This window comes from Parambassis ranga, chromosome 1, assembly GCF_900634625.1.
Source record: "Parambassis ranga chromosome 1, fParRan2.1, whole genome shotgun sequence".
Lineage (NCBI taxonomy): Eukaryota > Metazoa > Chordata > Actinopteri > Ambassidae > Parambassis > Parambassis ranga.
In genome coordinates this window covers 9,543,718-9,687,896 of record NC_041022.1, presented here as the reverse complement: position 1 = coordinate 9,687,896, position 144,179 = coordinate 9,543,718, and the positions used below count along the sequence as shown (strand labels likewise).

Below are 144,179 nucleotides of genomic sequence, written 5' to 3'. Positions count from 1 at the left end.
TGAAAACAAGGTAACAAATTGGTTTATAGCAATTGAAAAATAAAATAAAAGACAACAAAATCAATTAAGAACACAATATAATTATATTAATAAATGATCAGAAAAAATCAATAAAATCAGGTAGATTACAGACCTAAAAGCCAGTAAATGCTTATAAAAGTAAATTTTTAAAAGGGATTTAAATTGGGCCCCTAACAGAGAAAACCTGGCCCCAGAATCCCCAGTGTGGAATGTGGGATGGACAAGAGACCCTGGCTGACCACCTCATTGAGATCTGAAATGTATACTTTTTGATTCTGCAGATTTGTAGGAAGCAGGACTGAACTACTGCTATAATGTGGTCTTGTAAATTGATGAGCAAAAATAATCAAAAATTACTCCTAGGTTTCTGCAGCTACTAGTTAAATTATGTGATAGAAATACCAGATGCTAAGAGACATGGCAGCATAAAAATGAAAACTAATATTTGGTCTGTGGTTAGCATGTAGATAAGCTCATGTTTTTATATAGCCTTTATCCATGACTAATAGTCATATAATAACAATGGCCACTTGATGTAAAATATAAGGAACAATTAAAGGTGAATCTTCTCCCAGGCATGTTTGTTGTTTATTTGCGCTTTTTAAGTTATATTTTTTCCACTGTTAATGTCACACACAACACCTGATCCTGGCTGTTTTCAATTGCTAACAGAATCATTAAAAAACAAAACACAGCCACATGGAAGCATTTGTTCTGTAGGGTCTTCCATGTGGCAGCAGTGACAAAAAAGTATGGAAATGGTGAGTTTTTCTACTTCAAATGTTCCAGGTTTGCTGTGACAGCGGGACCTGTGGATGTCCTCTAGAGAGGGCATAAGGGAGTCCAATATGTGTGTGATGTATTTAAAATTCTCTGTGGAGTTGCTGAGCAGTTTCCACACCAGGCTGTTGTACAGTACGTCAGTATGCTTTCTACTGAGCAGTGGTAGACAGACTTGTGGTGGGCACTCCTTAGCATTCTGAGGAAGTACAGTCTTTGTTGAGACTTCTTCCTTTTTTTATTTACCAGAGCAACACAGTTGACAGTCCACTTAAGGTCCTCATTGACATGGATGCCTAGGAACTCAAAGCTGGACACCCTTTCTTTTTCCTCTCTACCCATTTTCAGTGGCTGGTGCTCCTCCTGGTGTTATCTGGAGTCTATAATCAGCTGCTCTGTATTTTGAGTGATGAATTGTTATTTGTGCACAACACAGTCAGTCTAATTGTCATTGTGAGATCTGCAAATGTGATGATCTATTTTGTAGGGGTGATCAGGAGCGCAGTCGTATGTGTGAAGGTAGAAGATAATGGGACTCAGCACAGATCCTTGTGGTGCTCCTGTGCTGAGGAAATCTGGGGGCACAGTCTCACTGTCACAGTTAGTCTGGAGCTGGGGATGGTCTGTTTGGGCACTGGGATGATAGTGGAGGTTTTTGTGGTAGTATATGCCAGAGAGAAAGAGATTAAAGGTGTTAGTGAAAACCTCAGTGAGCTTTAAGTGTTAGACCCAGAGCACTCTGCCTAGGATCTCATCTGGACCTGTCGCCTTTTTGACATTAACAGCTTTCAGGATTTGCTTAATTCTAATGTGCTCAGAGACGGAGTAAACGGTCAGCTGATTCCAGCTGAGCTGAAGTTGCATTGTCCGGTCCTCTCTTAAATTGGGCTAAGAAGCAATCACATGTGTGTGGTGTCCCTGGAGGTGGAGTAATCCTCAATCTTTTTTCATGTATGTAACTTCTGCTAACTTAATCGGATTGTGTCTGGCAGTGCTGTACAGTTCATTATTGCCAACCGCCATTTTTGCTAATGTCATTCTGTCTGGTTTAAACTAAAAATCACAAACTTCACTTCCAAAAACAGAGTTGTAAAATAAACAAACATAAATGGAATCCAAAGTTCAAGATATATACAATGTATAATAGAAAGTATTAGAAAGTAGTAATTCTGAGTACACAAAAAATATTTATTGAAAAAGGATGTGAAAATTTACAACTTACAATTTTTAGACCAATATCTGTCCTTGATCCACGAAGTTTCATACTTTTGTCGCCAGTTAATTAGAAAAACGAACATAGAGCTGTTATAAAGGGACATTTCTTCCTCTTGCAGCCAACTAAAAAGAACAAAATATCACAACAAATACACTGAAAATAATATTAATTCTACCAAAACCAGTGAAGTATGAGTATGAAATGTTACATTCTGTAGTATTACAGGTGGAAGCAGGCCAAGATGAGAGAGTAGGCCACTCCAGCCTCAAGTAAATTGATCCTCTGTCAGGGAAAATTCCTAAGAAGTACCTCCACTGTCACTATGTTATCAAGACACTGTGCTCTGCTTGACATCCCTTTGTGTGGATGTGTCTGATCTATATCGGAAAAGACTGAAACTGAGAAGATATTGGAAGAAGCTTTATTGTAGGTCAGCCTTGAAGATGATGCCATGTGTGAAGATCAGTGGTGTGAAAACACACACAAGAGATAGATGGAAAGAGGCAGCTGTGGTCCCCAAAGGTTGAAGACACATTGCTTCTTATTGCCACGTGTCAGACGTGGCTCTCGCCTGCAGTGTGCACGCGGCGGCGGCAGCAACAATGTGAGCTATATGTGTACGTGGCAAATTTGCATGAAGGAAAAAAAAGGTGTTCTGGGAAGAACACAATATCTCTTACACATTATCTGAAATGAAGTTACAGCAGGAAATGAAAAATGTTTTTTTTTTTCAAGTGCAAGAAGAAAAATTAAAAACATGCTTCATTCCAATCTTACAAGGTAATTACTGAAGGTACAAAAAGAGCAGCGAGAATTCAGTACATATCCACTAACAGACATGATTTTTCTGCATGATGAGACTGACTGCCTCTGAGCTATAATGGCTGACTGTGACTGTTGTGTGCTGTTTTCTGTAAATGTGACGCTTTTAGAACTTCCTACGACCCCCCACCACCATTCTTGGATGTATAACAAATTAGTGTTTTTTTACTGTAGATGTCATTGTGTAAGGGTGACAGAGATGAATATTGACAGAATTGTATTGATATTACTTATTGATTCAATTCTTTATCAATGCTTTTTTAATCAATGAGGCCTCACCCTCTGCATGACACACTGCTGTCCTGCATGAGCACATTCAGCAATAGACTGAGACTACAGAGGAGCAGCACAGAACGCCACAGGAGGTCCTTCCTGCCAATGGTCATCAGGCGGTATAACTCCTCCCTTTCTGTAGGGAGAAGAGCTAGATGATCATGTGATGTATCATTGTCATTCCCTTCACCGGTCTGTATTTGTATTTACTTAACACCTGCCTACTGTACTTCTGATTTGGATTTATATTTGGATTGACACTTATACTCTGTACTTTAATTGCATTTAATGTAACTTGAAACCTCTGCCAAAAGAATTTCCTCTAGGATGAATGAGCTTAAATTTTGTCTTATCTTTTCTTATCTCTTGGTTTCTGATTGTTTTGCATATTTAGTATTCAGGTATTCTCTATGCATGTGATTTTAGCTCATGTTGTGTAGAAATACATTTCAGCAAATACCTGACTGTACTGTAATAATCCATAATGTTTCTGAATTTTATTTTTAACATTTTCAGTTTAACACACAATGACTAAATAACAGTGGTGGATTAGGTCAATTATACTTGTTCTTAAAAATCACCGCCATGAGAATAAGGAGCTACAGTCCATCAATTTTAATTCATTTCTGAGTAAACTGAATCAACGTTGGATATTAGAAGGACACAGCTATATTCTTTTCTCCCCAAAACAGTTGCTATGCTGATTCTTTTCATAATCAAATATAAACACTAATGTTACAGGAAGTCAAAACATAACCTAAAAGCAGCACAAAACAAGAAAAAGTACAGTACAGTAGAAAGCTGTAACAATGGACAATCATCATCTTTTTTTCAGTAAATTCAGATATCACAAATTCTGAGAAACTTCTTTTTGCATGTTTTCCATGAAATATCAAGTGTTTTTGGAAAGAAACAAAGAAATGAGACAGTGCTTACAATCTGTGCTTTTTATGTTAAGTCTTTAATGACATAACATGCTGCTAAAGATTAAAATGCATGGCTCTGGTTCAGGCTAACGTCATGTACTATTTTTACTAAATGGAATTCACTGTAGAATTTCTGGTGCACCTACTTTCACTGTTTGTGAATGTTAGTGTGAGGGAAGGCATCGTTCTCTGCACAACACTGGAAGAGAGACCCACCCCAAATCTCAGTGCAAGAAGCCTGACATTACAAGGGCACACACATACATACACACACACACACAAGATTTATTTACAATTTTACAAAATTCAGGTCAAACTCTGAGGCTGTGTTGATGCTGCCAGTAGGTGTTTTTTTCCCCCTGCTGCTGCTGCAGAAACATGGCTTCACTGCAAGCGCGAGAAATAATAACATTGTTATTGATGATGTGCAGTATTTTGCAAAAGTTTTGTAGATCTTTAAATTTATGGTGCATCTATCAAACAATCACATCAGGGAAGCATTGATCTGCCCTGGATTCACTGTGCAGACTCTGACAATGCACGGCAAGGAGTAACAAAGCAGGACCAAAGTGACATTTGGAGGTCTGTTTACATGAGTGCTGAAGCTGATCAGCTAATGAGAGGGCTACGCTGCAAACTGACATTAGCAGTCCGTGTGAGCTTATGTTTTGAATCAGACGCTAATTAGAGTCGGTTGGTATATTCTCGGCTCTTGTAGTAGGCTGCTGTATGGCTGAAGTCAGTGTGGTTGTTTACCTGTCATAGAACGGTGTTATTAAGGGTCAAAATCAAAATGATTTAAGTGGCAGTGAAAACATGTACTCCATTAATATAGACAGGTTCTTCATCATGGACTATAAAATATACATTTCTGATTGATTTGACTTTGTTTAAAGATCAAACGTGCACATCTGTATATTTTTTATAGACAACAGAACATAAATGTTGCTGTTCTTGCTGTTTAAGCTTTAAGTTCTATCCAGACTGATGGTGTCGATTTCATTATTGATGCACAGTCCAAATCTTTAGTCTAGGGAACTGAGTGCAGCAAGTATTGATGAGCTGAGTGAGTGCACCTCCTCACTGATGTTTAGAATATAAATGTGTAGTATTACTTCAAAATAAAGCTCCAGATGTCCTATTGATTTATGAATAAAATAACAGCATTTTTTTAAATACCGAAAATAACTTTTCGCTTCAAGGTCATTATACTAGTATCAAAGTATTTTTTATCTGTCAGCGAATCATCTGTTTTCACATAACTCTATCCTCGGCATCCTCTTCTGTCAGACCAACTAACTTCATGTCCTCTCTCAACTCATCCATACTTCCTCTTAGGCCTTCCTCTTGAACTCTGGACTCTTTATCTTTGCCTTTGTATTGTCTGTGAATAAATGATAAACCAGAGACAACAGTATAAGTGCAACGACCAACAATTTGTGAATATCAGAGACATTAGAGTGAAGATGAGTAGAAAAATTATGACAGGCCCAAATGTGGTGTTGTGTAGAGAGAGAGAGAAAATAATAAAGCTCTGTGTAAATTATTTAAAACAAAGACATGTTTTATACCAGAAAATCAACTGAGTACGTCTGTCCATCATCAATGGAAACTTTGTGCAGCTTCTTTTTTTACACCTGCCTCCCAGGTGTACAAAATCTGCCCACATGTTATTTATAGTTCAGGTATTCCGTCTGTACATGTATCACAGTGCTCTGCTGATTGAAGTGACAGAATTTCATTCACAGTTCTAAATGAAATGCCACGGCTGCCCTGCAGTTATGCACTCACACTGTCTGAGGTCACAACAGGTGCTGTAAGGCACAAGGATCTGCAAGCACTGCTCCGTCCAATCTCCAAGCACACAGGAGGCTGCTTTGTCAAACACTACTCTGTGTCAATGATATATAACAGAAGTGTGCTGAATATATGAAGTAAATGCAATATTTTTTTTTTTTTAAATCAACCTTGCAACAGTGTATTTTTTCATTCCAACCTAGATTCACTAGAAACAACATAAAGTGTTCTTCAGTGTAATCATTAATACGAAATGTGCTGCATTATACAGCTGGATTTATATCTAATATGATCAGATTGAAGAGCACTCCACAGACTTAGCATTGAATTCAAAAGCAGTGCTTTTTTATTTCCTCTGTCTTTTATCCATACAATATTGATCAAATATTTTGTAAATGTAAACACTCACCATGCATTACTCTATTGTATCTGCGCTGTTACACTATGCAATTTCCACATTGTGGGACAAATGAAAGTTCTTCTTAATCTAAATCTCTATTTCTTTTTTCACATATTCTGCATCTTTTTTGGCAGTAAAGCTAGGTTTAGGTCTACGCATGAAACTACTTAGTTTATGGTTTGTTTTCACCCAGACCTTTTTTTGTACTAACTTCTGTTCGCAACAAGCGTCTTCACCATTTTCTTGGCTACCATGGTGTTAGAGTCCTGACCAGGTGGTAACCTCTGAGGCTAAAAAATGCAGGTGCAGGCCAGCTCCAAGAGCTCCGAGAGTCAATAATGGCATATTATTGACTATGTTAATGTCCTTTTTAAAACAACAATAGAAACAAACATTTAAAGCTTATCTTCATAGATAATGCCCCTATTGATGAGTAGAGGGGGCACATTTTCAAGTCTGAAATAGCTGTAAAAATACAATTTAATCAATTATAAAAAAGTGACTACTGCTGTCATTCTTCAAATTTAGACTGGGTGTTTTTGTTGTGTTTGTGGTTTTTACATTTACAGTAAAAGCAGGAAGGTTTATGTAGGTGTTTGACTGACTGAATTGACTAATTCAATTCAAGCAACAAAAGCAGACAGAAGAATTTACTTGCGCCAATATTTGTATCTCTTTCATCAGAAATTAAACATTTCCTTGAGTATATTTACGGTTTAAATATGTTTTTAATTTCAAATACAGCTCAAGAAATGGGACCAAATGAAAGACATTTTTCAAAGGTTTCTTTTTGTCAGACACTGTTTAAAGATTGAAGGTTATCTGTAAGGTAAAAGGAATGAGCGGTGGAGGAACATTATACACACAGCATGACTGTAAAACAGCATAAAGCACAGTCACGCTCTAAAGTGTTAAGATGGCATGAGGGGAACACAAGACTGCATTTTGGGTTAGAAACTAGGAAAGAAATGAACTTTACCTCCACTCTTAGATAAGTACTCAGTAATAGACAAGTAAAGGGCAGAGGAGTCACATGCCAGTGAACCCAAAGACAGGCCTGTGAGTGATGATGTGATTTATCATGGCACCATTTACGTCTGTCATGTGTCCTCTCACTCAGCTGATCAATACCAAGATCTCTATGCCATTCCTTTACACACACACACACACACACAGAGAGAGAGAGAGAGAGAGAGAGAGAGAGAGAGAGAAATACCTCTCATATGTTACTAGTTGTTTCTTTCCATAGATTTGTCTACAAAATGTGTTTCATCAAGGGACAAGAGCCTTTCCGGTGCCCCATCGAGCAGCAAATGCTCCCTAATGGAACATGAAGCTGCTGGACACAGGTGAGATTTACTGTCATGAAGATCAAACACAAAACCTTCCAGTCATGTCATGATTTTCATTAATAACCTGACTGTCCTGAACAGTTGATTGTAGTGTTCGAAATGGCTATGACACGCTCATTACATGGTGCAGTGGCAAGAAAACATACACTTCACATCCACACAAAGCAGAACCTCCTGTTTTATGGGCAAGATGGTTTGGTAAACACTGTGTTACTTCCTGGTACAAGTCTAAACATACTTGTCACCAGCATGGTCAAGAAGCATTAAGTAAGAGTAGGCAGCATAAACTGAAGTGAGACCAGAATAGACGTGAAAAATCTGAACTGTGCCACATGTATTATGTATGAAGATGAGAACATATATATATATATATATATATATATATATATATATATATATATATATATATATATACTTTACACAACACCTTTGGTGTGAGGATGTTGGTTGGGTGTGTTGAATAGTGCTGATATGCCTCTGTAAAACCAGTTTAAACCAGTAAATTTGGTTAAAATAGAAGCCACCTTAAAATGACCTTCTCATATTTACCTCTTTGCATATCAGTGGGAGTTATTCAAGCCAATAAATTATGCTACATACATGAGTCCTGAGTTAACCTTGCTATATACAGACACGGTATTTAACTATTTAAGATCTCAGTAATGTGCATATTCTGCATAGTCACCTTATCATGCCTGTCACTCACTGAACAACAAGTTACTATGTGCGCACATAATAAAAAATGTATGAAAATGTCTAAACAATTTGGCTGCATGACTGATCCATAATCTCAATCTTCCTTTTCCAGAGAGTATTCTGAACTTTTTCTTCTAGTTTTAATTAGACCTGATGCGTTTAAGTGCAGAGGTAGCAGGAGAGGTGAGCGTTGATTTTGTTTACCATCTGTTTGAGAATTTTCACATTAATACACCCATCTGTCCATCAGGATTACTTCAATTCTCCGGCACTCCCTTAGATCCTTGCTGTGTGTAAACCAAAACCTAACCGTCAGCATACCAAACAGGTAAAGGTCAATACTAATGGCAATGAGGAAGATGCTGTCTGACGATGCCACAAGACAAAGGATCTTTACCTTAGTCAAAAAGACCTTCTGACCTCTCACTTCACCAATCAAGACCAAGCAGAGAAGAAGACAGAGGTGAGTATAATTATTCATGCTCTGTGCAGCCATGCATCCATTGACATCATTAAAAAAAAAAGCAGAATAAAGTTAAAGCAACTGGTGCTTCCCCACCGTGTGACATTTCAAATTAAGGCAGAGCCAGCAGGTGGCACCTTCCTTTAATTAATGCTAACATAAATCCATCGTTTCTGCCTCACAATGCAGTTTCACATGCTCGATGCATCCTGGCTGAGGAGGCTTTGCCACCCTCAGTTGTTTTCCATTCATTTAACCCTAGGCCCTTTTAAGCCAGAAGGAGAAAACAGTGGTAGTTGTCTTTGAAGAGTCGTTGACATACTGCAGTTGCACTGAAATTGAGAGCTGACAATCAACTTTGGATCAGCAGAGAGAGACTAAATAAAACGAAGCCATCCATGATTTCAGATGGAGTCACTGAAGAGCAATAACTAAATAAGACTCAGGTGAAGGAATTGGCCTTTCTTTTTGAGGCCATTCAATACTTCATGCCATTCTCTGTCCTGCTAGCATCCAATTACATTACAGCTAAGATGAGTTCTTCTAAAGGAAAACAACACATTAACTATGAATGTCTACTTGAAAAAAAGTGTGTGTTACCTTAGCGACTTGGGGCGACCCCATAGCCCGAGTGGTTAGGGCGAAAAATGCAGCTGAGTCTCCGCTCCGACTCCCAGCAGGCCAGACCTTTCTGAGTGTCATTCCGCCACATTTCCCGTCCATCTCTCTACTGAACCTCTCTACTAAGGACAAAAATGACAAAAATAAAGACTAATATTAGAGATTAAAGGGAGCTTCTTCTACATGAGACTAGTCAATTGTTGTTGTCTTATCATTTTTTTATAATCATGTAAATTGGATTGTTCAGTAGACCCAGTTGAGCTTGAGAGTTTGCATGAGGAGGCTCCATTGGTCTGATATACACATGTTTCTCAACAAGGCTGAACAATATGGTGAACTTTTTTCAGGTGATCTCACCATTTTATCATCATGTGTTTTTTTATTATCAATATATAGTGTGTGTATCACTATAACAATATGTTATATATATTAGTGATGTGGAGCAGTTGAGATCAGGTCATTCTGAGAAAACAATGCGGAGGAGACGAAGAGCAAGCAAAAAAACAACCCTTATTGGTATGTACAATCTGAACCGGGAGACGGGGAAATAAAAGAAGGATGAGGTGAGAAAGACATATATCGATAGGCAGAGAATGGCTTGGCAATAGACGGACAGGAGGGAGGCAGATATGGGGAGAGGAAAAAGAAATGGAAAGAGAGTGACAGCTCCACCCAGTGGTTAATGGTCTGGTGGGCACATGCAAGCAGCCACAGACACACAGGACTACATCACGCTTGTGTTGTAATGATCATAGCGGCTGCATTAGCCAATAGAATTCCTGCATGAGTGTTAGTCATTGTATCTTTAAGTTTAAAAGTGCTGTTGTGCTGACTTTGCCTTCTGATTATTTCTACATAGACTTATGATACTAAAAATAAAATCCCTCATGAATAAGATTTTTTTTTTATATGAGGATAAAAATGCTGCAGCCAAAGCTCTAAAATGAACCCAGTTTATTCATCTTTCTCTATATGTCAGATCCACACTGCCTATTTGATCTCTTCTTTTTTAAAAAAAACACAAATTTTTTAGCACTTAGTATGAGGCTTGCTGTTTCTTTTTTCATCTATGTGCTTTCTTGTGTCTGTAAATTTTGATTTGTGTCATATGGACATTTTTTTCTTTACAATGGAATGAAATGATGATACAACTTTGTATGAAATGGGTAAAAGCTGACTCACTTCCTGATCTATCTTTAGAGCTATAGTTAGAAACACTGATTTTTTTTTCAGTTAGGATTGTCAGCTAAGCTTTGCTGGATGTGTCAACAAGACCTTTTTGTCCAGTCCATGGACGAACACATGGCAATCAATCAGGAGAAAAGGTTTGTCCTTACTAAGAAAACATCTGTAGAGGCTAAATATTTAAGATGATTAAAACAAACAGTCTTTACATACAGTATATGAACCTTCTTGGAAAATGTCTTAAAATGTCTTAAACAGATATATTTTCAGCCTGTGTCTTTGTCGCAAGTAGTTTTTTTTCCTAAACTTGCCAAATCTGCCAACATACAGCAGCTACATTCTGCTGATTGTCCAAACACCAATATGTGTTCCTTTGGAAATCACTGCCAATTGTTTAATTCCAGTCGAAATGAATGCACAATTAATCTATCCAATTTACACTCAGGATGTTCCAATGATTCATCAGTTCCATTAGATTTGTCATCATTTGCAAATAGCATTGAATCCTCATGCAAGGCTCCCAAGTAGAACAAGTAGTACAGCATGGCATTGAGATATGTGTATTCATCCAGAATTAGCATTTTAAACGGCCATGTTCATCACATCACTGTGTTCAAAGTCAGCATGATCTTTGCTTTAAATTGAAGTAGAAGACGCAGAAAAACACTGACAGCAGCCAGTTCATGTTCGAGTTGAGAGATCTTTGATGCAATAGTAAAAAATCCGAACTATGATATTTTAAAGAAAAAGGTGGAATACATTTTGTGAGTAAAGTTGCACTGACACAGATAGTGTGGGAGTTTTTTTTTTTTTTTTTTTAAGTGACATATACTGAATGCAGCTTCTGTTTTAAAGAGACTTTTAACTCACTCAAGTTGAGTAACATTATGTGATGTTTGACACACAGACCAGCCCACATAATGTAATCCATAACAACCCAATTCAGAATAATTTGCTGCACAAAACACAGAGCCGGGTTCTTACTTTTTTTCTTATTTATAAATCCAACTATTATCACATCAAGAGAGAAAGACAATTCGCTGAGCTGACAGCGTATCATAAACAAAGGCTCTAAATGGTCCTTGTGTGTAAAGAAATCATAACAAGAGCAGCTGGTGCAGTTGGTAATTAGAATCAATGCTAATAAGGTGAGGGGGGAAAGAGGCAGAACCAGTGGCAAAGTAACCTAATTGTTATGTTGCTATGGAGGAAATATGTTCACTCTAAGGGTCAGGGTGCAACATGGTGTCACAGGGGTTTAAAAGAAGAACATGAATGGATATTCATATGATTAGATCCATGTTTTTAATACGTCTTCTGCATTCTGATTTAAGCTGAACAACTCAATGTCTTCTGTTACATATTAATGTAATAGAAAGTCTGTTCTAACAACGTGTGGGTTTGTGATTGTAACATAATGAAGACATTTCACTAAACAACTGCTTTTTATTAAGTGTGTTTTAAATGGTTCCAGCTAAAATAAACCAAAATACAAAAAACTGCACATACACAGCCTTTTTGTATAAGACGCGTTTAATTGGTACAATAATAATACTTATATGGTAACAGTGTGTTGGTAGTATTGAACTCTGCAAGATGGCTCATTTGAATGACTGGGTTGGTTCAAATATACAATCAGGCATTCTCAGTTAAAAATTAAAATCCTGAATAGGATCATTGGAAATTGGGAAATCATTATCAAACATAATTATTTATTATGTATTATTTAGTATCATAAGTGTGTGTTGGGCTAAACAAACACATACATTTTTTTTTTTTTTTTTTTTTACAAATAATGTATAGTCAATGGAAGAGTTAAACAAACCAAAAATACCTAACTCATCTTTAAAATGCATTTAGTTTTGAAGATGAGATGACAATGCTTTCAGCTGTTGTCTCATAATGATGTGAGCGGATGTGTGGAGATGACAAGCAGCTGTCAGATTAAAGGTCACAAACAAAGAGGAGTGTTTAACAAAGACTTTGTAATTAAAAGTACTGCGTCAGACTTCAAGCGTCAGCGAGACAGATGTAGATGATTACAACTGATGTGTAAAAGTAAACATATCAAACACAGGGTTTGTTTTTGTCATTTGGTGTTGAGATAATGGTTCGTTTGGAGATTCAAAAACAGCACAAGCCTTTCAAGGTTGACTGACTTGGAATGCACTCATAGTTTTTAAAAAAGTCTCACCACAGGAAAACACTTCTTCTTCTCCAAACGTATACATTCCTTGAAAACAAATTCACTGGTGTCGCAACATTTTCACACATAATACCCCACTGCAGACGATGGTCATTTCTTGCTCGGGTAAACCCGTGTTTTTTATCAGCTGTTGCCATTATGGGAGCGGCTAATTATAGTCTTATCCTACGAACCAGCCTGGCAAAGCATTTAGTACGATAACATAAATTAACAAAGAAAAACTGAAGCAGAATGGTGAGTTAAAGCTACATTCAAGTTCAGAAGGGTATATTTGTTGAGTTGACATACAACTGCAACCCTTTAAACAAAAATAGGATAGATATTGCCTAAAATAGCTGTCAGAGTATTTTGTGCTCCAATGCAGTGCCTGGAATTAGTTCGAAAAAACACCACATCACACATAAAAGATAAAATATTTTTATTTAAATACAAAGACTGTCAAACACCAAAAGGTATTGTTTTGTGAGCAGACTTTCATTTAGAAGACCTTTTGGGTTTGTGTTCCTTTTCCCATGTCTTCCCTGTTTTGATTATTAACCTTCTTTGCTCCCTTTTGCAACAAATAGCCTGTATTTATGTATTTTCATTTACATTTCTACCCCCTCAGTAGCACCTTAAACTACCCTTTAGCACACACATTAACACAAATATGGTAACTTGTGTCTTACCAAAGGACACATAGTATGCAGCAATGATGAATTCCACCCAGTTTGGAAAATACACTATACCCTAGTGCAGGGATGGTGCAACAAAAGTCATCTGCACTTAACAATGCTGTTAATGTTAACAACCCACGATGAGAGAGGCTAGCAAAGATTACTGTAAAAACAACAACCTCCCTCCCAGTAATACATGACATTACCATATTTGATATTCTCTGAATATTTAATGAACACTAAAGAGCCTTTAAAGGATTCTTTTTCTACTTACTTAACAATCTAAACCAAACAGAGAGTTGTGCAAAGGTTTCAGGAACATTTAGTCTTAATTACATTGTAATTGTGGAGGAGTCCCAAGTTCACTCAGCAGCATGACCCCAGAGTCCAAACCAACTATATTCAGCCATGAGACGAACAGGGAGAACTGCAACAGATGGCCTGGCCCCCACAGAGGCCTGATCCCAACATCAGTGACTCAGTCTGGAAAGACATGAAGACACACGCGCAGCTGAGATTGCCTGAATCCACAGTAGGAACTGAGGCAAAAAGCTTGAACAAACTACCTGCTCAGCGCCTCAGTGTATCTGTGTTGATGCTGACATCAAATATTGTTTAGATTTTACACGCGTGTCTAGACTAGCGCCTGCTAATAGAGGCGTATGAGCCAGTTGAGGCTGTCTGTACTCGCCTAGACTAACATCTGCATATATGCAATAGCAGCAGGAAGATACAGATAAAAATAAAATGAAGCTTGCCTGCAACAGTTAATTGCAACATGTGTAATCCTCTGAAATCACAAAAAGATGAAAGAGATAGAGAATATGAATAAAATAGTCTTCATGTAATATAATACAATCACTTATGCCACGAGAAAAAAAAACATTAAAAAATGGCAAACTGTCTGCTGTCATTTGTCTCTGACAAGTTTTGACAAAACACCACAATTCACAGTAATAATAACAGTAGCACAAAGCTACTACGAGCCTCTCCTCAGCTCTTGCCTGTGGCATGCCTCTCGTCTTAGACAAATTGCTCCTTTTGAGAACAGGTGCCTCTAACAACATGATTCACGAAGCAGCCGATGTCTGATACAGTCTGTAATTATCAGCAGAGGGCAAAACTTGTGTTGCTTTCTCAGTGGGAGAAAACGGTCATATTAAAATGAGGGGGGAGCAGTCATTCACGGGATCTGTGTGGTCAAGCAGGGGGTGCGAACTGTGTCAGCAGGTCTTTTTAATACCTAGAAGCCAAGTGACAGTGAGGCAATAACTACATGCTAAGGTGACAACTCACTCATCCATCCTGGGTCATGGGTGAGGTAAAGGGGAGGTGGGAGCGGAGGATTACTGGAGGCTATCCCAGCTGTCAATGGGTGAGAGGCGGGGGACACCCTGGACAGGTTGCCAGCTTATTGCAGGGGATAACATAGAGGGACAAACAACTTGTCACACACACACACACCTACAGCCAATTTAGACTCCCCATAAACATGCATGTCTTTGATGTGTGGAAGGAATCGGAGTACCCAGAGAAAACCTACACACACAGACCAAGAACCTTCTCACTGTGAGGCAGCAGTGGTATTATGCCATGTTACCATGTCATCCAATGTATAAATAAATAGACTATTAACTAATTAACTAAATTAATTATTACCAATTTACTGTTAACTGGTCTGCAATCAACGCTTGTTTGAGAATACCATCACTACTACTGGTTATTGAAAAGAAAACACTCCCAGTTGTCAGAGCTTCTGATGGGATGATGGGATCTTTTGCATATTTAATCATCTGTTTGCTCAGTTCTGTATCGGCATTCTAATCAGGGCACAGGAAGAGTGAGATGCATTGTGGGGCTGCATAGTTCGCACTGCCGCTTCACAGCAAAAAGGTTTTTTGGTTCAAATCCAGCTAGGGCATTTCTGTGTGGAGTTTGCACATTGTCTCTGGGTTTTTGTCTTGTAGGGTGTACCCTTAACAGCTGGGATAGACACCAGCCCACCATGAAGAGGATGAAGAGTGGCTGTAAAGTTATTGCTGCATGCTCTTGCTCCGGCCAGGCCTAGTTTCTTTGCTATCTGTAGCAGATCTGGATTGTAGCATTCATGGTTCTGTCACCACATTCAGGTTTACATTTTGGCATTTTAGCTTAACATTACGGTCATCATTGTGTCCATTTTGTCTGTGGATGCTCTCATTCATCCAGGTTATGTTATGTCCAAGAGTTTAAATTGTAGCAACTGGACGTATGGATTTTTTCTGAAGATGTTTCGCCACTCCCCTGAGTAGATTCCTCAGTTTGAGGAAGACAATTTGAGGAAGACGTACATTGAGAAAATGGATTGATAGATTTATGCTCTCTATAAGCCTTCAAACATGTGTTAATCTCTAAAATGGACATGATGATGACGCTAAAGTTGAGCTAAAATGCTACAAGCTAGGCCTGGCCTTAGCAACAGGAGTCACTAACCATCATAACAAGCTAACAGGGAAAATGAAAGTAGTCTCGATGTCTATAAGCTAATTGTGAACACAATGCCTTGTAAAATCTAAATTATTAATTCCATGAAAATCACTACTAAATGAAATTCTTCTTCCTGTAACAGAAAACAAGGTAGCTAAAATTCTTTAGCCATGTTAAATTTCCCTAACTATGTTTCCTACAGGTGGAAACCGAAATAGATTACCCCCCTTGTAAATTACACTGCAAAACTGTGAAGATGAGAGATATCTAGCAGACACTTCTAACACACCACCCTCCACTCCGCCTCACCACGTCCTCTTTTTCGTGCAATTCATTCAAATGTGTTCATTTCACAGGGCTCTCCGATTTGAATAATATTCCAGCAAATTTAAAATGTTCACCGAGTTAGAAATAAATGACCATGTGAGGCGGGTACAAAAGTTTCATACATATGCATGAGTGAGCTATTCCCTATTTATACCACTCAACTCCCTCCTCTCTCTTTCTCTTTGACAGATACTGGGGAGAAGGACTGCTGCCTGAAAAGCATAACTAAGGACTCATAAGGCCGCCTGTGATTATACACTAGAAAGTCCTGGTAAGGATACGAGATACTCAAGTAACCTAAGCAGATCTGGCAGTTTGCTTGACATTTCTGTGATAGGATATGTGTTTGGAGGACAGGGTGTGCAAATAAAATCAGCCTCTCCTAAAAGTGTGTAAAATGAGAAAGAGAGACACAGAGAGAGAGGGGGAGAGAGAGAGGGAGAGGTGGCTTTGTTGACAGGGATCTCATCGGGGGCAGATGATAAGATACAGGGTGTAATATTCCACAGAACTAATCAAGTGACGAGCAGCTCACCTCCACTGTGCAATGAACCACTGCTGATTGACTACTGCGTGGTTGTTCAATTCAGAAAATCAGTGTGTCCTATCGGTACTGTATGGACTCCCAAAGAACAGTCTTGACTTGTTTGGAATATTAATGTTAATAATAACTCATGTATGTCTAAGTTCTTTGTGATGTCAGTGATTAACACATAAGGTGCTGCATGACTTAGCTGTCAGTATCAGGAATCTGCCAAGACGTAATATATGTTTGATATCTCCAGATCTTAGAAAAATAACCACTGTGCACGTCAGAAGTCTGCATGTGATGTGGCGTTGTTCTGTGGTTGATGCTGATGCAAATCTTTAAAAATCAGGACAACTGATGGCTGACAAATGATGCTACCACCACTATACCTAAACCTAATCCTGTTTTCAAGCATCTAACCCTAAGTGACTTATTGTAGGTGCTAAGGTGTCTATAAATGTCGATGCTTCATGATCATATGATTGTAGGCAAGATAATGCAATATAACAACAATAATAATATTAATGCTAATAATAATAACAATAATATTTCGTGGGTGGATCTCGCAGGTGTGACCGGGCCATGTGTAGGACTAGTTAATGTCTAGTCCTGCACATGGCCCGGACACAGATTCTGGTTGTTAACTGACCATTAACCAACAACAGGGATTTTAGTCATGTGAGTTCCTGCAAGATCCAACCAAAGAGGTTCTGAACACAAAAACACAGGTTCCCCACCAGAACAGTAGCAGAACTGAAGAAGCCACTCGGGGGGGAGAAATGTCTTCAAAAAACTATCCTTGAGTCCAGTTGCCTCGAAATGACTAGCATTCACAGATATAATAAGAATAATAGTGCTGACCTGTGATGTCAGAACCAAAATCAAACATCTAGACATCAAGTACAGAGCAGCACATGTATGAGTGAGACCAACCAGAAGAAAAATGTGGCCCGAATTAGAGACCTTCAATTCCCACAGCACCCAACTGTGATCATTAGCTCAACAGAGCGACTGACAGCTTATCCCCAACCGGTGGCAGTTCTCTGATACATCATTTCTGCTGCTGCTTGTTTGTTTGCTTACTCAAGCAGAGGCCTGACATTCTGATAAGAAGCTGACAAAGAGCCCTCGGGGGAAGATGAAAAATAAAAATGGCATCATATTTAGACCTTATCTTCAGTGTAAGGGACTGTAAAGAGCAGGAGGGAAAGAAGGGCACTCGTCATGGTGGTATATCTGAGACAGAAAGATAGGCATACAGAGAGAGGAAGGGAGAGAGAGAGAGCGAAGTATTTTTATCATCTTTCCAGTGAGATTAATGGAGAGGAAAAGGAATTTCAGTGCAGCATATTAGCTGCTGGGATGTGGTGAAAAAGCAGCATGACATCTGACACATCCAGCTGGGCCTGACAGTGTTAAGGAACACATGGGGGCACTGAGCTTATTTGCCCCCTTGTGGCTGTTGTTTTTAGTTGCTTGGAGCAACTTGCTCCGCCTTGTTTTGGGTGGTGCTGCTAGAAGACATGATCAAATTTAAACAAAATGCACCTTAAGGGTTAAATGTAGGAGCTGCTGTTCAGTGGATATTTAGTAATGTAGCCCCTTTAACGCTTTCTGCAGCTGAGCATCATGCACTCTTGTGTCAGCTGGTCTTTATAGCACTACTAGAGCTTCTGAAGGCCTGTGTTTCACTGCCAAGGAATAAATCAACTTCATAGCATCTCACGGCATCTTTACTGTATCTGTTAGACAGCCAAGTTACAGCTGCCACATATGGTGAACTCCAAAAGACTGAAAAATGGTATCTGAGAAAAATAAGCCTTCATGGATTGCTCTCCTTTGACTTTATTGCATAAAAAACAACTGGGTAAGTTTAAAAGTGTTTTTGTAATCAGGTTTGTGCTTTATTCTGGACAACATGGTGTTCACTGCTGCACTGCTCTGTGATTAGATGATGCATTTTAAGTGCAGATGCAGGCTACTCTTAGCAGTAATAATTTTGCTGTGCTACTCCCTTCACCCCAATCTTGTTTGAAGCAAATATGCACACAGCTGTGTGTGTGTGTGTGTGTTGTGTGTGGGAGGCTCATGTGTATCATCAGCAACTGAATCCTCAAACGGAGCGTGTTGCAGCAGTGGCCCGAGTCTTTGTCTCCTCTGGCTTCCAGTTCTGGCCTAAACCATGACTGACCTTTGGTTGGTTTTGTAAATTGTGTACTTCAATATTTCACATTAGTAGAGCACCCTCTGTATGTTTATGAGACTACATTTTTAATGAGTCTATATTTTTTAATGATATTGAGATCAAGATCATACCCTTAAGACTCTTAAATGCTCGGCTGCCACCAACAGAAAAAAGGAGGAAACTCAGGTCGAAGCGGAGGATATAGAAAGGATAGGTTTGAAGTACTGTAAAGCACAAGTGGACGGGTTTAAACGTATTTTTTTGTGTAGAAAAGCGTTATAAATGCAGACCATTCAAGATTTAACAAGAAACAGATGCAGTCAAAACAAGCTACAACATGAGGGACTAGAAAACCCACACAGTGCCAAGAATTGTTGTTCCTCTAATGGCCACTTGAGGCTGGCTCTGAAAGTGAGTCAACCCCGATAAGCTATATCCTCACACAACAAGCCTTAGTGTTCAAAGTATCAGATTTGCATGTCAAAAGTCTTGCATCTGATTTCAATGTGAGCATCACTGTACTTTAATATTACACTTGATATTTCACGTTGATATTTTTGCATTTGTGTCATCACTAACATCATATTCTTGAGACGATGCTTCTGCTGTAGGTTGATCATGACTATGCTCAGTCTCATGTATTCCGACTTGTACATTGTCAATGAAGTCACATGGATCACGGATGAACCAGATCCTGATGCGAAAATCAGTATTGACAGTTAATAAAATCTGATTTGAGGGTTTGGCTTGGCAGTCTGAATACAGCCATAGACACTTGTTTTAAAAAAAGTAACTTTACATCACAATAAACATGCCTACAACCTGGTATTTGTACCACCCCATTTTGGATTAGCAAGGAGTTAAAGATAGGGTAAGAGATTTTGAAAACGCAATAAGAGTCAGCCAGATTTCGAAAGTAAACACATGTCCCTTTCCTTCGGAGCTCACCCCGAAGCCGTGCCTCCCAATCACATGCACGTACCTCTCTGGTGCTCGCAGAGCAGGAAGAGAGTGACAACCAGCCAATACTCATGCAGGGTCCACCCGGAGGATTGGCTGATGTTTTTAGCATTTTATAGCTTCCACAGATGATTAATATTCTTCGTTTTAATGGGAAACTGCCTAACTAATTGGTTGCTATCAGATTGTAAAGAGAAGTTACACTAATTTAACAAAAAAGTGCATCAGAATTAAATCTCCTACCCTACCTTTAACTAGAGTCACTGTCTAAGCGGTAACAGCCAAGGACACAACAGAGAGAAGAGCTTCAGGAATTCGAAAAAGTAATGGGTTAGGTATAGGTATAGTCTATTGGATTATTATTTGAGGCTTGCATGCACAGAAATTAAGAGTTTAAGGTTTGATAAACTGAAAAACAAAAAAAAGCTACTTGTCGGATTAGAAGTCAAACAGATGACCTACCTGTGGATCTTAAATAAAATGTCTCTGTGGTATTTGCAGGCCCATGACTGACATACAAAGCTTTTAAAGTTAATTTGGATCCCATGGGTTCAAACAAGTTATTCAACAGGCAGCAGTAACTTCCTGTGCAACACACATAGAAGTAACTGTAATGTGTTGACAACATCTTGAGAGGTTCATCCTTTAAAAACAAAGGAAACACACAAACACTTGGGTCAACAGCATTCATAGCCGTCTTATTTTTTCTCCTATAAAATGGATCATTTTTCAGCGTGTTTTTCTATATAGTAAACAATGTCTCTCTCTCTCAAACTATCTAAGAACAGATGACAGACATTTACAGTCTTTTACCAGTGTGCTACCATGATGGGCGCGGGAACCACGGACAGGTCCAATCTCATTAGGTTGGAACTGACAAACAGCTCCTGTCAAAATGTTAGTGCCTCCTGTGGCAGAGATAGAAGTTGGATATGTCACACAGGCATACAGGTTAAACTGCAGTCACGATACGCCCTCACCATCTACCAGGGCTTAGGGCATTAATCTCCTTTATGACAGTCCCCGAACCCTTACACCTTCATACCATGGCACCGGACGAGGTTTATTGCAAGGTACACGCCAGATTGGTGTGACAAAAGAAATTCCATCTACTAGTCTGTGTTTGCAATATTTCATATCATATTACATCTGACCGTGCCAGAGCTTCAATTCAATTCACACCTGTCAGTCTAGAGTTAGCAGCTGTGCATCTTCTAAGATGACAAGGCTTTCACGGATTTCAACAGTTACATTATGCAAAATCTATTTTACAGTATACTTCTAAATACTAAAATGTGCACTGCCCTCATTCTCAAACTGCCAATGTGTGTGTGAATGTGCAGTGCAAATTTTTATACCTTCAATGTATCCCACAATGCAGCATGAAAGGTACAGTACCGTATGAAAGTGTACGATGGAATATCACTACTTAGCAATATGTACTGTCAACGGGAATGGGAGCATCATGATCTGTCCTACATTTAACTTTAACTCTGTGTTAAGTTTGATTAGTTGTTGTCCTTACTTAGGCTAAAAATTTATTTTGTATAATGTATCTATCCATTAGACAACCTCACAGAGCTGCATGACTCACTTTTTATGGACAATAACTAAACTAAACTGCAGGTTAAAATTATTGGAATTTAGAGTGGTGATATTTTGTTTTCATTTTACACAATCAGTGTGTCACAATAATAAAGTCAGTGAAACTACTGTTATTTACCACATTTTCAGCTAAAAGTTATAAGTGTTTGATTACCTGCCATGGTTTAGTGACTACATTTATGAATGCATTTCTCCGAAATGTGCCAAAAATGTGAAGCATTTTCATTTTAAAGCCTGTATGTAATAGGGTGAAAAAGGGTATAGACAAGACATTTCAAGGAGAGGCAAGCAAGAGCAGTGTAAGCACACTCAGTAAAATGTAGTTCATAAAAAGTCAGACTGGCAGTTGGGAGAATGGCACAGCAATCTAGCTGGGAGCCTCAGTTAAGGAAGATTTGTGATCATTCCTCGGTAAGTGTTTAGCAAAGGTGCAGACCAATAACACTGTCAAATTGATATTCATAGAGATGTGTAAGGATTTATGCCACAAATATATCTCACTTCGGATTAGCTGGACTAATGAAAGAGAGTTAGCATGTCTCTATATCAAAGCTAAAGCCACCTATCGCTGAAGGGGGACTGGACAGAGTCAACTGAATCACTGCAGATTTGGGATGCAGCTATATTATCCAATCCATTGATGATGATATATGCATATTTTTGCATACATATTTTGCATACAAAATGGTACGGCTGACAAATCAGATTTAATTCAAAAATCTTTGTAATATCTGTGTGTATGTATGGAAAGAAAGAAGGTATTTGATTTACCTTTATGCATATTGTACATGCACATGATAAAGCTTTGATCTAAGAAGCACAACAACCTGTACGGTTCTTAGCGCTCGGTCTTATGTTTCCTGAGACATACACGAGGTCTTTGAACACAGTGCTTCAGGAAACACATGTGCCATCCTGTGTGTCTGTTCCAAATATCAAGAAGTGCCCTCAGGTTAATATGGAGATGAGATCAAAGCTGACCGAGAGCCATGCACACACAGAGGCCACTGAAGATGGCCCTCCTTCAGCACCTGTCCTGAGGCTGGAGCTCAGCTGACATTTAAGAGGAAGGACCTGGGTTGTGTTTTCCTCCCTCTTTTCATAGCTCAGCTGGAACTCCACTTGACAGACAAACTCTGAGACAAGCTCGCACTTGGTTATATGTCAGAGTGTTTTACCTTTTTTTTTGTTTTTTTTTGTTTTTTTGTCACACATGGATGATATTACTGAGAGAAGTGATTAAATGTATGCATGTTTTAGCATGACAGTCAGTCTGTTCATTCAGTCTGTGTGCACTTGTTGGCTGTGGGGTTAAGCTGAATGACTTTTTCTCATAAAAACACCCACCAGCTTCATTTGAGTCAAGAGGGGAATGTGGAAAAAGAGGAGGAGGAGGAGGAAGAGGAGGCCTGAGATTACTTCAGCCTCCCCCTGTTCAGGGTCTGAGAGAACGAAGACAGCAAAGGAGAAGGACCCAAGTGGGAGTACAGAAGTGGAGAAAAACACAAGCAGGAGGTGGGGAGGGTGTCGGTAGGAGCTGGTGTGAGGATGGAAATTGATTTATTGCGGCGCTGATGAGGAGCGGCATGCCAGGAGACAGTGGGTGCTCTCCAAGCCCTTGCTGCGGCAACATAAAATGAAACAGGGGGGCCCTCCCTTCCGTTATAATTGCTGCAGAGATTTCAGCAAAGGCTACAAGTCTCTCTGCAGAAATTTATGCAACCCTGACTGTTGATACCCTGCCTGTTATTTCTAATCTCCATGTCTAGATGCCGCAAGTAGACATAAGACACACTTTTTACTCCGCACTTTTGCAGAGTAAAAACACACACAGATCAAAGACATACTGGAAACATAAACAGACACATTGGTATAGAATCTGGATGCCCCAGAGCCAAAAACCTCCTGTAAGAGAAATAAACACTCTGAATATGGTCAGTGATATTTTTAACTGCAGTCATAGGCCATGTTTATTCATCAGTCGATACACTGAGCAATTATTCAATTACCCATTGTTTGTTTGAGATAAGTGTACAGGGATACAGGTGCCAGCTGCCCAGCTGTAGCAAAGTAGACACTAAACAACAAAGTGGGACAGCACCCACCAGTCGCTCAAGTGGTCTTGACCTTAATTTTGCATAATTTAACGTAATATGATTGTTACATTTTGGTGAAGATTCTCAGTCATCCAGGTCATTTAAATTCTAAGCGTTGAAGCGAGGCATCTGGACTTGTAGAGTTTTCTTGAATTACATCCTCTCCCTGCTTCCTGTTCCACCCTCCGTGTCCAGCAGTTGATTCATGCCATAGATGCACCCATCAGGGTCCAACCCTTCAGGACCTCTTGGCTATTCCTGGTGGCTGCCAGCACCTGTAATATGTGGTTTGCGCATTGTAGTTTGTTAAAGTGAGGAGTCATTGTAAAGCCCAGTTGAACTTGTAGCGGGAGGGCTGCCATTGTTGTTATCAGATCAGTTTTGTCCTGTTTTTTTTTTTCTTGTGTTGCTAGGGAGTTTTTTTAACCAAGCAGTAGGTGAGTGTGCTATTTTTCATTTCCAGCTTGGGATGTTTTGCTTGGTTTGTTACTTTGGCCTGAAGTCTTTCGTTTTGGCTCATATTTATCTGGCTAAATAAATCTTCTTTTCAGTACCAATCAGTCATCTGCAAGTACTTTAACCTGTGCAGTGCTGCTCCTCTTTTAGTTGGGAATGCAACAATAACTTACTTTTTAACTTAAGGATATTAGAACAAAAACATCCCTGGTAAAGTGACTTTAGTTTTTTTATACACATTTCTGTTTGAGGTCTATATGTGGACTGATGGATCGTGGCCATTTGTGAAGCTGCATTTTTGAGACTCCTGTATTGGCTTTCCATTCGGAGAGCTCGCTACTTGGCTACCTAATGTTCTTTAATATAATTTATTTCTTATAGAGATGCAGTTCTACAAAGATATTTATATTTATTCAGTTTTATACAACAAAATTTAATTCCCCAAAATCAAGCAAAGGCACATTTACCAGAAAAGTAATACAGAACACCTAGGACCAGTAGCATATAGGCTCATAATAGCGTTTTGAACTTTAAACTCTCTAAAATGGTCTCACTATATCTTTTCCTCTCTGTAGCTTCTCACATTTGAATTCCAATCATCCGCCCAAGCTGTAACTCGTTTTCACCTCAGTTTGTTGTGGGAATAAGACTTCAAACTGAGCTGTTTAAGTATAGACAGAAAGAAAAGAGAAGACATAACATGACGTTTTGACCTTTTCACTGAACCTTGTAACACTCTCTCTGTGAACAAAGGAAATGTCTTACAATTTTAAATAAGTTTGAGGATTTATTTGAGGCTTATTAGTATGAAGCCCAGCACCAGGATTTAAGAATAAATGTACATTAGAGACGTTTGGTTTGCTAAAACACAAAATGATTCAGGAGCAGCACTCAGATAGCGGTGACTGTACTGCATGTCTTTAAGTACCAAACAATCTGTGGTTTTACACCGGCCGTTTTTATGGGGCCTGAAGCTTTGACAACAGAGGAATTTACTTGAGCTTCTCAAAGAGCATTTAGAGCTTGCTGCAGTGGTTTAAAGCGGACACAGCACTTGGGCGGGGGGGGGGGATGCAGCAAGAGGAGGTTGCCATTACTGCTGACAAAGGTGGTGGTAAGCTTGTTTGTGTGTGTGTGTATGTGTGTGATCTGCCTACACATGTGGACATCTAACTGGAACTGACTAACACAGGCTGTGAATTCAGCCAGCAGTGCTTCTTGAGTTTTTTTTTTCTTTCCTCATATTGCTGCTTCCAGTAATCAGAGGCAATCTTCCATCAAAATGTCTCATTTCAAATCAAAGCAAAAGCCAGTAATGATCCATGTTGATGCTTATCCTCGCGCAATTGTTAATGACACCTAGGATGACAATTACAAAATGACAAACACTGATATAAAATGCAGGAAAAAAATAACTGATTTAGCTGTATACACACGTTCATTTAAAGGAGGTCAGCGGAGCATCAGCTGCAGGTCCGCAGCTGTTGCTTTGGCTGTCTTGATGACTCAGTTTGGAGGATCTCCAGCACTGCAAACACGCTTTATAGAACTGAAATAGCTGATTTATTGATTAGTCATTAAAAACAAAAGAAAATGGATCAGTCTTTTTAGCATTCTGCTCCATTAAGTGTACTCACACACCGTCTGCTTCCTTTTTAATGTAATGCAAAGGAGACAGAATCTGTAACAGGTTGGATCAATTAGACTGTCCAATAATCAACATAATCCTGATTTTAATAGAACATTTACAGTAGCTGATCATTGTTTTGTTGCTCACAGCTGTTTGTAAAATTCAGTATTTAGTGTGTACTTTAGAGAGGGGAAGAAAAGGTGCAATTACAAATCTTCCTGTTACAACAACAGGACCACAGACAGCACCATGCGTTTTTTTAATAATACACATGCTTAATGATATTCCAGCACCATGGACAGCGGCCATAGAGTCTAACTTGCTCAGACCTCAGTTAGATAAAAGATCAATGGGTCAGACCGGAACATACTCAACTCTCCCTCTCTCTCTCTCTCTGCTACTCGAGGATAAAGAGGTAGGATGCCATTCATTCCTCTGCATCATCTGCAATGAACTGAATGTCTCTGGGTTTGCTATTTGAATGCATCACCATGTGACAATTATTTCCAGATAAAGTTGTTAACTGTATTCTTTTATATTGCACAGGTGGGTTCAGAAATATGAACAGATGCATGGAATAAACAGTTATAATAATGTAACATGGTTCATGATAACTCGCATCAACCCCTGCTCTAAATAATTGATGCTACCTGCTCATCTGCCAGCTTCTACGATTGAATTTCAACATGAAAGAAACAAAAAACAGAAAAAAGGCACCAAGGAGATGGGTGGAGAGAAGGTAAATTACAAGCACATGAGGTTGCACAGATTACTGCTGCAGAGCGATTCAAGAGCTGCCTGTGATGGCTGATTCTCAGAGGAACAGCAGACCCAGGAGGCCCGCAGCAGCACTCAGTGATATGAATGTAAAATGAGATGAAGAGCGACCTCAATAACAGTAGGAAAAGCAAACACAGGAATTTGGATAGGTGCATGTTTCATCAGGGCACGTTTAACCTACTCTTAACCTCTGTTGATAAAAAAAAAAACACGTGCACAAAACGATAGACACAAAGATTGAAACATCTTTTACAGTTTGATAAACAGAAGAGCCAAAAGTCATTTTGATCATAGCAGGCAAAGCAAGAGTGTCTGAGGATCGGGCTGGTAATTAACCTCAAAGCTGGTCCGAAAAGAGGACAACATTCCTGCCAGGCTTTAATCTGCTTGTCTGTGGTCGGTAAATAAGAAGCCCTGAGTATACTGCTTTATTGAAACACTCTCACAGGTTGGCCTGCCAGGTAGCGGGGCATTAATATTGGCTCCGGCGAGAAGCTGTCAGGATTTATTAGTCAGTATCACTGGTACTCAGCCAGCAGGTGTCAGCTCTGGCAGAGAAGGAGAGAGTGAGATAGATTCATAGATAGAGACAGAGAGAGAGAGAGTGAGAGAGAGAGCAGACAGTCACACAGAGATAGGCAAAGTGACTGCAAACCAGAAATCTGTCTTTTTCTGCTCTGGGCTGTGAATCACTCTGTGGACAGCAGCACAGAAATCATCATCACACTGAATCAATAATACAGGCCGCATTTATTGTCCCCTTCTTAGTTACACACCTTTAAAATTAGGTAGAGTTTGAGTTGATGCTTATACAGGGAGCAGCTCTGCTATCAGAAAGTATGAAATTTGCACCCACACACACACAGACACAGACATGCAGAATTCACTCTTTGATCTCTGTTGTGGCCTTTAAAAGTTAACTGTTTACCATTTCGCTCATCTTTGGGCTACCTTAACATCGCCAAAGCAAGCCAGAAGGGGGGGGGGGGGCATTTTCTCTCTGTTGCTAAGCAACAGGCACAGCCTAACTACCCTGCCAATGAATACACAGCCAAGCAGTTAATGAGGATACAAAGACTCAACTTCAAATGCCTTGACGTCGCTGTACACAAAAATCAGTGGGTCGTGATGCTGGGTTGGATTGAGGATACTTGTTAAAAAAAAGAGACATTACTGGACAAATAAGAATTCCATCCATAGAATTCATGCCTACAGAAGATATGTGTGTCTTTTAGATTAATGTCTCCATCTAGTGACAAGTCCCTGAGGTAAAGCAGGCCATAGAGACAGTATGTCTTGCAGTGATAACAGCCAGAAGCATCAGATTGGAGATGAAACATAATGTGCTGTAATTGTGATAAACCACAGTGACATACAGTAGGTGCATACCGGAAGACAAAACATAGATACAAGGTGCAAAAAGACAGAAAACAATGGTTAAAACTAGTTGTTATTTTTATTTTTTTATTGTATTTTACAAATTATCAATTCTAGCCTGAAACAGTTTGCTCCTTTGATTGATCCATCCACTGAAAAACAACATGTACACATTTATATTGCATTACTTCATTGGACTTTTTCATTTTTAATTATTTTTTTTTCAGAAAAAATTAAAACCACTCACAGCTTTTTCACATAATAATCATAATGTTATCAGGATTTGTTAACTAGTAACAAAAAAAAAGCAGAAGAAGTGGTCTTAATGAAGCGAGCTGTGTGCCAAAGTCTCATTTTCTATCGTTAAATGAGTCCTTATTGCATGTGTGTCTGTGTGTAATCAGCTTGAAACTCAAAGGAAAATAAGTGCCTGGTTGTTTATTGTAGTAAGAACCTTATTCCTGAGGTAATTTGCATTGTTACAGTAACACAGCACGAAGTAAAGCAGTGAAATCTGTGCTGGTCCCTTGGTCTCTAATGAAGTTTAAACAACTGCATGTCCCACGGCTAAATCCTCCTTTCTCTCCCATTCTTGGCAGGTGTTCATTAGGAATCTCATTTCATTATACAGTCAAATAAAAATATATAAAAAACCAAACGGTAGTTGCGCAGACCTGGGAAGTTTATTTACCTCTGCATGTATCTGGATAGTTGACCTCACTCATATCATTCCCTGAGAAAGCCTTGGGTTCATATTGCTCAAAGCGAGGCAGCATAATTACGCACTAATGTACAGAGTATGAGAATAACCACACAAACAAATTGTGAATAAGCACTTCTGGAAAGTAATGCATTATTTTTTGAGAAATTCATCTTCATCAGCCTTAGAAATATGTACAGTAAATACAAGCGAGGACCCTTGAAATTAGCTATTACACAGTAGCTAAGCAATATGTCTGTGATGATTTTTAACAAAAAATAATTCATGTAAAAGCATGTTGGCAGAGAACTTGAAGCGACACTTCATGTGGCAACCAGTAATGAAATGCAGTACATTTTTTTTCATTGCTCAACAAGTTTGTAAAGGGTGTCTTGAGAATTCTTCAGTCATTTTTAATCATCTTTATCAGAAAAAGGACGAGTTGGGAATGCGCCCCACAGTGTGACTTGCTGTATTATGACGCAGAAATGAATACTCAATGGAGCTGTCGCTTGTTGTCATGGTTACAATTACTGAGGGGGCACAGTTAAAAAAAATGTAACCTGACCTGAGGTTTCCAAAAAAAATTTAGACTGTGTATAAAAATGAATGACATGACAGCAAATGTGAGGCCAAAACATCTTGATTGCCCCCTGGTGGTCTGCTGTAGTACTGGTCATAGATTTATGACAAACTAAAAACTCAAACTACTCCTTGAATAGGTTATTTCCAAAGATGGTTTATGGCTTTTCAACTAGTTTTTAATCATGCTCATCTGTGGTCAAGTCTCATTTGTCTGTTGTGTTTGCATTTAATTTGTTTTTGATGGAAAAGGTGGAATCAATTGACTTGAATGTACATTAATGTTTAGAATTTATTAGGTTTTTATCTTTTATTTTTTATCTTTATTTTTTACGCTCACTACTTTACCTTATTAGTATTTCTGTCTTTTTGAGTATACATGGAGCACCTGGAACGAAAACAATTTCCCCCCGGGGATCAATAAAGTATTTCTGATTCTGATTCTGATCAACCACCTCCTGCAAAGAGTGAGGTCCTTTGTTGTGTGTAGGAGACTTCTAAGGACCTTTTATGACACAATAGTTGCATCAGCAACTTTCTATGCAATGGTATGCTGGAGTGGCGGGATTACAGACAGGGACAAGAGAAAACTGGACAAACTGGACAAACTGGTCAATACGGCTAGCTTTGTCCTGGGCTGTTCCCTGGACTCAGAAGATGAGAGGAGGATGTTGGCCAAGCTGTCAGGCATCCAGAACAACCCCTCTCACCCTCTGTATTAGACAGTGGGGACTTTGAGTAGCTTGTTTAGCTGCAGACTGCTGCATCCCCGACAGTGGACAGACTGTACAATAACAGTATAGGACTGCTGCTTTGTTATTCTCTTCACTGACAGGCTCAAACGCATAAATAAGTCTTACAGGAATAGTTCTGGGTCTAATATGTAAAAGTGAGCATTAGAGTGGAGTAACAGTCTTTGTTTCACATAGTACAGAACGTCTGAAAGCTTCACCAACCATAGCTTGTTTTTCCACATGTCCAAACTGTAGCAAGAAAATGATGTGGTACATATCAAAAAGTGAGTCTGAGTGAGGTGTCATACGAGCATGTCTGCTCAAACCATCTCCAAAATGGAACAGGCTACCGGAGCCCAACTGAGCCATACAGGTTATTGTAAATTGTTTTACAGAAAATAGCTCAAGCAGCAGTCTATGTCTGCTTGCTTTCACATAGCCTGACCCCAGCACTGTGCCTGTACTGAGAATGGGCTGCCCGCACACATTATTATTCTGGTGTAGTGAAACAAAAAACACTGGGTTGTTTACAATTCTGGAAATCAAACACAATCAGTGCGTACAGGTGGGGCTGTGTACTGTAGCTGTGGAGGACTCATTAAAAGATGGACACATCACAGTAACTTGTGTGAAGTGAAGTGTGGATATTAACTTCAGTTATTGGAGGTTGTGTCAGAAAACAGATCATGCAGATGTTGGCAATACAGCCATTCACTGAAAGAACCAGATAAAGCAATATTATTGCACAATCCAAATCCTCAGCAAGCAAATTATCATCTTGCAGGTTGTTTGTTTGTGACTGAGATCTGAAATCTCATCTGAAAAGTCATAAAACAGATTTAGGACAGGGGTATATTCAAAAGCAGGCTTGGTAACTAGTGTCTACTAAAGATGAAAATGGACTGATATATCAGGTGTATATGACACAAATGTAAACATAAATCGTGCTATGCTAACACAAATGAAACATTAAGACATCAGACGCGGTAAACTCTGAAACAATTTTCTGAGGTTAGAGTCCCCCTGACACTGCAAGCTGCTTTGTTTTCCCCAACAGTAACTTTTTTTAAATCCAGCTGAATGTGTCTGGCATTAAAAAAAACCTAATGGTTAATGTAAGCCATTAAAATTGGGTAAGGGATCAGGTAAAGATCATCAAAAAACACATGAATTCATTAAACTGTATATTGCGACGAATCCTGGCCCCCATGAAAACGTAAAGATGCGGTTGGAGAAATATGCAAACATGCTCTGTTTTTAAGAGAGAAATATCGACCTCATGTTACGTTTTTCTCAGTGAGCTCATACTGGACATCAAATTGATATTTTGAGAATTGTGTATTCAGAAAAAAGTACACTAAATAAAGCCTGCCTTCCTCAATCTTATTACTGTGTGTGTGTTCACTGGCTTTATCAAGACAATGACTTTATACACAGAGGGCCAAGAGTCTGTGACATCGCAAGAGGAGAGCCTTTTTCATTGATCTCCTTCCCCTAAGATTATTTTTCAAGGTTGCACGTCGCACACTTGTGGTCTGACTATTGATTCAGAGTCCACAAGTGATTGGGTTGAGATTTAAGTGAATGGTAAGTAGTGCTTGAACTGACTTTGCTGGATTTTATATATATTTAAACTCAAAGTGTGACAAGACATCAGTCTCAAAGCACCCACCCTATAATTTAAAATTTCTTGCAGTAATTTCCTGACTGAGCATCAAACTCTTACTCAGTATAGATCACAGATAAGCAGAGGCATGCACGTGACTAACAAAATCAGTCGAATCGATACAGCAAACCGTCAGTCAGGAGAAGATACAAGGGGAAAGGCACATTCAGCGTGATATTGACCTCACGGTAATGCAGCATGACTGCAAGTGTTAAAAAGCACTGCAGAAAAGGAATTCAATGCAAGCTCTAATTTCCAAAACAGGCAGTAACATGACGAGTAGTGTGGGTGTGTGAGAGTGCAAGCAGTGTGTGTGTGTGTGTAGGGTGGAGGCTTAAGGCTTTAATAAATAGACTCAAATCTACAACCAGTTTGCACCTGTGGGGCTAATTAAAGAAACGATCAGACTTTGATCATGGGAGGTTTAGACCAGGCATTAGCTGGGTGTATGAGGGATGGTGGAAGAACTAATTGCAATGTAGGGAGGGGGTGGTTGGGGGTGGGGGGTGGTTAAACGGCTAAAACTAAAAGCATGCATGTGGGTGGAAAAGAGAAAAGGTTGTTTAAAATATGTGTGTATATACATGTTGTTTAGCACAAATGTGAAGAATTGTTCCCTCTTCCAATAATAATCCACAAATTTTAAATAGCATTTATAAAAATTCATATGACCACAGTAGGAAGATAGCTGTTGCTATCATTGTTCAAATTGCTTTAACCCTTTAACCGCTGCTGTTATTTCTCTGTTAAAGATTGATTGCATCTAATATGATGGCAAGAAATGACAGCAGACGGTCAGACAGGTGCAGGCACAAAAAACACAAACATCAAACACTATGATGAATCTGACTCTCAGGAAAGGAAGAGTTACCTCTGCTGCGAAAGATCAGTTCATTACAGATCCCAGCCTCAGAAATCACCAACTACCACCACAGATTAAAGCACAAATCAGTGCCTCAAAGTAGCAAACACATCTTAACATGTGAAGTTAGGAGAAGGAGGAGGCTGTGTGAATCAGGGAGCTTTATGGCCGTGTTTCAAAGAAACTTCACCGCAGAAGGAGGCCAATAAGAAGCAGCTTGGGAAAAGGAACATAAGAGAATCTGAACAATGGCCAGCCAGATGACTCTCTGACGGGTTTTTTTATTATTGAATTTTACTGGCCTGTGTAGTTCCCTGTGTGAAGCACGGAGGAGGAGATGCAATGATCTGGAGGTGCTTTGAAGAATCAATGCCAGTATCTGCTTGAGTAGTCCAGCATCAATGAGGCTATGATACAGACCCATGTACTGTACTGCACTGTTTGGCTGATCAATTGATGTGAAGTGGAGGAACAAGTATAACTGTATGAAACAGTCAGATACAAATTCTAAAAATATATCTGTATGTGTATATGTGAAGAGAGGTGAAATGTCTTTAATATGCTCAAGCTAGTCCAGCTGGCCTTGTTTTAGCACTTGGATACTTGGATACTAAAAAAAAAAAAAAAAAAAAAAAAAAAAAAGGGTCACCCTGACGTGAACTACACTGACATGAAACCCCAGTACTGTGGTTTCATCTGGATACTTTACATCTGTGGTATGTTAGGGGAAAAATAGAGATATTCAACCTTTAGGCTGAGGAAGAATGTGATAAATACAAGGCGCTCTCTGGTGGTGGAGAGGGAGGGAGAAGCTTCTTTTTTTTCGTTCAGTGAGTGACTGCACTGCAGCACAAAGAAGAAGGCAAAGAAGCATGGAGGTCGAGAAGCAAAGCTGAGCGAAAAATCTGCCCATTTCTGCGTGTGTGCGCTTGACAGACAATAAAAAAAAGGCTTTTGTTGGACTAAATGTTGTCACAGATACAGTGGATGATCTTCATGTTTGAATTGCCACTAACACAAGCTTCCTTTCATGTCACATTTTCGACAAAAGTCCTGCAGGAAAATGACATTACATGACAAGAGGCAGTCATTCATTTTTACGTATGGCCTTGCCTTAAAGGGGGATTATTGGAGCAGCTCTGACAAGCAGGCTGAGTATTTCCATAGCAACCATGGAAAACAGCAGTTATGGTACAGCAAAATGTCCACACTAGGCTGTCAAAAGATTATTCAAGTATTCCTTATACAACTTTCATACACAAAACAGTGTATAACATTGGATTATTAACTTCCTATATCCCACAGAAAAATGAGCAAGAACTGACCAGCTTTGTGAGTGTTTATACATCACTAAAAAAACTGATTCATGTAATGAAAACTGTTCTGTCCAATGGTCACCATAGACACGACCATCAACATAGAGATGGAGCAGAAGTACACACATCTTTGGTTTCCAATGACACTTGTGATACTTGTTGGCCAACAAGCCTGACCAGCGAGCTCTCTTAATTGGCTAAAAGACACCTGCAGAGTGTGAGATAAACTTTTTGACATCACCATCACACAGTCTATTAGATTCAACTACAGCTGTCACTCCAGGTATTAATGGTGTATCACAGGTGTGACTAAATCAAAAGACAGAAGAAATATTTTGCAAGGATTAACTAAAAGGTTGTTGTTGTATGATCTAAGCATATTTGGATTTTGATTGTAAAACTAAGTTATATAGACAGTACATTGTCTGAGATGTCACCCATAGGTTCCTTGAAGAGCCATTTGGAGTCCCTATGGGAGCCTCTGACTGGCAGCACCACAGTCCACCTTAACTTCCAATACAGGCAAGGAGATGGAGCGTGAGTGGAGCTAAGGGGGGGCAGGCTGTCACAGAAGAAGGAAGCTTGCTCTGATGAATAAATTTAAGGTTTCTTTATGATAATAAAAAATTGAGTTATAAAAAAAGAAAATAGCATTATTTTTATTTTATTTGTTTGTTCACAAAATAATAAATAAATAAAAAAAATAAATAACCATCAAATACAAACAATCCTCCTATAACAGTATAATATAAACTCTGATTGGCTTTGTTGGATGTTCATTTACCTTCTTTACACAGAGGACACTGCCACCACCTGTCAATCAAAGAGAGAGAAAATAAATTAGATATAAAGTCTCTGTCCTTTAATTAAGAAAATAATTTGCAGACTAATTGACAATGAAAATTATTATTAGTCACAGTCTAATGTAATGAAGGTGCTGGTTTAACTAGAAAGGTGAAAGGGGTAATAGTGTGTCATAACGGCAACTTTCCCTGGTGATAATTAAATATATATATGGAACCTCAGCAGCCTGATACACAGCGACTCTTTATTTCCTCGAGAGTCCATAGAAACCCTCTGCTGACTGTTAAAAAAAAAACTAAACTTAAAAATGCTACACCCTATTAGCTTAATGAGCAGCCGTGTCTGCTGGCTACTGTTTAATATTCTAAATATATTATATGTTTTAAAATTCTCTGACGCTTCTCCAAACGTGGCCTCTGAATGTCTGCTGCCACACTACAACTAAATTCCACTGATATGGTAATGAATGACACAGCCTATGTGTTCTTGATCTGGTACCAATTCAATCAGCATGGTGTAGGAGAAAACAGAGAACTTAAAAGTGATCACTTGGTCAACAACATATCAATCATTCAGCCTTGGGTAACAAAGCAAAGTGCTTTATTCTCTGTTTTGTTTGACGACCCCAATTTACCCTCTGTCACCTCTAGTCCCTGCTGACTCAAACAAGGTTAAAAAGAAAACCACGTTTTCAGGTTTTCATTTTGTCCATCAGCACTATTCTATTGCTTTTGGAGAAGGTAAGGGTGGGGGTGGAGTAAGGGAGGAAGGGGGGGTGTTTACTGCTCCCTCTTCCATCTTGATGTTCTATCCAGCATAGCAGGTTTGGCAGCGCTGTAGTGAGCACATTAGCGTGCTGGTAGTGAAGAAACCACCATGTTATCGCCACTTTTGCTGACAGAGAGTGCTGGAATACATGTTGCCCCTATTTTTTACTGGACACCTATAATCAAGAAGCTTTTTGTTAGATGATAATAATAAATAAAAAAAAGACAGTACATTGCACCATCTCTGGGTTGTAAAATTTTAACAGCACTCAATTCCTCTGCAGCCATGAGAGAGGTTGGTCAAGAGATACTGTAGTTATACCTGCCCTGTTTGACAAGGCTCCTCTGCAGGGCAGGGATTTTTAATTTTGTTTTATTTTCATATTTTTTTAAGATTAAGATTAAGATTAAGAAACCTTTATTAGTCCCACAATGGGGAAATTGCATTTTTTCAACGGCATACAGACAGCAAGGGATAAGTTAAGAAAAAGATATATACATTATAAAATAGACAATAGAAAAAACAGTTTACATATTAACAGTTGTTGCACAGTTGAGTGGAGGTAGAAGTGGTTTGTAAACTGTACATAGTGCAACTAATAAATAACAGTAAATAAAAGCACACTGGTGTGTGAGTATTGCACCTATATGAAGTGTTTATTATAGAGTCTGACAGCAGCAGGAAGGAAAGACCTTCTGTATCTCTACAGTGTTTCTCTACAGGCTTTCTTTTGTTCTTTTTTAGGTAAGCCAGTTGGAAGACTGGCAGCATTTTGCATTCAACAATCATAATAATGATAGCATATTATAAATGGCACTTTCAAAGGTAATATAATTGAAAATACTTATCATATATTGTCCTGACTTGATGTGATACTCGTGTGTTGAAGTCAATTAATGTACATCAGCATCAAGTGTTACCTAAGCCTAAGTGACCCTCTCAAAGACAGGATGTGCTGTTAAACAGGACCTATTATTTTTTATTATTATTTTTATTATTATCCATACAACAACAACAATAAACAGTGAACGGTTTTCAATAACTTGTTATTTGTGTTTCTGGTAATTGAAAAATCCACCTCAGACCAGAGAGAAAATGTGAAAGTGACCTTGTCCCACGTCCCAAATGGACACCTCAGACTGCCATTTCTTTCTTGCTGACATCATTACTGCTGTAAAACTCTTTCTGGAAGCCCAAAGGAAAGATACTCAATGATCATACTTTTTTATTTAGCTTTAATGCTAGGGCAGGCTATAGGATGAACGCTCGTCTGGAAAGGACACAATGAAATACTATTAAGATATAATGATACACCCATACTGTACGTGCCTACAGTGTCAGATAAGGAGGTAAATGCATGTAAAGTAAGACTGCTAACCTTTTCCCCACATTGATGGTAAAGGGGGATCTGTTCATAGGTTTTTGCTCCTTGCAGAAAAGCACATTGAAGGGCAGATGATAAATAAGGTTATTTTCAGCTGTAAACTGTACAAAGCAACTTCAATGGAGGTCCAGCATAAAAGTATAGAGCTGTAAATGAGCATAGGTTCTGTTTAGGAGCACATCCTGTCTTTGAGATGATGTCTCCAGGCTGTGATCCTGTCCGGCCCAACATCAAACGACACTTGATAGTGACAGGCCTTAATTGTACTTGTCTTTAACCACCTGGGTGACTAAAACACAAGTGGGGACAATGTGTTATTTCCCATCGTATTACCTTGGTAAGTGCCACTTTAAAAAAATCTCAACATGATTAATTAACATGACTTGTAGCTACACGATACACATATAGGATTCATTGTCTATTGAATTGCTCTCTCCAAAGTTAGGATTCTCCTTGTCAACTTACTGCATGTTAAAGGGACCGACTACAATCCACAACTACAGAAGCTTCCAGTGCCACATGACAAGCATGAGAGGAAACTTAAACCAATTTGTGTAAACTGATTCAGGTGAATTGACAATAATAAATCAATTTGTCATTTTTCATTTGGAATCACTTCTTCACTGTCGGTCATTCAGAATGTCCTCTCTTTGGGCTTCTCATTGCAGTAAAACGTTTAGCTTCTTTCATGTGTTTATGATATAGATTTTGAAGATGCATTTTGTTTTTGTTTCCTTTATTGATTGAAATATTACAGTGAGAAAATCTATACACCATGTAGCACTATACACAACAAATATGTTGTAAAGTTGCAGTTTTAGGTTATCAAAATCATTGACCGTTGACCTCACATAATGTCATGGTATGTATTTATCAGGAATAATATTCATTCAGTTGCCTCTTTTATAGCAAGATAAGTAAAAAAATGTTCAAACAAAAGAAAACAAAATGCAAAGTTATACAATAACATGCAGACACTGAATAATCTCTGCTACACAAAGTGAGCTAAAAAAGAGAGGATTTACCAGATGTTGATTTTTGCCTGCCAAAATCCCTCACCGTATTTAGCAAACAAAGACTATGCGCTTTGCTTGGTTAACCTCAGTATCAAATGCAGATAATCTATGAAATGGATTGCAGGCTGTGAAATGGTTGTTTCCCAGCAGCTCTGCGATGCACTGATACGGCTGCGTTTTTAGTTGAGTGTGTTTCCCTTCTCTGTCATCTTATTGCCTCCTGTCTCTGTTCAGACTGTGTAAACATTTTCCCAAATCTTGTGCAGCTTTTCAAAGAGGGCACCTCACCATGATACAGACTGTACCGGGTTTTAAGGAAAAATGTGGAGGTGTGTCACTAAAATGAATGGTGGGAGGAGGAGAATGGAGAAGAGTGGGGAGAGAAAAGTAGGGGAGGTGTTTGGCTGATGTGGTTTGCATTCATAAATACACCTAATGGGCTTGTTTTATATGAACAGCACCGATTTATTCTTCTCTACCTTTTTTTATTTATTTTCTTTGGTGTTCTCTTTTTTTGAGACTGATTGGTTTTGAAAGATTGAGACGATAATGCTGCGAGATACAAATGAGGAGGCTGTGAAAAATCTCATTTGAGAAAGCAAGAAGAAGCGTAGCCTTGTAAACAAAATTCTATTTCACATTGTTAAAAGGTAATTTGTCTCCATCGTGCCTGGCACAGCCTTCATAAATAAAACAGGAGTGCACACTGCAGGTGAGCACTCTTTTTTTTTGTTTTTTTTCCTCTGCTTTTGTTTTTGTTTGCTTGACTGCTTGCAAGCAAATTACATACACATATAAAGTGAAACGATAAATAAGAAGGAACAAAAATTAATAATGAGTAGCGACACTATGTGGAGACATTTTGCTTTGCAAGTTTTGTATATAAATAGTAGTTAAATAGTAATTAGTCAAAATGTATAACATGCAGGAAAAAAAGGATTTTTTTTTAAATATTAGCATCTCTAATAAGATGCTAAAAAGCTCCAATCAGATGAAGTAGGTAACCCGGTTGTTGACTATTTACAAAACCCACTTAATCATAAGGCATCAATATTTTAACAAAAAACTTAATCAACTCAATTAGCAGCACATGTGACAATTTGGGAATAATCTGGCAGAGATCTTGACTGTGTAATTGATAAAAATACATGGACACAGATTCTGGCTAATAATAGTAAATACATCAAGGGAAAATCATTCAGCATAAAATTCAGCACCGGTACTACTAGACACCAAAACAGGCTTTTAAAAACTGCCTTGATAAACAGCAACACATTTTGTAAATGTAAAAAGGACGTGATGGTTGGGATAACGTCAGGTGCCAGGATTAAATTGAGACACTGGAAGTCATCTCTGCACCCAGCACTGCAGGAGTCGAAACTTTAAATGACTGAGACAGCATCATGTGAGATAATGTTGGCTAGGATAAGGGGTAAAAACCCCCTACAACAGAGATATTATTATACCTTACCTCAATTTAGTTGCCTTTTTTCTGAGTGTGCCTTTCTGAATCTACAAGGTTTTATGGCTGACCTCTGTATGTTGTACTGTGTGAGCTGTTTTGTTCTTGACATGTTCATAATAAAACCTTTAATTAAGTTGCAAGGTAAAGCACAATAAGTATTATGAACATCTTACAATATGTTGGATGTGCAGATGTATTGACAGTTAAACTTAGTTATATTCTCTGTTTTTATGGCATTTACTGCTACTTAATGACTGTAGAAGAGAAAATGTTTGCCTTGGTTTGGTCTGTCAGCTCTTAATATAAATATAAGTTGTTGAAATATTGTGGAGCAGCAGCAGCAACACCCTTTTAATCGGCATCACTGAATCCCGTTAACATGGAGCGACTGCGAACCGACATCCCACTCACTTCTAATTTAAATGAGTTCAAATGACATACAGCTCACATGACATTAAGATGCTATTCCCCAGCAGGTCTGAGTGCTGCTTGAATGCATTAAAAGCTCAGAAGAGAAGAAAGGAGGAAGTATTGATGGATGCACCTGTAGCGACAGGCGCAGATCAACACATCCTCACAAATGCATTTGGTCGATAATTGCATCCCCCGATCTGGCTGGGGTCCTTCTGTGTGAAGTTTGCACGCCTGCCTCACTCTGCCTGCGTGGGTTTTCCCCAGGTACTCCAGCTTCCACCCACATACCAAAAAAGTGCATGTTAGGTTAAGAGCGAAAATCCGATATACTGGTGATCTGTCCGGGGGGATCCCCCTCCATTCACCCACTGACAGAAGGGATGGGCTCCAGCCTCTCTTTGACCCAGAAGTACAGGACCCTTATCAAGAGGTGGCTAGTGGCACTAACCCTGCAGCACGCTTTCACTTATGGAGTGTGGGATTATTTAAGTGCTTCATGAACATAGTGTGTGTGGGCAGCAGTGGCTCAGTGGTAGAGCAGGGTTGTCCAATAACCAGAGGGTTGGCGGTTCGACCCCAGTCATTGTTGTGTGTCCTTTAACACCATTGACTCCAGTGCACTCACTGACAAAACTAAGAGGAAGACAGCAAACATAAACTGACATGAATCACTAGTATGAATGAAGAGGGTGAGAGGGGGATTTGAGGGGACAGGGAACTGCTCAGTGGATCATGCAGTGTAGGTCTATAGCAGCATTTATGCTTTACTAAACAGAAAGGTTAGGGTTAGGTCTCAGTAAAGATTAAAGTTTGGGTTAAAACACACACAATCATACCATTTACAAACTTCATATGGAAGAATGTTCCCTGCCTCTGCCAGCGTTATTTTCAGCCACAAGTTCCGCCCCCAACAACACACACATACACACCACAAACACTGTCTACAGACAGAGTGGGCATTTTCAAGGAGCAGAAATATCAACCTCATATTATATGCTCTTAGTGATGACAGGCTAAAGAAGGTGCAAAGGCTAATGCTTTATAATATTAGGCTCAATATTCAATGTCAAACTGCTGCAATTATACATTCCCAAATTTCCCTGAGGGACCTTCCCAAAGGGATTAATAAAGTATATTCTATTCTATTCTATTCTATTTCAGGAGTTTTCCCCACCTTCACAGAGCTGAGACATTTTCAGACTTGCAGAATACTTTGGGTTTTTGAGAGCTTACCAAGAAAAATACAAGCCACACAAGCAGCAGTTTATACTACAATCTTTTTGTTACTGCAATTTAACTTCAACATCTACAGTTCATTAAACATATTAAAAAAAACAACACAACAACAAAACAGAATTTGGAAAAACATAAATCTTCCAATGGAGTTTTCAGCCAACAGAAGCACTCCAGTCAAAATAAGACACAAAGTAAATAACTGCATGTATTTTAGCTCTGAAATATATATACCAAAAAAACATAAAAACATTCATGTACTTTAGAGGGTGTTCCTTCAAAAACAGCACAGCAGGGAGCTGAGTCAGGTGTCGAGTTTTTTCTCATTACTGCAGAGAGTGTTGACATGCTGTTGCCCTGCCTCATCATTTCTGTCCTGAGTATCAGGTTAGTGATGTGTAAAATGTCACAAAAACAAGATAAAACCATGTGATGATGTGTCTAAGATCTGAGTGAACTATGTGGGCCAAAAAGAGCATGGTATCTGCCGACGCAGATATTTTGTTAGAGCTAGTCAGCTCATCTTCCTACATGTGAGAATATTAAATCTGAAGTATGCACTGGTTAGCTCCATGTATGTTTGCTCATTTCTCATGAGCCAATTTTGCTAAATGAGTTGCTACCGAAATGGCTACTGTTTAACGTGAGTATAGAACTGTTAAAATTAGTTTGACCATCCTTTGCGGTGCTATAGTGACAGTTAACGAGTTATGCTCATTGGAATGTTAATGGAAGTTTGTAAAAAAAAAAACACTAATAAAAAAAACAACAATATTACAATGAACAAACAAAACAAACAGAAACACAACAGAAACCAACAAGGAACAAGGATCAAAGTAAAAACACTCCACAACGAAGAAACACAAGACAACACACTGTGACAACAGCAGTGCGGATCGACCAGAACAAAGGGGAACACAGGACTTCAATACGCAAAGGTAATGAGGCACAGGTGAGTACAATTAGCGCAGGGAACATAATCACAAATGTGGGAAAACAAGAGAAAGCAAAGCCCTTTCAAAAAAAAACAGGAAATAGCCAAAAACAACCATGAACATACACAAATATCACAATAACCAGGAAACAAGAATACAGAACACACAGGATCATACCATGAACACACATTTTATTTTGGGTTTTGTACAGAATTGGACACTGAAATTAGTTCTGAATGAGTACTGAAAAAACATTGAACATAATGTCGTATTTGCTGAAGTAAATGCTTAAATAAATGACTGTAGAGAACTCAGGAGTGTTGACAAGCTGTTGCCCTGCCTCATCATTTCTTTCCTGAATTTCAGGAATTTATCTGTCAGCCTGGTGCCGTTGCTACGGTACCTGTTACACGTACTGACTGTGAGGCTTTCTCACTTTTTGTTTGTGTATAGTACCCAACATGGTTTCCAAGACTTGCCTTTATCCCAATATCTCTGCTACTTTGGAGGTGTGGATCCTGCCTGTTTTAAGTCTGCAGGCTTTGAAATGTCTTTGTGTTGGCAGGTGAACTTTTTTTTTGACAAACAACTGGGTGCCAAGCAAAGGAAATGGTCAATAAAACTAAAGAAGGATTAGGTCTATCAATGAAGGGGGGGCAGTTTGGAAAGACACCAGCATATAATGGTGGATTAAGGTAAAGCTAATAATAAATCAGGTATTGTTTATCCAGCTCCCCACTGTGGACTCTTCATGATGGATAAGCATGAGCGGTAGGAGTCCTTTCTAAGATATGATAAATAAAAGTGTTGAATTACCTGCTTTTATTGTGCGGCAATGGCACATTAACATCCAATATAACTAGAATATCAGAATGTACAAGTGTAATTCTCTATGTTAGCTGTATTTTGCCTCACACCAGTCATCTAAGCTCACACAGCGACCGCATTAATATTTGTCAAAGGAAATGTCACGTGGGGTTTTCAAATAGACACTATGAAACACAGACTCAACCATCAGCTAGAGCTGCTTTTCTCTGCTTTTCTAAAAACTGTAAAATAACCTGATTGCTAATAGTATTACTCACATAACCCTCTCATACATCTGCCTGGATAAATGAAAACAAGAGCTTCTTTGTTGGCTGAGAGGTTTCAGCTTAACTCTTTATAACTTATCAATTTGGCAGAGCTGCCCTTGGTGAAACAAGCTGCTGTAATTCAAAAATAGGAAATTAAATTTTACTCCTACGTTAATAAACAACCATCGGGAGAAGACTGATATGTTGCCGTGCAGCAACAGCACACACCTCGGAGGCACCTGGTGAGACAGAGGAGCTGGATTTCAGCCAGAAAATGTACCGTTAAGGGTAAACCTCTCACCCAATAAGAGCTCCAGTGCTTACATAGAAATATCTGCATTTAGTATTAGTATTCACACATTAGTGAGTATTAATGATTAACAGATTCATCAGGAAGGCCTGCCATGTTGTGGGAGAGGACCTGGACTCTCTGACAGAGGTGTCTGAAAGGAGGACATTGTATAGTCTTTATCCAAAATAAAGACTATACCGGACTGTTCCTCTCACCTGCTTCACAATGTGCTGACCAGCTACAGGAGCTCGTTCAGCAACAGACTCCGACTCCCACGATGCAGTCGCAGTCAAACTACTGAACTCTGAACTGTAACAGTGTCACTCAGACACTGTACATTCATGTCATGCTCTTTACTATGTAAAGGTTCATACAGTAGTAAATATGTTCTTTAGATACTACTCAGGGATTTAAATGCTATCTAGGTATTTAGATATTTATCTATATATATATTATATTTATTTCAATTTCATCTTTGATTTTTATTCTAGTCTGTAACAAAAAATAATTTCTCCTCAGGACTATATAAAGGAATTCTGATTCTGATTAGTCTAATCTAATATAACAGATATAACACCACAGACACAACATAAAATGACATCAAAATGGGACATTATTTAAACGTCCTCATTCAGAAAAATTGATAGAAGCAGCCAGTCAGTAGCACCAATGTCCAAATACCAACACAGCCCAAATCACAGAGAACAGAACAACAAGATGACATTATCAGTAGATGATGTTGACAGTTAACAGCTTGTAAATGTCCTGAAGTTAGTCAACTATGAAGCATAGTGAAAGATATTCTTGAACAGCTGTGGTGTTTTAAGCTGTCAGTCCAAAACTGTGATTCATAAACATTAAGAAGAAACAACATCATTTTTATGTTTCTGCTTGTTTTGTGTGTTTTCTCGTTATCTAGCCATTCCTCTAGTGTGGTTATTCATCATGATGGATTGTTAAGAAACATAAAGCTGCTCAGATATTCTTTATTAGGACCAGTCACTGCATCAAAGGGATTAATAATCATGGTTATGTTTTGTTCAGGTAGGAAAAAGCAATGCTCTATGTCTGCAGTTGTACTTAAAATTGTACACATAAACCTTGTTAGAGGGTTGAACACTGTTCACATCAGTAGCAGATAATCACCACTTTCACTTCCACATACTAAGCAAATGGCATAAAGGTGCTATGGAAAAACGTATGATAAAATGGGCTCTCAGTAAAGTCCCAATACAGATATACACTCAACAAAAATATAAACGCAACACTTTTGTTTTTGCTCCCATGTTTCATGAGATGGACTTGAAGATCTAAACTTCATTCCAGATACACAATATTACCATTCCTCTCAAACATTGTTCACAAATCTGTCTAAATGTGTGATAGTGAGCACTTCTGCTTTGCTGAGATAATCCATCCCACCTCACAGGTGTGCCACATCAAGATGCTGATCTGACATCATGATTAGTGCACAGGTGTACCTTAAACTGCCCACAATAAAAGGCCACCCTGAAATGTGCATTTTGTTTCTGCTTTATTGGCGGTCTGGGGACTCAGAACCAGTCAGTATCTGGTGTGACCACCATTTGCCTCATGCAGTGCAACACATCTTCTTCGCATAGAGTCAAGCACATCCCAAACATGTTCAATGGGTGACATGTCCGGTGAGTATGCTGGCCATGCAAGAACTGGGACATTTTCAGCTTCCAAGAATTGTGTACAGATCCTTGCAACATGGGGCCGTGCATTATCTTGCTGAAACATGAGGTGATGTTCATGGATGTATGGCACAACAATGGGCCTCAGGATCTCATCACGGTATCTCTGTGCATTCAAAATGCCATCAATAAAATGCACCTGTGTTCTTCGTCCATAACAGATGCCTGCCCATACCATGACCCCACCACCACCATGGGCCACTCGATCCACAACATTGACATCAGCAAAGCGCTCACCCACACGACGCCACACACGCTGTCTGCCATCTGCCCTGAACAATGTAAACCGAGATTCATCCGTGAAGAGAACACCTCTCCAACGTGCTAGACACCATCGAATGTGAGCATTTGCCCACTCAAGTCTGTTACGGCGACGATCTGGAGTCAGGTTAAGACCCCGGTTTCTGACAGTTTGTGCAGAAATTGTTTGGTTATGCAAACCAATTGTTTCAGCAGCTGTCTGAGTGGCTGGTCTCAGACGATCTCGGAGGTGAACCTGCTGGATGTGGAGGTCCTGGGCTGGTGTGGTTACTCGTGGTCTGCGGTTGTGAGGCCGGTTGGATGTACTGCCATATTCTCTGAAGCGCCTTTGGAGACGGCTTATGGTGGAGAAATGAACATTCAATGCACGAGCAACAGATCTGGTTGACATTCCTGCTGTCAGCATGCCAATTGCACGCTCCCTCAATGCTTGTGGCATCTGTGGCATTTTGCTGTGAGACAAAACTGCACATTTCAGGGTGGCCTTTTATTGTGGGCAGTTTGAGGTACACCTGTGCACTAATCATGATGTCAGATCAGCATCTTGATGTGGCACACCTGTGAGGTGGGATGGATTATCTCAGCAAAGCAGAAGTGCTCACTATCACACATTTAGACAGATTTGTGAACAATGTTTGAGAGGAATGGTAATATTGTGTATCTGGAATGAAGTTTAGATCTTCAAGTCCATCTCATGAAACATGGGAGCAAAAACAAAAGTGTTGCGTTTATATTTTTGTTGAGTGTACATCTCAGCACACCGAAACACAATAAAGACACATTCATCCTGCAAGCTGACAAAGTCTGCCTGTTTTTGAGAAGCTAACTCCTGCTAGCTTTAGTTCCTTTGTATGTGAGAGTTGTTGCAGTTCCCGAGGCTGCCATGGTCAATCAGGCAACAGGGAAAACATGTCATTAAGCACTTAGTGACAGCTGGTTATGTTTGCCATTCTTGCTTAAAGCTGTACATGAGAAGGAGGACTATGGGGGTTATTGGAACTCAGGTGAAGCAAATGTGGTAAGCAAACAGTGTGAAGAGCAAAGACAGCAAAAATCAAACATATGAGGAAAGAGAGCTACCAAATTATAACAATTTTAGGTAGATATAAGCAACGTTTATCTGTCACCTCTCTGACAAATGTATGCAAAAATCATTTTTAGCACTTGGCGAATAACATGAAAAAAAATAGTCCTCTTGAGGCTCGGTCATGGCAGCATCACTGTGCATAAATGATGAAGAGCCATGAAACACATTCTTATTGTGTTACCTTTGTGACTGCAGACAGAATCTGTGAGTGAACTGATAGCAGCAGCACCACAACAAGATAGGGATCCTCAGATATCAGACTCTTGTTATTGCTGGCTCTCACCTTAATCAGTCGTGATGCAGACAGTTGTATCCAGCCTAATGTTTCTTATGAAATACAATGTTATCACCAAGACTAATGTTTCCGTTGCTATAGTCTCTGATGTTAGTTTATTTCAATCCAAGGCAAAAGCCATAAAGAGACACTTTGAGGCTGGCTCTGTTAGCTTTTATTTATTTTTTATAAAGATTATTTGTGTAATAACAGCGCTAAAGTAGCTTCACTGTTTACCTGCAGTTAATAGTGAGTTTTAGAATGTTTAGTACTTCAATTTTCAGGTGATTTTATTTCAGCATTTGTTGAAAATAAGAGTATCAAAGCTTTGTTTTTTTATGTTTTTTAATTTCGTCTTGAAAAGGAGATTACATTGTTGCTGAAGTAATAAACCACACTTTGACACTTTAAAGGGAAGCAGGCTAATGAAAGATAGTTTGTCAGACAGAACAATCTAGTAAATTGTCCTTGGAGAAGAAAAGACATTTGAAAAAATACACTAAAAGATGACTGATGAAGGATAAATGCAAGCAATTAGAGGGAGACCATGTAAAGTTATAAATTTAGTTTAAGACAAGAAAAAAGTTTATAATTCCAGAAGGACATTCCTGAGTTTCTGTTAAGAATCAATGTTGTATTTTCATGACTTATTGTGAGAATCCAACTGGTTCTCAATGTAATAAGTTGGAACACAACAAGTACCAAGTGGCATCCTGTGAAGTTGAGAAATAAAGCCCATGCAGAAGTGTTAAAAATTGCAGTTCACACCGCAGGCTCTAGGGGCAGGCTCCGAAAGTGAGTCAATCGCCATAGACTCCCATGTTTAACAGCAAAATATACAACAAGAAATAAACATAGCCTGGTACAAAAAATGATCTTAGTCTTTATTGTGACAACAGTATGGACACATTTTAATTATATTGTCTTTAAATTACACATAATTAAGGGCATGACCACCTTGTGTGACAGGCGAGTGCCTACTCACAGTACTTACAGTGCTAACGTCCTGCTTCCTGAATGGCCTGCCTGGCTCTGCCCTACTCACGCTCCACTGCTTTGTCTGCATTTGGAGTTTGGGCAGACAGTGATGTGCCAACACGTCTCCCACTGAGAAGCAAACCAGCTCTTAAGTAACCTTCATGGAAGCTACGAACATAGTTATTATATACTATAACTCCACTCCTCAGAGATGAACAAGGTGTATGTGCTCGGCAACAGTTGATGAGTTCTGCATAGAGCTCTCTTGGCTTTTTGTATGAATCACTCATCCTCCACGGGAATGCAAAAGGTGCTTTAGATTGTGTGTAATTGACAATTCACCTCTTCAAATAAAAAAAAACTCACAGGCAGCTAAATCATAATGGTGGGGGACAAGAAGAAATGGGCAAAATCAGTTTCTCTCGCCATTAAGTTCAATCAGGGACACTGGGCTATATGCTGCACAGCTCATCCCACCTTTATTTTAACCACATGGAGCAAATCGGCTTGAGGCATCAGTCCTCCTGGCGTCCATTCAGAAAAAGCAGCAATTACTAGGGTAAGGAATTAGTTACTGTCCCGAGCAGATTACCACTGGTCTATTCCATCATGCTAATTTCAAAGAGAATGCTTGTATAGATGTTGTATTTTAATATAATAAAGCTGTAGATGGGTGCTGAACCCTGGAAAATAAAAAAATAAGCTACATAAAGAATTGTGTGATTATCGGCTTCATCCCTGTTGAGACTGTCTCACAGCAAAATATAAATAAATAAAACAAAATAAACTGCATATTTTTGCAAAAGCTCATCATTGTCAGACGGCTGATAGTGAACGATATGAATGTTATGAATGTCCCTCCACTCTCATCAGTGTTAATATTCTTGACTACAAATGTTGCTTTTCAAAATGTTATTACAACACAGGCTTGGTGCTTTATCTCAAATTTATGATCTTTCCTGCTCTAATGGTTCATACCTTAAAATTCTACCAGAGATGGGATAATCTGGATGTGAAACTGGAACCTTGCTGTGGGCTCATGGTGTAAATATGTAGGTTGTACATAGGTAGGTTGTAAGTACCAAACAAACAGATGTTTGATATGGCTACAATCAATACGTCCGGCTGTATTGACAGATCAGTGAAGCAGGCAAACAATGACAATCACACATTTTCACATTTATATGAATAGAACACATGATTGCATTGTCTAATAACATCTGATCATAAGACCGAGTAAAGACAGAGGTTGGAGATGCCGGGGAGGGGCAGGCAGGAGTCCAGGGTTTTGAGACCTCCTGACACTGCAAGCTGTTGCTTTTGTTCAAAGTTGGAGTTGAGCATTAAAAACTACTCCTACTTAAGGTTACGCATTTAAAAATCAGGCTAAGGTTTTAGGTAAAGATAGTCTTAAAGTGCATGAATTAATAATATTAAACACCCGGAAAACCATTCCTGTCGTGTCACCAGTCCATCACAGGGCAACATACAGAAAGACAACCATTCACACTCACACGCACACCTTTGGGCATTTTTAGAGTGACCAACTAACAAGCATGACTTTAGAATGTGGGAGGAAGCCAGAGCACCCAGAGAAAACCGACGCAGGCACAGGGAGAATGTGCAAACTCCACACAGAAATCGAACAGAATTGAACCAGGAACCTTCTTGCTGTGAGGTGACAGCTGTACAACTACAGCTTAGTGCAGGGTTATGTTACTCCTAACTTGAAGAGTATTATTTAAAAATTTACCACAGCAGTCAGGAGGAGCTGCTTTCCACTTTATCTTCCCTGTGTTCTGAGCTTTCATGTAGCAGTCAGACAATATTGCAAAGCTTTTAGAATTCGGTATGATTCCTGTGTCGGACTGGTTGACAGAAGACCGCCCGCTGTAACACAAACAGCTCTCCAACCAAGAGCAAAGGAGTCATTAGAAATGCCGAGCATTATTCATGCTCACACTCAAAGCATCTGCCCAAATACACATTTTCTGGTGAGTGTGTGGAAAAACTGTCTTGCCACATAAACGCTTGGCATGAAGCCATGATTTCACATAACATTGAGACTTAATTTAGCATTCACACCAGGGCTCACAGCATCATCTAGGAGCACTTACTGTAGGATTAAATTATCATTTGGGTTACATTCACTTAACAGAATTTACATTGGTAATATAGCAGTGGGGATCAAAGATGACAAGAAACCAACCTTAAGTAAATACAACCCATGGCAGTTAACTTTGTTCTGAGTTAAATTTAATGTGACTTAAAACCTCTAGCAAAGGAATTTCCTCTCCGTTTAATAAAATCTTATCTTATCTTATCTTATCTTATCTTATCTTATCTTATCAGTCAGGAAAACTATGCAACACAATAAGCAGCAAAACAATTATCATCAAACCTCTAAGATGCAGAAAAAGCTGAACAAACACCTGAAAAAATTCAAGAAAATAAAACTTACTCCACACATTTCTTTCCTTTTTTTAAACAACTGTCTTTGCAGATGCTAGTTACACTTAGCCCCAGGCTAGATGCTGTTCGAGGCAACTCATCAGGATGAGTGACAATGTAGGGAAGATGCTTCAGCACCTTAAGGGGATAGAAGGGAAGGTGCAAAAAGGTGCTTTAAATATCTAATTCAACTTGTTAAAGAAAGCATTAAATTTAGGCTTATACTGTATGTTCAGCGCAACATGACCATGTGGTTTTATGACACCAATAAAACATATAGTGGCAATGCAATGAGAACAAGAAACATATGTTTAAGAGTAGACATGGAACCAAAAAGGATCAGAAAACGAGTTCTAACTTCTGTGTGTAGGTAGTCTAATAAAATCCTCTTTGTGAATCTGCAGCACCTCTGGGCTGTTATCAGTGGAGCCGCGTGTCTTCAATCTAATGTATTCTGTTTATTTTTACCATTAGACGTTTAGTTTAGAGTGCCTGTATATTGCTACTTCTGCAATAGCAAAATTTCCCAAATAATGATAAATAAAGTATTTTTATTCTCTTCCTCTGCTGTGGCCTTGAACGAGGAAGGACCGAACCATCTACTTCATCCAGCCCTTCCTCACTAGAAAAACTTAAGGGGTCAATATTTTAGTCCTTGGAAGCAGAAAACATAGTAAACAAGTATTTTTCATGTCAGCGGGGGCAAGGACTCATCTCAATGGCAGCGGAAAAAATGAAATTGTACATTCTCCTTGTACATTGTGTTTAATGTGTTTAATGTTCTGTGAATCTGTGTTCTTTTAAAAGATGTCTACCTGACCCTTTACCCTGTTTTTAATGCTTAACCTTAACCCAAGAAGCCCACTGTTGTAACCATACAAAAATAAAACTAAAAAAAAGTGGGTCAAAGTGGTAGCAGATTTTCTCCTCTGCAGCTGCACCTCATATCGATGAACTTTACCATTGACCTGTTTATTGTGAAAATACTATATACACAGTACAGGTCATAGTTTCAGGGTTTTACTTGTTTGCCCAGTGTGGCTTACACGCACACACACACACACAAACACACAAACACACACCACCTGACTTTTAGCAGCAGGTGAATGCATGCAAGAGACTGTTGTAGCTGTCAATCATCATCTTGCATGAAGAAAACAGAGACTGATTGGGAGGTGTTTGAATTGCAGTAAAAATAACTACAGCAACAGCGTAGGCTTATTTATTACATTTCCCCATAGGCAAGGCAACAATTGGAGCACTGCATGTGCAGCAATAATCTTTGCCTAAGATGGCCAAAGACACAGAGCATGATTGGAGCGGGTGGATAACACCTAGCGACCTGTGTCTGCACCCACTGCTTTCAACGTCGAGCACTTTAACCTGAGGATTTAATGGGGATCGAGTTGCTTTTGAAGCCAACCTTGTTATTCTGCTCTGGATTTTCTCAGTTGGTGTTGACTCACGGTTTATGTATCTAGCCTGCTTGGTCATTAATAAGCTTTGAGAAGCAGGGGTCTAATGAAGGAGGACAAATGTCTTTTTGTGATGAGCATAACTGTGAACATATGGAAGACTGGACACATGGATCATTGGATGTGAAGTTGCACAGCAGAATGTTGACCCCCATACACAGTGATGGGATGTCTGCTTGTAGGAACTGGCCCTAGAAATTCCAACCATGTTGCTTTGTTGCGATGACAGTTGTGGCTGCGCAGTGACGCCTAACTGATCCTCTACTGAAGGGATTCTGGCACAAACACTGTTGTTAACACTGACACGTGCTCGGTTGCCAATCCTGGACAGTGTTCATTTGATGTGCGAGATGTGGCGCTAACCTTCATTTAAGCTGACCTGACAAGACAAAGTTATTAAGACCCTTATGCTGTGCTGTGTAGAAGAGGAGGAGGAGGACTGTGGCATCAAGTGGCCAGGGATAAAGAGAAAAAAGTGGCAAAAGTACATCAGGTTTGTGTAAATTAAAGTAGATATTTTGTATGTCAAGTCGTGTTTCTTTTCACATTAATTTAATGTAACATTTTGGTATCCATTATTAAACTCAGGGCACTTAGCTGTTTTAAGATTAAGCAGAAGCATCGGATCTGTGTGTAAGACATGAACTTCATGCAGCATCATGTGGTTAACTTCAGATGTTTTGTGGTTTGCTGCAGCGGTCCTCAGATCCCAGTAGGTTAACTTTGCTCATAAAATAATAGCCTCTGGCTACATGTCCCACTTAACGCCTTACGTTTTTAGATGTGCCATATTTGACTTGGCCTTCTTACAACTTTTTTATTCACCATGTACACCAGTTACACTCTTGTGCACTATCGAGGTTGTTGGAAATACTTTATTTTAAAAAAAGAATAATAAAAATAAAAGAAAGCAGCAAGAGAACCTTTGATTTGCAGACTGATTTCAGATGCAATCAGGAAGCGCTTGCTTAGTGTCGCAGGCTCGACAAGTGGTTCTAATCTCAAAGCAGGCACCGGGTACAAAATAAACCCACTTTGTGCCTTTTGCGTCTCCTCGTATTTTGTAAGAGTGCACACCTATGTGGTGTCAATCACGCAAAATGTTGCATGTTAAGATTAGATCTTGCCAGACATCAATCACGGGAACTACAGCTGGAAGCTGCAACAGTTTTCTCTCCAGGATTAAGCAGCTGTTTTTAAATTGGCTGCAGTGAACGAGATGAGCTGTGGAGCAGAAACGTGAAGTAAAGCCAGAGGATGGAGGCTGAACAGGATGGAGGAGGGAGGAGGAGGAGGAGGTAGTGGATAATGAGCTTTGTGAAGAAGAGAGGGAGAGAAAAAAAAACTATGATGCTGTTTAACTTTGAGAATTATGGTCGTGGATGTCTGAAATGAGGAAAAACTTGAGGAAATGATTCACTGAGTGGTAATTAAATTCACTGTGAAACTTTAAGTTGGCTAAATAAATTGCTTTTCTCAATTAGCTTGCCTTGATTCCTCTTTAGAGCAGCTTTTAGGGTTTTATTATGTGTTTGCTTTACCCTAATTTTAGCAAAATAACACATTTAAGGCCACTTTTAAAAATGATTTTCCTCAAGCTAACACTTGAAAAATAAACTGAAGGAATAATGAATCTTACATTGTAAAGAAACGTTTAACCTAATAAGTTTAATCTTATTGTTCATGGCTAACTCAATATGCCTATCAATTAATTGATTATTGACTCCTAATTTACATACTCTATATAAGAACTGCACATGTTCTCCTAACCCCTACTACTATAGATGTTCCTAATCTTTTATTTAATTAGACAATAACTTCAGAGTCAAGATGTTAAGCTAAGCGGAACAATGCTGTCAATCATTGGATACATTATTTATCATATTTAAGATTCTGATGTATCCAAAATGATTGTCTTTGACTGAAATATCATTAAAAATCATTAAAGGGAGACAGATCACCCTCCAGCAATGGGTTCACACTGCATCGTCTTCGAGACGTAGCAGCATGTGCACCATGTTTTCATCCCTTTCTTTTCATAATTATTTTAAAAGACCCAGCAGCTTCAAAGGGCTTGTTGTCAGAAGATGTTGCATCTCCCCATTGTTGTGTCTCCAGTCTCCTACTCAAACACTTCTTCAACACAAATGGAATTAAATTAATTGGTAAGGAGACTGGCAGCTGGCAGGAAGTGGCACAGGCAAGAAATGACTCCCCATTAATATGGAACAGATCATTTTACACAAGAGGATTGACTAGAGAGAAGTTAACCTGCAACTCAGTAGCTTCAAACTGATATGTATATTTCCTGGATAGTTATATACGTACAGTACAAGTCGGCAGATAAATGTGTTGGTCGCATGGGCCAATGTTACGTATATGTCTCATTCTGGATACGTCTCCCACCACTTTCATGTACTTCTCTGTGTACACTATTGCATAATGCATGAAAAGAAGGTGTATTAAAATTGTATGGAAGAGGGCCACTGAATAAAAAGTATGAGGAGTCCTAACTTTTTTTGACAGAATTCAGACTTCAAACTCCAAATTTAGTAAGACTTCTGCAGCCATCCTGTATGATACGATAACTTATTGTTACTGTTATTAACAAGCATAGGCGTATAGTATAGTGCAAGTATCAGGCGCCATTTCAAAAAGTGCAGATACACAAGATTGGAAACACATTATAAGGCACAGCATGTAAACAAGACAACATGCAGTGCAGCAATGTAAAGTCCAGTTTGCATAAAGAAGGCACACATCCCTCATATTTGAAAATGTTTCCATGTAAGCTCAAGGTCTTTTAGAGCTGCTGCAATTCAATTTAACAAAGGCTTCACTTTATTCACCAGCTGTATCTGTTTTATTGCATCAACACAGTTTGTCTGCTGGTAATGTTCACTAAAGATGCTGGGCCTTATGATTTACTAAACAAACCATATCAAAATGCTCCATCATGGCCATCATCAATCATACAGTCTATATCTATGAGATTGGGCATTAACATGCATGCTGCTCAATATTTCCTGCCTGCTTTATTCACAGCTAATGTTATATTGTCATTAAAAGGTGCAGCAGAGAAAAGAAGATGGAATATTTACTTCATCACAGCGACAACACACACTTTTTCATTTTACACTTGAAACCCAGCACACTGTGCCACTTCTTCAGGTATCACACTGATATTCTTTATTTACTAATGCATAGTTTCTACTTCATGTGATGCATCACACACACACAATCCCAAGCCGCACACACACACACAGTTTCACAAACTTCCTTTTGCTGTGTGAGCCTGCAGTCTTGAAATTTAATGAGTGGGGAAAGTCTCTCACCTCGCTCGGTGCTGAGCTGTGCGGCAGCCACAACAAAATGATCATCAAGCATGTGAGAAAAAAAATAAATAAAAATAAATGGCAGTAGAGGAGAGAAAATACAATGTTCCAGTATAGTGGGAGACACTGCACACATCGCCCCCATGCTGTAACTGTGAGACTTATTGTAAAATAGCTAAACAAATATTACATAATGTTCCACCGCTGGACATTATCTTATGAATTTATTCCTACTTTTTGTATCCCTTGTGTGCTAATGGTCGTGTATAGTTTATCAGTCATAGGCTAGACATGCACTTATAACCCTGTACTTCCACTAATGATTCATCATCTAAAAGCATAGTTTTTGGGGGCATCATTATATTTGCTACATTTCCATTTATCACACAATCACATTTAGCATGGTAGTGCTGTAAATCTGTGATTGATTTATTTTCTGCCCTACTGAAAGCCTTTAACACATTTCCACTACTCTTTACTCATTTTACTGTCACAACACTTCCTGCTGATAATCCTTATATCAGCCGTCCACCCACTACAGCCGCAGATAAATCCCCGCTTTCATTTATAAAATGCTGTTTCTCTGTTCTTTCCTCTGTAGTTATGGCAAATAAAAAAGAATTAACATATCACTGTTCCAAAGAGAGAGAAAAAAAATCATCTCAGATGCAAAATTGTATAATTATGTTTCAATCAATTTACAGGCCAAATGGCTAGCTCTCACGGTACAACTTATTTGATGTGATGAGTGTTTTTAAATGTGTCAACAGAAAATCATTTGTTGTGGTGAAACATCTGCCCTAAAAACACCATCATTAAATGAACCAAATATATGTGCTGGCACAAAAATGAGACATGAATAAAATGCATATTTTCATTCTAACACGAGGCCTGTAATAAATTATGTTTTGCTTCTCTTAATTCCATTAAAATTAAGAAAAACTATTCCCTACCAGCAACTATTTCACGTTATGCCAAAGAATATTGGTGCTTATTGCTCCGTGCCTTTGGTATACTTTGCTGGTGAGGACAATTAAAAATCTAAATTGTTAAAAAGTTTCTTTATTATCTTAAATGCAGGCACTGTTGTTTAAGTCCACATATAAAGCCACATGCTGCCAGAAATACATTAATCCACTGCGCAAAAGTTACAGTGCTCAACTCTCCAAGACAAATGTAAACCAAGTATAAATAAATCTAATTTCAGTCATGAAAGACTTAATATCAAACCAATTTTAAGCCCCATAAAGCTATTTCCCCTCTGGGAACAATACAGTATCTATTTATCTATGTCAGTGTTTTAGTATGGTGTGGATCAACACCAGCACGTTTTCAAGACACACAACAGACTGCTTTTTGGTTTCGAAATGTTTATCAAACCATGTTCACCTTAAGACCTGCTGCCTGCTGGGACAACCAAAACAATGGAAAGTAAGAGAAGATAGAGCAAGGAGTCGTCTTCATTATAGACAAGTGTCTTGGGAAGATGTTTCAGAAGCATCTTCAGAAAAGTCATCTTCCTTCATCACTGCATTATTTTTCAATTATTAAAGTACAACAAACTGCAAGATTAAAAGAGATCATGTAGAAAAAGCATCAAAAAGAGAGATACACTTAAACAACAACAACATTAAAATAGTTACTACCTTTCTAACAGAGTAAATGGTAATTTGTGACATAACATTTCTCCATCCCAACACAGGCATTCCAAAGGTCATTAGAAATTCAAATAATTGACAAAATGAAAAATTAATTTAACAACATTATGGGATAGGATGGAAACTGCCATTTATTACTTGGGCAACAAGAGATACTGTTCATATGATAAGTGAGTAACAAGGCTGGAAAGAAACACTGGAAGGCTTAACAGTGACTGGTCACAGTGATTGTCTGATTGCATCACCTGAGCGACCAGAATACTCCCTGTTCCCTGAGGCCTTACTTAACTACAGTGTCCTACACCCAGGATTTCACCCAGGAAAGAAACATTTTCAGAAACTGAAGTACTTCACCTCAATCTGTCATCAAATGGGTGCAGCAATTTAAACGATAAACTAAACACTGACATAATTGCACCTAATACAGTTATTACTGGTATTATTTCTGAGTGTTGCAATAGTCTCCAATTAGCTAAAGACAGTTGCCTGTATGGCGGCTGAAAATGATGTTGATGAGAGATCTGAGGCCGAGCAGTAAAGCCAATTCTTTGCAGAAGGGACAGAGTTAGAGGAGTAAGCTGAGGATTCTCCTAGTGGATTAGCTTGTTTTTACATCACACATAGACCAACAGTTATTTGAAGTGCCAGTCTCCAGTATATTTTTTTTTTAAAATGTATTTAAATACTTCTCTCTTAAATGAGGTATTATGAGGACAGGACAGTTAGCTCACTATACTTCTTACATAACATCTCTACTAATGAGAAAACAAAGATGCTGCAGTCTCTCAACTCTGCGGCTGTCAAATATAGTCCAATTTGTCATCCAGGGAGCAGACGCTCTGCAGAGCAGGATGGACAGGACAGCCAGCGGGTTAGGATCTGTTTTTATTCCAGCACAGACACTGGCTAAACCTTCTAGTCCTATTACCTAATACTTGCATGCAAGCACAACAGCACGCTGTACAGACAACTGAAAAACTGTGCCACAAACTGTGAAAACACAAAACTTCTCTGGCTAAACAGATGTCAGGTGCATCTTCTGCTTCACACTGCCTCCTGTGGCAATAACTTCATTATTGCTACAGCACCTTCAGTCTTCTTCTTCAGTCTTCTACCTATATGTCACAGAGCGGAAAAATACCTCCAGGCCCCCAAAAAGAAAGGAGTGGCCCTTCACCCTTCAACTTCAATCAAAGGTTGTTCAGCCAACGTAGCATGTGAAGAACTTTTGAAGTATTTCTTCTGAGAGTGTAGCAGCGAAGAACTGACCACAGAACACCTGTCATAGTACATCATCAGGCATGGAGATCATCCTGCCAGTGAAGTGAAGTTGCCAGTGAAGTTTACCTTTCCCCGAGGACGCTACAGTCTTTTACGGTTAGTGTACTGCAAGATGACATCCCCCCCAATCTGTCAATTGCTGAGGCCCTGCCAGTGTATAGTGTCACAGCAATGGTGTTAATCTACTGAATAAGAAAAAGAACTCCAAATGGTGGCAAGCTACCAAAACTTTCTGCTGTCAGTATCTTTATTTTATTTTCCATTCTATGAGCAGTGTCTTGTGTATTAGATTATTGAAATGCTCTTCTCTCTTGCCTCTCCTCCATTTAGACTGTGAGGTTGCAACATAAACTGCTGAGCCCATCACTCCTCTACACCTCCTCCCTTTAATCTCTCTGATTTTTTTTTTTGTTTAACTGCACTTCTGGTATAAGAAAGCACAGCATGACCTGGCGCCACAATACATTTCTAACTTGCTTATTGTTTATCAGCTGCAGACTTCTCTGATCATCACGTTGGAGAATTTTTTCCAGTTGTTCCAAGAATGGAATCAAAATCTGGCGAAGCTGCTTTTAGTCACTCGGCCCTGAAACTATGGAACAGAATGCCGGATGACCCCCAGATGTGCCCCTAATCTTATCACTTTAAAGAGTACGCTCAACACATTCCTCTTCTGCCAGGAATTTTATTAGTTTTTATCCAAAGCTCTTGTGTGAGTGTGTGTTTGTAAACTCTGTTGTTTGTGGTGGTGGTGGTGTGTGTGTGTATATATATGTGTATTTCTGGAAGCTTTAATCTTGTGTCATGCGTTTTGGGCTTAGTTCTTTACATAGGCAGTGTTGTTTTGCATATGAATTACTGAATATACCTTTGTCTGAATGCACAAAGGGAAAACAAACATACTGGGACAACTGAACACAGAAAGTGACTGAAGTAGTCTACAGCTTTGGAATAAAAATGTACTTTGTGTATCTTAAAGCAACTCCAATAATTATTTCTATATTAAGAATGCTAATGCTTCTCCTTATCTGCTGGATATGGTGGGTTTAACAAGTAACATAACATTAATTTAAGAGCTTGAAATGAGCCAACTGGACTTGTATTGTCTTGTGAGAGGCGTCTCCTTACCATTTCTGCGGGGATGCAGGTGAACCAAGAGGTGACATCAATCGACACCATGGCGTCATCTCAGTGCATTCAAATCTTCCCCACCTTGTTAACAAAGTCCTCAGCTACCCTGCAGTCTTGTAGTGGTCAGCCAGTCGTTAGACACATCTGAGCTGCAACAGACAGTCAGAATAACAAACAGTTAAAACTGATGAAGCTGCTTAGAGGACCAGTAAAACATCTCCTAGAAAACTTTACAAGTCCAGTTGCCTCACTTCAAGCTCTTGAATTAGGATGACTTGGATGGACGGATGAGAATCTTCATTAACATAACAGAGTCCTTGCATAGTGGTAGTGACTGAATTTGACACAATTGCCCCTGTAGCCATACATGGGTGACCAAGCTGCAACGTCTAAGGCTGAGACATAAAGGCAACGCTGAAGAGGCACAAGATGCAGTTCCCACCATGAACTCTGGGGGCTGGCTCCAAATGTGAGTCAATCCTCATAGACATCCAACTTTACAGCAAAAATAAATGTTTAAAGTCTGGTACAAAAGGTTTTCTTCTAAATTGATGAGTTATTCTGACCAATGGAGGGAGTTTATATTTTCACTAATAAGTTTTAATTATATTGAGACTATGGGAACCAGGAGATTGCTGGGGACTTGCTCTGCATTTCTGACTCACTTTTTGCTGACATTTTTCCTCCTCAATAATTCTATGGAGTGTCACACTTTGTCAGAAGTGTAGCACGTAGCATCGATTGAGGTGCTAAAACCCTTGTATGGCCATACATTGTTTGGTTTTTCAAATGTATTCTTGTGGATGTCAGTTATAAGGAGCAGTAACAACAACACAAGCGAACACAGCTATGCTAATTATACAACTAGTTTCAGAGTGATGTGAATTTTCCGCTTTTTATACATATATATATATATATATATATATACACACAGAAAATTCAAACTGAAACTGTCAGTTCGAATTTATCTCATGAGAAAGTGACAGCGATATACAATTTTCACGGCCTCATTAGAAACAGCCTGCCATCATAGAGAATCCATAGATCACATAAATGGAGACCTTTGGACGGTCTCTGCTCAAAGGCATCCACAGTACTACACTTGATTGCGCTTGATTGCCTGCCCCCCCCATGCCCTAACACGCACACACACACCAAATGCCATATACTCATTTCATAAAATGTACCATTTGAAAAATGTGATTTAGAGACACCTATTTCTGAGTAATTTAGAGCACTGCTGCTTCAGAAAAAAAGACTAGACAAAAACAATTACAAAAAGATAAAAAATCCTGATCATCTGTTTGGTAGTTGATAGATGACAAGGATTGTAAAGCCAAAAAAAAAAAAGTTTTTTTGGAAACATCTGCTGGGTCATGATTGATTCCCCGGATCAGCATAATCATAATGAGATCCCTTCCATCTCCTGTCTGACTGATTTAAACAACACTGTCAAATACCTTTCTTCCTGGCCAGTACTAATTTAAAAACAGATAGCATTGCCCTTTTTTGGCAGGCACCTTGGAACAAGCCAAGCCATTAAACAAGTGAAAGTATGTATATATTATAAAGGTCTACTGGGAATGTTTTTGTCCCTTACAAGGGCCTTATTGATTACTTGTCAAATGACAAGCAGAGGATGTACAGTGGATGTCTGGAGGTCGTGTAATCTGAGAGGGCTCAGGTGCAGCACCTTGTTATTTTTTTTTTCCTTTCTTTCTTAAAATGATTCTTACATTTGTTCCTTTCATACAGCAAAATACTTAAAGGGGATAACATCATGTTCACATTCGAATTAATTGATGCTGCACACAAATGAAAGCCTCGCTGTTAATGACAGAGCTAAAGGATGCCAAAAAATTTTTAAAAAAATCAAGCTTCACAGAACTGCAATCAAATTTCTGAAGTTTTCAGTCACAGTAAACCTAAAGAAATAACAGAAGAGTCAGGACAAGTTTGAAAACATCCACTTGTGTGCTGTAATTATCACTAATTAAGTCATGAGGGACAAAAAAGAAAAAACACACTTTGAACATTATCAGTTTTTTTAACATAAAAGTCTGTGCAAGCACTCTGCTATTAGGAAATACACAGATAAAGGCACTTGAACAGTCAGCAAGACACCCTAAAAAGTCCAGTTTCTGCCTCTGGCTGCAAGCTTGTATCTTGTATCGTGCGGCAGCCAAAGCTTTGTGATTGAGCAGGGAGGCTCAATGAATGCAGATATATTTACTCAGAGTGTTGCTGTGAGAAACATCAATCCAATACTCCAAAGTTGGTGTGTGTGTGTCAGGGGGATCATTGATCCACAAAACGTGCTAAATGATTTAAGAGTAAGCATTTCTGTAGCAACGCTAACGCACCAGCTAAAGGACAAAGAAAGAAAACAAAGGACGTGTGCTTGCAGAGTTAAAAGAGGATAGAGGTAGAAACCAAATGAAAATTCATGCTCAGAATTCTATTTAAAGCTTTAAGGCAAACTTATCCTTAAATAACCTTGCTGAAAATATATGCAATCACACTGTTGCTCGTGAATTTAGTGCCAATTACTTCACATAATCTAATATGACCTCTGCTCCACATTATTCAACATACTTCTAGATATATTCTTATGAACTTCTACAGAGGCTGTTTTAACGCTGAATGACTGAGTAAAATCAGCTGCATTTGTCTTCCAGGGGATAGAAAATCAATATGATGTACAATCTGAAGAGTTTTACTTTTTACTCTGTTGAAAGCACTTAGACTGATTAGTTGCCATATTAAAAAAAAGCCCTGTGACAGGATAGGTAAAAAAAGCAGCCACACATGCATGAGCTGCTGTTCTGCAGCCAGGTGAATGATACGTTCGCTCCAGTGTTTCAGATGGATAGTTTTAGTGTCCGGCAGCGATTCTGCGTCCAAGCGATTCAAATTGTGATTCAACATGAGCATTCTGTGCCAGGACACTTGTGCGAACGCTGTATGTTGTTCGTATTCTCTGTTTAAGGGAGTTTTTTTTGTCTCAGTGCAGCTGGGCATTTTATTTCAGTGCTGTGATGAGTGCGCTGTCAATCATGGCACTGTAATATACTTCATGGAGGTGAGAGCAGCCAAACAGTAAATTGGCTCAGCATTTTACTCAGACTTTGCTTAAAACTTCCTACATATGTCTGGTATCAAAACATCAAAATATAACGTTTCTTCATGGAGCAGTAAGTCATAAGGATGTAGGCAGGTGTGGATGTTGCAACTGCAACTATGTTAAACAGATATATGCTGTACTACACTGTCACAGGGAGCTGCATCCAATCCCAGCTACCAATGGATAAGACAGTACAGCCTGGACAGGTTGCTAGTCTATCACAAGGCTAACGCAGGGAGACAAACAACCAATCACCTTCATATGTACACCTACAGCCTACTTATGTGGGTGGAAGCCAGAGTACCCACCTGAAAACACACAGGCACGGGGAGAACATGCAAACTCTACATATTATAATCACTGCACCACAGTGCATGCATGCATGTATAATGCGTTGGTATATAATTATTAAATAATATATTTGATTGACATCTGGCTAACAAAGTCAGACGAATATAACAAAGTAGTAGCCATTATCCAAGTTACTAAGGTTTACAGATGTCCAGATCCAATCACGTGATTGGAAATCAGGCTCAATTATGTGGCATCAGACTCGATCAGAATCGGTCTCTACCTCCTGATCAATACTTGGATATATATGTATTAGGGGTAGCTCTCTGGTGCATTATCTAGGGGTATGATTGTCACTTTAGGTGCGAGAGGTCCTGGGTTCAAGACTCAGATGAGCCGTTTCCTTTGTGAAATTTCTCAGTTTGGGGATGGATGAAGTATTTATAGTCTGCTGCAATGCGTTTCGGGCAGTTGGTGTGGTGGCAAGCGCTCCTCTTGGGAGGACCTTTTTTCCCTTCTAACACTGCAATCATATTTTTTTAAAACAAAACAAAGTGGTTGTAGGCAACATATTAAAACTATGACCAAAGTAAAATAAAGGAAAATGACATGGTGAAATACTCTGGTTTGATAGGTGGCTTTTTAAAGGCACTCCACAGGTTTTCTGTTTTTTTACAGTACTACTCAGACCATTTGGTTAGCTGCACAGACTCCAAAACCTGAACAGAAAGCTGCAGGAAATGTGAAAGTTTCTGCATTTATAAATGCTACGAGGGGCTGAAGAAATATCTACATATTGGCTGGGTTTATGAGAAACATGGGATTTTTTATTTTCACTTCAATCAGTACAAGGCTCTGAAAGTCATAACATCTCCGATGCTACCACTTCAATCATGACCATTCTTTTTTTTAATGTGTGTTATGGGTTTCCTATACTTTTACTGAGTGGTTAAAGTATGCCTGAGTTCTTATATTTAATTGAAACAACTTCAGGAAGTGCTTGCAATTTCTTCCTGCTGTATTGCTATGAATGTAAATACAGTCCCTGTTCAATCCTGCAGCGCTACGACGTCACATGCTTCATCCTTTCAGATTTTTCCTCTCTGATAGAAGCATGCAAAGGCTCAGTACAACTCTGCAGACCCGAGGATATTTTCCAACAAAATGCCATGAATCTGGCAGATGTTATTGATCGTTGATGGAAGGTGTGATAATAAGATCACACAGATCATATGTTCAGTGGATTTCATGTAATTCCAGCTCTAAATGGCTCTGAGGGGATCTGTTACACTACAGGACTACAAATTGTGCTCTACATATTATTATTTGTTTTTTAATCTTCAGCCACACACTTCAAAGTTTGTATAGCTGGACTCAGACTTTCTGGTGGTACCTTCTGGTATGTGCAGAAGAGGAATTACAGCAGTGAGACGCCGCCGCAGGTGAGCCGAGCACAGCCAGCCTGTGAGGAGAGTTGTAGTTGTGCAGAGCTGCTTCATGCTGTGAAGGGACACACGATGGAATAGGCATCCTATAGCAGTGTAATGTTACAGGAGAGCTCTGGGCCAAATGTACAAAATCCTGAAAATGTACAAGAAACAAACATCTGAGTGTTGAGAAGTGTTTTGTGTTACCTCAATGTACACTTTATATCGCCTGTTAGCACACACACTGCCCTGGTTTGTTATTGATGTATTAACTTTTGACACATTTTTTACTCTATTTGATGTCTAAAGCTGCATGCTAGGAATCATTGTGCGGCTGCAGAATACATTTCAGACCAATCACATGCCTCCCTGCAGGTGTTTGGTTAGTTCATATAAGTTTTTGAGGACTGGTTCATTTCTGACTGGTTTATTCATGACTTCATAATGTCACAATCAGTCCCAGAATACAACAAAAATTAAACAGAATTTCCACTTCAATGGTTAATCAACAGGATGATAAACACTTCAGCACTTCTTTCTGCATCAGTTCTAACTTCCTCAGGCTACTGCTACAAAACAACACTTCACTTAATTAGCCCCGTAAACATCTGTAAACAAAAAAAAAAAAAAGGAGCAGGGATATAATATCACAGATTTCAAATGTTCCAGTATCGTTACAGGCTGGCACTCATCTCAACATTCAATAATTTATGAATAAACCTTCATGTGTAAACCATAATCATCCCAAGAACTTTTCATCCTTTAATGCGAACAAGATGTCTTCAAAACACCCGGCGCCTTTCCTTCAGTTTCACTGAGCTGTAGATTTCTCTCTCTCTCTCAGCTAAGTTGTTATGCAAGTGTTCAGCTCAGACACTCGCTCATTCACAATTCATGCTCATTGATTGTACGCCCACGTACCAAAAACCCTCGCCACCATCTCACCTCCCCTGATTTTTTTTTTTTTTGCTTCCTCTCCTTCTCTCCTCTAGACTGTAATTTTGGGTCCCGCAACAGAAAATATGTCTTCATCATCCCATTTCACACTCATGCTAATGGTTTGTGTGCCTTCTGCGTATGTGTGAAGGTTCATGTCGCTTCCAGTACAGGCTGTCATATATTCTGCCGAGGACATTTTCTATGCTCTTTGCAAAAAGTCTGATTCTCTTCTTGTTATCTTTCTCCTGTATCAGAGTGAGAAGACACCAGCAATGCACCTAGATGCTCTAATTCACGACAACACGTTAATATTTGGCCAGTGTCCAGTGTCGAACGATGATGATAGCAGATGTCTAATCAGGGTGAAACTCTTGTGTCACTTCCTGATTGTATTCAAATTGCCTTAGTCTCCAGCAGAGTGCTGCGAGGAACACAGTGTGTACAGTTGGAATGTCATTATTTAGATGTGAGCACCCAGTGTAGCAGAAAAAAGTGATAACTTTAATAATGTTGCCATTCAAAGTCAGCGTTTTAGTCATTGGCAGTCAACAAAGCGTAAAGTGAAACAGAACCTTTGCACTGCGAGAAGCAAATTAAAACACAGTGTGAGTGGTAGCCAGCCATCCTAATTAGCCCGTTTTATGTCTTACATGTCTGAAAAAACACTTCTCGCTTTTCTTTTCTTTCTTTTTTTGTTGTGTAAATGCAACATCTTCAGAAGGAAAAGAATCCAGAATAATTTAACACCTGGCGAGTCACGCTGGGTCAAAAAAACTGTTGTTGTTACACAGGAGAGAAGTTTGTCGTTTCACAGGAGGCGACAAGGAAAGCACAGAAGACCAGAAGATGTACCTCCGGGAATAGAAGTCAGCTTTAGATGTCAGTGTTAAGAGGTGCAGAGATAATAATCTACTTTGGGACTTGGGAGCAGATAAACATTTTTTGTTGTTCTTATGATATTACAAGCTGCAGGTGATGGGCAGACAACAAAAAAACAACAAACAAACATGTTGTTTATGTCCTTGGAATGATTTGCACAAGACAAACTGTGATAGTTTAAGTATGATAAAAATAGAACTTATCTATGCAAGGTAAACAAAAAAAAAATAATGAGATAAGAACTCACCACTGGCTTTGCCTGGTAACCAATACATCTTGAAGGCAGCATAGCAAAACTGTGCATCTTTAATGAAAAACACAGCTATTGTGTGTGAAAATAACAACGCTTAGTTTCAATGTCAAATGGGAAAAAGTTTGCTGTGGAATGTGTTCCATGTTGTTAAAGCTACCCGTGAAGTTTGGATGCCAAACGGAGTATCTGGAGAGTGGAGAGGCAGATGTGGCACCATCACACCTCCAGAGCTATAAACCATCTCTGGGGAAAAAATGTACTTTTAGTTTTCAATGAGGTGTGTGTCCACTAACAGGGTGTAGGTGGGGTTTATGAGCTATACTGCAACCAGCCACCAGGGGGCAATTAGTATATTTTAGCCTCATTTTTTGTGACCCTGTCAAGGTGTCTATGTTTATATAATACATACAATCATCATGTCTTAATAATCTAACCTCAACCACAGATGGATCTGTAGTTCCTCCATAGATGCTGATTGATCCAAACCACTTGAAGCTGTGAAGACAGATCATCTTGCAAGGCAAGTGTTGAAAACGGCCTTGTAGCTGAATGAGAGCTCAGACCCCATGAATTCAAGTGCCAGCAGCTACGAGAGCCCTCCAACTCGTTCCTCACATTTTATCTGTCTGCTGCTATATATATATATATATATATATATATATATATATATATTATATTATTTATTATATATATATATATAATAAGAAAAGAGAGTAAAAGTCTAAAGTCAGCATCTTCAGGAATTTGATAAAGTAGAACTAGAGAAAAAACATTTGGATACTGAGGTTAGATTTATGGCTCATTATGCATATTTTCAAGAAGGCTTTGGGCTATTAACAGCCAGGACTGATGAGTTTGGCAAAACGCAACGCTGTCATTGATAACAAGTTTGGCTGGAGTTGCCCGAGCATCAACTTTTTCCTAAATCCCCAAATAAATACTGTATGTTAGCCGTACCGCTCTATGTAGAACGCTAGTAAACACCAAACATGCTAATGTTTGTTGCCAATATTAGAGCTTCATCCTTACAGTTTTGTGCCAGGAAAAGAAACTGATCTGCAACCTGGACACTGGATGCAAAGCTTTAATGTCCTTACAGTGCTTCAGCAGATGAATACAGATGAAAAAAGATAATGTGAGATTTGATTATCAGAGTACTTATACATTGATTTTGTGGCTGCCACAAAATAAACACAAACCTGTCAAGACACTTAACAAACACACACACACACACCCCGAACATTGCTTCCCAGCATTCTGCTCTATCCTCAAGAGGCACCAATGGCCCTATTGACTGATCCCCAGGCTGCGACCTTTAATGCAGCACTAATTAATCTAAGCAGAGTGATACATACAGTCCACCGACCCGACACGTAGCACAAACAGCCCCCTTTGATCTTTACAGACAAATACATTCCACACCACAGGAGGAGGCACTAAAGCCTTATTTATATATTCCAACAGCAAAAACCTATGAATGCAATACTCCCTGAGTTAAGAGCTTTAAGGAAAAGTTGAGCTGATAATAAAGATTTGAATAAATGTGGAGGAGAACCTGAGCTGTATCTTGGGGATATAATATCTTTGGGAACAGTTGGCAGGGAGAAATTCATGAGACAAATATTTGCACCAAAAGATAAAAGTAAAGAGCCAGGGATTTGAGTCTCACACCTCGCTGGGCGCTGCTGGTTTGGTATTCATTTCCCAGCTGGATAAAAGCAGAATTTAGTGGACACATAGATTATTCATCTGTGACTCCGCTGGCACAACCACTTACAGGCCTGTACCTCCGCAACAGACGGGAATATAAACCTGAACTACAGCAAGCTGATTTATAGTGATGATGTATAAGATATTTATGAGGCGACTGCATGGTCCTAAAATATATGACAGCACATCCACTTCAAAACAAGAGTGTGCATTTGGCTATTGAGGCTGGTGCTGAAGACGGGACTCCCCCCTCAAGTCAAACATGCTCATTAAATCAATATTTTTTGGCTACACAGCTCCATATTTAATTATTTTCTTCTTTTTTTTTAATAAATAGAGGAGGATTGGCAGGAAAAATAAAATTCACCCAACTCCCATTTTTGATATGATCTGGGGATTCTTAAGTGAGTGTGAGTGATGGACTTAAAACGTGGATGAATAACTGATGGCTGGAAAACAGCTGAAAATGAAAAGCTCAGTCTGTCCCCCCTCCCTCTCTCTCTTCCTCCCTCCCTCCCTCCTGCTCATGCTTGTTGTCCTCTCTGCTTCAAATGCAGCAAAGCGTTTTCAGCAAGTTACCATAGAGATGATTATTGCAGTTGCGTGTTGAAAACATTTTTTTCCTCTAAACCTCAGGGACGGCACCAGCATGACAGATATGCAGAGCGAAGAAAAAAAAAGATAAATAAACAGAGATGCCTGAGAGGAGGGAGACTGTGTGGAAGGTTTTTTAGGGTCAAGAACTTCAAGACGTTACAGCCTACCCCCTCTGCAACAACTTAAATTTATATTAATATTAATTTTGTTTTTCTATTTTTTTGTGGAGAATGTTTACTCTCCTTCCCTCAAGTATTTATGTGTATTTATTTTTACAAGCAGCTACACGGGATATGTCAAGCTTTGGAGGGGTTTGTCATTCTTGTCCATCTGCCCTTGAGTAAGACACTTAACCTAGGCCGCTCCACTGGAGCCGCAGAGCGGTCAGCATCTGAAGAGTGAGGCTGTACTGAGCGGCTCCCAGGCGTGAATGTGTGCAACTGTACCATGAATGTTAAGCAGGGCATAGCTGAAAAAGAGCAAGCACACCCTTTCCCCAAGATAAATAAAAGTAAAAAATAAATAAATAAATAAAATAAAAATGTGAGGCTGTGTGCTCTGAAGGTGTGTCACACAGTGAGCTGTGAGCCAAAGGTTAGGACTTACAGGATATATACAGGCAAACACAGAGAGATAAAAACAAAAGTGAAATGAAAAGGACTTCACTATTCTGACACAAGATACTTGCCGATTTAAAAAAAAAAAAAAAAAAAAAAAAAAAAAAAAAACATCCCTGTTGTCTAGGGCCCTAAAGCGTGTGTGGAGGGGTACAGATGAGAGGCCTGGGTGCTTGGGTGCAATAACCATGCCATGCGAATGTGATGATAACAGTGAGTAAGCCTGTCAATGCCAGGAGAATCTGTATGAAGGGTCTTTAAACCTGGTATTTATCAAGAACTTTGCCTGAATAAAACGTCCTGCTATATTAACCTAGATAATAACAAAAAAAGCTGATGTTCAGGAGAAGCTGGACACATGCAGAAAACTCCAATACAGCTCCAAACAATTACAACACATTGCCTAATACAAACTATCATACAGTGAGGTAACATCCTCCATCAGTCACTTCTCTCTATGAACCATACCAATGCTAATCCATGTTAGCAAAAAAACACAAACACCAACTCTGAAGTCAGTCACTCATTCATTCTTAATGTAATCCAGTCAGCTAACTGTAATCTATCTACTGCAGTCTAACATTTAAGAGATAATATTTTCTCCATTTTGTTACAAATTAACAAATAGTTCTGAATAAACTCACCAAAAGCTGCTCTGTGGACTACTTCTCAGTCCTCAGCTCTGGTCCTTCATTTTCACTCGGTGTAACCCATTGTTGTCCAGGCAGTTTAGGCCTAAGCATGGAGAAGTGTTAAACTTAAACTGTTAAACTGTCAAACTTATAACTTCACATTTTCCTCTTTTTTTACCCCCTCCTGGAACAAACATTTCCTTCCTTCCTTTGTCCTGTAAGCCACGCCCCCTTACTTCTGATGTCCCCTGTGACAGGAACAGAAAATGACACCTATCAAAATAAAAGCCTACATACATACATACATACTTTGACCCTCGAAGTTGGTCTTTTCTATTCACCTGTATACTGCTTTCCTTTCGTTTGTTGACTTTTGAGAGAGTGGGTCAATCTAACCAATGGTTGAAGGAAGTACTTCTGTTTCTATTCACTTGCAGATGGCAGATGTACCTTATAAAAAAGAGAAAGTCATTATAATGCTTTTTGTATAAACATGATTTTTAAAGTAAAACTCCTCTTGCCCTCAGACATTTTATTCATAAACTAATATATCGGATCTATAAAAGAAAACACTTTTTCCCTTTCTCTGAGTAAAGGGATGCTAGCAGGTCAAGGACAGGCTTCCATGATTTATTTATGAGAGAAGCATGCTCTACTTGAACTGACCATACAAAGAACAGCCACATAAGAGCATGTAATGGACAGCAGGGATGCACTCTGCTGAATTATCTCTGTTGGAGCCATTTATTTATGTTGTAATCTATGTCTATTTATATTGACTTTGATCAGCTGTTCGTCACCAGGTGAGAGAGTGGAACAAGTCTTCTGTCTCAGTTCAGATTTAAATCTTCAATCTTTGTGAGAATGTGTGAGTCACAGAAGCGGAGCCCTGTTAAGATGGCAAACAACAGGAAAAGCCATAATTTATCTCCTTTGATGCAAACGTATGCATTTTGTTTAAACTTGTATCCATCCAGATTTATTAAACATCCATCCATGCACTTTGTGTTTGTGTAAATTTCCCTTTAAAACTACATTGTAATACAATGCAGGATGCACCTTAAGGCCAATTGCTTTTCTGCTAGAGTTATTCCCATACTCCCAAACAGTGTTACAGTTAATCAAATAATGACCACAAACCAAAAGCTGCACAGTGAATTTTAAGGCTTCAGGGGGGCCTGGGCTGCTTTGTGCACAAGGTAATCTTGCATTAGTTATGGCAAAATGGAGGAAAAAATATAATCAGTGAGTGAGGAGGTTTCAGAGGGGGGGGAGAACAAACCCTGCTTCGTCTGGAATTTTTAAAAATGCAATACACACACATTTTTTATGGTGAAAAAACACACAAAGAGACCTGCTGAATATACTTCAACTGCTGTGGTGCTCTATAAGACTCCCTCCAGGCTTTAAGGCCAACGAACAAGCTCCCGGTTTTCTTCCTTTTGCAGGCATCAAACCTGTAACCTTTAAATCACAGGAGATTCTCTAGCAGCCGTTTTTTTTTTTTTTCAAAAGTGTTGTTATACCCGGAGCTTTTTCCTCCTTGGACTTTTGTCTTAGCTATCAACCCTGCCCGTGGAGACACAAAAGCGTACCTGCACTGGCACTAAATTTAATAAAGGCACAACATAGAGGAAAGCTTAAACTGTGTTAAGTCTAACGTTACTGCATCTGTTGTGTTCACTTGGGGGTATGATGGATAAGGCAGTGGTGAGGTGGTATACTCCACAGATATAAGAGACTGAATGAGTTGCCGGCTGAGATCATCGCCTTTCTGATCAGACTCCAGGCTGTTAGGAAGCCAATGTGCGGCAAAATGCAGCGTTCTTCAATCTTCCTCTTATCAAAGGTGCAGGTAAACTTACCTTCTGTGCTGTTAGGAACTCCACAGCCACGATCAATACGTCAATCGGGAGACACTCAGGCTTGAGGCAGCTCTTACTAGTAATCTCCTCTTCAGCAATCCTTCTGGTGAAATAGCTGTTGCAATATCTTTATCACGTGTGTGTGTGTGTGTGTGTGTGTGTGGCTGTGTTTATGAAGAGGACAGTAAGTGATAGGGACAAACATGATCATAATTGTCCACAAAACAGCAATCAATAGACTACCGGACACGGCTGAACAACATTTTCTTTTAAAGATTAATGCACTTTCTAATGTACCTCATCTTCTACAGCATCTCACATCCTAAGGCATCGCCTGTGGCTGCTAATCATGACAGATGAAGAGGTTCTTCCATCCCGCGGCTGCACACAAACAAACCTAACTGAAATTTCAATCAACATTTAAGGATCAGAGGAGTATATTTTCATCCTACAGGCCTCTGTCAGCTGGCAGGATGTCAGCTTCCTGTTGAACACCATGAGCTGTGTGAGTCCTGCTACGGGGCTTTTTATCTTCTGTTTTTTGGCAATCTGGAAAAAAAGTGAATAAATGCTGGCATTAATAAAGATGATGGGACATGGAGCACTACGGTAGGAATTATAATGGTCTTGTCAAGGCGTAATTCTGCTTTTTATAATTCATATTCTTGTCAGTCCTGTGTCTCCTTTTTTTAGGCCACCCATGCTCCACATGCTGCACATCAAAACTCATCTCTCCTCCGGACTAAACCATGCTGCTGTCATTCCCACTGGGAGGAATCCCGATGAGGAGCAGCAGCACTGACTGGTTGGAAATGATATCACAGCATGTGACATCAGTATTACAGTCATAATACATCCACCTTGCAGATTCATTTTTTTTCTCATGTAGGAATTGTGTGAATTTCTAATAGGACACAAAACAATTCAATGTTCTTTTAGGCAGTTTAGTGTTTTACATAAGAAATAAACATGATAAAATGATTAAATTTGTAGTTAGGTTGGTCTTTTGAATAGTGGTTGCTATGGTTTCTGTAGATACGAAAGGAATTTCATCCTGGTAGTGTAGTGTAGTCCAACATGGAGGCTGGAATCACTGACTAGGATTTTAGTTTGAATTTAAAAAATTGAGAAACCTTTATTAGTCCCACAATGGGGAAATTGCTTAAGGCAGCCCAGCAAAGAGCGCCATACACCAGTGAGTACACTGGAGGCTATGCAGGTAATTGGACCTTGGCCTTGCCCAAGGACACACAACTGTGACTAGGGAGTTGGGATTGAACCACCAACCTTCCGGTTATTGGACAACCCTGCTATACCACTGAGCCACTGCTGAACCCAGAACTTGAGAACTTGCTTCCTCACAAATACTGATACCTTAAGATGGCTAGCTATCTTTATGCTAAGCTAACCTGCATTTCTAAGCTGGTAAGAATGTGCACTGTCACAAAGTAGTAGCAAAAAAAAACACCTTGTGAAATATTTAAGAGAACTAACCACAGGAATATGAATGAATCCATTAAAGGATCCACTGCAGCAGCTCAGCTCTCTGTATGAAGCATTGTCTTCAGTCTTTCCATCATCATAAGCCAGACAAATAAAACCTTTCCTCTTTCAGAAGAAGAAACCAATCCACAGCTGACTTGAATAAAAAATAAAAAAGAACAGGCTCTGTTCCAAGATCCCTGTACATACCCGCTCTTCTATCCTCATTCTTGTCCTCAATTCCCAAAGCAATCTCCAAGTCAGTGGTTCTATTAAAACAATACCGCCTCATGCAAATTGCAACTGTCAAGCCCTTTGGTTTTATTTCTCGTCCCTTTCCGCTGCTCTCCAAAGTGCATTAATGGGAGGCCGTGCCATCCAGAATCAGATACAAGCTGAATGGTATCAATAAAACTATCTGACAATGATTGCTGGCAGTTTGAGGGTTGAAAAGAGCAATATGTGACAGTGAATGGATGAGCAGTTCATTGAGGGCTGCTGCCAACATCCAGGTAATTGCAAATCTATCCTTGCACCTGTACAGCTTCCAGATCACGCCGCTTTTTTTTGGGTACAGAAACATTATTATCCTAATTGGCAGGTGGCAACTCGCACCATTGTTACATTTCAATGGCAATGTTAATGGCCCCGCGTACACAGCATGTCAGCATCTCTTCATCCCTGAACACAGCGTGGAAATTTAGACAGAAGCTCTTACCTCCTAACATGAGATTTATCTAATCAGTTTCATTAGCAACTGTTTAATTAAATGACTGATTTACATGCTGTGCACCCTGGCACTGTTCAACCTTTCCTCACATACATCAGTCATAAGGTGTTGCAGTGTGCAAGGGCACTCGCAGAGTACCCTGTTGAGTTCATTAGGACTGCCGTCTGCTCCAAGGAATATCCTCGTGTCTTCAACTCAGACGATTGAATCAGCTCTTCTCTCCTGGTAATGAGGCCTTTGCTGTAGGTCTGTTGGTGGGTTTCAGTTAGCCATTTATGGGTTTATGAATAAAATTAACTCTAGTCTGGGAGAATAAATTATCAGACTTAAGCTCTTCAGCTTTTCTGGCCAAAGGGATGACAACCAATACCCTTGTCATTGTTACTTTTTTGCTTCTTAGTGCACTTGACTCCACCCCAATTTGGATGTACTATAGTACATGTACATACTGAAATTGCATGTGGAATTAGCACTTTGCTACATAATGTACTACTGAACTGATGAGTTATGTTCCAACCCTTTTGCTATGAATCACTGTATTATAAAGACTTGACTAAAAAAATTATTTAAAAAAAAAAGAGATGTTATTTGCGTCAGAAGAGTGACGTCAGTCGGGCTCAGCCAGCCAGCTGCTTCTACTTCCATTGCCAAACAATGAGAGGCAGTGCGCCTGCTACTTCCATCACAGTATTCAAAGGTGTAACTTTTTCAGCTACTTAGCATGGCTGTGTGACTATGGCAACCAGTGAAAACTTGGCAACAGCAGAGCAACACTATGTAGACAAATGATCCAGATGTGTATGTGTGGTCAGCAAAAGGTAAATTTGTATTTAAAGCTACAGACACTGTTCAATTCTCTGGTAACTGAGTTATATGGTGTTATATATAATGTAAGGCCTTCAACATGGCTGTTAATTTTTTTAGCCAATCAACATACATAAGAACTTACATAGCTGGTTAAAAAAACACAGATGTGTAACTACACATGATCTTAGCCCCTTGTGATGTCATAAAGGGCTTTAAATAAAGAATCACTGAATGATTACATGTGAGGGTGTGTGGACATTAGGTAATAGTTAATTTCAGCAATTAACATAAAACTATTCTAAAAGAGACAGTAGTTAAACACCAGCAGAAAGCAACCTATATCCTGCTGTACATCAAGTCCAACCAAAGCAGAGCACAGCTTGGCAACTTCAATACAACAAGGAACTTCTGAGCCTCTAAACAAATAAGCTTTCTCTTCCACTGTCAGTCATTATGTTAATTCACTAATGCAGATTAAAAAGTAATTGTTAACAATGTGTACACAGAATAATCTGCCTTGGCTGACTGCTGTGGAGCAGATAAGAATAGGCTGCAGAGATGTCCAGTGTGGTGCATTATATGCTTCATTACACACTTTCGTTCCTCGTGACTTAATTTAAAAAGCTTCCGTGGGAGCAGAACGGACTGTAACCTTATCTCCCCCTCTTTCATTTTCTCCCACTCGGTTTAATTTCACCTTGTGTACAGTAATGAGGTGTTAATTTAACCTATAGCTTTTTGTTGGGACGTGAGTTTGTCTTAATCAGAGGCTACCCTGAAACAACTGAATGTTTACAAGCAGTAATTGTACATTTGAGTTTGTATTTTCCTCTCTACATATAAATCTTAGATCAATAAAAAAATTTAGAAACACCTGGTGGTGAGGTACATTAACCCTTTGTGACCCATTTAGGAACCTAAAACATCCTCAACTACTTCAAGTGCAAGTCCTTTGCCTCTTCTTTAGACAGTGGTAAGTGTTTTTACTTCTTTTCAGCTTCCTTTAAATCCCTTGAGTCCTTTACATCAGCTGAAGAGTTCATTCCACACAGGTTGAGGGGTTAAGGTTGGTTCAGACACGACACAGAGGTACTCAAGCGGATGCTTTCTTTTCTCAAAGGAGATATTTTGACTTTCTGTGCATCAAAAAAATAGTTGATAAACTTTATTATAAAGTTTCTTAGGTTGTAGTAGTAGACACCTGCAGGAATATGCTTCAAAAAGACAGATTACTATGTTTGTTTCAGCAGCTATGGACACACTGATATAGACTATCGATACATTATTTGAATCAGTTATGAGTTATCAATGGGAAGAATACTTCTTAAAGCAAAAGTACTATTAGCATGGTAGCAAGGCACTCACAATTGACATTTGGCTTAGGACTGCCAGGTCTTTGAAACACATAGGTAACGTTGTAAAAAGTCTACCATGATCTTTTTGTAATCTTTGTAACTGAAGCGTATTGTGAAAAAAAATTAGCAGAGCAAGTCAAAAATTGGTGTCAGCTTCGACACCAATCTATCACCTGCCTGCAAGTTGGCGTTTGATCCATTTATCTACCGGTTCCCTTTATTCTACACACACTGACCACCTAAAGCCTTCCCGACAGCTTCTGACACTTCTCCCACTAACTTTTGTGGCTACAAATCTCAACACAGTAGGTTAAACACATGGTGATAGCTGCTTCCTCCCTTTTGAAGCCTCCTGTTGTCTTTTCTGTATGGGTTGGTGTTGGTCCAACAACACTATGGCCTCCCATAAGAAAAGCACTCTCATCTTAACTGCTCACCTGTTTCATGTAAGTTCATATGGTAGGTAATACCCTGACATCAATGTGAAGATGTGCGCTCCTCATGTCTTTCCAGCAACACTCAAGATAGATGAGCTCCTTCAATAATGACACCACATCTGTTTCTCTCATATGTCATTTGAAAGTAGAGACACAACACAGCTGGAAAATGATATGAGAAATATTTCTTATTCAGGTGGACAGCCAGTAAAATGGGTGATGAAATACATCTTACAGGAGAAGCATAACAGAACCAAACTCATCACTATGGCATCCTTTCTTGAGCTGTTGACATTGTGTGGTGGAAGAAAAGACATCTATAAATCTTTAACTTTGTGTACAATGAGTTCTTTTAGGATACCGTTAAGACACTACGTTTTATTCTTTATGTTATGTGCAAGGTAAGAGTTCATGGCAGAAATTACAATATAAACAATGTGTGTGCGCTTCGAGTTTACAGACACTGTAGGGCATATCCACCTCCAGAATCAGGCTGCTCATCTCAATTTTTCCAGGCAGGGGGGAGTAAAAGGTCAGTTGTGCCATCTTGCACAATTTACAACATCTTCCTTTTCTCGAACTCCTGTAGAGATGGACAACAGAGAAGAAGAAAAGAAACGACGTGAAATGAAGTGAGACAGAAAGGCAGACGTGAATGATTTATTCATGCAGAATTCACACAGCTCTGTTTTGATCCCATGTATCAGATCTGCTGTTGAGTAGGGTGGTGGTGGTGGGGAAGGGGGGGGGGGGGTCGCAGCGAGAGGAAGAGAACAGAGGCGGTTAGGGCTTTGGAGTGCCTGTTGTTTTTCCTGGAGAGTGCAAATCATGTAGCACGTACGTGTCGGTACGTGCTAGTTCCATTTGTCAACATTAAAACAGCTTAGTTTGTGTGACTGATAGAGGCTACACATCTCTTAAAAAATCTGATTTATGTGAGGTGGCGCTTGCCGTGTTTATCAGCTACAGACCAACCATGTGACTATAAATGAGAAAGCATTATGTTAGCCATTAGAAGGGATGTTGCTATTTACATATTCAATTTGGGAAATATCACACAAATCGTAGGATGATAGAATACGTCGTTCCCTGAGAATTTTCCATTCCACGGGGGGGAAAGTAACTTAATGCAAATGTCATTTATCAGGTCCACAGAACACACAAGTACTCATGCACATGTTGGCCCACACCTCTGGGACTTGTTGATACCTTAAGGTCTACTGCCACCTTGAGGAAGGAAAAAGACTCCAGTTTTACAAATCATCTGAAATGCTGGGGAGGCAACCTAACTATCTAACCCTGACTTTTTGAGAAGGACAACATGAGAAGGGAGACATTTAAATGGAAGGGGTGCAACCACACAGCTGTGTCCTTGCTCGTGAGTTCTTTGTTTTACAGATCAGGTTGGGTTAAAAGGGAGTTCAGTAAATTGGAAGAAAGCTGTGGAGGAAAAAAAGGATTTAAAAAAATGGTAATCAAATAGCAAGAGTGACAGCAGAAACCGTAGGGGGGCCGTGTTGTGACATGAGTAGACAGATGCTGTGTTCGCCAGCGGCAGCAGACAGGAAATCAGAGCACTAAGCTAAGAGCTGAGGTGTTTGTAATGGAGAGGGGGAAAAAAAAAACACATGCCCGACAAGTCGAAGAAGAGGGGAGGAAGTAAAACGAGGAAAGTAGAGGTTGCCACTCAGAAGCGACAGGTGAATACCCCTGGATTGAAACTGAGGAGGGTAGTGGAAAACATTACGAGAAAGTGAAGCCAGACATTTTAAAAGCAAAGCAGAGGCCTGACACACCTGGGCCCAGATATATGAGCAGTGCAGACATCGTAAATACGGTCGGTGTACCACCTTCAGCTTTTGAATTTATTACACAAACAAAATCTTCAGATTAAGTGCTTCTGTTTATCTGCACGCATCTGTGAACGCAAGCTTTACTCTCTGAATATTAAGCAGGATGGGATAATACTGTTTATTATGAGAAGCAGATATTTTGTAAACAAGTAAAAGGTCATAATTATTCCACCTTGCATGTGAATTAAGTTCTTCTCAGATAAACAGAAGTTTGCTGCTATCTTGCCTCTTCACCAGAAGCCCTGCAAATTTAGTGTTTTAGTGAGTTATAGAGCCCGACGTGAACACACACTTCTCTGTTATTACTGCATTAGAAAGATTTCCAAATGTGTGTTTTTGCCTTTTGGTTTGTTCTTGATATTTCTTCTTGAACTTTGACCATCACTTAATCGGTCCTGCATATTTATTCCTAATGATTACGTTTCCAGGTGTAACGGAACAAGAGCCAGTAGGAAATATGTGAATGTAAATAAAATAATTTAGCTAATGTAAAGCAGTGTTAAAATGTCACCACAGAGACATTCATCACAGCAGACCAACAGGTTGCGACCAATCAAAGCGAAGCTTAATCACAAACACTGGAGGACAATTTCCCTGGGGGACCTTCTCAAAGGGATTAATAAAGTATATTATAAAACACTCATAATAAAATCTGTATATAAATTAGCAAGATGAAGATATTTCTAGTTTTAATATTGATCTGGTTGATGTCTGATCTCTGTCCTCTTATCGCCTGTTTAGGCTATTCTTGTTTTTCCTTTGTTGATGGTTTCATGTCCTTATGTTCTAAATTTAACCCAGAAAAACTGATGTAATGACCCCCTTGTGGTACATAATGCCTTGCACATTTGTCAGTGCTGAAGGAACAAAGTGCTGTCAGAGTGGAATGAGTGTCTGAGGATGAAACGTGTTTGTGAACTCAGAACACAGAAGCACCTCCGCCAGAATGGCAATCTAGACAAAGAAGCTCATTCAGCTTGAGTTTTTTATAAAAAAAAAAAAACTCCCCTGGAGCTGTATCCATATATGTATCTGATTGAATATGATTGATTAGGGATATGCATGTGTGCTGCACTTTGGAGAACATGGTGGTCAGTGGCTGCACTAGCCTTCTCTGTCTGCCTGAAAAGCTGAGACTAGGGTTGTCGTCGTTGTTCCTATCCCGCACCCGCCGCATTATGTCTACTCGCTTCTCTTATGTGTTATTACTTCGATTACGGCGGTCAATGAGATTAACAGAGATGTATGGACACAATGTGCAGCAAAATGAGCAACCACGCAGCACGTTTTTCATCATTACACACAATGATTATGAATTAAACTTTGGGGGCAAAAAGTCATGTAAATCTATATCTGCGTGCACTAGTGCCAGCAGTGGTAATGAAAGTATAAGATGATGAATGGGTGTAATACATGCTTTCAGTTTTTATACATCTTGTTACCAGTGCCTCCCTAGAGATAAACTGAAATAAAGAAGCAGTGGTGCCAAGTCAGCCACTGTCAACACACGTTTACTCATTTGTGCCATTATTTACAGCATATTAAAAGTTCCATATGAACTTTACATCTCCAAGAAAAAAAATCCTTTACCCAATAAAGTTTCTCATATTTTACCTGCCCTGAAAATGAAAGGCGGTGCTACGGGTCACCAGGACATAACCATACAGAAGCATTACAATAGTGTTCTATTGAGATAATACTACTACAGTGGCTACACATGCTAACTCTAATTAGCTTGCTTGTAGATCAACTAAAATTTGTCTGTACTTGATTTTTATAGTACTTTCAAAGGTTAAGTAATCTTTTTTTATTTGAAAAGTTCTAAATGAGACCATTATTTAACAGTATAAGCAGAGTTCCCTAATTTCTAATTCTCAATGTAACATTACCTGACATAAAACATTTAAATAAACAACAAAACCCCTTTTACTTAACCCACTAAGATCTGGTTATTGTCTGCAATCAATTAATTCTGCAGTAGTCACAGATATTCATCTCTGATCAGCCAAGTATTTTAGCTCCATTTGCAGCACTCCTAACTATGGTGGGTTGCTTATTAGGCAGAAAGACCTCTTTGCATTCATTATGTAGTTCAGGATTGGTATCAACTCAATGTGTAAGCACCATATAAATGCTAGATGTTTTTGAGACAGAACTTATCATGACTACTGTACGTATAAAGGTTCATTTAATCATCTGTAGCACTGTAAAGTAAGTAGTAATGGTGTTATAAATTTGTAGATGTGTATAACGAACAGCATTCCTCTAATGTGACAAGAGAGGGGGAAAAGTAACACTACAACAAGAAGATCAAAAATGTACTTTGTGTTGTTCCTGATTATCATAGTCTGAGTCTTTGAATATCTAATAGGGACAGAGAGCTCACCTTGAACATGGTGCTGCCCAACTGAGCAGGGGACATGCTGACTACAACTCCCGCCGACTGGAGAGCTGCAATCTTCTCCTTGGCTCCGCCCTTTCCACCAGCAATGATGGCACCAGCGTGGCCCATCCTACGACCGGGGGGAGCGGTTAGTCCGGCGATGAAGGACACCACGGGCTTTGAATTAGCACCCTGGAAAACAAAAAAAGCAAAACATGACCTTAAAAGGAGGTGAAGATGGGCACAAAGAAGGGTAACCTCAAAGGAATGTGAGGAGAGGAGCAAATTTGGTGTGGAGGGGGTTAAAAAACAGAGAGAATTAGTTTTCTGCAGCTGCATTGTATTCATTCATTAGAAATTAAACACCCCGTGTCCTCCTATTACAGAGTCCCACAGTAACAGGCCTGTCTAACCAGCCATCTCTGTCTCAGCCTGCATTATTAAAACAAAGGGTCAATCAAGTCATTTAATTGCATGGGCTGGTGTATGACCAGATAGGAGCTCAGGCTCCGGCCATTTCATATCATCTCATTTCTGAAATGGTAATTAGTCATGCAGGCACTGATTAGCTCAGCGCCTGTCTATGCTGCTTGCTCATTGATGGATGTTACATTCAACAGTTAAGATCATTTCCAAGGTGAAGAGAGCTAATATTTCATCTTCGGCAATAACATCACAGCCAGCAAGAGGGACAGAGTCTGTGTGTGCGTGCATGCACACGTACAGCAGCTAATATGGCATACTTAGGAATAACAACATAATTGCAGAGGACGGCACAGTGTGAGCGCGCACACACACAAGCCCTCTCTGTGCTTTCTGTGGAGGCTGTGGCTCATCTGGCAGACTGTGATCAGAGAGTGAATGTGGCATGTTTTTAACAGCCAAAGCAACACAGTGAGGTCCTTCAAAGACACCCACTTCTACAACCATTTCAGCTCCAGATTCAGACCTGACACTGGCAGAAACAAGATGGCCACTACTACATAAACTAACTGTGACTTTTGGTAATTAAGACTAGCAGGATGTGTATCAGCCATAAAAATGTTAGGGACCTTGGCTAAAAATGCACCACTAATGAGACATTAACACTTGCAGTTAACAGGGAAATAGAGAGAGAGAGGGGAAATACCACTTTAAAGAGCACTAACTAAGTTACGAGCATCTGTTCTGAGCTGAAAAATGTAAGCTACAAAACAAATTAGTGCAGTGCTCAGAAGTCAAATCACGTTCTAAATAAACAAAGCACCCTCATGTGAATCAAGTCTTAAATCTACCTAAAACAAAAGGGGTTTAATTACTCTATTAATCCCCTACCTCCCTGGGCAACAAGTAACAATTCATACAGGGAGGGGAGTCATACTGCTATTCGCTTTACCAGTCTTTTGTCTTCACACTGTTAGCTGTACAGATTTATTACCTCAATTATGAGACCAATAGGGTAGTTTCCCCATCTGTGTGCTGACATGACTGGGGGAGAGCTTTGTTCCATAAACACAAAACAACCTGCTCTAAAGTGAAGATTTGCAACCACAAGGTAACAGTAAAGAGCCAAACTGTGATGATTATACACCCTTATAAACATGACATTGAGGCATGAATAACAGAACAGGGTGTGTGTGTGTGTGTGTGTGTGTGTGTTGGTGACACACACCAACACCTTTCTAATGTCAGACTGCAACCTGCCTTCATTTTCAGTGTTTTTTTCCCCTTAGAATTGTAAGGGGTTTAGTTAAGGTCGGTAGAGATAGGCTGGGCTATAGGTCAAGAGGCTGAAACGGGGGGTAAAAAATACAATAATAATATATACAATAATAGTCACAGTAGCTTAGATGCCAAATACTCAGATCTACTTCATATACACAAATCAAATTATAATATGCTTACACTGTGTAAAACCTATTTCAGACTTTGAGCCTTTGAGGCAATGATAGGCAGAACTTTGATACCACTGATGTTTTTTTAGCAGCAATAGCAAGCATCACCACTGATGAAGAAGGCTGAAATATGCTCTGCATCATAAAATCTGACAGAGTAGTCAAGTGGGAAGTTCAAGTTTGTTTTCCTGAATTTTACCAATTAAGGCGTCAGTGGACGGATGCTAAGCAGTAACTCAACTCTAACATTGATGGATAGTAAAATCAATACTTCCTCACCTGTTGCTGTAATATGTCTTTCTCAAATAGAAGTTCGATATATTTAATGTTGCATGATGCAAATCAATCATGACACTCGATCTTTAATTCGAGCTTTCAATACATAAAGCGTCCACTGTGGCAGAATTTGTCAAGTTAATGTGAAAGGCTGCACCTTCGAAAATATATTTCCCTCAGTTAACTTCTTACAATGAGTAATGCTGCTCTATAATGACAGGCAATTTTCTGCCAAACAGTGTTTTTTTTTTCCAAATGAGATATTTTAGTCTTTGTTGTGATGGCTGTTTTTGTCACCCTGATTTGAAGTGGCTCAGTTGGAAAAAAGTGATGACAAATACAGCCATTTGTTAGTTTATAAGCGACACCTCGCTAAAACTAAAGTATCCCTGCTATTAAAAAACAAACCTTTCTTTATAAAGATTTAAACCACTTTAAGGTTATTTAGGGGTACACTTCATGCAGAAGTTCTTCATTGATAAACATTTCTGAGAAATAATTCAGTGAGGATGTTGCTTTATCCTAATTGACCGACTGGCCCACTTCTAGAAGACTTCTGTGGGGCAGCTACACTGGCAGTCATTCATGGATGTACCATGCCTCTAGGAGGTGATTATGTAAAGAAATCAGTTTCTCGTGAGAGAAGACAAAAAGCAGATGTGCCTCTGCAACATTCTGTAACACATATCTGATAGAAAACATAGATAGAAAATAAGCTTTAAGTCAACATAGACACTGGCAGTAGCTGCTCAGTTGAAAAATATAATTTTTTCAGTATCAACTTTCGATTGTCTTAAAAAAGGGACAATCTAAAGCATCTGTACTGACTAAAAAAGCTGATTACTCATATTGAGTTCACCTGCTGCATTGTTTACATGCTGGACTTCACATTATTACCCCATGATTGTAAGGCCTTTTTTAAGTATACAAGTGAGTTGAATTCAGATGCATACAAATCAAGAAAACTTCAGATTGATTCGACGTAGAAACAATGTCTCCAGTCATCTTTGTGCTGCTCTGGACTATTAAAAGCAAGGGCTAAGACCACTATTTCATATAAGATGTTCTACACAATTGACTTTCAACTGGAGATCTGCAGCTTACTCCTACGCTCTAATGGGTTTTTTCAGGAATGTGTTTCATTTGAACTGTCCCTAGCTGTCAACACTCTGGATGATTGGGTGGGGTGGGGTGGGGGGGGTGTTTGTACTTTATTTGTTGAGTGAGAGAAGTTATTCTCCTGAGACGCTAGCAGGAGATTTGCATGCATTAGAGCAGCCGAGGGCAAATCAAATCCATTTCTCAGCTCAGGAGCGCCATAAGCACGCACACATAGACAGAAACAAACACATTCACACTGAAAAATTAACAGGCTAAAAGTAATCTGTGAGTTGCAAAACACCAAGTTCAGCCCCGCTTCAAGTTAAAAATGCCAGTGACAAGTTCTCAGCCAAATTGCTACATAAGCCAATCACCACCCTACGGTTCCTTTTTTTTTTTTTTACATGTGGGCATCACAAAAGATTCACCACTCATCAGCACACCTGATTTCTAGGACATGCCCTGTGAATCATACCTTTATCCCATCTGTCACTCTTTATCTCTCTCACACAAATTACATGGACACAGGAAAGTAAGAAAGAAAGCCTGAGGCTGCGATCAAAAAGAAAGGACACGTTCATAGCTCCACTTGGTTCTAAATGTAAGCTGTTTCCAGAGTTCACTCGAGCTGACAGATTTGAAAGGGCATAACTGAGAGCTAATTCAGAAAAGGATACATTTTTTATATGAACAGATATATCTGCTGAGGTGAAGCGCTGTAGGAGATGATATTACGAGGAGACTAAAGTGAAATACTGGGTGTCCACAGTGTGTTAATTCCTTACAGTGTTGTGCTGTTTCAGGTACTCTGCGGCGTTCTCCTCTGCATTCCCTCCAATTTCTCCAATAAGGATGATGCCCTCTGTCTTGGGATCTTGCAGGAACACTTCCAGACAGTCTATGAAGTTTGTCCCATTAAATGGATCTCCGCCAATACCTTGAAAGAGACAAAGGAAATACCTATTATTGTACTCAAGATTTCCAAAAGACGATGCCTATGAATATTTGAGAATCTCATGTTCAGCCAGAGCACCAGGTCAATAGATAAGAGCAGGATAGAGGGGTTGCATTACTTGAAGTTCCACATCAAACATTAAATGTTACTTGAGTAACTGAGTTTTTCAGACTTATGTCTGCTTTTGTCCACCTTAATGGATAGAAAATAAACAGATAGTAAATACAAAACTTAACTTTTAAATATTATCATATTGGTCCCACACGGGAAATTAAAAACGTTTCCACCCCCGTTCCCTTTAACCACGTGCAAACATGGTTTGTAATAGTTAGTACACAGGTCAATAGAAGTTTTTGCACTATGAACCAACATTACGTCTTTCTTCTTTTTTACAGAACAAGATATGTTCATGTTATAACTAGATATTACTAGATATTACTATTATAGGTTTCTATGTTGTTATAAGGTGAAAATATCTTGTGATAACCTAAAAAACATGTTGTTATAACAACAAACCATTAATGTTATGTGATATTAATTTTTTTTTTTTTTTTACATAGGTTTTGGTTTTTACTAACAAAACTATTTCTTTTTATCATCTAAATGTTCAGCAGCATGTCAGCTTTACCCATCTGCCATTTTAGTCTGGGCAGGTACTGTAGGTCAGTGTGTTAACCACTGTGTAAGAACCAACTGAAAAACAGTGACAGAGACCCAAACCTGGAAGATACTGTAAAGCCTTACAGGTCTAATGGTCATGTCTGAGAATTTCTATCTGTAATATGGTGGACATTTAGAGTAACACCATATTTTTAAATTTTACTTCAATTATCCTAAACCACCTTAACTCTGTATGGGAGCTTAACACCTTTCCTCTTTATATCCAAGGAACATGGACTTTTGCAAAAAGGGTGCAATAATCATTTTCAAGAATAATTTCCACTAGGGCAAACCTCCACAGGACAAATCTTCACAGACAGAATGTCACCTAAATTTATATTCGTGCCATTAAAAAAATCCTGGCAATACTGAGGGGAAAAAAAAATACATGAATGATAATCAAAGAGAACCACATTACCAGAAACAAAGATGACAGTGAGTTTAAATATTGTATTAACTGTAATTTGCTGTAGCCCCTAGGTCACGCTCAAACTGACAAAGTCACTGGCTGGGCCACCAATAAACCCTCTTAATGAACTCTACAATATTTAATACTGTTGCGTCTCAGGCTTTATGAAGTCTGGCTTCAGGATACTCCATAATTAAAATGTCTATTTATAATGAAGCCAGCTTGTTTTTTTCTATTTAACGCATATGTTGAACTAGCTCTTCAATATAGATTTTCTTTTGGCAGAAAAGCTGGTCAAAATATTTATCATCATCAATTAGTTAATCTTAGTTTTGATGTAATTAAGAAGTGTGTAATTATTATGTCCCTACAAATCTCCTAGATGTCCTGATGTAATTTAAAATGAATATCTCTAACATACAGTATGTCCCATCTGTAATTATTAGATTACAGAAATTGTATTACCTACAATTTAATATATGTCTTCTACATGCATTGAGAAAACATTTATTACACATACAGAATTCATATAATAGTCTTATCCATTTGAGATGTTTAACTCCATCACACATTCTACTCACCTGGTTTGTGCCTTAAAAGATTGAAAAGAAAAAAAAAATCTAATTTACCTGGTCATGCTATCAGAGATGAAAAACACTCACATTAAAATATTTTTGAAAATAGGCGGAAAGTTTTCGCCTGCATCTGAACTACTCAGTGGGTCTGTTCAATCTCAAGAGGGCTCTTCAAAGATAGCAGCAACTTTAATTCACAGATCTGAGAGAAATATCCCAAGCACGGATGAGATCAAGTTGGTAAGTACCTTTTTTAATATAAAATGCCTGTGCCATTCACGGAAATGTATTCACAGCAGATGGATTTTAATGAAAGGTGAACGTAAGGTGTACAGCCTTACTTGTTTTTAGTAAAGACAGTAAAACTTATTAAAGTGTATGTCATAACATTAATCTGTAAAAGGTGACCATAATGATTTTAACAAAAGAACACACATAATAACATGAAACCATATTCTTCATCTGAATGTTAAGCTAGGGCTACAACGATTATTGGAGTACTCGAGTAATATTCGAGGGCAAAACGCATCGACAACTAATTTATTAATTCAATGACTTGTTAGTGACTTCATTTCTGGCTAGTGGCGTAGCGGGATGATTGGCGTTTTGAGTGCGAAAGGCCCTGGGTTCGAAAACCAGGCGAGCTGTTTAGAGATGCCATCAACACACACACACACTATGGCATTTACGTGTGATCTGATTACTTGAATAATCGCAAAAATAATCGGCAAGTACTCGGTTATCAAAATAGCTGTTTTTTTGAGACCTTAGTTTAAGCTATCGGTAATTAATTTATTGGTGTTTGGATATTACAGTAAGGGCCAAGTTACTGTGTGCCAAGTCATTGGGAGCTTACCAATGCAGAGTGACTGCCCAAGGCCTACTTGTGTAGTTTGGTGTACAGCTTCGTATGTCAGGGTACCCGATCTTGAAACAATACCTGCCAAGAAACATTTTGGGCTGTTATTTCTTCAACAAAACACGTCACCAAAGCATTTCATTCAAGGGTAACAAGGGGTTATAAAGTGCAGCCGTCTGAGTTTGACTGAATTGTTTTATCATGACAGCAAAAAAAAACCAAATCAGTATCATAACTGAGCTCTATAACAGCTGTTCTCTCTGTGCTTTAATGGCAGCTGATTTACTATAGAACAGACTTCCTTTAAAGGTTCACTGGCCAAAAGCAGTATGCGCTGCATATCAAGCTGTCAACAGGAGAAGTTCACTGTAGGATTAAAATATAGCGCTGTAGTTAAAAAAGGTTTGCAGTGCCCCCCTGCCCCTCCCCCTCCCTTTGTCTTGCACCACACTTCAGCCATTTTAAGATTGCTGCTGGGCTCAACAGGTGACTAAAATAACTGCAAACTACACCCTGATGCATAAACTAAAAAAGATTCTCACCAATTCTTCCTTTCTTGTGAATGTGTCCAGGCATGATGCCAATCTTGCATTCCCCAGGCTGCAAAAAAACACATTATTTTTATTTAAAAAAAAAGTACATAATCACATCTAGACTACAGTCTATTATCAAGAAAATAACACTTGAAAGAATAACATTTCTCTTTAATGACACATAAATGTTTCTTTTTATGAACTTATAAATGTAAATTTTGCTTCCCCCATTATTTAACCTCAATAATAGACACTACTAGTGCTGCCAAAAACACAGAAACAAAGCAATGGCTTTGGTTTTACACAGCAGAATATTAATGCATTAAATATTAATTACCCATGGAGCTGAAAAAAATAATCTGTATTTTCAGCCCCCTCAGCCATAACAAAAACAAATGTGTGTCCTTGTGTGTGTGTGCTTGCTTACATTGATGACTCCTGGGCAGTTGGGGCCAATGAGGCGGGTGGTGCCTTGGCGCAGGAGCTTATGTTTGACTCTCACCATGTCCTGCTGGGGGATGCCCTCAGTAATGCACACCACCAAGGGGATCTCTGCGTCAATGGCCTCAATGATGGCCGCTCCCGCGAACGGAGGAGGTACATAAATCACTGAGGCATCTGCCCCTGTGCCCTCCTTTGCCTGGAGAAAGGAATACAGGTACTGATGGTGCATTCAAACTAGAAAGTCTAAAGCTAGGAAATAGTGCCACCTAATGTTTCTTTAAAGAAAATCATCTGTAAAGCCTCTCAATCACAGGATGTTTGTTGAAAACCTGATCCGCACACATTTAAATTTGATAGAACGCACATACCTCCTTGACTGAGTTGAATACTGGCAGGCCAAGGTGCGTCTTGCCCCCCTTGCCAGGAGAAACACCTCCGACTAACTGGGAGCCATAATCAAGAGCCTGCTGACTGTGAAATGTTCCCTGCAAGTGAAGAAGGAAAGAGGAGTTAGTGGGTGTAATGAGGTGGGGTACAGCTGCTTTTAAAGCGTCAACATTGAGATATCATTGCAGACGGCGAAGAAGGGGGAAATATGCTGCCAAGCAGGATTAATCACCTGTCCCACTGAGTGAAAGAATGAATACAGCAGTGAGTCTGGATTCTGGTAACGGGATGAAAGTACCGGTGAACATATTCAATGAGAACAAATCGAAAAGTTCTTGACAAATGAATAATGATCTAAGCTTAGTTTAATCTTCTTGTAGAAGATTTGGAAAACAAATCAAAAGCAGCTTTGGACATTCTCCAAAGCAGACTGTATAATATCTCCCAAGGAACAGAGTTTACTGAAATATCTGACATATTGTCACTTTCTTTCTGGCACTGAAGAAGTCTGTTCATATATTTTAAGCCATTCTGAAAAAAAACATAACACAATTTTACATTTTAGGAAATCACTTTCAGGTGCCTTAGGTTTAAACAGATGTATCTTAAAAGACAGAAAATACATACTGTCCTGTACTGACGTGTAAGCTGCAAGAACAACTTCTCCTACACATTTAGTATGTGTGCACTGTGACATTAAGTTTTACTTTATAACACAATACTATAACTAAATATGATGAGGTGAATCCTGTGAAATTTTCCATCACCTCCCCGAGTTAGTTAGATGGTAAATGGTCTGTACTTACATAGCGCTTTTCTATCTACTCTGGTACTCAAAGCGCTTCCCACTACTTCACATTTACCCCTTTCACACACACAAGCACACACTCATTTACACACCAGTGGTGTAACCACTGGGAACAACTTAGGGTTAAGTGTCTTGCCCAAGGACACATTGGCCTGCAACCAGGACAGGGAATCGAACCACCGGGTGGACAACCACCTGAGCCACAGCCACCCGTGCTTGATAAGGAAAAGAGCGGACAAAGTTGGCTGCTGCTAATTTTTTAACCTTATAAGGTTACAACTCCCAATACCTTAAATTCCATAGGCTGCTGGCCAGGCCCTAAGGCCCTAAGGCCAAAAGGAAAATAAGAAGAAAGGGGGAGGGGCCCCCTTCTGTTGGTCACAAACCTGAGTTCCAAAGCACACTGGCTCCTTAAGAGTGGTTTTATGATTACACCATAAAAAACGTACACATCTTAATACTTTCACTGTACTTGACTTACTTCAATGTCTGTAATTCTTAAAAACACTTGTAATTATGTAAACGCTACATGATACATGATAATAAGTTGCTAATGCCATTTTTTTCAACACATTACTGGTCACTCCTTGTAATTTAAGAATTATGACTAAGGTAAGTGCTAAAAAGTAACAAATGTCCCTTAGCAAGGACAGGGTGCTCGCCTTGGAGTAATGTTGGCTTGTTCCATTTGTTAGATATTAGAGGCTGGTGGTGATCATAAGTAGATCCTGGATATACTCCTGTTAAGTTGCCACTCTGAACACACTTTTCCTGACTGACAGTTCTTTAAAAGTCCAAAACTAAACACAGACTCCCACTTAGACCTTGAACTGCTACGATGAACAGATACTATATTGATCCACAGAGGGAATTTAAGTAAACAGGTAGGTAGGAGTTTCAATTCTGTGTGATACTTACTGAATGACAAACACAGAAACAAGTACCGGTATATCTGCAATAAATATAGTGCTGTTGTGACTAATTGTAAGTCTATATTAAGCCAAGTTGTGAATTGAACTGCGAACCTCTCAAATCTTACAACCCCAACGGCTCCAGACGGGGCTTTAAATTTTATTAATAGACCCCAAAATTGAAGTGTTGTATCAAACTTACAGAGTAAAGACATTATGTTATGTATATATATTAAGCAAGAGTAGAATAACATTGATTTTTCTGACCTTAAAGCTAATGAAGGGGAACAAAAAGCTTGAAGAAGGATGCATTTATTGCTTGCTTGATTCTGATTTTCAGCCGAACAAATTCAGTGAGTCTGTATTCAGTCACTTATTACTGATGATGCTAAAACAATGTAGATAAAGAAGCCAGGCTCCTAGCTACAAGTGCCAATAAATGACCCTAATGTAAAGATGATAACTAGCCTATTAAGAGACATTATAAGCAATGAATCAGCATTTCCTCTTCATTTGTAATATACTCCTCCACTCTGCTAACTTTGCTGTTCTCTTTCATAGCATTCGTTTCGTGTCTCACTATGGGAGAACGCCCCCTGCGTGATCCCGACAGAAGCTTTAATTACACTACACCAGCCCTTGGGGCTGGTATCAGTGACGTCTATGTCAGGAGGGACCGCCCTCCTCCTATATAATAGGCTGACATAGCTTCAGTCGCCATTCAAACACCTCTTCTCGCTTCTCACAGAAGCCTGATGACAACTGTGTTACTGGGTGCCTAGCTAAACTGCCCACTGATTCGAGTGAAAACTCGGTCACCGGGCGCTTGGTCCCACACGACACGGTTGCTTCACAGCTGAAGAATAGTAGAAATACTATTCCACGCTATCGGTGAAAGTAGAAATACTCTTGCCTCAAGTAGCAATACTTGTCACAGCCGAAGTAGCGATACTTCTGCTAACAGCGGGTGCGTTAGCATCGTCTGTAGGTAGCAATACCACTATACAGCTCACGCTAATAATACCCACAGCAGGTAGCGATACCTCACCACACGCTAGCCAGGAAAATAGCCATATTTCCCTGAACACAACCAGTAGCTGCACAAGCTAACGCTAGCGCCCTTGAACCCTATGCTAGTCATGGCCACGGCTAACAACCCCGCTGAAGTCGGGAAAAGCCCAAAGCTTTGCCCCTGCGGCAATAAAATGTCTAGCTGGGACACTCACCCCGTGTGTGCAGCATGTCTGGGCGTACCTCACGCGCAGGCGGCTATGTCCTCCACGGACGATTGTATCCACTGCGCTGCTTTCCCACGCAAGTTGCTCCGCCGACGGCTAGCTCGCCAGGCTAGTTTGTCCGGCGGTGACCCACTGCTGTCGGAGACAGCCTCGCCGCAAGGCGGGGTGGATATGTCGGGTGGGGCGGCTGAAGCGCTGCCGCCCGGGCTGAGTTGGGCAGACGCAGTTCCCCAGACTGCAGACTCCTGTTTCCCGTCAGAGGAGGGATGGGAGAGCCTTATCCGTGTCGACCCGAGACGAGACGCTGATGACGAGGAGGGAGAGTCTGCCGACTCCGAGCTCCTGTTATCAGACGGTGACGAAGAAGAAACTAACTTCAGCGTCACCGGCGGGGCTGCAAAGCCGGGCGTCGCGATGGGAGAAATCCCTTCGGCGCTTTCTCCCCTGGATCTCGACATGCAGGACATGTGCAAACGTGCCGCTGTAAGGCTCAACATCCCGTGGCCCACGGTTCAAGCCGAGGAAGTCAGGTCTCGCTTTGATGGCAAGAAGCTGCCCAAAGCAAAGAAGACGGGGAAACAAGTGCTGCCAATTTTCCCAGAGCTGCTTGATGAGATAGCGGCTACGTGGAAAGCTAAACCATACAGCGAGAAACACCCCATCTCGGGGAGCTCCCTGTTGGATTGCGAGGGGATGGAGGCTAACGGCATCCGCCAAATACCTCCCATTGAGCCGCTGGTAGCGACACACCTTCACCCGAAGACGTCCCTGTCCTCCTCGGTTTCATCTTTTCCCTCCAAGACAGACCGCTTTCAGTCCAGCCTCACTGACAAGTGTTATAAGGCGGCGGCTCTGTCGACCAGAGCTCTCAACGCCTCCTCTATCCTGACGGCCTACCAGGCGGAATTAGAGGAGGACATGACGGCTAAACCAGATAACTCCCTGTGGGAAGAAATCTGCGTCATTACGGACCACGTCCTTCGCCTCCACAAGGTGGCTATCCAAGCCACGGGAAGAGCCATGGGTCTTATGGTCCTGCAAGAGAGAGCGCGCTGGCTGGGGCTCACCAACCTCACGACTAAGGAGAAAGAGGAGCTCCTCGACACTCCGGTCGTCCCTCATGGGCTCTTCGGCTCGGCTGTTGCCTCCATGCAGAAGAGATGTGAGGAGAAAAAGAGAGATGATGAGGCGCTGAAACTTTGCCTGCCGAGGAGGGCTCCACCTGTTACTCCCGGCACTTCGCGTCAGTCATATGCTCAGGCTGTCTCTCACCCGGCTCCTGCTTATCGGATCCCCAAGGTGTCCAAGACGCAGGCAGCCCCTCCAGCCCCTAAAAGCGCCGGCAACCCATGGGCTAGGAAGCAGTCTCCCCATGCTCGGCAAGCCGCTCCACCACCTCAACCCGCTACCGCGACGGTGAGGAAGAGGAAGCGGCAGGCCTGACCGCTTCTCCCCAGGTGGAGGGCCGACCCAGGCTGCCCCCCCAACGGGTCGCCCTGCCCTTCTCCAGCTCAGTTCCAGAGCGGGTTCTGCGGGACGTTGCCCGCATAGAGTGCAGCACTTGGGCCGGTGTTCATGTTCGAGTGCCCAACAAACACAGACAGCATTCTCAGTGTTGCACAAGCACTTCTGTCTTGCACTCTGTAATAAAACAGTCCAATGCGCATCCAGGCAGAGAGCCGAGGGCGCTGTTGACTATGACTATGAAAAAAATGCAGAAAAAAGATATGTTAAGACACACAACTATCTTCTCTGCTATAACACAGCCCGCGGGGACCAACATCCCCGCGGCTGTGACGCGGTCCGCCCGGGCACCTCCATGCAGCAGGCAGGAGTCACCGGGGCGGATGGGCGTTGGGTGTTACGCACCTCGACCTCAAGAGGGCGCCAACGTACCACATATGACAGAGTTGCCGGTCAGCCCGCTTTCTCTGCACACAGAGAATTGGGCGGCCTGCACACGGTCAGAATGGGTGTTGAGAACCGTTCAGAAGGGTTACAGACTTCAATTCAGAGCCGTTCCACCTCATTTCAAAGGGATGATTTTTTCTCATGCTCAGGGAGAATCCGCAAACATTCTCCTAGAGGAAATTTCCACTCTGAGGGAGAAAGGAGCAATAAGAGTTGTCCCGCCCGAGGAGGCCCACAGCGGGTTCTACTCGAGGTATTTCCTGGTTCCAAAAAAGGGGGGGCAGGGGATGAGGGCCATCCTGGACCTCAGAGCCCTGAACCACTATTTAAGGAAATACAAATTCAGGATGCTGACACACGCCTCTCTGCTGCGTTTCGTGCGGGCAGGCGATTGGTTCACATCTGTCGACCTGAGGGATGCATATTTCCACATTCCAGTGTATCCTCCACACTGGAAGTTTCTCAGGTTTGCCTTCCGAGGGACAGCATACGAGTTCATGGTGCTGCCGTTCGGCCTGTCATTGAGTCCCAGAGTGTTTGTGAAATGCACAGAGGCAGCTGTAGCCCCACTCAGGGAGAGAGGCATCCGCGTGGCCACTTACATAGACGACTGGCTTGTCGCAGCCTCTACACCCCGAGAGGCGGCCCACCATACAGATGTTCTCAGGGAACATCTGGTGAGTTTGGGGTTTCGCCTGAATATGGAAAAAAGCATGTTGACACCTTCTCAGTGCATCACCTTCATAGGCCTGACTTTGGACTCTCTCCAAGGCAGAGTTTTCCTGTCTCAGGACAGGGTGGTGGCAATGAAAGGATGCCTTGCACTGTTTCACAGGGGCAACACAGTCACACTCAGACAGTGTCAGAGGCTGTTAGGCCTGATGGCCTCGTCTGTGGTGGTGATACCCCTGGGACGCCTGTACATGAGAGGGCCTCAGCGTTGGGTAGCCTCCCTTGGCCTAGATCCTCTCCGAGATGGTCATCGACGGGTGAGGGTTTCTGTGGACTGCTCACTGGCTCTGCGCCAGTGGAAGAGCCCAGGGTTTCTGACCCAGGGGGCTACCATGGGAACTGTTTCGGCCAGGAAGGTGATCTCTACAGATGCCTCTCTCACAGGCTGGGGTGCTACACACGAAGGGAGGACAGTGAACGGGAAGTGGGGCCCTCACATGCGCTTCACCCACATAAACTGTCTGGAGCTGATTGCTGTTCATTTGGCTCTAAAACATTTCCTCCCCTGGCTGCGGGGACACCATGTCCTAGTGAGGACAGACAACTCCACCGTGGTAGCCTACATCAACAGGCAGGGAGGCTTGAGATCTCTGCGGTTGCATGCGCTGGCACACAGACTGATAGTCTGGAGCAATGTGCACTTTCAGTCACTGAGAGCGACTCATGTTCCAGGCGTACTGAATTGCGGGGCGGACCTACTCTCCAGGGGGATCCCTCTATATGCAGACTGGAGACTTCACCCAGAAGTGGTGAAGCAGATTTGGCTGCGGTATGGACGGGCGGCAGTGGACCTTTATGCGTCAGCGGAGAATGCCCAGTGTCCGCTGTTCTTCTCCCTGCACGACCGAGTGGCTCCGCTGGGGATCGATGCACTGGCACACGAGTGGCCACGTGCTCTCCTGTATGCTTTTCCCCCAGTGGCTCTCATCCCTCCAACTCTGGCCAGAGTGAGGGAGAAGGGGCTGGTCGTAATCCTGGTGGCTCCGCACTGGCCAGCGAAACACTGGATGGCGGAGATTTACCAGCTTCTGGCGGGCACGCCTTGGCAGCTGCCATTACGCAGGGACCTGCTATCCCAGGCACGAGGGGAAATATTTCACCCTCACCCAGAGAGGCTGGCTCTGTGGGCCTGGCCCGTGAGTGGTTTAACCTGAACTCAACAGGACTCCCAAACAGTGTCATTGAGACTATTCAATGTGCTAGGGCCTCATCGACTAGGAAGTTGTATGGGCTTAAGTGGCAAGTGTTTGAGAGCTGGTGCTCGGAGTCCCAGGCCATTCCTTTTCAGTGTTCTGTGGGGGTGATTTTATCCTTTCTGCAGGACCTCATTGAGAAGGAAAAATCTTTTTCAACCATCAAGGTGTACCTGGCGGCAATCTCTGCTTGCCATGTTGGTTTTGATGGTAAATCTGTGGGTCGACACCCTCTGGTGTGTCAGTTCATGAAAGGTGCACGACGTAAATTGCCGGTATCTAGGTCTCTTACGCCGTCATGGGACCTGCCCACGGTGCTGGATGCTCTTTCTGGTCCACCTTTTGAACCACTGGATCAGGTGGACTTGAAGGTGGTATCTCTTAAGACAGCGCTGCTCCTGGCCTTGGCCTCGGCTAAGCGCGTCGGTGAGGTTCATGCCCTGTCTGTGCACGAGGCTTGTACCCATTTTTCACCAGGGGGCGAGAGGGTCAGTATGCAGCCTAACCCAGCCTTTATCCCAAAGGTGGTTGGGTCTCTCTCCCCAATAGAGCTGGTTGCTTTTTATCCACCGCCTTACTCCTCTGAGGAGCATCGGCGTCTGCATACGCTGTGTCCGGTCCGTGCACTAAGGACCTATCTGGACAGGACTCAGGGTGTTAGGCAGAGTGACCAGTTGTTTGTGTCCTGGGCTAAGCCATGTGTGGGCAAGCCAGTCTCAAAACAGCGGCTTTCCCACTGGATTGTGGAGGCTATTGCTCTGGCTTACACGACCAAAGGTCTTCCGCCTCCTGCTGGTCTGCGTGCGCACTCCACTAGGGGCCTTGCTGCTTCCTGGGCTCTCTTTAAGGGGGTTTCAGCCCAGGAAATTTGTGCAGCTGCAAGTTGGGCTTCACCCCACACTTTTGCTAGGTTTTACAAGTTGGATGTTACAGTTCCAACCCTGGCACATTCAGTTCTTGGGGTAGGGTTTTCACGGGGTACAACCCACTCTTCGTGAGGCCCCTCTGGGACAGTTGTCATTTTTACAGGCATGTCTGGCAATCCGGGAGTCAGTATTTCTCCCATAGTGAGACACGAAACGAATGCTATGAAAGAGAACTGGAGGTTATGGCTATAACCATGGTTCTCTGATTAGCATGAGTGAGTGTCTCACCAGACCACCCTCCTTGCTATGGAAGCGAGGAAGAGGTGAGCTTGTTTGAATGGCGACTGAAGCTATGTCAGCCTATTATATAGGAGGAGGGCGGTCCCTCCTGACATAGACGTCACTGATACCAGCCCCAAGGGCTGGTGTAGTGTAATTAAAGCTTCTGTCGGGATCACGCAGGGGGCGTTCTCCCATAGTGAGACACTCACTCATGCTAATCAGAGAACCATGGTTATAGCCATAACCTCCAGTTTTCGCCAGTCATTATTATCGCAAATGTTGGGACAATAATTTTGAAAAATGACTTTCTTATCAAGCCAAGAAGACACAATGATGTGCACTCAATTGCACTTGCTTCATTTCTCATCCTTTTCTAATTACCTGGAGTGTTCACTGGAACTATATTTAACAACCTTTTATTATGTTGAAGAGAAAATGGAAGATGAAAAATGGAATGTGTATGAGGACAGAGGGGGGGGGATATAAATCTGTAGAGCCCACATCTCTCGCTCGTTGAATACACTTGCCAAGATATTTGTATTCTCCTTGACTGGACACAGTTCAGCTTCAAGAGTCACAAGAGTTTTTTCACGCTAAAAAAGAACAATCAATCTTCCAACAATCTGCCAAAGTCACTAACAACAACTAAGGATAGTCACGGTAGAAAGAAATGTAATCAAACTTATTGTCCCTTTAAAACTACCCTAAATAAAATAAGTGGATGGTATTTACAAGTCTGTAAAGCAGAGACAACAAACGCATTGCAACAGTAAACGTGTTTTTTTTTAAGTTTCAGCTTTTACATATAGCAGAAAACGCTTTAATCTTGACTTTAACTGAAGAGTTTTCCCACTTTGCCTCAAACTCTTTTAGCTGCTCTGAATATTCATTTCATATTAACTTCAAATGATTTTTTTCTTGGAATTGTAAATATTCTCTGTTGAATTCCTAATACAGCTGCAGTGGTCTCTAATGCCTGAGAGAGGAGAAAATAAAGCAGTCTCCTTTAAAGTTCTGAAAATAGAAGAATGTGTTCTAGAGTATAGCCATGCTAGTTGCAATGAAGTGCTGCTTATCATCAGCAGCTATGCAGACCACTATAAAAGCACTTTGACAGTTTGCTGGTCTGGAGCATACATGTATGTGTAAAGCAGCACCAAGAGGGAACGACATAAGCGATGATGTTAGAGATCTGGAAAACATTTTGCAGTTCAACGCTCTACAGTAACAAAAACTTTTCACAACTGGAAAGCATTTATTACAGTTGTCAATCTTCCCAGAAGTGGACATCCCAGTAAATTCACACCAAGGTCAGACTCATGAGAAACTCATGAGAAAGACAAAAAACTCAAGAGCTACATAGCACACCCTACAGGCCTGGCTGAGCATGTACATGCTAATGACCTTGGCAGGATAAAGACTCTTCTGACTTGAGATTCAAGTCATTCAAGACATATGCAGTGATGTGATGATTTGGGTGTATTTAGCAGCCACAGGACCTGAGCACCTTGCAGTCACTGAGTCAACTATGAAGAGGCTGTTTGGCAGTTAAGATTGCACAGCAGCATCGATGATTCAAAAATAAAGGAATCAAGGTTTTGGGACGGCCTAGTCAAAGTCTAGATCTCAATTCAATTGGAATGCTGTGGTGAGACCCTAAAACCAAAAACATCAATGAACTGAGGCAATGTTGTGAAAAAAAGGGGCAGAATTCATAAAGTCATAAAGGACACCATTACTAGAGCTAAATCTACAAGCTATTGATACATGGGGGGTACTCAGTATTGCACACATGTTCGTTATATTTTTTCTAAATATATAATTATATGGTTAAAAATGTATATGTCTGAGACAAGCAACCCATCTGGGGTTTTATGAATGAAATCGATAACAATTACATGGACATAATTAAAACATGACATGAACCTTGCAGTTAGACTTTAAACTACGTAACAAACTTTTGGAATTTCTGCTTTCTAGTAAGCATACTCATACAGAAAGCCTTCATACACAAAAAGAGAAATTCTGTGTGCACAAAATTTCGCAACAGGATTACAACAGGATTATAGTGACTTACAGTTTTGTTAACAAAAAATGAACACGTTGTCAGTACAAACCTGCTTCCCTGTGAAACCTTGGCAGATGACCTTCGTGTTTTTATTGATGTAGAGGTTCTGTCTTGATCCTGTATAACAGTGTCTGACTCCACTCTGCTGCACTAAAGGAGAAATACAACATAGATATACTTTAGGGGTCAGCTATGAATAAAATGTTTAATAAAAATCATTGTGTGTCACATGTTACATGTAGAGGAAACGTTTTTCCACATGGAAAACATTATCATCTGCACTTGAAAAGTTGCTGCATTGCTTTTACAGTTATCTTTTACTGTTGCTAAGAAACACTTTCAGATTTCCTTCAGAGTTGACAGCAAACCTTTACTACAAGTATAACCACAAACACTCTTAGATGTCCATGATGTACTGTGAATATGTTTAATTAGCTGCTTATGTTATGGAGCTGTTTTGATGACAACTATTGAAGCAATTATGCTGGCTCATTCAAGTAGTATAATGTAAAAAATGAAGGTATTTTTAGCAGGTTCTGTAGCATCTCCCACACTCAGTGTGTGGCTCAGCTCCTACTAACTCTGTCTCCAGCTGCTGCTGACAGCTGTTGTCAAATCCCTAGCTGAGACACAGTAAGCAGCAGACACATTCAGGTCACAGTGCAATTGAAAAGTTTTAAAACTACTGTCTAAGAAAGAGCTGATAAGACAAAGGAGTAAGGCTGGGCGATAAATGGATTTTATCGATTAATTTGATTTTGCCCTTTAGGATCATTTGTTTTTCATGAAAATCCATTCAAACTTCCACCGCCGATGCACCCCGCTGTGCTTCCGTAGTTTAAAGTGGGGTCGGCCCTTCCCCACCTTTAACCATGGCAGCTGGCAGAGAAGAGCTTGCCCCCAAAAAAGGCAGTTTGGAAGTGGTTCAGTTTTGCGGCATCAGACCCAAAAGCAAGCATGCCTTTCAAAAATGTTTCTATCATTCATCTTCATAGTGCTGCAAAGAACTTTTATAACACAGATGTCCCACTCTCTCCTGATTGCTCACGTCACTGCGTGTTTGTGCACGTAAGTAGTAGTGTGAAAGATCAAAGAAGTGCCGTTAATACAAGATCTTTATACAACATGCATGCTTTTGGTCCATGTCAACAAACTGGACAGACAGCTAAATGCTGTGGGCCGAGAGACAGTGGACTGTAGCCTGATGCCGGACTGAGAGTTTAGACTGCATGTGGATGAAGAGTAAAGGTGCTGCGCAGTGCACTGTGTTTTTATAATGTCATTCAATCATGATGTTGGTCCTCTGGCTTATTAGATAGCTAACATGTTAGCTACTGTCTACTAACATAAGTCCATCAATGACAGGCTGATTAACATTAAACCAAAGTAGGTTTTAACAGTTAAATACACAGTAAAAACAAGGATTTCTTATATTTGTCTCTCTCTTAACTTGATGTCCACAGCCTTATTTTTAGGCCATATCACCCAGCCCTACAATGGAGTGTTACATGACTTTGGCTTACAGATAAATCTAACAACATAATGCATCGTTTACACCATGACAGATCATGTAGACACATAACTGATCAAGCATGTTACTGTTCAGGTTCAGCAGCAGAGTGATAAAGATTTCCTATTTTGCTTGAGTGAAGAAGTACACAGTTCATAATACTTGTATAATACAATGCTCATTTAATTCAAAACAGCATTACTTGTCAGATTGAAAAAGTTGTTAAAGTGACCAAATTTTTCTTTGCAAGCCTTTTATTTGCTAACCTATGACTGCATTTTGGCAGGACCTTAGAACCTTACTTCCATGTTGTTACTAAAACAGCTTGCATGACTCTGTTATCACCACGAAGCACAACAGATGCTAAATGTGACCCAGAGATAATAAACAAACTCTCAGTAATAACTGAGAAATCTCAATCTGCATATACTTTCATAGTACCTCATAGACTAAAGATGCTCCGAATAAAAGAGCACTAAAAGCTAAAATGTACAAAAATTTACTTTTGATTCAAAAGCAATAATTCAAAGACTTGACAAGACAGATAGGGAGAGGGAGAGAGAAAGATTGATAGATAGTGATAGATTTTATTGATCCTGCAAAGTAAAGTGTAAAGGTAACATATGTCGATTTCAGTTGTGGTCAGGCTAGACAAAAGTGTCTGACAAAGCTATTCATAAACCAGCAGGAATAACAGCACCAGCAGTATCCTGTAGGACTGAACTTTGGTCTGCTAACAATGCCTCAGTCAGACAAGTTATCAATGACACTGTGCAAAGTTCAGTTGCCCACCTTAACTAAATGTCCTGACATACAGATTGATTACCTAAAGAATGCCACACCTTTGAATATCAAGTATTCTTATTTTAAAACATTGATGGTGCTAAAATGCACAAAGATGTTAGCATGAAGCCTGAAAACAAACTCACTTGAAAAGCTAACAAAACTGCTTCCAAACACAGCTAGGTCAAAACTTAAAATAAGCAAAATAGCTTTCCCTGAACGACACTTTTATTTTTGTGAAGAGGACACACAAGGTCAAAGATCAACACTTGCCTGGTAACAGGCTGGCAGGGTGTTGAAGTAAGATTTCAGGTTAGCGAAAACAGCTTGCTAGTTAGCATGCCTGCTAGCTGTCAATTAGCTTTCCCTGCTTATAGATACAGTTTTAGGCTAACGTAGCTAACTAGCTTGGAAGCAAAGGAACAGCCAACCCAGGGGGAGCTTTGCTAGTCACTGCAATGCTGCGCGAGCTAGCAAATCACGATTAATCTTCAGCACAGAACCAATGAGTACACGAGTGTATACGAAATTAAACTGTCAAATATTTCAAGCAATAAAAACCGTAGTTTCATAAAAATACTTACAAAGCAGCCTGGCAAACAACCTGCTGTGAGACATCTTCGGTCATTCACCAATGACACCCGAGGAGGAGGACCTCACTCTATGGATTTTAGCTGACTACAAATATGCCAGCAGACTCTTGGTTTAAAATTAGTTCAAAAAGGTTTTATTTTATTTATAAAGAACTCCCATTTGTTGTATTTAATCATAATTTACTACTGATGTCTTTGTGAGTGTAGGGAAGTTAAAGTGATATAAACAAACGCATAAAAATACAAAAATAACGACAAAATTCAGGCAAAGAAGAGGGGAGCTGTAATTCACTATGAACCTTGGGTACTGTAGTGTTTTATAGAAACTGGCTTCAGAGACGCTGGCCTTGGTCAACACTAGAGGGCGTGTAGGTCACATGGATAATTTCAGTGAAAGTCACCCTGAAGTGACTAATCAGAGTCAAAATTAAATTGACGGTGGCAATTTAGGTACTGTACGTATGGTTACCAATTCCTTAGGACAATTGTGAGTATATTAGAAAAGCAATAATTCCAGCACAGTGGAATATGTATTTATTTATACACTGATTTAACAACAAATATTTGTTTAATATACTTAATTTGAAAGACATTCTACATTATTTTACTTTCCACATATTTAGACACTCCTGGCCATGTTTCAATTTTATAGTCACTCCACATACAACCAGATAATGAAGGTTTTATGTATCATAAGGAATATAACAAAATCTCTACAACACAGTATACAGCGTACTACCTCTAACATCCTCCTGTATAATATTGTAATTGGCCTTGTACAACAGCAGCATTCAATATCCAATGTCATTCAATATTACTTTACAGTATACTCTAATTACTTTTAGTTATGTCAACAAGGTCGAACAGAATTATCCACCAAACAGTTAAACACAGCATGCTGAATTCAAGCTGTCCAATCAGGAGCCACCAACTCCTCCAACGCTGATTGGCTACACCTTTCCGTCACATGTCGTTATTACGTGTATTCACGAAAACATCGACGCTCTTCTTCGTCTGGTTCGCAAGAGTCACACAGGGGGTTTACGTACCGGCGACAAGTTGCGCTCAGAAACAGACGCAATGACATAAACGAACCCCAGGAACTACTCTCCAAGTCAAATAGAAAACCTGCTCAACTCAACAATTCAAGATGGTTTTAGAAGCTATAGCAAAGATAATAAAAGTTCAGCTTCCAGCCTACTTGAAGAGGCTTCCGCTTCCGGAAACGATCGGAGGATTTGCAAGGTTAACAGGTAATTAGCAGCAGCTGTGTTGCACTTCTGTGGAGATCACTTTTGAACTCATCGGGACACTTCGTAGCACTGAAGCTAGCCTGCAAATGAAAACTCAATTATTATCGTAATGTGAACAGCAGTGTTCTCAACACCGTGTTACTCTGTATCCTCGAGTGCTGCGTCAATTTCATAAAATTGTCACTTCACGTTACGTTTCTGTTTAATAACGACTCAGTTGTGACCTTAAGTTAGTGAATGTTGCAAAGTAATGCTTTTCACACTTTGCTGAGAAAATTGTGACATTAACCACAAAGTGCCTGCATGTTCTGCAGGGCAGTCTTCCCGCTGCTGTGTGAAGGATATCTTTGTGAAACCCAGCAATAGCAAATATGATGTTGTGTTTACCTGCAGGACAAAATGATGTTTAGTGCAGCTCAGTCTGCCATCCTGTCAGAGGATGGACAAGGGTGACAGACTAAAGACTTTACACAGTCTCAACATAAGCCTTTTTTAAAACGATATTTCCTGGTCTGGGTTTCTTTTTTTATTTTGAATTGTTGTCACACGTGTTTGTTAGTCAGTACTGCGTGACTTATTTTCTCTGCACAGCTAACTAATAATTATTTACATGATTAGTATGCCAGTTACTTCCTTTATTTATTTGTGTCAAAGGTGTCCAGCTGGAAGACTTTGAATTATTTTGAGTAGATCAAACAGATGCATCTGCATCAAAAATTTCCTGCTGCCCTGTTTGCATACCACAAGACCTCAGAGGCTAATCAAGATTAGCTTCTGCCAGACCACAGTATGATCATCACAACACATGCAGCATCTGTTGATCCGGTTGAAGAGCTCAAAGGTTGATTTATTAACATGTGCAACTCTGTAACAAGTGGCAACATGTTACTAATAGACGCTGTTAAGACGATGCTAATTGTGAACTAGGGTGCAGTTTAAATGGTGAGTTAAAAGGTGAACTAAGGACAGCAGCAAGCAAAATGCCTTACAATAGCCCAAAAAGTCAAAATTACTAACATATAGTAGACACATATTATTATTGGCTTTATGCTAAAGTTGGGCAGAATGAATGCATGATTAAGTATGAAATAAAACTGAAGTGCCTGTATCTGTCTTCATCTTTGTTGTTTTTTTATAGTTAGTAGTGTGAGGTTTACTGATCAAGTGTAGTTAGTACACGGTGATAGAAACAAGAGCCTGCCTGTCCACCTGTTTGCATGTATCACGCCTGACTGACAGATTTAAATAACACATAGTCATGTATTGTGACCTGTCCAGCGTGTACCCTGCCTCTTGCCTGTAGATAGCTGGGATAGGCTCCAGCCCCTCTTGAGCGGGATCAGATGATGGATGGATGGATGGATGGTCATGTATTGTATCCCAATAACCCCACATCAGAACAACAGTACCATTTTCAGATCATATCTAGTTTGTAGTAGTTTTCAATCGTTATTTTTTACATTAAAAACAATTTTAAAAAGTCCAATATAGTTTTATAAGGTCAGATTTTATACTTGAAACCTATGTTAGAAATCAATGGTCAACTAGTGGTAAAGACTAATAGTTTCCAGTATTCTTGTGCTCCTACAGTTTCCTAATGTATGTAATGTTTCTGCAGTGTCTGAGTGGCTCCGGTTGCTGCCTCTCCTGGGTATCTTGGCCTTGCTTGGCTATCTGACCATTCGCCCATTTCTGCCCAAGAAGAAGAAGCAAAGAGACAGCCTGATCAACCTGAAGATCCAGAAGGAGAACCCCAAAGTAGTCAATGAGATAGACATCGAGGACCTGAACAGTACAAACGTGTGTTACTGTCGATGCTGGCGCTCCAAAACTGTAAGTCGACCACTTATTCTGCACCTGTAGTGTCATTCTATATTTGTCACAGATACTGTAAAATATAGTTATTTTTAGTTTATTCTGATAAGGAAGACTTTGGGGTTTCTGCATCTTACTGATCAGCTAATACTGGGTTGTTTCCTCTTTTAGTTTCCTGTTTGTGACAAGTCACACTTAAAGCACAACGAGCTAACTGGAGACAACGTGGGGCCACTCATACTCAAAAAGAAGATACTATAATCCACCACTGATGGGAGGTTTCCTCTAACCAATTGATAGGTTGTTTTCTTGGTCCTGTGTTGGTGTCATGTTCACCTAAAACTACAAAAATCCCACTGTGTTTTAGTGTGAAAGCTGTATTTAATGTATTGTGCAGACAGGAGGGTTTTACATTTCGTCACAGCCCTTTCTTTATTTGTTACCAGCTGTTCTTTTTAGTGTAAAATCAGCTTTAGGTTTTGTCAGTCGTTGGAATCTACACACCACTGGGACCACTTTCAAAGGGAGACCTGAAACACAACTGCAGCAACTTTATGAGGACGTTCAATGATATGAGTGCAGTAAGGAGGACATTTTCCTCCCAGATAAATGGCTGTTGTCCAACCTTTAATTAACATTTTGTACTGTATACCTTCACTTTGGATGAGTCTTTATTAAGTTTTCTTTTGTTAAGTTTCCTTTTCCTCCTTTACATTAGTGTTTGTTTGACATATACTGTCTGCTCTTTCAGAATGTGACATATTTCCTTATAAGTTATTGTATGTATGGGAGGCTACTTAAGAATTTTAAATGCATTCATAGCCTTACTCATTTCCTGCTGCCTTAATGCATTTAACACCACTGCACCATTGAGTTACATCCAGTTACACAGTTTTAACCTCCACAGATATTTTTGTCTTAGCATCTATATCATAACCACCTGTATATTGCCACGTTCTTTCGTCTGTCCTCAATAATTCATCAGAAATATTTCATACATAAGTGTCTTATTATCAGATGTGTATTTCCACGATGATGTTTATGAAAAACTGTTCATAAACCTTTCTGAGAGAATGGTTTGAATTATTTCATGGATGCTAAAAGAACTGTTTGATTGATCAGTTTTGAACAGAACTGCAGCTTCTACTATAACAGGCTGGGAACTGTTTATGTAACCCTGTATTGATACAAGCCTCAGTGAAGCTTAACTGTCTGCTTCTGTTACTTAAAGCATTAAACTGATGGTGCACCCCAAAATCAAATAAGCATATTTTTTTCCTGAGCTGTCAACAGTTGGTATCTCTGCCTACTGTCTAAATGGAACCAAGATGACACTCAGCTTGTGATAATAAAAGGACCAAAAACACAATGTAGAAACTTGACAGTATTGTCTCTTATTGGAAATCATTTGTTGGATAGATGGCTTGATGGTAACGCACATCAAAATGATGAATAAATAGCATTTCTGTTTGTGGACAGGAAAAAATCTTAATATTTGATTTTGGGGGGCTTGACTGTCCCTTTACTTGAGCAGCACGCTAACTAGATAGTAAGAGTTCAGGGAATAAAAGGTGAATTCAGCTGATAAAAAGTACATTATACACTGCATAATAATTTAAGATCCAACCACTACTATGCTAAAAAGATTCACAATTCATATTTTGTTATTTTTGAATTTATTGTTTTAAGAATATTTGGTAAAAAACTAATGCTTCTGTAAAATTATCATAAATAATTGCTAATACACAAATTATTAAATTAGATGATATAAATTCAAACAAAATAATCTCAAATTACACTGCATGTAATATAAAAAAATCTAATACGTAACAATCATGAAAATGAAAGACTTTCTTTCAAATTACAAAAGATTGGGCGTAGAGTACGGTTGTGGATATGGGCCTGCTGTTGAGCTTCATTGTGCATATAGCAGCATTGTGTATAAACCCCTAATATAGTGAGCTATTCATATACCCTCAAGAGTTTTTGTAAACTACATAAATCCTTCTCATTACCAGAAAGCACAGCTAAAAAAAGCATGTAAATAAAACATATGTAAAAATACACAAACACACAGCTTCCGAGTGGTTTACAGACTTAAATGACTACTGTGTAGTCTAATTAAAAATATTAAATACTGCTAACATCAGTACATTCAATTCATAGCCCAAAAACTGCTTATATTAAAATACAGCAATACCTGTTCAAGTCAGTAGTGTGTAGACATCTTGTAATACAAAATGGGTCAACACTGGATGTAGTGAATGTGACAGGCAGAAACATTATCCACCTTTCACATGTAAACATGTAAACCATTTGTTTGCCTCACACCATAATATTTGATTAAATGTTCATTTGGAACCAGAAACAAAACAACCTCTTGTACGCTGCTCATGCAGCAAGACAGAGAGGACAGTGAGATTTAGGTCATTTGTTTGGAGTGTGAGGCCTGGAAACCACCACAGGCTATAAATACAATGTGATTAATGTGCTCCTGCAGGATGGCATACACCAGGAGACAACCCAGAGAAAGACAAAGAGAGCCACTCGGTGGCTAAAGAACATATCTGGTGTGTGAGGAGTTGATCTCCCTCACTGAATGATGATGTCAGAGTGTACTTTCATAGGTGATAGGGGTATCATCGTCATTTTCACCTCCTGCTCCAGTGCCTAGAAGAGAATACAGGGACCAAAAAATGAAAAAAAATGAAAGAGTAGCATACCACTACAAGATGCACTTGTAGTTAATAGCAACACTGCCACTGGATGTTCAGTAAAAGCAGCGATCTAAAGCTATGCAAATTCTTGTCTGTTTATACAAAGCCATCACAGAAGCAAAAACAATGCTGCAAGAGCTATGAAGCTGGGTCAGAAAGCTGAATTTTTTGAATGTAGGACTTTACCTACCTAAAAAAAAAGATGATAAATTGGGTTTGACTCGCTCACCACAGACGGAGTTCTTCGGTTTCTGCAGCAGGCAAGGTCCGCAAAGCCCTATGATTAGAGCTCCAACAGGAGCCGTGAGAAGGATAGCGAGAACAGCAACAGTCAGCACATCCATGCCATATTTCTGCAGTTGCTTGTCATCCTTTGTTCTGGCCATATCCAAAGCTGTGGAACCTATAGCTGCCTTATGAGTACAAGGAAAGCAGCAGTGAGTCCTCTAAAAACACATTTTAGGGAAAACATGCATACTTTCTAGGAAGAGGAGTTGAGTGCTGATGCATATTCAAGGACTGACATACCTGCACTGTAGCTTTGGGCATCCATGCTAGAGCTATAAACAGCTTTTCCTTCATGTTAAAGTCGGCACACAACACACAGACGTATGTGAACAGCAGTCTAACCGAGAGGGCAATTAGCAGAGAAGCTATACCCAAACCTAAAGAGACAAACAGAGACGTGTCATAAAGAGATAGCACATAAAGACTGTTATGTTACCAGTATTTAGTATAGTATATCAAGTGAAGTATATTTTAGCCAACAGAGGCAGTGATATGAAGGGCATGTCTCTGATGTGGCCTCTCTTTTTGGCTATGCAAATCTATTTACATCCATACACACACATTTGAATTTTGCACGATGATAACAGCCATCTCACTGTGTGTTATTTTCAAGCTGTGAGTATGTGTGTGAGATCTCACCGACTGCATGACCCTCCAATTCAGAGACTCTGATCTCAGCTCCTATAAGTCCAAACAGCAGAGGCTGAAACACGTCCCATGCCCAACCTACCACTTCTTCCACACGTTCCTTAAACAAACAGATGAAATGAAAATGTTAAGTAAATCAAAAACTTCATCATGGATATATGACTATAACACTGAGTGGACAACTTAGTAGACGCACTCATAGTCACTGTATTGTAGAAAAGGCATGCTTATCTATTATACTGTTACCTTTTCTGTGCCCCAGCCAATAGCAGCCAGGAAGGCCAGAACTATGGTGCAGAGCCCTCCAGATCCAGGAAAGCCAGCGACGCCACTGCCAAACACGGCAAAGACTGACAGACCCAGCACCAAGAAAGAACGCTTCATCACGATGTATTTCTACAAAAAAAAAGTCAATACAGTGATGTTTAAAAGCAGATAATTCTCAGTTATACACAACACTGGATTATGATTATCAATATACAGTACATTGCTGGATTCCCAAATTGTTTTACATACAGACCATGGGATCAGGTGGCTCAATTAAACCTAGATTCATATCATAGTACACTGATTGTGTGAGAATTGCCTACCTGGTCCACACTAGGGAAGTATTGGATGAGAAAGCCCAGGAGAATTCCAGCAACCATCCCTCCAGCCACCTCCAGAACACCTCTCAGTAGGTTGTACCAGGTGGAACCTAAGCAGGATAAGTAACATATAACAAGAAACGAATTGATGGATATTCAAAATACACAGGTATAATGTACTCATCACTTAGACCATTGTAAAGCTTTTAAACTGGTGAAATTGTGTCCTGGATGTAAATGTTTGGCTCATTTTGGTATGTACAGTTTCTGGGACTCATCAGTAATGTGTTTCAACTTTAATATCTAGTATTTAACAAGAGTAGAAAAGCAGCTTGCATGAAGCAGCTCCACTCTGTGCACGGTTGGTAACATCCTCATCATTATGCTCAGTCATTTGGTGTGAATTCTCTGGGCTCTATTCACACACAAGTTCAATCAGACATCACACAGAGCTGGCAGAATAAAGTCAGTTTAAAATTTGACTGATGTTTACACATACAGCTCAACTGCTTAATGTGTGAAGAAAATGTTGATGCTGTAGTGCAAGTGTAAAAGAGGCTCTACAGCTGAATTACCACCTCCCTAAAACTGTTCACTATGTCGAAGATTGCATTTCATTTGAATGCCTTATCTGCAGGGATCTGAACCTAATGAGGGCTTTTTGTAGAAAAAAGCACATGCACACAAAAAGCTCATGCATCAAGTAGAGTAATCAGCACACTAACACCCTCTGCTGAGCTCCAGACAAACTACAGATCGCAGTTGATGTGTGTCAAAGAAAAACAACACTGAAATCAACTCTTCTCATTTTCTATTACTTCTCCACACATTCAAAACATTTTTACCTGTGGCAAAGGCCATGCCCAAGCACGTGGTGAACCCTGTGATGGCAAGAATGTCATCAAAACTGCCAGCAGCCATCAGGAGGGTGGGAATACCCTGCTCCACACCATATCCATCCTTCTGTAGCATTAGCATAGAGGGTACAACCACAGCCGGAGACACAGCACCAAGCACAAACCTATGGTGTGGAGAAAATATTTTCTTTATTCACTCACTTCTTTAAAGAACAGACATACACATTTGAACATTTTAATATTGTAGCTGATAGGAAATTACTAACTGACACTGCACTGCAGAGAAAAACTTACAATTCTGAAAACAGAATAAAGAGGAAATGACTACGCTGTCTGGTTGTGACAGGGGAGTGGAGGCAAAAATGCTGGTCTGTCAACCACCCTTTAAAACCACTTTAACACATTCAGAAGGGGACAAAGCTTTCTGCACATAAACCTCAAACTGCAGCTAGTGGTGCCTTTTTTGGCCTGTTTGTTGGTGCCCTGCATGCTGATGAAGCAGATATGTGCAGGTTCTTATTTTGGAAATTTCGATTTCAGTTTAACACTGTGTGAAAGCAGACAAGACCTTGTAATCTGAGCTGGTGTTTTTGTCCTCTCCTTCACGGAACCATGTTCCTTGCAGCTATAGTGTCTAATTTACCACCAAATATGCTCTGCAGTTATGGCTTTAGCCAGTAAGAGTGGTAAACAATCTGCTCATCTAATCTAAATCAAATACTATGTAAGTGTTATCCTTAATAAAAAACAATGACGTCTTTTAAGAGCAATAATCAGGTAGCGTTTGTAGAAATAGAAATCTGGGCAAAGAAACAGTGGTGTTGTATTTACCCAAGGATGAAGCCCCACACCCAGGGCAAACCCATGAGGAAGTGAGAGATCAGCGCTGTGGTGCTGGCCTCTATAATGCAGGGCCCGACTGCCACACGTAGACACACAGACTTCAGTTTCTTCAGAGCCTGACAATAAGGACAGACATTATTATTCAAGGGTTTTAACTGTAATTTAAGCAATTCTGTACTATAGCTTCAGAAAAGTGTGCCTTTTTACTGACAAAACTATTTGTACCACTAAATACTCGCATACTTGCACAAGAAAGCCATGCGCAAAGGTGAGGTTAGGACATTGCTTTTGCATTTCTATAAACACTTGTGTGTACAAAAATAAAGCTGTGTGTTGCATACCATGGGATCCAACCCCAGACCAGCTCTAGCCAAAATGACAGCCAGAGCAATGTTCCTCAGTGCTGCAGACCATCTGTAGTCAATGTACACCCCGTCTGTTATGACTGGGATGTTCCTCAGCAGGAAGCCCATCAGCAGCATACCTGCAGCACAGCAGAGGGTGAGAGAGAGGGAATGTGATTCTTTTTACAATGAAGCAGTTTATTCTTCAGGGCTCTCTCCCACACAGCTATGTAACAGGAACAAGGCTCTACTGTTGCTCTTTAAACATGCTCAGAGTTGCAACACTAATAATTCAAGATTGAAGTAACACCTCTTTTACACTTTGGGTTTCATCTCATTACTGTTCTGCTAAAAATACACAAGACAACCAAAAATAATAAAATATTATTTTAAATGAATAGCAGTTGAGACATAAAAAATGTTATGAAAGAAAAAAAAACAAAATATAGATCTGAAAAAAAGACTTAACTTTTGGCCTTTAACTGATCAGATTATTGTATTTGTTTACAATATATATCGGTATTTCTAAAGAAGACCACTCCTTTGAGGAGTTGGTCAAAAATGAAAAGGACAACAAAGGAAAGTGACAAGGTAAACCTTAAGTTGTACTTCAATCTGCCTTGTGATGTAATTTAGTGAGGAGTGGCTACTGTTTGCCTGAATTCTATCAAGGAATCTGATAAAATTAGGTGTAACCACATCATATTACACTGCCTTCTGATCAACAGTCTGATTCATATTTTTTTGCCCTGATGAAGGAATCTGTGCATGAACATACTAATGATAGTACTTAAATCAAGTACAGTGCATTATCTGCCTTACCTAGGAGTGGAGGGAAAGGCGGAAGCTTGGGTATGTGGATAAGAGCCACCAATTTGCCGCCAATGAGCGCACAGATGAACAGTACTGTGATGCCAAACAGATTTCCTCCAGGAAGACATTCATTCTCTGTGATAGACCAAACCACTCCAAAGAGCACAGCTGCCAAAAGGACTGCAGAAGACAGAGGAAACTGATGTTAGAGTACAAAACCACGGCATATATCAGTGTAGTGTGTTTGATATCATTTTATAGGCATCATGACAAATGGGAAGAGAGGCGAGGAACTTAATATTCTCTCTCCATCAGTGTTGATTGACTACATATCTGTATTTGGAGTATAGGGCTGCATTTTGAGGTACTGCTTACCTTTGGTAATGAGAGAGGCAAAAAGACCTCTAGGTGGGCACGGGCAAAATCTGTGTAGCAAAGGGCAACAGACCAACGGTGGGTCTGTGTTGGTGCCAGCATCCACCACAGGGTGGCGAGGAATAAAATAGGTAGTCTCCTCTGTGACATTTGGGCTTGAGCTGCGCCGTACCACCACATGAATCTGATTCACATTTAGGTGCTTCAAAAGAAGGAGAAGACTTTTAAAAACGGATTAAAGCATAAAGGCATTACTTATCAGTTAACACAAAGGTATGCATGTCATACCAGAAGATTATGGACTATTGTACTTTTACAACACCAACACATTTATATCAGTAGGATTGCCCATACCAGAAGACTATGGACTATTGTACTTTTGGCAAACAATACAGTGAAGATATGAATTTATATTGCTAAAGTGGGCATTCTGGTCTCAACGTTTTGACTCTACTATGGACTAACTCTCACATTGAATAAACAAGAACAATAACATTCAAATCATATATATATATAGATATATATATATCTATATATATATATATATATATAGATATATATATATCTATATATATATATATATATATAGATATATATATAGATATATATATATAGTTTACAATAAGCACTTTCCAAACAAAAACAATTACAGTCAGTAAACCTGCAAAAGAAAGGATATTAGTAAAATACTGTACCTCCACATGATTTGCTGCAGGCAAAGTAATTCTGTCCAGCAGCGGGCTGGGTGCTGGACTTGGTACCGGACTAGGCGCTGGACTGGGTGCAGGGCTCTGCTCTGGGGTACCAGGTTTATGCTGGGTTTCCTCCATTGCAATCGGCTACAGTATCTCTGATCCAGTTCACCTCTATCACAGTATATCAAGCTGAGGGGTGGGGTTGGCCATTGATGGGGAAGTTCCTTCACTTCTGTATGTCCAGCTCTGACCTCCGGCTCCTATTCTTACAACACATTTATATCAGTAGGAAAACAAATGATTATTTACTTAATGGCAGGGAACACTGGTGTTACAGGTACAGCTGTGGAAATAATAGATTTGAACTCGAATGCCAAGCTGAGGTTTTACAGTTACAAAAAGTATGCTTTTAGGGCATGGGTGGTATTATCTTAAAAAATAAAAGAACTTGTCATAGGGCTGTGATGTACGACGGCGTATTAGGGCCAATGTAAGAAAAAAAAATACTGACCCGGAAGAGGAGGGGGGGCAATATTCTGAGATTTAAAGTCGTAAATTTACGAGAAAAAAAGTCGTAGATTTACAGAAAAAAACTCGTAGATTTACGAGAAAAAAACTCGTAAATTTACGAGAAAAAAACTCGTAGATTTACGAGAAAAAAACTCGCAAATTTACGGGAAGACCTCAGATATTCTCTGACATTAGGCTATAAAGTCGCAAATCTGGAGACACGCTGCTTGCTGTCACGGTCGCCGTGGAAAAGCTCATCAAGTTGTGACAACGCTGTGAAGAAGATAGCACCGTTCATAACCTTTCCTGCTTCAACCTCCGACCATAGTCAGGGAGCACAGAGGACGAGCTACGGTGCTCGTGGTTAACCCCCACCGTCACAAACAGCTGGAGGACCAGAGCACTTTCCTGTGCTTGCAGGGCGGCAGCTTTGTTCTCATATTCTTTACGCTGTACATATACTTCTTGTTAATAAATCGCTCCTCTCTCAAGCTAACAAGTCATCTTCTCTTCCACTCCTACACAAACACGCTGTCCTGTATCCTGCACACTCACACACAGGTAAGCACACACGTACTCACTGCCTTCCTATTATAAGGCATATAGGCCTACAACTCTCACAACACCGTGATAAAAACTAAAAACTTTAAACAGTTGCTTTTTATCCAGTTTACACATATGTAAACTGTACACATAAACCGTGTGCATGTATGCATGTATGGAAACGCGACATAATTCCATGACCAGGAAAAACGGATGCAAATTTCTGAGTTTTTTTCTCGTAAATCTACGACTTTTTTTCTCGTAAATTTACGACTTTTTTTCTCGTAAATTTACGACTTTAAATCTCAGAATATTGCCCCCCCCTCCTCTTCCGGGTCAGTATTTTTTTTTCTTACATTGGCCCTAATACGCCGTCGTAGTGATGTATGTGTCAGTCGTGAAAGAAACGGCTCTTAGAACCAGTCTTTTTTTTGACACACACACACAAAAAGAAACAGGAGGGAGGGAGGAATAAAGAGAACAGCCACCAACACAATGAAAAGGTGACTGCAGAAACGCAGAAAAAATGTCTCAATGTATGTATGCTTAGTAGATTAGTAATTAATTTCACAAATAATATTAGATTACTTTTCATAATACATTAATTTAAGGAACAACAAAAACTCTGAGGAGCCCCTTTTGAGCCAAATGAGCCGGCTCTTTTTTTTATAAACCGAGCCATAAGTACCGGCTCTCTTAAAAGAGCCGAAATTCCCTTCACTGCTGTTACGTACACTCTACTGTGTTTGTTTTGGTTTACTTGTAGCGAACTTTTTTGCAGTAAATACTGCACTACATACTTAAATATTATGAAGACTCTACCGGTAGCTGATATAGGGTACAAAACGCTACTACAATGTTTTGACAGTCACTTATGGCAACAGACTTTGGTTAATCCAATTGTGAATAGGTTACACTAATCAATGCTTACGGCTCGACCATATGGCACACCAAGCTAGCGTTAGCCGGAGTAGGCTACTTTGGCTGCTAGAGAAGAGGTAGCAACAGCCGGTAACAAATCTGTACAAGCATGGGTGGCTACTCACTAGCCACTTTGGAAAATGGGGCGACTGCGTGAGTATTTTGTGTGTTATTGGGGTAGATTATACACACAAACACACACACGTGTTGCACCAGAGACGAGTGAAAACCACAGTTATTATAGTGAGCTATTCGTGACAACGTATTCCCAGGGAAATCATGCACATGCACCTATTCCTATTATCGGACAAACTAACGCACAACAGCCTATTTTGATATTGTGGCAAATTAGTAAACTAGCTTGACGTCTAGCATGCCGTCAACGTTGTTGTCATGTGACTGTATGCTTTAGTGCCCCCATATAACAAAAGCTAACCATCAAGCACCGACTTCTTAATCGCTAAATGTGCTTGACGAACAAACTGTCTAATTTCGGTAAATGAAACAAATCTTAAAATTAGCATTCTCGTCTCCGTGTAATCTTAACACAACACGGCGAAGTGGCTCTTGACCGATATTTGCGTGTACTTGCAGTAGACACTTGCTGTTCCGGTGCACTTCCTACTCACAGCTGTCACTCCATTTAAAAACACGGGAGCTCGCTTAAAGGGACCCGTTCCTGACTTCCCTGACAGGAGTCCCTGAAATATTAACAGCAGCACACAAGGGAAAAAAATCAGCTCACCTCATATTGTAAATATTGGCATCGCCTATGTCCTGTAAGTGGAAGCGTTCCTGTGAATCCTGTGGCAGATACACCAGCTGGGAAATGGGAATGAGGCGGATTAGTGATAGCAAGGCAACTATGTACTGTAGGGCACACATGGCTGCTTAGTTTAGGGGTAATTTAGGTTATATGGAAGTCTCTCTAGCATTTATCCTAATAATACTTGGGAGTGTTCATCATCATGAGCACAACATGTGTACACAATACATTGAATTCTATTGTTTTAAGCAGGACAAAACAATAGAAGGACATGTTAAAGTTGGAAAATAGAACACTTTTCCCACAAAATGTTTATTTTATTTGCATTCCAGCCTCTTTAAAGCAGCATCTGTTATTATAAAACACTTGGTTCCTCACAAACTCCACCCTCCATCGATGATGTGCTCTGTCCCAGTCACATAGGCAGACTGTTAAAAAGACCAAAAACACATAATATTATAAAACACCTGGAAAATTTAAAACGGCAGTATCAGGTAATAAGCATATATTATGGGCTAAAAGCACTCACCTCATCAGAGGCAAGGTATACACACAGGTATGCTACCTCATCAGCTGTGCACAGTCTGCCAGTTTTCTGTCTTGCCATAAAGTCCTTGTAAGCCTGTGAGATGAGTTGCATTAATTGTTTTGCAAAGACATCAGGATTTCTTGTTATGATGTTAGATTAAGTTAAGGGAATGTAAATAAGAGCCTCAAGTACCTGTTCTGGGTCAGGCTGGGCTTGGATCCTACCTCTCAGGGATGGAGTATCAACAGTCCCTGAGGGTATGAGTAAACGAAAAACCTGGTGTTAAATCCTGGTGACTGAGATCAGGCCAGATGTAGTATGCAAACATGTCATCTAATAAAAAGCCTGAGCAGAAACTTGTTTATCTTTATAAAAAATGTCTTCCAACATTAAAACACTTTTTTTTCAGAAGCACTGTTTTAGTTTGAGCTCAAGGATGATGACGATATTTTTAAATACGAGTGGCCTTGAGAACTCCAGACTTACCAGGACAAACACAGTTACAGCGAATGCCTTGCTCAATGAAATCAGCTGCTATAGATTTAGTTAACCCAATCACTGCAGCCTTGGAGGTACTGTAGACACATCGGTTCACAACACCTGTGTTGAGGAAACACATCTGTCACTCGCACACACACAACCTGAGATAAGAGGATTACAATGAATGGTCATACTTCCGTAGCCTAATGTCCTGTTAAATGGAAATATAATGTGTTCTACAAGCATTCAAAAATAATTGACCTTTTATGCTTGAAGCAACAGATGCCATGTTGATAATGTTTCCTGACTTCTTTGCCAACATCTAGAATGACAAATAACAAATTAGGTCAGTGGAGTATAAATAGAACATAATGAGTAAAATAACGATTAAAAATTATCTTTCAATTTATACAACAAAGAAATGACTAAAGTGCTATGAAGTGAGCCAAAATTCCCCTTTGAGACAGTTCAGTTAGTTTGCGGCTAAAGCTGGATTAGCTGTTGGGCCGTCGCTGCCCATCATGTCACAGGCTCAGAGTAATACAGCTAATCCCAACGGACAAAGGATGAAGACCAAAACTGAAGACATATGTCACACAATGTTCCACAACACCTATTTACATTTTCAACAAGATAATCTGTGTGGAGCATTTGGTGAGGAGGGCAGAGGTCACCTTGGGCAGAAAGGCTTTGCACATAAGGTACATGCTCCTCACGTTGACATTCATTGTGAAGTCCCAGTCTTCCTCCTTGCAGTCCAAGATGGAGCCATGATGCACAAACCTGTGTGCAACAGGTGATATGTAAACTCAGAAAAAATTCAAAATAATCTGTATGTATCACAGTACAGAGAGTTAAACTTGATTGGTTGGATAAAATACCTAATCTATCAAATAGAAGCAAAGATATAAAAGAATAAATTATTACACTACAATCAGTTGCTGTTCTGAGATGAGTGTACCAGCCTCAAAGGTGACAATTTCAAGACCTTTGCTAAGGAGCTTAAAAAAAAGGTCAAGTGAGGGTTAAACCATATGGTATAGGGATTTAAGAAATGTAGATGATGCATGACAAAAAGAAATAGTAATTATCCTGATATGTATTAACTATATTTACTAAATGACTGCTCCTCAGTATTTTAAGGCAACATTAATATAACAGGAAATGTACCCAGCTACATTGAACAGCACATCCACATGGTCGTGCTCCTTAGCCAGGGCTTCCACTTGATCCCTCTTTGTAACATCCACAACTTTGGTCCTAATCCCTGAGAATAAAAACACAAACATATTTCACTTGCTTTTGTTCACAAGCGCACATTGATATTCATGACTTCATTTAATGTAGATCATAAGACACATAGCATTTATATTATTTTCATTCAACAACCAATATAGCCAGCTGAGCAGTGTTAAGCCAAATACTGACCACACAAAATAAAGATTGCAGCTAAGCTACAACAGTCAGAACAATCTGCCCCAACACTGCGATATTATACATACAGTTACAGACCTGGCTGCTTCCTTTATATTTTCCAACAGATGTCATAACAGCCTTTCAGAAAGCACGTAGAGATACAGCATTGAAGCTTAGTTAGAGGAAGGAGCAGTCCACTCCTCCAATTCACTCAAACTAATTTATTTTGGTCTCTGGACCAGCAGAGATTGGAATAAATGAAGCAGCAAAACAAGCATTAGAACTGTTAATGAGTCAGTCACATAATAATCCATTACAACAGACATTTGGAGTGTATATTTTATCTTTATGCTTTGTTTATACCTTTGTATTTATTTATGTGTTGAACTGATTTTATTGTTAATTTTCTTTTATTGTAGGATATGTGTGGGAAATACAACATAGTTTACTACACTGCAGGTGATTAATATACCCTAATGAAAACATAATTAAAACTCTGTATTTACAGGTCCCTATTGTTTTTATATATTTATCTTCAAATATAGTCTTTTTTATATAAGAGAACAGGGTTTGAAAATCAGAAAAGGATTTTGCAGTTAACAGGTTTTGGGGATTATTTTTTTTACATCACAGTGTGAAAAGCAACATTTCAAATGAATGATGGCTAATGTCTATTTATTTCTGTCTATTTTTATAATGTCTATTTTAGTACTAAAGTAAAATAGAGGTAATTTATCTTGTCAAGGGCTTCCAACTCTCAGAAATTGTAAGACCTTATAAGAGGGACTCATCCAGGGACTCATCCAGTCTGTATCACACTGTTTAACCAGCAGGTGGCAGCGGCAGACCAACAGAGGTGATTTCCTACCTTGAATGCCATCTAGCTCCTTCACCTTCTCTCCATTTATGTCAACTGCAGTAACCCGAGCACCCTCCTTTGCAAATGCCTGCAGTTGAAAAATAAAAAAAGGTCTGATCCAAGTGGCCCAACAATATCAACACATCACAGTAACCTATAGTCATGAGAATGTTACCTGGTTAAAAAACATTTCATTGTAATCTTGTTATTCAAAGAGATGTTTTGTTTAGTTTTTTAAAAAAAATATGTTATGGCTTATTAAACATTTGAATATTAAAAAACTGAACTGCTGCCTGGATGCACAGTCATATGACATGAACATAGTCAATCAGGGAGTAATTCAAGTCATCAATAATAATCAGGTTCTTATTATCAAGCATTCTGCAAAAGGCAGATTTCATTTTCCATCCCTAATCCCTCTATACTCTTTAAATCCAGTCCAACAATTACTTCAGACAGGACAAAGACCCCTCTGTATTTGAATTCCTCCATGCCAACATAAAACCTGAATCCCTGCAATACATGGAACACTCGACACACTTCTAGACAACACTTAAAGGAAATGGATATACTGATGGCCTAGTCTTGACAAGGACGTGTGTGTGATCTTTAAGTGTTTTGTGATCACTCAGACAAGAACATTCCCAGTGGATTTAGCGTTAAGACTGACCTGAAACGAATTGAACTGAATTTATAGCTAAGTACAGTAATTTTGAAAGAAAATGGTTTCTGTTGGACTTATGTTTTCTAACACCTGTTACAAAAGCTAGCACATCATGAAATGTAGACAACATTCCACTAAGCTCTGGTAGAAATATGTACCAATATGCACCAAAGAGCTAGTGCATAAACACACTTCCTCTGTGATTTGCAGGGAAATAAATGAGTGAGAAGTTATTATTAGAGCTCATTACTATTGCTGCAGCCCGTCCAATCCCCTGCGCGGCAGCAGACAACACAATAACTTTCCCATCCAGACGGCCCATAGTGCCACTTCCACTGCTGCTGTGAACAACACACAGAGACAAAAAAGAGTTCTGAACAACAGGTTCATTGTGATGATAAATATTCTCTTAAAAAAACAATCCTGGTGAGGATTTGCAAACATTTAATTTGAAGTTACTTTAGCTAGTAGACAGTGATAAATACTTTTACCAACACAAGTGCTTTTTTAGGGCTGCTTGGTGTACTTAAAAAGTTGGATGTCCTTACATTTTCCATTTCTTTATATTATATTTTATTGTATTTTCAGACATGATCATTATCTTGCCACTTCAGCTGTGAATAATCAGCCATTCATAAGTTTTTACATAGACTAAGATCATTATCTAACCTCTGTCCACTCACATTAGTCAGCTGCTGCCTTCAAGGTGTAGTGCTTAAAATCAAACATACCTAAATATTAACCACTTACATCCATGCAACTACGGTAATTATCTTGAACAGACATACTGTATATCCAGTTCAATTAGCGGATTGATCTAATTATTTATGTGTTTGTTTGACAGATATGATCATTATCTCTGTGGGTCCAGCTATGTTGCTGTTTTTCAAATGTTTTGCCCTATAGATAAACTTGCCTTGAATTTCAATGAAATGCACTCCCACCTGCTGCTCGGTTTTTTAATATTTTGAAGTACCATATAAAATAACCCGAGAGGGAGTTGGTGAATAAACATCAAAAAAACAGTGCAGCCTAGAAAGCTCAGTTTCTTTTCTTATGAGAAAAATCTATTGAAAAAGGTGTCAAACCACAAAATACCCTGACTGGCTATCAATCACTAGAAAGTACATGATATCCAACTTTTTTTTTTTTAATTGATGCATTTGAATCTAATTTTGTTACAACACTTACAGCTTGTGCTCTACAGTGAAACACCCTGGAAGGAAATATGGTTTACAAGTAATCACTGATTTTAAAAAATACACTAACAGCTACTCAGGCAACCAATTCATCTATAATCTGGGTTAAACTACCGCAAAGCAACAGCGAGACTCCTTCTAAATTTAAAGAAAAAAACATCAAGCTATTTTTATTTTTAATAAGGACATCAAGCCACCATATGCCAAAAGTGTGTAGCTATGTGTTGCTTGCACTTTTTTTCCTGTATCTTGTCTGGCACAGTGAGCTCTACTAGTCGACCATTATCAAAAGCCACTCAGCCAATCCTGCACAGACCGCTGGCTGAGATTTCATTGCTGTTTTCCTCATTTTCACCTCTGACTTTTCTTTTCTCCTGCATCAAACATGAGACTGTTTGATTACACTGTTTTAAAATGCCAATGCAAACCTAAACAAAAACAACACATATACATATATTTTCCTCCTGTGTAATGATCTGTCACTGTGCAGGTACATCTGCTGCAGCCAGATGTGTTGCAAGGCAGAAGTGTCATAAGTGGTAATTCTGTAAGGTTGCCCTGCAATCATCAAAGGTGGACATGTGGGAGGACATGTACTTGTGTGTCTTCCCGGCTGTTAGCCTCCTTCAGGTTTTCTAAGTGCAGATAACTAGCACAGAATTACTTGACACTGACATAAGTCCAGTTATAAGTAACGCCTACATGCAATGATGGAATAGGTTTTGTGAACGTATATATAAATAAATAACATCGCAAATTAGTGTTTTAGCTAACGTTAGGTAGGTAGGTATGGGATGAAATAAGCGCATTCTTTCTAGAAACAGTTGGATTTGTAACTATTTTTGACTCAAATATTTGTAAGAAATTACTTTTTATTGGAAGTATCAAGTGTCAACTTAGCTATATACGTTGCTGAGTTTGCTTAGAGAAACGTCGCGGTTGTTTAGCCCAAAACCTTGCTGGTATACTTGATGCTAAGTTTTCGCCTCCACGTTTATCTCCATTCAGATTTATATAAATCGCATCGTTGCAATAGCTCTTTTTTAATCGAGCTGCACTGACACTAACGTAATGGCCGTTTTTAGACTGTCTTCCTTACATTTAACAGGCTGTAACGACGTTAACTTAAGAACAAATACAGATACTATTTGGTAAAAACCAACACTAGCTTATATAAACTCATTTTGTAAACTCACCACTCTGCACAGCTCTGAGTGTCAAAGCTCAGAGAACCTTGCTAGTCATGTGACGTCTTGCTTGCGCTCCTATTGGTTCGGAAGCAGGAAGAAGTGTGCATGAGGGCAGGTTGTAATGGTAGTAATTGTAATGAACTTTAAAACCATGTTTTGTTTGTTTTCTTTTATCTGGCTGGCAAGATTAGCTTATTCTGTTAAAAGTTTTTTTCTGTTGGAATTTAAATTCATTTATAGAAATATAATACAAGCATTAAAAACAATTCTACTGTTAATCATAATCTTTATTTTCTTGGAGCATGGACTACTGTGATGATGAAACTTCCTTATGACCTTTGAAATCTGTACAAAGTGTAATATACGTAGTTATGGACCTCGTTTTAAAAGTTAATGTAAAATGGATTTGACAACAGAGAGAGAGAACAGTTGATGGCACCTGAAGTTTGAAGCCTACAATGTAGTTAAAAATGATGATTTTTAAACATATGAATATGTGTTATGATATATGGCAGCTTTTTCAGCTTTTAAGCAAAGTGATTTTGCTAATAAAAAATAAAAAATACACATATTTATGACTCCCATTAAAATCAGAATGAAACCTGACAACCTTTATTTTCCAGTTACTGTGTAGAGACAATATGTCTCTTGTCTAATGCAAAAAAGTATGGCATACTGACTGAAATGACCTGTGGCATACTTCTGTGATAGCAGTGTCATTGGATTATATTGAATACAAACCAAAACACTTGTAGGTCAAGCATGCTGCCTTCTCAGCTGACTGACTGCATCAAACTCAGTAGCTTGCCAGGCAGAACAGAAAACAAACCAAGCCATCCGATCCTCAACATGAATGATGTGTCATATATCTTATCAGACAATAATTAGTTAATGTTTTGGGGTCAATAATTTGTGAATACTGCACATGAATGATTTAACATGCTCGCTATAACTGTCAGCATATTATTCCTTACCCATTATTATAGAGCAGACTACAAGTTTACAGGGGGGCGGGGGCAATTTGCACTTAGCCTGAGATATACTGATTCAAAGCCATACCTATAAGTGATAGGTTTTACAAGAATATTTTAGCCTTTGATGAGGTGATTTAAATCAGCATTTGTGTCTTTCACATAATGCAGGACTAAATTACCAGAGTTCCTCTTCACGAATCAATGCAATAGCATAGAATTTGCATTGAAAGTGACTTGTTGCAAACCTTTAATGACTTATTGATTGTGTTGGAGGAGAAAATTAAAGCACCTTCCTCCTTAAGGCTGCATATCCATTTAATCCAAGACAGTCTGTCAAAGGCTTTGTACATGATTTATACTATGTGTTCAAACTACCATAGTCAATACATGTAGAGCCATTATAGTACATAAACAAGGTCTACACTGCCATTTCCGTCTCAAGAGAGATCATCAGTTCATCAGACTGAGGGTAAGTGAATCATTCAGGGGTCTATTCATTCATGATCTGCATAAAAAAAGAGTCTGTATGTATTTGTTTATTCATTACACATGCCTGGAACATGCACACACACACACACACAGCAGCCGTAAAAAGACAGCTGTAACAATTATCACCTGCAGGTGGTTCATGAATAAAATTTGTATCAACCAGCCAGGATTTCTATAATAAGCTATTTGACATGTCTACATCTGAAGTCTGCCCTCCTGCTAGGCTATTACTAGAAAAAGGGGCTCTTGACCAACCAGGTCCCTTCTGTGAGGAAGTTCAACAATATTAATTGTATTACTGAACAATAATGATTTTTATCTGAGAATACACTGCAAACAGACACAGATATGTAGCTTTCAGGTCTTTAGGTCATAACAAGACAATACTGCAATGCGATCCCATGCCCTGAAGTAGTACTATTTGTAAGCAGAGAGGACAAAAGGGACACCTTTCAGCATATTAAGCAAGTTGAAGCAAGGCAACTGGACACGTAGAGTTTTCTTGAAGACGTTTCGCTTCATCAGTTCTGCTGGTACCAGCATAATATAACTAACCACTTAACTACAGTAAGCACTTCCCCCTTGGGATAAATAAAGTATTTCTGCATCAACAAAATGTTATTCCTGTAAGATCAAAAAATATTATTTTATAGTTTGTACTTGTAAAAGTTGAGCAGCTCACTTACTTATTCATTCAGTTACTCATCCTTTAAGCTGCTTAGTCCATCATGTCTGCAGAACCAGCAGAGGAAGCAAAGATGCCCAGGATTCACTTGCTTCAGCTCCCCATGAGTGATCATTTTGACTCAAGGCCTGTGCTGGCTGGTGAGCCTCTGAGCTCTGGCCTCCTCCAAACTGTCTCTCATAGCAAATTCTGTAGTCCTGGAAGACACAGAAGACTAGTATGGGTAACGTAGCAGAAAACATTTAAGAAATAACTAGGACCTGCTTCTGGCCTGGGAGAAGACTCCTCAGGTGAGTAGCTACCTGTTGGCCAGGTAACCATAGAGAACAGCGAGGCATGGGCTGAAATGTTAAAGGGATGTGTCCCCATTTATTCACAAGCACCAGAGTAGGGGTCTGATGCACGAGAGGATGGACACCATGTTCCAGATTTTGCAATAATGTATATTCCAAATCATGTTAGAGGCTGATAATCCAGCATTCTTCCATGTTTTTGTCAGAGATAAAATATACTGTGCACCCACTCTTATATTTGTAGGCCACACATACAGTCACACTGTCAGCAACCATTGTTATCAGCTGTCTATAAATGTCTTCACATAACAAGTACAGTGAGGAATATATATATATATATATATATATATATATATATATAGACCGCTGCTTTGTTCCTTGGTAAGACACTTAGTCATTCATTCATTATATATATATATATATATATATATATATAATGAATGAATGATATATATATATATATATAATGAATGAATGACTAAGTGTCTTACCAAGGAACAAAGCAGCGGTCCTGGACAGAAGAATTCGCTGGAAAGTCCCATCAACATCTCCAATCTGCCAGAGTTGGATTGAATCAGAAGAAAGGAAATGATAACGCTGAGTAAAGATTGACTGTTTGTACTTCTTCTGCTACAGTTAAATTGCCCAAAAAGCCACACATAGCTTTTGTTTACAGTCGCCGCACCTGAAGCAGCACCTGGAGAAAGTGGTGTTGATTCTAAATTCCATCTCTGATGTGACTTGATCAAAGCAGAAATACAGCACCGGTTTTCATCAATAATCCCAGCTGGTCTAGTGAGGCCTTTCTATGCTATTTCCATCACATCACCATCTGACAAGATATGTGCAAGCCAGCACTCGTATCTGTTTGATAGTGTGAAAAACGGATGGAAGAAGCTTATGGACAGCAACAACATGCCAGATTTACATTGATTGAATATATTGACCAGAAAATCATTTCACGAATCTGCTCCTGTTAAACAAGAAGAAGTCAAAGATTTAGAGAAGTATTGTGCTTGTTAATAAGTTATCTGAGGAGATAAGTATTGGTCTGATTTGCTAGAAAACAGGTCCAAATTATGTTAAAAGATAAAGCAGAGCATAATAAAAATAATGAGCATGCAAACCAGTGTGCACAGCAGCCCCACACTGGGAGTAAAACCCCAGTGTCCTGGGTGGTTTTGTTATCGGTTGAGCAAGGTTTTTCACTAAACAAAGCCTGAATAATAACTCTTTCTTTCAGCAGGCTTTTAACAAAGAGAGCAGACTCCATGACGACCAACTAAATGGCGATGTAACCTTTTGTACATACAGTAATCCTTGTAAAATGTATTTATCATTGTGAACTGTTTTAATCATTCTCTAACCCTACGAATGTTTAATCCTTAACCAGACAGTGAGTAAAAACAAAAGTGAAATGACCTTTGTGATGCACCATGGAGCACTTATTCCCTATTATTCCCTGTATTGAAGACATAATCTCCAGCATTGTGGACTTTGCATTTCTGCCACCACATGGTCAGATTACATCAGGATTTGTCTTTCTGGTAAAATCCAGCTAAAAAAATGTTGTTTTTGGACTAGGTGCATAGAGCCATTATGGCACTCATGTGTGTGAGGACATGCTGTGTGCAAACACATGGTGCATGCCAAACTTGTACCTGCAAATAGGCTTTTCTGCCAGAAACATGTTCCTCCTCAACCACAGGATTGAATATGCACCTGACCATATAGGAGGGATATACTTTTTAACTCTCCTATGACAATTATCTGACTGCCTGGTTTTGATGGCTTGTGAAAGAGACCAAAATAGAGGAGGCATCACATTTACAATAACTTCTATTAATTTTTATTTTAATCAGTCAAGCTATATTTTCAGGAAAATCTTTCCATCTCAGGCAGAAAACGAGACAAAACATGGGATTCATCTATAATTTATCTAATCTCTCTGTTGACTGTGAGGATGTCTGTTCAACAATCAGTGTGTTCTACTCAAATGTCTATTCAACAAACTGATTGCAATCACTTATATAGCTTTAGTGATTTATGGGGCTGTCATGAGGCGTCATATTTATGTGCTGTATTTATCACATTGTGTCAGGCAAAGCTTGAAAAAAAACAAAAACAATCTAGGTTCTTATTGGTTGCAGTGAAACCAGAAAAACCTTTTAAACCAGCCGGTATCACCCAAAGTCAGTTTTGAGTCATAAATTTGTGGCTGTGGATGTATTCGGAATATTAGTATTTTGTAGGCTCTTTAACATGGATACTGAGGGAATGGGTGAACAACAGCAAATTAAAATTCTTCACAGATGCCTCTGAGACTTGGCAGATAGTTGCGTTTTGAATTTTTCACTGACACCTCTTCCTCTTGTTGTAAGCAGGAGTCAGATGAGTGACTGCTATGCCACAGCTGTGTGGATAGATGGAAATGATACAAACCTTCACAGACAGAAAAAAAAAATCAATTTATCTTGGTAATCGCCTGCAAATTGAAGGTTTCTTGGGTGTAGGTGTTTATTTGGAGTTAAACAGCAACAACTCTGGAGTCATTTTTATTCTTATATATCTGTGGATGCTCTTATTCATCCAGGTCAAAGTCATTTCTAAGAGTTTAAATTGAGGCAACTGGACTCAAGGATGGTTTTTTTAAGACATTTTGCCACTCCCCCGAGTGGCTTCTTCAGTTCTTCACTCAGGGGAGATTGCCAAAACAGAACAAAACAGTCTTTGAGGCCAGTGACCTCGATTTAAACTCTTGGAAATGTTTATTCTTTATACTTCCTATTTGCAGTATTATTGTACAATGGCTTTTGAATGAGATCATTGGTTGAATGTCACAACCTGACTGCCAGTCTGCCAGCTCTTGAACACTCAACTGTTCCCAAAGTTATTTGATGAGTTCCCTTAAGTGTTTTTCCTTGCTGTTGTTCAAAGACAATATGTGACTCTTGATGTTTAAGATCTCAAGTTTCCATGTTTCTAGAAAAGTTTTTTATTTAATGCCCTTAATGTCACTGAACAGATTTCCTTGCTGTTTCTAGTTCTCAAGTCAATATTTATTTATTTCTGATGATCAATGCACAGTCAATTATCTTTAACATTGCTATGCAGCGTAGCCTGTTGCTATGGAAGCAGCCCTGATCACAGAGGACGAAATTGAAGATATTAGTTTATTGATATTCGTATAAATCAATAGTTTCTGTACAATTACTGATTGGTATATGTAGCTGTGTAACTATCCAAATTGAACCTCATCAGAATAATAAAGATTCTGCATCCTTCAAGGCCCTATTAGCCCATATTGACAACAAAAAAAAAGATGTTGCACAATTTCTTTTCACATATTAATGCTGTAGAAATTATAAATAACAAGGTAACCGCTGTAAAGGTAGCACCCTCTCACATCTGTATACGTTCTTTTGTCAAGCGCAGTGAGGATACATCCTGTGATACAAAAGTGTGAAATCCTGTGTTAACTCTGTGTCCAACCTCTCATCTTTCAAGTTATCTCCAGTGCTGTGCAGACCTGTGCAATAAAAAAAATCCTGCACATTCATCTGAAATTGTAATTTTCTTTTAGACAGAAGGCACAAACATAAAACAATGTTTCATGGCAAAAGGGCAGTGGAAATGGGTTCTCCCTGGCAGTGCTACATGATTCAAGTTCCAATATCCTAATGTGCCATTCAGCCGAGTAGATTCACTCACTGAATATTTATCTGCAATGCTGATGCTAGAAATAGCCCCCAACTTCACTGAGTGTAAACCTCATGAACAGCATGCATTATGTGCACGCAAAAGATGAGGGAGCAAAATCTGCTGTTGATAACATGTGGCACCCTGCTGGTGAGTTTTATATTTATGGTTTTCTTTAAGCAGAAATATCTCACACTCGAGCCGTGTTCACAAATTTCTAATTACCAAACCACATCCTGCAGTAAAATGGTATTATTCACAAATTCCATTTAGCACTGAGCTTGTGAACGTCCTCCTTTGATTTTCATTTTCCTCACTAAATACTCTAGCCGCCTAAAGACATGTTTCCCCGTCAGTGGAAGAAAATTATCTTCTCCTTGTACTGCCAACACTTCTATTACTAACGCCAGTAGCGTCTGCACTATCTTAACTTTAACTAGCTAATGAATGTACTTGACAATCACACTTCTGAAGCAGCACCCAGGGAGGAAGAACAGTCCGTATTTGGAAGCCTTCCTGCATGGTGATGGAGAGCCGAAGGTTCACCCAGGAAAATAGGATGAAAGAACAAAGAGAGAGAGAGAGAGAGAGAGAGAGAAGAGAGAATGCCAAAGACCTGACACTTCTTTGAGGTGATTGCAAGGCCACCAACACAAATAGCTTCATGAAAAATGCATGACTTACTTTTAAAGAATTATGTTCCTATGGCTACTAAAATACAGCTGTGTTATTAGCAGTTGACCTTAGAGTCTAAATAACAAAGTGCAGCTGTATAAATCATGGAGCATAGCTAATGATCAAGTTATCACCCATTATTGTCAAAATTCATGTCCAGAGACTTTACACAACTTTTCTATTATGCTTTCAGAAAACGTTCATGTTGTTATGCATGCTATATTACAGTGTAAGTCCCATAGTGCAGCTCAATTAGAGACAACTGCAGTGATGGCAAACTGTGTTCATTTAACTAAATTAAAGAAAAGCCAGAAACTAAAAGCATTATTAATACAACTTAATAGGCTCCACACAAAGCTTTTCTTGGCTCATTAGTTGTGCACTGACAGGTAAGGGCCTAATAAATTCCTGTCTTTTACAAATACTTCATGTAGGAAACTAAAAAATAACTTTATGTAGGAATTAAAAATAAATTCAGAGCTCAAATTTCTTCTTTTCATTTATTAACATAGAGAACAAAATGTTTGTCCTCTGTACAGATAACATTCAGACTGCAGTTTTTCAAAGAAAATGGGCAGCAAGAAGCTCTTTGCATTTTTACATCTAAACACCAACATGGCGCTTTGTGTGGAAACAAAGTTGTACATAGTACAATGCATAGTGAAATGTTTGATTGGTTTGTTTGAATATGAAAATATATAAGAAAATAAAGCACTACCAAGGTGCAAAAATGGGACTAATGAGTTAGAATCAACTCAAAAGGGCAAAAAACTAAATCATAAAACCAGACTGCATGCAGGGAAATACCATTGAATTTTCTCAATGCTCAGATAGCTCAGTGCCGAATGAAGATGCCCCTTCTTATTTGGTGTGAGCAGCAGAAATTAACTCCCGGACTGCATCTCCGGGACACAAGAATAACACTTCAAACAAGCCATGCCAGTGACGTCTCTGCAAACTCTGTGAAGTGCCCCTTTCCACTTATCACACTACAGCCTGTCTTTATTGTATACAGTCTGCCTTTGTTCTTCAGCAGCAGCAGCAGCAGAGTGATTGCCTTGAACCCACATGCTGGCTGCTTAGTCTGACATCTGAGCGTTCACATTGACGAATAGAAAAGTAAGACTTGAGAAAGACGCTGGAGACAAAGAGCTGCACAAATTCAGACGTGCTTTAAAAATGAGTACTTCCCGGTAGGTCAAGTGATGAATTCAGACTTTAGATAGCAGAGAGTGGAGGTCTTTTCTTTTCTTTCCTTAGTCTGGGGTATTTTGTGAATGGTGTGATGAAGAATGACTGTTCACAGTTTCATCCATTTCAATAGGAGAAAGAGTCGAATAAATAAGTGAGCAACAGAGTTTAGAGTTGCCTTTTGGCACCTGGCTGATGAGTGCTAAGATCCCTTTAGTATGTAGGGATTGACATGTAGGGGTATGACAGTGCTCCAAAGTCATCTAATGACTCCAGGTTGGTTGTCTTTACCTACTTTGTAAGGGAGTCATTTGAGCAAATTGTCAAAAATTTGGTGCTAAGTATGGCACAAGCAAACTTGTCTGGTAGGGGTGTTGAAGATGGAATAGGCACGGCAATGAAGTCTATGCATTTCAATGCAGTAAGGAATGCTCTAATCTGTACATTGGTGAAACTAACCAACCGCTTTGAGTCTTATCCAGAACAGCACCAAACATGTCAAAGCCACAAAAAGGAGACACACAACTGACAGGAGAAAGGGCAGCAACTGCAAAGAAAGCTGCATATTTCAGGAGTGCCAGAAAACTCAAGAGGTTCTTCAATAACCACCACATCCTGGTCCACTTCAAACCTCTGATGACACTGAGACAAAAACTGGTCTACCTGAAGGACAAAACTTTCAGTACTATATGCAGCCCAGTACAGTGAGGAAGGCCTCGACCTGTACATCGGAGAGCCTACAGAATCATGCAAATGCTGAAATCCTGCGGAACTTGCAGGTCTGCTGATACTTCAAAGGGGATTATTAAAACACACAAGCTGCACCGGAACCTCAGCAGCGTGGGTGAACACATTACCATCAAGCCCCAGTGGCCAGGGATTGTGGGTTCAAGTCCCATCTGGGGTGCTTTTCAGCAGAGTAGTGTGCTGGGCCCTGAGGTCCTTTTTTGTGGTGGAGGGGTTTAAGTGCCTGAATGATCTTAGGAGCTGTGTTGTTGGGGGTTTAATGCCCCCAACTGTCTCCTGGGGTAAACAGGTCCTAGGTGATGGACCAGACCAAGAGTGGTTCAAAGAACCCTTAGGGAGAACGCTACAGCAAGACCTGTTATGTTGAACAGTACAGCCGGAGGAGCAGTCGGAGCACTACCCTGGACCCAGGCCTGTGGTTAGGGCTTGAATGTGAGCACCTGGTGGTCGGGCCTTTCCCCATGGAGCCAGGCAGGGTACAGTCAATACAGCGACATGGGGCCAACCTCCGCAGTCGAATGCGGGGGCCTCGGTGACCCGGTCATGGACACAGAAACCTGCTATAGGGGCATGGAATGTCCCCTCGCTGATACAAAGTAAAATAAATACAGACGGTATATGATGAGCCTGTTCTTCTTCTTCTTTTGGGGATGTAGCTCAGTGGGTTTGTTTTGCTATGTTTTACTAGTATACAAGAGTGTATGTTGTTATTGTTGTTTTTTATTTATGACTGTATTGTGACATTTATTAACACATTTTTTGTCTGGTTGAGTTGACAGCAGGTATGAAACACATTGGAATAATAAAGTTCACCTTGAACTTCAAACCTTGAACATTGTTGTAAGATTTATACTAGCTTCAAGTGGACCAACATGTTTTACTGGACCCACCTTGATTGCAGATGTTCATCATCTTAAAAAAGTACAATGTCTAGATGATGAGTAATACATTTGTAAGATGTGCAGAATTGAGGCAACACACCGGTTAATTTAATTAAATTGCTGTTGTCGCTAATGTAGCAGCCTTCTTCTTCTACAGAAAAAAAAGTGTGGTTGGAACAAACGATGCAGAAAGAGGCTGATAAGACGGAGAGCGTATATGGAAAAACATGCACTGCAACTCAATGAATCTTTTTCAGTAGCCTTTCAGCTAGTAATTACAAAGAATCATTTTCTCCCTGTGCTTTTGTTACTCATTTTTGCCCAGAGTCACATGGACACCAGAGTGTATCATCCAACCTGCATGATGACCTGCTGGAAATGCTGTGAAATCTCAAAGCTTGCTGCAATGATCAGGCCTCCAGGCTTCCAGCGATGCTACATTTGCATACAGTAATTTTCTTCTGTCTGTTTTCTTTTGCACAAAGGATTGCAAATCATACAACACAATGGGAATGTTTCTATGATGATGAACCTGATCATACAGACTTCTTATTATTCATTAGCCTTTTGCTTATTATTAGCATGTCCCAGCATGATCTGTTACATTTAAATGTCTCCCATTCGTGCTGTGAGTATCTGCAGCTCATGTATTGTAAAATTAATCAGGACGTCTTAATTTCTTCTATTTGCATGTGTTTTAACTCTGACAGTCCCCTGAGAGACATACAGTAAGTTAACTGCTGGCGTCTTTATCTGAAAGAAATGTAACAGTGATAACATGATATGTAGCCTGTTTTCATTGTAGCTTGTGAAACCTCTAGGAACAAGGTACATCTTTCAAAGGATGATTCTCATTCTCATTCTGTAACAATGGGAGTCTGCATGGCAGCTCAACAGCTGCTGTCACATCTAATGCAAATATATGTCAGAACCAGTGACCTAATAAAAACGCAACAATAAGCTCGTGGATAATAACAGGTCAGCGCTGTTCTAATTGACATGATCTTACTGTAAGTAGTCTTCAGTGTGATGTGTTATTATCCGACCATTGGGGGGGGGGGGGGGGGGGGGGCTCCAGCAGTCAACAGAGAAATTTAACAATCAGTGTGTTCTACTCAAATGTCTATTCAACAAACTGATTGCAATCACTTATATAGCTTTAGTGATTTATGGGGCTGTCATGAGGCGTCATATTTATGTGCTGTATTTATCACATTGTGTCAGGCAAAGCTTGAAAAAAAACAAAAACAATCTAGGTTCTTATTGGTTGCAGTGAAACCAGAAAAACCTTTTAAACCAGCCGGTATCACCCAAAGTCAGTTTTGAGTCATAAATTTGTGGCTGTGGATGTATTCGGAATATTAGTATTTTGTAGGCTCTTTAACATGGATACTGAGGGAATGGGTGAACAACAGCAAATTAAAATTCTTCACAGATGCCTCTGAGACTTGGCAGATAGTTGCGTTTTGAATTTTTCACTGACACCTCTTCCTCTTGTTGTAAGCAGGAGTCAGATGAGTGACTGCTATGCCACAGCTGTGTGGATAGATGGAAATGATACAAACCTTCACAGACAGAAAAAAAAAATCAATTTATCTTGGTAATCGCCTGCAAATTGAAGGTTTCTTGGGTGTAGGTGTTTATTTGGAGTTAAACAGCAACAACTCTGGAGTCATTTTTATTCTTATATATGAGAAATTTAACAAGATCTCTGTTAAGACTTAGTGCATTGCTCTGCAAAGCTGGACGATCATTTATTTCAAACTGTGACAATAACGCTACATGGACAATGCCCTGGAATCCATCTAAGGGATGGATGGTGTTGTTCTATAAATAATGTCAACCTCCCTCTTTTTTTTCCGCTCTCATCTTAATTATTACAGCGGCTCCAGGGCTTTTTGTCACTTAACTGTAAACACATGTTGTTTAGGGGCATTTGCAGAAACAGCAGATGCTTTCATTCTCATTAACGGAAAAGTTTACAAAACCATTATAGACTTATAGACTCATTCTAATGAGTCCATAAGTCTATAATTTATTTTTTTAAACATTTTAATGCAAACCTTCATGATTAAGACATCATGTTTACCTCTTTCAGCTGATTAAAGTTTTCCACAGACAGTGATGGAACCTTTAAATACATTATATGTTATGAACTTTTTAATGGCAGCCTGTGATTTGTGATGACTGGTGTCACTAAGCTTTCTGCTTTCACTTCCAAAGCAATAAAAACCACTGATTACATACATATAAAATGTTGCACATTTAGAAAAACTCCCCTCAGGAAATGTTTGCTGTCAGTCATCTTGGTGAAGACAGTTTGTCCTTCCTCGGTTGCCTCTCAGCTTCTTTGACAGACAGACAGCTGGATCCAAACTGATGCTGGAGTCAGTGAGCTTTAAACAAAGTGAATGCTTCAGTAGCCTCATGCATTTATTATGAATTTCCCCTCTCATTGATAACCTGCTCCTGGATCTGATGTGACCTCTTCTTGCCAAGCTGTCTCGAGTTAAGTAAAAGCATCCTCCTACATTTTTTTTGTCAAAAAGTAGTTGGCTGGTTCATTCAGTCTAACAAGCATTAAAGCATTAAATAACTCGCTAACCCCCTTGTTCTTCCACCCCTCACACACCCCCTGGGCACTGTCGCATAATCCACCTCCTGTCTGACCTTCACTGGCTATGCCAAACACAATCTGCAGCATGAGCCCTGCTAATAAAGAAGATGACAGAAAGAGAGAAGAGCTCTTTTTAGCCTGAGGCGGGTGAGGCTGATAAGGTCAAAAAGGTCAGATCTGCCTTGCAACAAAGTGGACTCTCAGAGAGCAATTTGACAAAACATCAGAGAAACAAGCGCTGTTCTTCTAACTTAATTAATAAAACTAAAAAATCGGATTTTACTGCTCAGATTTGTAAAAGCTTCAACCTTCATTCTGATGATGCTCAGCAGGTGACCATAGAAAAATTAATTATCAAACACCACCAGAATCACCATCTGACCTACATTTAGTCTATCCAATAGTCTATCCTCCTCATTTCGTAGCTTTTCTGTTGGCTGTGCTTTGCTTCCCAGAACGAATGTGTATTTTAGTGCTTCCATCCCAATCAAACATCAAACAAATTCACCTTGAAGCCTTCAGAATCAACACCACTGGGCACCTGTAGCTTAAAATAAATGGCTGTTGCTTTCACCAATCAGATTTGAAGTTAGTGTCACTGGGGCAATGTAGCGGTCATACAATTATCTTCGTCCAGAGAGCATACTTGTCAGAGCTTTCAGCTATAATACATTTTCACCACACAATGTCGTGAGGAAAGGTGAGCCAACCGTGAAGCCATGGATTAATCCATCGTCACTTTCATTTTCAAGTTACCCACTACGAGCTGTAAATGAGACACCAAAACACAACCGGACAGCAGCAAACTTTTGGGGAATTTACACCTCAACAAACAAACATGCAGGGAAACAGAGCTCCACGGTGAAAGGTGAAGAAAAATAGAGACCGATAGATTGTGTCATACGTTTTGTGTAAACAGGAACTTTCATCTAGGGAACACGATGAAAGCACTGGATCCACAATAAGAGGCAATTTTTATTTTTGGAGCTTATTTATTTTCTTGCTCAAAAACAACACAGAGTTTACCTTTACTCATTACCTTGTTACCCTATAAAAAAAAACATATTACACACACAGACTATGTAGAGAAGATTGAAGCAAGGCGTCTCGCTGCTCATCCAAGCAGCTTCATCAGTTCTGAGAAACTATGTGTTATAGTCTGTGTGTGTAATATGTCGTGGCAAGAGCTGCAGTGTTAATTTTGTTTCTTGCTTTAGTAATGGCATTCATCTCGCTACATAAGATACCTGTTTGTAGTGCAAAAGGGAGGGAGCACAAGGGTAAACAAGCACATGGGTAAACAGATCAAGTGATGAAAGTAGGAGTGAAGTGGCTTAACACTTGGATAATAATCAGCCTACTGAGCCATACAAAGCCGTAATGAATGTGGAAGCTCAATCAAGACATCAGTGCTGATACAGCATATTATAATTACATCACTTGACTTCCTTTACTGGCTGACCAAAACAAACAAGCCAAGCATCCTTGAGTGTATCTCTTACAATAAAGTCACTTCTCCAAAATAAAGCCAGCAGATCTGAGCCCGCTCCTGCTGTGAGCACCGCACACTGCTATGTCCCTGGAGTACTGTTTAATCTCTTTTCTTGCAGCCATTATCCTCCAAACATGTAATCACAATCTTCCAGCGACAAACAGTGTTTCCTTGTGGAAATGTCCTTCAGTTGCATTCATCCAGCAGGTTTATCACACCAGCGTGTGTGCTGTGTTAGATAAACATTTCCCACTGGGTTTTTTTTATGCTGAGTTAACACAGCAGGATCTTCTGCAACGGAGATATTCAAACTAGCAGCCCTGCAGCTTGAGGTAATGGATGCTGCTGTACATCGCATGAGGGATTTGGCTTTTAAATGAGCCATGAGGCTTCCTTAATGCTGAAGAAATCACCTAAAAATGCTCAGAAATGTAGCTTAGCATAAAGAGTCTTCTTTAGGCTTATGTGTTTGAATTGCTGGATTTTTCTCTGAAGTTTAACAAACAGGTGCAGCACACAGACACGTTCCTGCACAGCCGCATTAGCATTTACCTTCAAACACCTCGGTTAAATGTAATTATGATTAACTCACACAATGGAGTCGCATACATTTAATTAAAGATGTTTCAACCTGATTAATTTGCACACAGAACATTTATATAACAGCCTCCTGAATGCCCCATAAGACGAAGCTGCTCAAGTTTTCACTGCTTTGTTTACATGCATTTATTAACCGCTACATGTCACATCATTTCTCAGTTTTCTGTGTATAAATAATGTGGCAGGCATGAAATTGGATAAAGTGGAAATAAAGTGTTGGTGGTGCTGAGAATTCTTTATGTTGTGTATGATTTGTTCAGCAGAAGAAGGAATGTATTAAATATCATAACATCTACATGACTTTTCCTACTATTTATCAGGCACTATTAGCATTTTATACCCGTTCATATGGGGTAGTTGGGACCTTCTTCTTCTTACCTACTAGTAAGCCAGAAGATGTAATATCATAGTAGAGTTAAGGAGAGACACAGTGGTCTGATGAATAGTAGAACCTCCATTTATATATACATTAATCAGTAGTACAAAGTTACGGTTGCTTTTATTACAGCCTGCAATATATGTAAAATATGTGTTCACTGTGTTCAGGGGGGCAGGCTCATCCCAATGGTAGGCAAAATGACAACTGCACGAAAGGAATCATTTTTATGCCAGTAAAAGCCTGCCGAAAGTCTGTTCATCATCCCTACCCTGCCTCCTCACTCTGATTTTTGTGGCTGTAGGGTATTACTCCCATGATCAGATGAGATCTGACAATACCATCCATAGCACAAATGTAAATAGGTGAGGTGACGGATGTATTTTTGACCAAATGTATCTGTTTTCTGAGGACTTGTTGAGAATTGTAGGGGTCTGTACATTGCAATTGATGTTGTAGCCAGTGAACTTTTACTTTACTTTTAGCGGCTCATGTTTAGTTACATTTTCAAAAAACTATTATTTTCTCTTGAATGAATCAGAATGTTGTTTGTGGTGCTTTGTTGTGTGAGCAGTTAACAGGACCCAAACGCAGACATAAAAAATTCAACAAAAGGTTTATTTAAAAGCCAAGGTCAAAACTCAAATACCAAGTCCCAAAAGTACTTACCAAAAGCAGGAGCCGGTAAGGCGGGAAACAAGAGGAAGTAAACTCACAGACGAGACACAAGGAGGACGGACTTCCAAATAAAACAGGAAACACAAGCATGGAAAACACAAGACAGTATGAACCAAGGGAAGTCAGGGACAGGAAGGGTAATAATAATAATACAGAAAATCAGGAAGAACCAATAAACAGAGAACCAGGCAAAAAAAAAACTGATGCTTGAATGTACAGATCCTTCAACAGAGTGAACCCAGAGTCGATTTGTGTTTAAAAAAATCAATTGTTGAGAATGACCTCCAGGGTTGCACTCCTCATCGATATGTCCTGGCACTGTTTCACCTTTCACACAAGATATAATACACTGTAAAGCAGTGTGTGGCTGTCAGTAATCTCAGCACTGAAACAGATATGAGTCAATTTTCTTGAATGGATGCACAAAGCTTTTAATGAACCGTTGAGGTTCAGTGCTTTGACATTACAGTAATATATTTCAGGAAACAATGTGTCCTGTAACTGAATTAGAAAGTTGATTTCCTGTGTTCAAAGAAGCTATTTAATGTATGGTCTTAGATGTGTGCAAGAAGGAAATGGGGGTTTCTGGGTAAAAACAACTCTCTGTGGGCTTCTTTCATACATGTTCAATTCACAGATTCACAGGTCAGATTGGCTGGGGACTCAAAATGATGTCTTGGTGTGAGATTATAGACCTCCAGTGGTGGAGGAAGTCCTGAAGCTTGCTACTTCAGGAAAGGTACAATTCTTTATACGACTTCTGCCTCGACAGATGTCACTACTAGTAACTCCCTGCCAGCAACTCCTTCCTTTGAGGCCGACACGTCTTTTAAATACGCCCCCATCCATGTTCAATAGTAAGGTTATCTGCAGAGGACAGGATGACCGTGACAGTCTATCTGCTGCTGTGCTGCTGCCAAACACCAGCTCTGCCATCACTGGAGCTGATAGAGCCACCAAACTTAGGAGATAGCAACACAATCCATATTTTTGTGCAGATCAGGAACATTTGTTTGACTTACCGTCAGTAAAGTATAAAAAAAAACCCTTAAGTACAGTAAAGAAGTACAAATACTTACTTACATCCCAGGACTGAAGACCTCCCACTACGCACCTGTCAAACCAGTGTCTGGCCTTTTTTAAACTAGTGACACGTCCACAGTGTTGCTGCTCCATTGTAGTGTTTACAAGAAGCCCATCTGTGTATGAGAGGAAGAGTTATGCTTCATAAATTTCTCTTATCATTGATTCATTTTAATAAATATTAGCTGTGCCGAGCATTTGCACATACACATCGGAATAAATAGGCTATTGTTGAACACGCAGGATTGTATCTGTTTGTGGAAAATTAATGTCGGCAAACAAATGATGAATGTGCAGTTTCACCAGTGGAAAAATCCACAGAGGACAGAGGATAGTTATAAACCATCACATAACAATAAGCCAGATGTATTGTCTGAGTGCAGAGTAACTCAATTGCTACTGCATATGATAATCGGAGTCACCGCCATTTGAGGCTCCCATTATACAAGTCACTAAAGACTTTATGTAACTCATTTGAAGTATTCACTTCATGCTACTCCAGGGGTGCAGCTGACGTTAAACATCTCTTGCAGACCTATAACTCACAAACACAGCCACAAGTACCTGTCTTCCAAACAGTATTTAGCAGAAAGACACAGTTTAACTTGTCCTCACACTTAAAATTCCACATTGTTCTTTCCAGTCATGGACATGTTGTCCTGTCATTGCTGGAAATCACGACAGGTGTGGTGGTTCTCTTCTCATTAGGACTTCAGTTAAACATGGAATGGAGCCATTATTTATCTTATCAATTGTGCCTGTGTTTGACAAGTCAAACTGTCCTTGCACTGTCTTATCTGGATAGTTTGAAATTGTAAACATTTGAGGCCAAAACCACACAGATTTGTGGAACACAGATAAACAGATTTATCTAAGCTAACTTTTTTATAGCCACAGCCACAAGATCAATCATAGAACTTCCCTCAGGCCCGGCATGTCTTTGCTTATACACCGGCAATGCCAATGTCCAAATTTCTGTCATGTTTTAATTAATGTATTCATACTGAGAATGAACATGCAGATAGTAACTCATTAGTGAAGGTGGAAGAGTGTGAAGCGGGACACAATGGTCAAAGAGGAGAGCTGCAGTTTTTAAAGGTCAACCTGGCCGTGCATGACTTCACCTCACTGTCATTTAAAGCAGTCACACATGAAGGTCTGTGAGGATGAGTTTATCTCTGAAGCCAGCCTTAAGTGCACCTCTTCTGCCTCTTCGGCTTCATTAACACACGGTTACCATTTAGCATCGCTGACTTCACCAGCTTGTTTACCAGTAGGTATTTGAACTTAAGCTTATTAAATGCAATGTTTTCCAAAAAAGAAGACCTGAAGCAGAGAACACCATCCATCCTGTTCAGCATGTCCTCACCAGGAAAATGTAACTCGCGGTCAATATGTCAATGTTTCAGTCGACATTCAGTATCAACCAGATGGATGTGGCGATGTTTAGTGAAGTCGTCAACTCATTCTCTTACATTGGTTACCTGTTTTAAGGAATAATTAACAGTGCATGACACTCCACCCCCCTCACAGTGTTAGGCATTTTGATTGTCCTTAACTGTCAGCTAATAAAGAAGATTTGCTGAGTCAGCTTTCAGCGGCTGTGCTCACTATAACTGTCTGTCTGAGGGGCTCGCTGGTAATTGGTGTTAAAATAAAAATTTCTTTAATCTGGCCTTTGCACGACAACACTGCCTCATGTTTCCTATTTTATATTTAATTGCTGCTTAATTGTTGAGCAGCCATTTTAGTATAATTTCTTATCATTCTTATGTATCTACATCTATTTCTTTTGATTCAATTTCTAATTTTATTCTCAGTTTTTCTCAAGATTGGCTCAAATATTTCTTCTCTTTTTGTTAGCTTTAAGCTAAATTTGAGCTAGTCTCTAGTTAATCTCTTTTAAGTATTGCCCTCAGTGGATCTCTCCTATCAATACTATTGTGGGCTTAACAATCATCTGTTAAGAACTTCGAATTGCAGAAAAAATACTATATATTTATATATTGATTGATTGATTTATGATATTATGACAGTGTGATTGGTCACAATAGCAAAAGCACAGGCGCCTTAATAATGACTCAATTCAAAAACGAAGGTAAAGATGATTAAAAACCCGCCATTAAAAATTCAAGCAGCTTCCTTCACGCAGACTAAAAATGGCCTCACAGCTGTTTCTAATCAGGCGCTAATTAACAAGGCCTTGATTAACTTCAGCTCATCTGATTATTGGACTTGAGGTATTTTCTGAGAAAAATAAACTTGACATTTCACTATTATGTCTGCATATAAGAGACAGATGAGATTAAGTCTTTACGCAGTTGTTGTTATGCTGCTGTGCCTCGACATCTGTTGCGGCGAAACATAATACATCATTCAACAAAAGGAAAAAAAAAAAACGCCTGTCAGGGCGACTCCAGCGCTTCATTCTTCTTTTGATGTGCCTGTGATCTGGAGACAGGTTAATGCTGTTTTCACAGCAGTCACTCTCTTTACTTAACACCTTTAACAATGCATCCGACTTCTTTGTAAAGATAGCTATATATATATATATACATCCAGTGTAGGCTGCAGGTGTTGGCTGACATCAAATCACAGGGAGCTCCATGGTGCAGCTGATGTGTTTTTAAATGTGTTACTTAGTGTATTGCAGGGGTTTTATATGTCTTCATTAAAATTAATGAAGACGCTGTAGTTGCTGTGCCGGTGATGTATAAACTGCTGGTTTTAAATGCAGATGAAGAGTGGTGGTAAATGTTTATGGCTTTTAGTGGTAAATTTCAATTTTTACCATCCATGTCAGGAGGTAAAAGCCACTTGATGAACCATCTTTATTCAGATTCAGTCCTAAGATTACCTTTAAGTGAAAAGAAGTTAAGCTAAAAACCTGAGAAACATGCTTCATTATATAAATATATATATGGTGCCCTGCCTGATTCAACATGTGAGAATAGAATAAACGACGGGAGGAATAATTACAAAACGGTGACCACAATGAATTACTTTACTCTTCTATGTTCAGCATATGGAAGATAGTTATCAGCTCTAGATCTTGATAAGTCTTTTTCATTCAGGGGAAAAAATGAAATCCACAGAAGAAGCCGACTCCTCGATATAAAACCTGTATCAGCACATTTTGTCTTCTCGGATTCAGAGGCTTGAAGAGACCCCCATGTGAAGATAATCCCTCAAATTAGGAGTTTAAGGGGAAAATACTGGAAAAAGGTGAGACTAATGGATGTTCTTTCATTTGCAAAGCATTGATTATACTTTCAGATACCAAGATATGGAAATTGGACAAAAAGCTGTGAGAAATACCTGCAATGTTCAACAATCACTCGTTATCAGTTGTGCTAAACATTTACGGCTATTCTTCACTGCCAGCAGAGGAGACTTCTTACGATCACCGAAACAGATGTTTTGTTAACAAAAAAAAACAAAAAAAACAAAAAAAATCAGTGCCTTTACAGGCAACAGTAAGGAATGATTTTCTTTGAGAGGCAAAATTTGAAGTTTATAAAGAGTCAGTGTGGCAGTGAAATAGACAGATTTATGCCATTTGCCTGTACAGAGGGTAAGTGGTTCTAAAAGCGGCCGACCTGTCAAGTGAGCTGAGACAGACCAGCAGCAGAGATTTCTGTTCAACAATGTCCTTATATAGCATCCATCCATCCATACATTGCTGTTGTATGGAGCAATGATGCTGTTTCACAATGCATGTGTCTTCAGTGGCAGGCAGATCTGTCATCTGCACAGTTCACATGTTTCTGCTAAGGAAACATAACTGGGCGTATTACCTGACTTACAACGTTATGTTGACGGAACATGTGACATTATCTGAACATGAGAGCGATAAAGCTGCAAGACAAGCAAGTAAGGAGGTGGGTATATTGGGGGACAGGGAAGATATATACAACATGGTGGACTTTTACTCAGGAGTCTGAGGTTCAACCCCCCATCACTGCAGGCTGATATGTCTTCACTCGCTGTTAAGATTTAAGGGTGTGGGTTTATAAGAATAGATCATCTTACAGATGAATTTATAAAATTTAACAGATTTATGATTGGATGGTTGCCATTTTTGTCTGCCATCAAGAGGAGAACCACGAAATGTAGAGGGGCTGCCAGAGAAATGGGTACACATGTTCCATTGTCAGGACTGAAGTATCAACCTCATATTATGTTTTCTTGAGTCTTCCTGCTGGTTGTATATTCACATACTACATAGTTATCAGCCATGACTGTTTTGCTATATTCCTCTTTATTTCTGCTATTTTATTTTTCCATTTTAAAGCTCTCTGCTACTTCAGGGACCTACAAACACATATGGCAGCCTGGAGCTGAGCTCTTCTCTGATGTCTGTGGCTCAGCTGCTGGGATAAGAACCCTGTACCAGCCCACATCTCAAGGGTAATGTGAGGTTTTAGAATGATTTAAGAGGCCTGATGGCTACCTGTTCTCTCAAAACAAACATAGTGCAAAATGGAAAGTTGTCATCTCAAAGGATGCTACCTTCCATTTTACTGGAATTCGTTTAACTGAGGATGAGGAACATCTCAGAGCTATAATCTCTGCTAAGAACATCATTTTCAAAAGCACTTTTAGATCTGGCAAACTTTTCTGTAATAATGCTTCAAGGGGGGGAAAGAGACGAAACTTTAAATCCAAGCAGTTAGTAATTTGAAAAAAAAACGAGGCAGCTGAGACGGCAGCCATTTTTCCAGCTTAGAGGGGGCAAAATTTCATTTTGTCATTCACGGGACAGCAATCAGAGGATGGTTCTCTTATTCTAAAACTTGACATAACTTCTCAAAGTTCTGGACATTACAATAAGTGCAGTTGCATCTATGGTAACTTCAGATGCCTCCCCTCTCTGACAGATCAGAGGTGAAAGTATACATGTGCAATGGTTTATTAAACAATTCTTTATAGCAAGACAGAGAAAACAAGACAAATTGGCACTTTATTAAATGTTATAATCCGCAACATTTGTGTTGATCTCAAGTTCTTTGACTCCTTTGGTGAAGAATGGTCATTGCACTTCAGTTCAGTGGTCTGACAGCAGCCATGAAACCACTGAATAAATAAACAGGTCAGTCAGTAGCTTCAGTGACTACAAATAACCAAATTCAGCCCGATATGATCATCAGCAGAAAGCTCGGAGTCTGCTGTGTTTTTAATCTCTGAAAGGCAGCAGAACCAATTAGTTGGCGTCTTTTATTTTTTTTCTCTTCCTGCCGATATGATGGCCATTTTATCTTTTTGTGCACATGTATTGAAATGTGGATCAATTTGGAACAGAAATTAACTGCAGTTTGGTGCATGTCTGTACACGTCCTACATTACATTCAGAAACATCAAGACCTTTCTCGAGTCGTTACCATGGTACCCAAGAAAAAATAACTTCCAAAAGATGTGACATGTTTTTAAAATCCATAACCTTGTCTCACAGCCTAACCAGACAGTGATTCAATAAGAGATTAAAGTAACAGCAAAATGGCCAAAATTATCATTTTGAAATCACTGTTCAATCAATTTGTTCGTTCTGTTCATTCAAAACATCGAGATAACAACATTTTTATTGCTTCCATAAGGTTGAATCTATACTGAGATATTTGAAAAGTTGCGGATTATTACTGTGTGGCTTCTAACACAAGACAGAACACTGCTTCTTTTTTTTTTCTCGTGAAGTTTGCAACAAGTCACAGCTACTTTTTTTTTTTAATCATAATCATGCCGAACACTCACTATACTGTAAAGAACATTGCAATAAAGCTACATTTAGCAAATACATCAGTACTGAGCACTGCAGTTTGGAGGCTTTAGTAATAAGAAATGTGATATAGAATATCAATTAGATAGAAATTATTTCAACACTTACTCATCTTAGGATATTTAAAAATTAACGTGGTTTTACCAGCAATATTTTTCATTTAAAAGTACAGTTCACCCCAAAAATCAATTCAAATCATTCTCCAAAAAAAAAAATCCATAAATATGTTGGTTTGTGTATTAACTATTTTCCACTATTAAACCACTCCTTTCAAACATGATAACAATTCAACCGAGGAGGACGCCATTACCTTTACACACTCTCACAAGCTCGAGTCTGTTGTCATGGGTGGATGCTCTCTGCACACTGATACCATTGCCGGATGAAATTGCTCAGAAGCCTGTAAAGTTTTTCAATGGTATGTTTTTGGCGTTTAACCAGAGACAGACAGTGTACATCTCTCCGGTCAATATCAAAAATCACACCAATAATAATCAGGCTGTATAACTAGCATTGCAAGGAAAATGTGAATATCGAATTTATT

The 144,179-nt window shown here is 39.7% G+C and overlaps 4 protein-coding genes and 1 long non-coding RNA gene across 11 annotated transcripts; 1 reads left to right on the top strand and 4 right to left on the bottom strand.

Moving 5' to 3' along the window:
• Window positions 1–63,594: 63,594 nt before the first annotated feature.
• On the bottom strand, window positions 63,595–69,645 carry LOC114442382 (uncharacterized). Its single transcript, XR_003671340.1, has 3 exons — window positions 69,532–69,645; window positions 69,203–69,438; window positions 63,595–63,717 (listed from the first exon to the last, which is right to left on the bottom strand). It is a non-coding gene; the product is annotated as an uncharacterized LOC114442382 (long non-coding RNA).
• Window positions 69,646–76,034: 6,389 nt separating this feature from the next.
• On the bottom strand, window positions 76,035–101,152 carry suclg1 (succinate-CoA ligase GDP/ADP-forming subunit alph). The gene is made up of 9 exons (XM_028416248.1): window positions 101,062–101,152; window positions 98,234–98,334; window positions 88,157–88,273; window positions 87,772–87,984; window positions 87,354–87,411; window positions 86,809–86,892; window positions 84,139–84,290; window positions 80,106–80,294; window positions 76,035–76,449 (listed from the first exon to the last, which is right to left on the bottom strand). The coding sequence occupies exons 1-9, from the start codon at window positions 101,093–101,095 to the stop codon at window positions 76,423–76,425; spliced, it is 975 nt and encodes a 324-aa protein (XP_028272049.1). The 5' UTR covers window positions 101,096–101,152; the 3' UTR covers window positions 76,035–76,422.
• Window positions 101,153–102,090: 938 nt separating this feature from the next.
• Window positions 102,091–105,776, top strand: cisd2 (CDGSH iron sulfur domain 2). Its single transcript, XM_028407109.1, has 4 exons — window positions 102,091–102,323; window positions 103,942–104,156; window positions 104,310–104,408; window positions 104,524–105,776. The coding sequence occupies exons 1-3, from the start codon at window positions 102,221–102,223 to the stop codon at window positions 104,397–104,399; spliced, it is 408 nt and encodes a 135-aa protein (XP_028262910.1). The 5' UTR covers window positions 102,091–102,220; the 3' UTR covers window positions 104,400–104,408; window positions 104,524–105,776.
• Window positions 105,777–105,797: 21 nt separating this feature from the next.
• On the bottom strand, window positions 105,798–115,119 carry LOC114436658 (sodium/hydrogen exchanger 9B2). Of its 4 annotated transcripts, none has more exons than XM_028407085.1 (13): window positions 115,025–115,119; window positions 112,306–112,565; window positions 111,611–111,812; window positions 111,245–111,415; window positions 110,420–110,562; window positions 110,067–110,194; window positions 109,224–109,399; window positions 108,382–108,488; window positions 108,038–108,187; window positions 107,783–107,891; window positions 107,384–107,520; window positions 107,046–107,268; window positions 105,798–106,808 (listed from the first exon to the last, which is right to left on the bottom strand). In XM_028407085.1, the coding sequence occupies exons 2-13, from the start codon at window positions 112,438–112,440 to the stop codon at window positions 106,747–106,749; spliced, it is 1,743 nt and encodes a 580-aa protein (XP_028262886.1). In that variant the 5' UTR covers window positions 112,441–112,565; window positions 115,025–115,119; the 3' UTR covers window positions 105,798–106,746. The 4 variants fall into 4 exon arrangements, with proteins under 4 accessions (XP_028262886.1, XP_028262894.1, XP_028262879.1 ...); XM_028407093.1 differs by lacking the exon at window positions 115,025–115,119 and adding an exon at window positions 114,290–114,907; XM_028407078.1 differs by lacking the exon at window positions 115,025–115,119 and having other exon boundaries at window positions 112,306–112,768.
• Window positions 115,120–115,319: 200 nt separating this feature from the next.
• bdh2 (3-hydroxybutyrate dehydrogenase, type 2) lies at window positions 115,320–121,486 on the bottom strand. Of its 4 annotated transcripts, none has more exons than XM_028407984.1 (10): window positions 121,389–121,486; window positions 119,244–119,331; window positions 118,339–118,417; window positions 117,225–117,321; window positions 116,729–116,837; window positions 116,316–116,376; window positions 116,061–116,174; window positions 115,767–115,825; window positions 115,575–115,667; window positions 115,320–115,473 (listed from the first exon to the last, which is right to left on the bottom strand). In XM_028407984.1, exons 2-10 carry the CDS (start codon window positions 119,313–119,315, stop codon window positions 115,420–115,422), a joined length of 738 nt encoding a protein of 245 aa, XP_028263785.1. In that variant the 5' UTR covers window positions 119,316–119,331; window positions 121,389–121,486; the 3' UTR covers window positions 115,320–115,419. The 4 variants fall into 4 exon arrangements, with proteins under 4 accessions (XP_028263785.1, XP_028263776.1, XP_028263794.1 ...); XM_028407975.1 differs by having other exon boundaries at window positions 119,244–119,334; window positions 121,389–121,455; XM_028407993.1 differs by lacking the exon at window positions 121,389–121,486 and adding an exon at window positions 121,292–121,368 and having other exon boundaries at window positions 119,244–119,334.
• Window positions 121,487–144,179: the final 22,693 nt, after the last annotated feature.

Excerpts from the sequence above, each read along its gene's own strand:
- suclg1 (XM_028416248.1), bottom strand. The coding sequence starts at position 101,095 with ATGTCTCACAGCAGGTTGTTTGCCAGGCTGCTTT. Across the intron at positions 88,274-98,233 it reads AAGGTTTCACAGGGAAGCAG|GGAACATTTCACAGTCAGCA; the intron begins GTTTGTACTGAC and ends CTTCACTTGCAG. Across the intron at positions 76,450-80,105 it reads TGGGCAGCACCATGTTCAAG|GAGTTCGAGAAAAGGAAGAT; the intron begins GTGAGCTCTCTG and ends CCATCTCTACAG.
- cisd2 (XM_028407109.1), top strand. The coding sequence starts at position 102,221 with ATGGTTTTAGAAGCTATAGCAAAGATAATAAAAGTTCAGCTTCCAGCC. Across the intron at positions 102,324-103,941 it reads AGGATTTGCAAGGTTAACAG|TGTCTGAGTGGCTCCGGTTG; the intron begins GTAATTAGCAGC and ends ATGTTTCTGCAG. Across the intron at positions 104,157-104,309 it reads GATGCTGGCGCTCCAAAACT|TTTCCTGTTTGTGACAAGTC; the intron begins GTAAGTCGACCA and ends TTCCTCTTTTAG.
- LOC114436658 (XM_028407085.1), bottom strand. The coding sequence starts at position 112,440 with ATGGAGGAAACCCAGCATAAACCTGGTACCCCAGAGCAGAGCCCTGCA. Across the intron at positions 111,813-112,305 it reads CTGCAGCAAATCATGTGGAG|CACCTAAATGTGAATCAGAT; the intron begins GTACAGTATTTT and ends CTTCTTTTGAAG. Across the intron at positions 107,892-108,037 it reads TTGGCTGGGGCACAGAAAAG|GAACGTGTGGAAGAAGTGGT; the intron begins GTAACAGTATAA and ends TGTTTGTTTAAG.
- bdh2 (XM_028407984.1), bottom strand. The coding sequence starts at position 119,315 with ATGGGCCGTCTGGATGGGAAAGTTATTGTGTTGTCTGCTGCCGCGCAG. Across the intron at positions 116,377-116,728 it reads GCAAAGCCTTTCTGCCCAAG|ATGTTGGCAAAGAAGTCAGG; the intron begins GTGACCTCTGCC and ends TTGTCATTCTAG. Across the intron at positions 116,175-116,315 it reads TGTTGCTTCAAGCATAAAAG|GTGTTGTGAACCGATGTGTC; the intron begins GTCAATTATTTT and ends TCCTCAACACAG.